Source organism: Rhipicephalus sanguineus, chromosome 3 (genome assembly GCF_013339695.2).
Source record: "Rhipicephalus sanguineus isolate Rsan-2018 chromosome 3, BIME_Rsan_1.4, whole genome shotgun sequence".
NCBI classification, from domain to species: Eukaryota; Metazoa; Arthropoda; class Arachnida; order Ixodida; family Ixodidae; genus Rhipicephalus; species Rhipicephalus sanguineus.
In genome coordinates, this window is record NC_051178.1 from 83,701,442 (window position 1) to 83,833,188 (window position 131,747).

The 131,747-nt window shown below is 44.8% G+C and overlaps 1 protein-coding gene across 1 annotated transcript; it reads left to right on the top strand.

Annotated features, from left to right (window-relative positions):
* Positions 1–48,613: 48,613 nt before the first annotated feature.
* LOC119386798 (uncharacterized) lies at positions 48,614–94,722 on the top strand. The gene is made up of 8 exons (XM_037654072.2): positions 48,614–48,805; positions 50,086–50,245; positions 56,514–56,640; positions 58,552–58,691; positions 62,207–62,375; positions 75,428–75,567; positions 77,741–77,861; positions 93,907–94,722. The coding sequence occupies exons 2-8, from the start codon at positions 50,185–50,187 to the stop codon at positions 94,268–94,270; spliced, it is 1,122 nt and encodes a 373-aa protein (XP_037510000.1). The 5' UTR covers positions 48,614–48,805; positions 50,086–50,184; the 3' UTR covers positions 94,271–94,722.
* The last annotated feature ends 37,025 nt before the right edge of the window (positions 94,723–131,747 follow it).

Sequence of the window (131,747 nt, forward strand, 5' to 3'; positions counted from 1 at the left end):
AAATACATCACTGTAGTCTTGGTGGACCCCGGCATAAAACACTTTCGTGTTAATATAGATTTTAGTTAAATGTTTGACAACAGAGGGAGCGCATTCGTGCACTTAAGCGTCGGCTTGTGTCTCTTTGCCAGCGTCTCAGCAGCGCAGCCATGGCGAGTCAGCGTGCAACATGCGCGCGGTATTTGACAGAAGAAGAAATTCCGTAGCTCTTGCCTTATTCGGACTCCGTACACATGCATAATTAGTGTCCCACCGGCTTTTAATTCTTTATTAAGTTAATATTTTTTAAAAATAATTATTTTGTGAATTTTTGTTGCTTGTAATTAGTGCTACATTTATTTTGATGAGATAATCTTATATAAAAATTTCGACATGTCCTTAAAAGCATCCTACTGCTTTCCTAACACAAAATTTCCGCATAACGTGCAGAAGAAAGAACCAGATGGTGGAAATTTCCGGAGCCCTCAACCCCGGCGTTTCTCAATTATATCGCGGTTTTGGGACGTAATACCCTAGATATTACTATTATTGGCCAATAAAATTATGGAAATTCAATACATAACATAACCAGACAGCATCTAAATTACTCGCTTCACTTGTGTTCACCAGTGTATTTCACGACCAGTTCTATCTCGTGTAAGCCCAAGTGTTGGTGTCGGCGGCTGAGGCTCTTTGTTCTTTCCGTAACGAAGCCGGATTTTTGCCATGAGCCTCACTAATGTGCCTGTCACAACATCAGGATTACGCTTCTATGTCGATAGCAGATTGCATGAACTGGAGCTTTTACGCTCCTAATACAGAAGTCGTCTTCCGTCGACATGCCCTACTTTTCTTGTCTCTTGTACGGGCAGCTCGCTTCACACCGTTTCTATTTCTCTGTGCGCGGTGAGGGACGGACGGAGAGCTTAATCACGGCTTTGGATGCACCCCTAATCTCAAGACGCCCGCGAAAACATTGTTTCATCCTTATGTAGCCCTACACGCAGTGACGTTTTTGCACTAATGACCTGAATGTATAGGGCGCCCTGCTGTTCATTGCTCAGCGTAACCTTCGAGTAGAAATAATAAGCAAATCTTTCATTTTGCTACACCTGCGCGCCTTGGCAGATTTGATCCTGTGCACCTGTCATTCGGTAATGAGCGCTGGAAAGCCCTTCGAAAGACATCCCATTTTCTCTCATAGGAATCAGAGAAGTTTCTGGTAAGGCGTTTTGTATACTTCACGCAAAACATTAATACTAGGGGTTTATCAAGGACAAGGTTTCGTAAGACTGGTGATGTACCATGAACCCTATAATGAAGACGAAGATAGAGCCTCAGGCCTTACCTTTATTAAGTGTCAGTGTTTCGAAATGGCGGGAGTGACAAGCACCATACTGAATGCTAACCTGAGATGCACCCGGCGATATGATACTTTTTTGTCTCCCTGAAATATAATTTATATTTTGGTTTTCTTGCTTCCCTATGCTTCTTCTTAATATATACATTCGTCGAGATGAAGATATCGTCTTAATTTTGCTCTTTAGCTCATCACTGTATTTGCTTATAAAGGACCCATTTAGGAATGTAGTGTCTAGCGTAAAATATGCTTTTTAGTCACTTCCAACACTCTAAGAAAAGAAAGAGCACATATTACTCTTTTTGATGAGTCAAGACTTGCAGCACACGTAACTCATTTTATGTATACGCGTTATCTCTACTTGGGAGAGTATTATGCTCTCTTCGGAGAGTCGAACTTTCCACTCCTTCCACGACCTCCGATTCCGTAGGGTCGTGGAACGTTCGACTCTCCGAAAGAGGGTTAACGTGCACAATTAAAGCGAGTTTGTGGGTAGGAGCTTGCTGCATCCCGTCCGTAGTCAATGTAGTGCAGGCGGAGGAATCACAGGACAAACAAATCCCAATTTGTTTGACAGGCAGCGTCAAATTCACGCACACAAGTAAAATGGCCACGAAAGTGTGTGAATGGGAACAGTCAACGGACGGATGCCAGGCAAGTCGGGAACCAAAGCGGGCAACGAGACTGTCCCGGTGGCAGAAACGGCTCGTCCTCATAGCGCCGGAAATCATCTCCGGGGCAGCGCGGACCCCTTTGTAAATCGCAGGCGCACCGCCACTGTGCCACACGGAGCGCCATGTCAAGATGCTCATGATGGTGGTGAAAAACTGTTATTTATCTATTTACACTGAGTGGTGCGGATGGGACGGGTCGGAAAAGTCCGCCCCTCACCGACACTACGAGGGATCCTTTAGTCCGGGTTCTCTGTAGTTTCGGCGGCGGCCCAGGCTCAAGCCACCAATGCCTGTTGGGCTTGGAGGCCACAGAATCCGAGCAGGACAGCTTCCCAGTCCTCTCGGCCGGAGTGGGAGTGGCGCGTGTAGCTACGATAGCGGAGCGAGGAAGTACCAGCGCGAAGAGCCACCCACAAGAAAAAGGACACCTAGACACAAGCGCTGACACGTACAAGGGGACGAAATTCTTGCGTGCTGCGAACCCCTGCATGCGAAAGTTTGCTCCTAAATATTTGGACTTGCGCTGTAATACCTTGTCAAATGACGTGGTGACATTGGATACGGGCAACAAGCTGATGCTTGTCCAAGTCGATAAAGAGGGCGGATTTGCCGCTTTCGCCAAGGGAATTGACAACGAAGAAGCCTCGGTGGCGTAAACAAAAATTAACGGGTAACCATTTTTGGAGGCGAAAGCCTTAGATGCATCATCAAGCGCGAAATTTGACAGGCGGCGTTGGCGGCGTCCCGCGGCGTCGGTGTCAACGCGAGTGATACAAAAATCATGATCGTGCCACAGAAAACCCAAATTTGGAACGTCACTATGAGGTCATCATGACGTCACATAACGGGACGCACACATGATTAGGCCATCACATGGCATTGTCGCATGCTCAATGGTGGCCGATCACGGAGGCAGTGCAAAACCACGTTAGGTGCAGAAAGCTTTCGGAAGGGGGCGGGGCAAGATCAATACTTTGTCTGAGAACAAAAATAAGATGCCTTTCACCTTCGAGTGCTCTTAAGCGAATGCATAACGGACCTTGTCAATTTTCTTTGTTGTGCTTTTTTTCTTAGAGTGTCAGCAAGATAGAGCAGAGACAATGTCGACATAATCCTTTTGACTGTGACTCGAAACGACAACAAGCGACATCGCTGACAACGGGACACCGACAAAATGACAGCAGCACTAAGGGATATCCTCATTATTTTTTAACGCATGCTTACAAGCTGCACGTTTGTTTAGCCTTAGTCGTCGACTCTCTTTGAGCGTTTTCAGAGTTGGAACGTCTGACACATAAATTCAAAGTTGTTCTTTTTTTCCTCTCTTATTTATACTACGCTGTAGTGCCGAAGTACCCCGACATTTTACGACTGCGATGATGTAAGCGCAGCTCTGGTTATCGTAGTGTGTGAAATGCTTCATAGATTGACGCTTGCTACTCAGATATCCGTGGTGCTGTCCACTCTATTACAAATATCAGGGCATAGGAAAGTAATATGATTCACATATAGCTGCGCTGCAAACAGTGCTGCTATATATTTGCAGCGCAGTCAAGCGGTCACGCTACAAATAGCTGGCATGCAGTCGCACGAGCTATAGCTCGTGCGACCGCGTGTCAGTATTTGACGTGAACTTTCATAAGCATCTCCTGTAAGAAATCTCCTCCAGGAGACAAATGCAAGAACCATTGCGTGACACTAAAAGAGCCTATCAGCCCAGCAACAAAAATTTGTTACGAAATGGACAGCATACATTCCTTACAATTACATGGTTGTATGAGAACACATTATAGACATATATTTTCCTGTATGATTATAGGATGTGTGGCGTTGATGCAACTATTCTTCAGCGCCTGCATGCAATGATGGGTGCGGATATCATGTTAGACATCCCACCGCCTTAGCCTCCTCGCTTTTGGCTCAGTATTAACGACATCATAACTCTAAACAAGCACGTGACAGAAACTACGTTAATGGCCCAAATTAGAGTGTTTCGCAGTTCGGTAAGTCCCATCTTTGTTGGTTAAATCATTTCAAGTCTCATGCAGTGAGGGTCACAGTGAGTGAAACTGAACAGCGAAGTGCGTCCTTTGTGAGCTGGATGCTGATCGGTGGCTTATAAAAATCCTCTACAGGAGCATTCGCGTGCACTCCCAAGGATTAGCTGCAGGATTAACTCGACTGCAGAAGACAACTTCACTAACCATTACTGAACACACACTGATCCTAAAGTCCGCTTACTTTGCAGAGAGCCAAGACCTATAAACGAGATGCATTAGAAACAACCACTTTATTTCAATTTTTGGGGAGACATGTTCTAATCTATAAATTGTAATATTTGTCATTACGCAGATGAAAATACGTCTCACTATATGCCCCCTAGAAAGCTAGGTAACGAATGTTTAGAACACAGTTTCAGCTAGCTTAAAACCTGCCTTAAACTGATCGGCTATTAAGTTTTCTTTAAATATAAGTATTCTCACAGAAACGATGTTTGTATTAACAACACGTATGAAAGCGACGTCAGCAATACCAAACTCCATTTCAGTAGAACAAGCCTTGTCTACCGAGGCCGTGAATGTGGGTTAAATCTCGGCCGTGGTTAGCGCAATGCTCGGGATCGAAGCCAATGGCATTAATGCATTGGAATGCAAGAGGACGTTAAAGAGCTTGGGTTAATGAAAAGAGATGTCCATTCCACCGCTAGTGTGTGCCCCATTATAGCATTGTAGTTGAAAGCAGATGTAGTGAAACGTGGCAGCAGTAGAACGAATCACAATTTACAACCCCAGCAATGACTAACCATTAAACGCCGTTTAAAAAGACTACATATCAAAACCCCCTCCTCCGTGCTCTGACAGACAACCCAGCATGCGCAGCAAGAGCCTCAAAAAAGGAGAATTTTTACAGGCCTCGCTAACCACTAGTGCGTACATCGAAGCCCTCATCAATTAAAAGAAAATGAATTATACGCGTGAGCAATCGAAAATTTGAAAAGAAAACGGCAAATGATTTCGCATTGTAATCACACATCAGCAAACGAGAATAAAAAACAGCAGGCTGGGTCCCACCGAATTTTATCTTGTATCTTGAAGTGTGTTTACTCAATGATCTCGTTTCTTGGATACAACGTCGTGGCGCAACGGTTTTGATGGTAACACGAGCGTCTGATCCCTTCAGCGGCGGTCGCCTTTTGATGGAAGCTAAATGGAAGAGGCCCGTGTACTGTGCGAACAGTGCACATTAAAAAAAATCCCAGGTGGTCAGAATTTTCCAAAGCCTTCCACTACGGCATCTCTCACAGCTTTGGTACGCTAAACTGTACAAACCAACCAACTAACGTCATTTCTTTACGTCGTAAAATGATGAACAGTCGCGGTACTCCCGCTAGCGGTTAGTGGCGCCCCGGACGTGTGGTTGGCATGCAAAACAACAGAACCACTACAATGCTCTAAGGCCTCCGTTTGTGCTAAGAAGCAGCCACGCGTAATCAAAATTTCTATTGTGGTACTCTACTCGTTTTGACAGCTCACTGACGATGGCGCTGTGTTGCGACGCTGTACGTCGCCGATTTGGTATCGAGCACGGTAGACGCATATAATATAAAAGTATTAATGCAAGAGTGCTGAGGGCCCTAAATTTAAGAGTTCTTTAAAAAAACGTGATGTCAAATCTAATCAGAAATCTCCCATTGCCTTATGCGTCTTAACCAGACCACCTGTAAGATATGAAAACTCAAACGAGGGTGTGTTAAACGTAGGAGTCGCGACAACTGGACACCGGTTTTACTCCGACAAGGACTAGCTAGCAGCACAGGTAGCGATCGCTCGTCGTCGTCCTTGTCTTCTCCCTAGGTCAAGTCGCATGTCCACTACCTAAGCCGCATGTCCACTACCTTCATTACAATCACTCCCGGGGCAATAAGGGAGCCATCCTGGCGACCTAAGGGCTAGCGCACACAAGGGGATCGTAGTACTTCTTGAGCCTCGAAATGTGCACAATTTCTTGTCCGCGGCGACGCTTGTCTGAAGACACGTCGAGCGGCTCCACGAGGTAATTGACTGCAGACGTTTGTTGCAGTACCCGATAAGGGCCGCAGTACTTCGACGATAGCTTGTGGGAGAGTCCCGCAGGAGTAGGCGGAACCCACAACCATACCAGTGTGCCGGGATCAAAGTATGTCGCAGTAGTCGATTCATCGTGGCGATGTTTCTGACGACTTTGGTCGTGCGATGTGAATGAACAATGAACAATGTTCCGGAGTATGAAGCCAGCGACGTCTTTTGCGGTAGCAGAAATTAGCGCTGATGTTTCAGTATACCGCGTCAAGTGATCGATGGCTACTATAACCCAGCGGTTGCCGCTCGGAGTGTAAGGAAGGGGGCCGTATAAGTCAATGCCCACGCGATCAAAAGGTCGGGCTGGACACGGTAGCGGTTGTAACGTGCCGGCGATATGTTGAGGTGGCGTCTTGCGTCGTTGGCACGTAGGGCACGACCGAATGTACTGGCGAACGAAACGGTACATACCGCGCCAGTAGTACCGAAGGTGCAGGCGTGTGTATGTCTTTAAGACACCAGCGTGACCGCATTGTGGATCATCGTGAACCGTGGCGCAGATGTCGGAGCGGAGTTGCCGAGGAATAACAAGCAGCCACTTTCGGCCAATCGAGTTGTAGCTGCGGCGGTAGAGCAGGTTATCTCGAACGGCGAAGTGTTGGCTTGGCGCCGAAGCGTCCGAGAGCCAGGAGAAGGCGTCTTTTTCGAGAGGAAGTCGAGAAGCGAGGTGATCCAGGGGTCTTACGTTGCTCGGAAGGCATGTCGGAAATGTTGATGGCAAAGGGCACCGCCCATGGAAACAGATGAGCAGACGGGCTCCGCAAGCAAAGGTGAGCGGGATAGGGCATCCGCATCAGAATGCTTCCGACCAGAACGGTAAATAACACGGATGTCGAATTCTTGCAGGCGCAATGCCCAGCGAGCGAGCCGACCATTCGGATGTTTTAGCGAAGATAGCCAGCATAGGGCATGATGATCGGTCACAATGTCAAAGGGACGTCCGTACAGGTATGGGCGAAAATTTTCCAATTGCCCATATAATGGCGAGACACTCTTTTTCTGTGACTGAGTAGTTTTTCTCAGCTTTCGTGAGCGTGCGGCTGGCGTAAGCAACGACGTACTCTTCAAAGCCACCTTTGCGTTGGGCAAGTACGGCACCAAGCCCGACGCCACTAGCGTCCGTGTGAAGCTCTGGTTGGTGCTGACGGATTCGAAATGTCGTAGTATTAGCGGTGCAGTGAGAAGGCGCCGAGTTGTTGAAATGCATCGTCGCACGCCGGTGACCAGGCTGACAGATCAGAACTGCCGGCGAGAAGGTTGGTCAAAGGGGCCATGGTTGAAGCAAAGTCACGGATGAAGCGTCGGAAATAAGAGCACAAACCAATGAAGCTTCGAAGCTCTTTAACGGTGGTCGGTTTCGGGAACGCGGCAACGGCACTAAGTTTCGCAGGGTCCGGAAGGACACCGTCTTTTTGAAACCACGTGACCGAGGATGGTAAGCTTGCGGGCAGCGAAGTGGCATTTCTTCAAATTAAGTTGAAGACCCGCCGTGGCGAGGCACGTCAGGACTTGCTCGAGGCGAGTAAGATGGGACGCGAAGTCGGTTGAAAATACCACAATGTCGTCTAAGTAGCAAAGACAGGTGTTCCATTTCAGACCGCGAAGAGTAGCGTCCATCATTCTTTCAAAAGTGGCCGGCGCTGTTGCAGAGGCCGAGGGGCTAACGGTGAATTCGTAGAGCCCGTCGGGTGTGACAAAGGCCGTCTTCGGGCGGTCGGCCTCTGCCATCGGCACCTGCCAATAGCCGGAAACGCAAATCCAGTGAAGAAAAGAACTCTGCTCCCTGTAGGCAGTCCAATGCGTCATCAATACGGGGTAGAGGGTACACGTCTTTGCGCGTAATTTTGTTGAGTCTGCGGTAGTCGACGCAGAACCTGATGGACCCGTCTTTTTTCTTAACGAGGACCAACCGGCGAAGCCCAGGGACTGTTGGATGGCTCGATGATGCCACGTTGCATCATGTCGTCCACTTGTTGGTTGATGACACGGCGTTCAGCAGACGACACGCGGTAGGGACGCTGTCGTAGTGGGGCTGATGGCCGGTGTCAATAGTGTGAACGACTGTTGATGTTCGGCCTAAGGATGGCTGGTCGCAATCGAATGAAGCGCGAAAACGCTGTAAAGGTGAATGATTTCTCCGCGTTGGTTGGGCGTGAGCTCAGGATCAATGGCGTTCGAGAAACTTCTTCATGGTCAGTGGTCGCAGTAGGTGGTGTGACAGCACAAATCGAGACTGAGACCGCAGGGTCAGCATAGCAGCGGGGAGAACGCAGTCGAAAATTCGTAGTCTCCGAGACATTCCCCACGGAGTACTAATGAAGCGCTAGCCGAAGGATTACACACGTACATCTCAGAATACCCTTGTCGAATGCGACAACTGCGAATGTAAGCAAGACGTTCCGACGGCGCGTGGCACTGGCTGATGGCGTAAACAGACAGGTACTGTCGCAATAGGGGCACAGGAGACCTGAATGAGAGCGGCGGAGAACGTGCAGTGGGTGACGTCTGAAGCTGCAAACCTTTACTAGATGGGCGGTCTTCGGGGTCGACGCACGGCACAGATAATGTTAGTTCAGAACGTGCGCAGTCCATAGAGCAGAATTTGACGATAGGAAATTCCATCCAAGAATGACGTCGTGCGAGGAACGGAACAGGACAACGAATTCGACGACATACATGACACCTTGAATAATGACTACTCGCGGTGCACAATGCCGGCGGCTGAATGTGGGTGTGACGTAGCCGTTCGCAAAGAGATATCGGTAAGGGGAGTGGTCACCTTGTTCAAATTGCGGCAGAGTTTTTCGCTAATAACAGATACAGCTGCTCAGGTGTCGACAAGGGCACGTACATTGACGCCATCTACAGATAGTTCGATTTCGTTCGGAGGACAAAGATTAGGTTCTTGCAATGTTCGACAGTAACGCAGCTCTTGCCTCCGGAACTGCGGCTGTCAGTTTTCCCCTCGTGGCGGGCTGCGGTGACGTAGCATTGGGGAGATAGATCGGCGACGAGGAGAAGGTGACCGGCGTGCACCGGATGGTCGGTGACTGGTCGTACGGGTCCGGAAGCGGATCGGCAGGAACGGCATAGGGAGGTTGGCGTGAACGTAGTTGGAGGCTGTGGCATAGGGAGGCTGAGGCTGAACGTAGTTTGAGGCCCCCTGCACTGTCACGAAGAGGAAAGCTGCGCCGGCGGCAGTGGCGAAGCGACGTGACCTGGAATGCCACAGAAGAAACAAATGGGCCGACTATCCTGCGTGCGCCATGGGTTGAGGGCAGGGGCACCGTTTGCTGAATAAGGTGCTGAAGGTGGACGCGTCGGTAGTGGCTGAGACGGGTAAACTCTGCCAGTAGCTTGATAGGCGGCAGGGGGCGGCGGAGCACACGCTCGGGCAGCAAACGGCAGCGTAGGTGAGTGGAGCCGCAACAGGCAACGGAAGTCGAGCTAGGGGGCAATGCTTCGGCAACTTGCGTCTCGATGACTGACGAAGAGAAGGCGTCAAGGACGCCATCAGCTCCGATCTGGTCGTGATGATAGAGAGTTGCCGTGCGACTTCCTCACGAATGAACTGCTTTATCTGCGGAAGCAAAGCCGTGTGGTCGGCGCCGTCACGGCGCATGCCCAGAGATGAAAGGTCTGAGATATCTTTGAGCAGCGCCACGTGTGGAAGCGCGCTGCCTGCGCAGCTCCATCGTAACTCTGGCAGAGCTGTATGACATCGGCAACCGTTCGTGGACTTTTCGCGGCAAGTACCTGGAATGCATCGTCATCAATGCCTTTCAGGATGTGCTTGACCTGCCTGCTTCGTCCAGGGATGAGCGACGAGCTTGCAAAGCGAGAGCACATCCTCAATGTAGCTCGTGAACGTTTCACCCTGTCTTTGGACTCTGCCACGCAAGCGCTGTTCAGCTCGAAGCCGACGTACAGCAGGGCGTCCAAAGACCTCCGTGAACGTTGTCGTGAAATCCGACCAGGTGGTGCAATCGGTTTGGTGATTCTTGTACCAGAGTTTTGCAACGTCGGTCAAGTAGAAGTTCAGGTTAGTCAGCTTGTCGCTGGCATCCCACTTATTGCAAGCGGCCACCAGCTCATACTCGGCAAGCCAGTCTTCCACATCATGCTCATCTGTACCACTGAATATGGGAGGATCACGCTGCCGGAGGGCGCCATGGCAGAAAACAGGCGTTGGTGCGGCATCGGAGCGCCCTGGGACGGTCCCGCATCAGCCATCGTGACGGATCGCGGTAGTCTCCGGCTACGCAGCTCCAGCAGTTCCAGGATGAAGACCAGGCGTAACCCAGCACCTCCACCAATTCAAACGAGGGTGTGTTAAACGTAGGAGTCGCGACAACTGGACACCGGTTTTACTCCGACAAGGACTAGCTAGCAGCACAGGTAGCGATCGCTCGTCGTCGTCCTTGTCTTCTCCCTAGGTCAAGTCGCATGTCCACCTACCTAAGCCGCATGTCCACTACCTTCATTACAAAACCTTCTATTTTACTTATTAACGTGACAGCGTTACATAGCTCGTTTCGGCGAAATTCCGGTGTCGGCCTTGTTGGTTGTGAGCGAAAAATCAGCGCTGTCTGTGAGCGAAAATTCGAAATTGATACAAATAAATAATAAGAAAACTTCGCTTCGAGCAGGAATCGAACCGAAGACTTCTGCGTGACAACAGGTGCTCGACCACAGAGCCATGCCATTACTTGGAACTGCTTCCGAAAAAAAAAACCTTTATGCAAGTAATGTAAATATAACGCATGTAATGTTTCGTGGCAGATGCGAAGAATCGTGCCCGGCATCAAGGCTTGGGAATTGCACAACGGACGGAGCGGTTTAAAGGCCACCCATGACACTGTCCGCAGACATATTGATTCGTCATCAGCGACCAAAATTATCAACATGTGAACAACTGCGTAGGTTAGCATCTTGCCTTAAGGACGTGTAGTGGGTACTACGCCTGATTCGCAAAAGGATGAATTATGGCGTAGTGGGCACTTCGCAACTGTTACTCGCAGTAGGCGTTCTAGGATACTTTTAACGGCCGTTGTTACTAGCACCGACGTTCCTTTCTTTGCGGCATCGTCCAGGTGTCCAGTGAGAAGCGAAGCGAGGGCTACCGATTCAGATGGCGCTGCGAAAGGGGCCCGATTTACGCTATCGCGGTTCAACTTTTAAAGCCGAAGCTCAAGCCTGCCCTAAGTTTCTTTTAAATCCGCAGTTCTATTTGCCACAACCGCGTATGATTACGGGGTAAAGCCATTGTCGAGGACTCCGAAATATTTTCGACCACCTGCGGCTTTTTTAACGCGGACTTAAGTCCAAGTATATGAGACCTTTCGCATTTCTCGTAAACTATCGGTATATACGAACAGCTCAAAAGAACTAAAGCAAAAAGAAATCTTCTTCAGTGTCATTCACCACGGTATATGTTTGCGTTAGCAATGATTCCATGAAATGCACTTCCACAGTGACTGCCCCTCTTTACTACTTCTGTTTGTAATGTATGGGCACTCAGCTACCTCGCGGAGAAAAAAAAATGCGCAGGTATATTTATCGTCTCACACTGTATAGTTTAACCTTTTACGAAAGTATGTCCCAACTTCTAACCAGTGATTCCAAGAAATACAACAAGAAACAATGAGATGACACCATGAGATTTATACGTACCTACTGTCTGATTCACTGCTTTTTAGCTGTCTGATTCTCTCTATAAATCTTTATTTAGTTTTTTTTTCTGTTCTAAACTCTTGAGAATCGCATTTTTAAGTACAAAATATTCACATTCTTTTTATTTAAACCTCTTTAACGAACTAAGTTTCTTCGCGAGAAAGACACCTTTAAGATCAGGTAGTCCGATGAAAAGTTATTTGCACATTTAAAACGGCTCCTACGAAGATGAAAAAGGTACGCCGCATGTTTCTTTGATATATATACCTTCAACAGAGGCGTCATGCACAATTTCAAGGAGGCCTGCATCGTGATACTTTGGGATTCTTCTTTTCAGACTGTCGTGAAAGTAGACGGGAAAAAAAGAAGATTTACTCTCTTGAGCAGCGCAGAATGTCATTGTCCTCCTATAAATTTCTATTGTCGACATCAACCCAGAGGCGGTGTAAAACTAACGTTAGACTTGAATATACTTCGGTCTTCATAAATCAAAGGAAACATCGTCATGCATTAAGACGGGAAAGAATTTGAAAGAAAAGGACGAGGATACGCGCGTTCAGCGTCGTTTTATTCCGTTCTCGCACAGATCATAAGAAGTCGCGTTGTATTTCTTGAATTATGAATCAAACATCGGAATTGTTTGTTTGTTTGTTTTCATGTGGCGTTAGCACGTCTTCACATATATGTTATGCACTGCGCATTTATATGTCTTCCGTTGTATAGTATCATCTCTAGTTTCACACATTCTGTTCTGTATTGTGTTCACGGTGTTTTTATAATGTGCGTCGTTTATTGTACGTCGTTGTTCCAACAGTTATAGTGTCCGTACTTGTATACGGCCTACTCCGGTTTATGGCTTCATTCCGAAGCCAGCAGAAATCTTGTAAAATAATAAAAATAAAACAAAATAAATAGGAAAGAAATATCCAGAAGTTTCTCGTTTTCTTTTTTATTCAAAAACACGCTCTCTAATGTCGTTCCTACAGGGCTCAGCTTAAATTTCACAAGTAGATGGCACCGCATGCTGCGGAATCGTATAACTATACAACGTGAATGTGAACCTCTGAAGAAAAAAGTAGCAAGCAAGTTTCAGCAATCCGGATTGGTTCGTTGGTTGGTTCCTATGGGGGAACAGCTAAAAATACTACAGGGGTGCTATGCAGGATGGCCCGAGCTTCTCGGGCACACGAGTTTGCTCCGAGCCCGCCCTACGGCGGTCATGACAAGAAGGCAGTGCGGAGCACGCGATAGCAGCTTGATAAAAACGGCTAAAAGAACGAGAATGGCGTCACAAACGCATGCGCAGCATTTGCGGCGGTTTTTAAAGGAATACCGCGTGCGAACGTGTCAGCGCCGCCACTCAGTCAACATTTTGGCAGTGCAGCGACGTCAGCGTGATTGTCGCGCTACCTTTTTGCCAACTGATGATCGCGCCTCCCACGGGCGTGTTCGTGGGCGTTTGTCCTCTTTCGGAAAATTCTTTCGTTCCACCTGGAGCATGGAAATTTCCACTCTCGAAGGCAACAAGGGCGACCACGCAGCACTCTGGTGCAGCTCGTTTCGCTTCTCTGGAATATTACAGATAAATAAATGGACAGGTTGCTGCTATACTTACATTACACGTATGAACATTTTTTTTTTTGTATTAGCGAATCGGTAGAAACAGTGTCTCCGCAAACAAGTAACAGTAACATTTCTCGCCGCAAATCCCACCAGGGGCCCTTGCTTCATAGCTGTGAGTGCTACGTCGTGAGAGCGGTGAAATTGAATGCGAGGCACCGTAGCCACGTGATGATATAACCTTTAGTTCTTCGTGCATGTGTGCATAGTCTGTGCGATTAAGCTCATAGATGAATCGTGCCGCTCGCTGGCGTTGTTGCGTGAACACTGCTCCTCGGCAAGAGGGAACGCGGTGGGCGGACCCACTCTTCGCCGCGGGCGTCTGTCAATCAAATTGATTGACGCGCGAACTCGGGCACAAACTCGTTGGTTTTGAAAGGCCCCAGTTCAACTCGTGACTGTCATAGTGCCGGTGTGCCTGTCAAGTGTTTCATGCGGTGGACGCTACTCAGCAGCTTCTTTGCATATAAAAAAGTCACAGTTTCGCCGCAAGGGCGAAGCAATGAATGCGATAGTAAGGAACTAATGCTATACGAAGTGAGGCTCGCCAATGGATACTCTCAGGTTGAACAGCGCTTCTGTTGCAAAGGCGGCCGATGCAGCGAAGGAAACTAGCGTGCTTCAAGTGTCGAGCTGTGACACTTGATAGTTCGCGCTCATCTTCTGTTTGTTCGTTTAGCGGCGTCCCTGAGCTCGAGTGACATTCGTACGCGCCGTAACATGAGCGCGGACATCACGGTGAAAGCGTGAAACATTCCTCTACCCCTCGCCACGAGAAAACCGCGCGAGCAGACAGCGGAAGGGCAAGCTTCTCCCATGCGCAAATATAAAAGAAGCGAGCGAGCTCGCCGACGACTTTTAAATGCGCCCGTTTAGTGTGCCTCGATGCGTGCGCCCCCCAAAACGCGCAACAAAACGCGCATCAAGGCACCCTACGCCCGTCGGCCTCCTAGCGCCATCTCGCTGGTAATGAAGAAACGCTTATTATCGCCTCCTGTCTCCGAGTCCGTCCAACGCTAAAGGGTGTGTATATAACGCTCGCCGTTAGCTACGTGGAGGATCTGCGTTTCGTGGCGTAGTGGATAGCGCCACTCGCTGCGGAGCAAGAGATCCCTGGTTCGATTCCGCGCTTCGGAGCATTTTGCTGAATTATTTTTCTTTGGGGCCTTTATATATATATACATACTTATACATATACGGTGCATGACGGCGGCGACGGCGACGGCAAAATCCAGCCGAGACTGTCCATATAATTGCTATCGCAATAATAATTTGTTAAGCTTGCAGTGCTTGTGCACGGCTTGGGCCATCGGTGGAGTATGTGGTCACCTAGCTTCTTCCACCTTTTTACGTGGCTAGTCTACTCAGTCTGCTTGGTTTGCTTCGGTGTAAGCACCGTGTCAGTTCGGTCTCAATATTGGTGTTATTGATTAGGTAGGCCTTAACTAACATGATATTGAATAGTACTGTCCTAATTGAGAAGGTTTAATTACCACGACATTAATTAAGTACATAGGTAATTAGCATAATAATAATTAGCGCGATCCCAACTAACACGTCCTCGGTGAGTAAGGTCTTGATTATCTTTGTTTTCATTACACGCTCCTAATTATCGTCGTGTTTAATTAGCATTAATTGATAATGTTTAAATACCACGCCATTAATTACTCAGGTTTAATTCGCAAGGTCCTGAATATTACAGAGGTAATTAGCGTAATCTTAATGAGCACGATCCTAATTAGCACGCTCATAATTAGTGTCGTGTTAATTAACAATAGCTAATAATGTCTTAATTACCACGGCATTGATTACACAGGTTTAATCTGCAAGGTCCTGAATAGTACATAGGTAATTAGCATAATCGTAATTAGAACGATCCTAATTAACACGATCTCGGCGAGTAAGGTCTTGATTATCTTGGTTTTAATTACGCGATCTTAATTGGCGTCATGTTATTTATCATGATCTCAATTACCTTGTTCTTAGCATTACAGGACTTCATTAGCATGGTCTTAGTAAGACGTGGCTTAGTTAGCTCGACCTTAGCAAGATTTGGCCTAATCAGCTTCGTCATAGCACGTCCTGACTTAGCTAGGTATACCGCCCAGCCAAATAGCTAATCAGCCGGGCGCACGTGCTCTGGGACCGAGCAGACGATGAAGAAGAGAACGACGAGGGCACGCGCCGGCCGAGCAACGCGTTAGAATGTACTGGCCGACCATGGTGATTATACACGTGGCCTCGGCGATTAGCTCTAGCCGCGGTGTTGTAAGGCGCTCGGTCGGAACTAATCTCGGAGGGCCACGGTGCTGCTTACTCTAAGGGATACTTGCTGCAGGCATTAAACACTTGAAAATGAATTCAAACGGCCCGCGCACACATAAAAAATATAGTTAGTAGAGCTTTCTGCCAATTTTCCTGCATGAGTGCACGTCTGCACTCAGTGGAACGACAAACAAATGAAAGAAGGTGCCTCTAGTTTTACGACACCACCCAACCTTCTCGACCACCCTTGACGTGACGCCGCGTTCCATCGTAACCAATGGAACGGAGCGCGCGCTGACGGATGGATTTCACCTAATCGTACTATTAGCTCGTTCAAAAGGGGGTGTCGCCAGAGCTCGGAAAGATACCGAGTTTCGCCAAACTCGGGCCATCCTGCATAGCACCCCAGGGGATCGGCCACGAAGTGTCCGGCAGTAGAATTTGTCAACAATATAAAAGAAAAGAAATAGGGGGAAAAGATAATTTATAGAAAGCACAATTGTTAGTGGTAATTTTCATTTATTTATTAAATGTCAATTAGAATGAGTGTTACATAATAATATTAAATAAATAAATAAATAAATAAATAAATAAATAAATAAATAAATAAATAAATAAATACTGACAACTTAAGCAATACTGCGACAGCTATCGTCCTTGATTTCTTTCCTATATTTTGTCTATACGGGAAGAACATTACAGCTCACCGGTAATAACTGCTGCAGTATTTCAAAAATATACGACAGGACAGAGAATTGTAGGTACCGCGCACGAGTATAACAGTTTATAACAGCCGTCTATAACAGTTTTTGTTCCTTTTTATGCACCGTAAAATGCCGAGCAAGCACCCCCCCCCCCCTACTGTGAAGGATAATCGACTAGATTTGGAGGGCGGGTGCCTTCTCCGTCCCGGACCGATATTCAAGATGACGGCGGGAGAGCCGCTAAAAATAAAAAATGCCCATCCATGTTTCTAATGAAATGCTTTATTTATTCACTGCTTTTACTCCGCCTGGTCACTGTCAAACCATTGAAGCAGCGACCGGTTTGGCCAATATACGACCGGCCGCATGACAACGAAATTTCATAAAAAACATTAGATATCCATTTACTGTACTCAAGCGATTTAGTTACACAAGCGATGCTCGTCTTGAAAAAAAAATGTGGCCGCAGGAAAAGAGGGGAGGGGGGGGGGCGCTTGCTCAGCATTTTACGTACTACAAATAAAAAATTATTAAGTGGAAGGCTGCGATCTCCAAGCCGGACCTAGTCGACCAGTGTGGACTCGTCGCCCGGGTCCGGTGGGCGGCCCAGGCCACAGGGTTCCTGCAATAAGGGACCCTCCAATCTTCACTAACTTGCCATTCTCCATTAAACGTTTCCGCTCTCTCTGCCCCGCAAAGCAGGCCCCCACGTCTCGAAAACGATTCGCAATCGCTTATGGTGGAGTGCTGTGTTACTACACAGCACAGGAGTGCTGTGTGCAACAGGAGTGCTGTGTGCAAACAGGAGTGCTGTGTTACTACACAGCACTCCTGTTTCTGCTATCGACCCACCTGTTATCACAAACTCTTGTGTTCTTAATCTTCTGCATGTCCAAGACACCAGAAAAGCATGTGACTCGGGCAATATACCTAACCAATTTTTTAAAAGGTACGTACAGTGATGCAGCAGATACCTCGGCCTTACTTTCCGTCAGTCGCTTTTAACATCAAAACTACCCGAAGATTGAAAGATAGCTAAAAGTATTATGATCTACAAATCAAGAGCTAAATTGATGTTCTCAAATTTCATACCTATATCGTAAACGAGCACAGCATGAAAACTACTTGAACACACAATTTCAAAACCTTTAACTCTTAAAAAAGGGCGTCTACACCCCTAACTGGCACTGTTTTCGCGGGGGTTTATCGACCATAACGCAGTTTCACCGGTCATACCCGATCTCGCGCTAGGTATTAAGAACAACAGCCAAACGATTCTAATTCCACTTGACTTTTATAAGCCTTGGACTGGGTTTGTCACAACAAGCTAGTAAATAAACTAAAAAAACGTTATCGGAGACGGAAAAATGATTGCTTGGTTTCGTGGGTTAGTGTTTACTAGATATGAGTTTATTTTCGAATATATCACGTCACATTTTACCAGTTACATAAGGAGTGCCCCTGGGTTCCGTGCTCGAGCCCTTGCTATATTTCGTTTATATTAATGATATAATTACTGATATCTACTATAAGATAAAGTTATTTGCGGATGACTGTATGATTTACAGATAAATTAAAAATGACCAAAATCACTACTCACTCAACAAATCACTTAATTCTACTGCTGAATGGTGCTCAGACTGGCAAGAGAGCATCAGTGCAAAAAATTCAGCTTGTATGACGATAACGTGGAAGAAGGAACCTTCAAACTTTTGCTACACCATAAATGAAACAACTTTGACCAAGTGCACAAACATAAATATCTAGGGTTAACAATATCGTGTGACCTAAGGTGGGACGAGCATATTAATCACATTACTTCATCTCCTATGCGAAAATTATTTTTTCTTCGCAGATCACTTCAACTGGCACCCTTGTCAGTATACCACCTTGAGTACAAAATAATCGTTAGGCCGATCCTCGAATACGGATATACCGCATGGTTTCCTTATACCGGGACTAACATAAAGAAAATAAAAGCAGTACAAAGGAAGGCCGCACGATTGATTCATTCGTAACAAATTTAAACTGAAGAGTCTCACATTCACATTCTAGATCTTTCTGCGCTCCTTACGCTAGACGCACGAGCCAAAGAGGCGCGTTTACCGTTTCTTTATCAACTGCCGCATAATTATTTTGAAATTGACATTTCAACATAAATTTCTCATTCACGAACACGAGCTACCAGGCACAAACATACAAAGCTTTTTAGTAGAGTACAAATGTAATAATGATATGTTTAAATATTCGTTTTTTCCTGGTTGCCATCCGTGAATGGAATATGTTAGCGCATCTCATCACCAACGCTGAGTCATTGTCTCAGTTTGAGCGAAAACGTCAAAAAAATGCTCTGGCATGTTAAAATTTCCAGTGGCATCAGTCATGCAACAAAGCATGTACTCGTAACTTGTTTTTGTGGTCGTGGATAATGTTTAATCTGTCATTTTATATGTACTTCTATTTAGTCTATATATTATGTAGTGTACATTGCCTACGTGTAAAGCGCAAAGTTGATGTTACTGTTTTTTAATGTACTGCTTGATGGTTAGCGTGATAAGCGTTCATAAAATCGGTACACAGTGCCCAACTGCTGTGGTCTCAGTAGGTACTGGCAGTTTTTTAAATAAATAAATAAACAATGCATCGCCGAAGCATTCCATAGAACAGCTGCCTCCTCCTCTTGTATTTTCCATTCGTTTTCGAGACCTCAATTTCACTTCTATTGTGTAGAACTGCATTAATATCACTAATATAGCATACATTGAACGCACTGAGCGACACTTTCCCCCCCCTTCCTGTAAGAAAAGTTTCTGAGACGGTGTTGTATTTCATGACATCGATGCGTACTGCACATGTTCTCGTTAAAGCCTCAGAAATAAGACCATAAGATAATGACTATCTATATATTACCAACTAATTCATTACCGCTTCTCACGTCCACGTTTACTGCTAGGTGTAACTTTCATTGTGCCTCGCCCTAGTGTTGCGTAATCTCAGCACGAATGAAATTTGTGCCACTAATGTTATTACACGCAGCGTAACAAATAAATTACTCTGAGTTATGATCATGAGATTTTTAGTCCTTGTATTTGCTTGTCCTACACTACTTCCATTTTTTTTCTAGCTGCATTTGATTAAACGGTTTCTCAGGATTTCATGTTTTGTTTTCTTTATTAAATATTCGTAGTAAAATGCATACTTAGTAAAGCTGAGAGCTGTTCAAGTTTATTAAAAAATTGAAGCAGCTTCAGGAACTGTGGAGCTGGTGGCGCTGCCCTCCTCCTTTCTTACCTCCTCACTGTCACTTCCCTATCCCACCTCTTGCTATACTACATTATACATGACTGTCCTACAGTTCACCCTCTCACCTCCTCCTTTCCTTCATCGTAACCCTCACTTCCCTTTCGCACCAGTTGCTATACTATATACTATACATGTCTATGCTTGCTGTCACTCTTTTTTCTATCTCTTTTTGTGTATGTTTCCTTGTATCTCTTTCTTTCTCTGTCTATTTCCTTATCTGTCTTTCTATTTTTTCTCTCTTTTTCCCCCTTTTCTTTGTCTGTATTTATCTGTTGTTCTCTCGCTCTTCCTCCCTCTCTGTACTTATTCCTTAGCCTTCCATCTTTTCTCTCTTTCTTTCCTTTCTTTCTCTCTCCGTCTATTTCTTTATCTGTCTTTCTATCCTTGTTCTCTCTTCTTTGAATTTCTTTATCTCTACTTCTCTGATTCTCTCCACCTGTATCTTTCTCTTTGTATCGCTCTGTACGCGTTTTTTCACCTTCTATCGTTGCCTCTCTTTCTTCTCTTTCTTGCTCTCTGTTTCTTTCTTTGTGTTTCTTTCTTTGTATCTCTTTGTATCTCTTTTCTTTCTCTCTACGCGTTCTATCGCCCATCAGAGTTATTGCATTCCCCCCACAGGGCAAATCGGCGCACGTTTTCTAGGAGCGAAGCAGAAGATGAAGAGCACGAAGAGAGCGCGTCCCGCTTATTGATGATGATATTTTTCGGATTGAGCAGACACATTACGCCCGGCTTAAACAGCTCGGCTGTTAAAAATAAACGCCGGAATGAATGTATGAATGAATGGAAAGTGCGGAAGGTTAGCTAAGACTAGCGTTTACAAACCACATGAACGTTCAGGAGGAATGGAGCTTACGTTAAGAAATAGCTGTGAGGCTATAATTGATCGCTAGACAGGAAGGTGTAGCTAGTCAGGTATATATATATATATATATATATATATATATATATGTATATATATATATATATATATATATATATATATATATATATATATATATATATATATATATATATATATATATATATATATATATATATACATAGGAAAAAGCTACACACTTCTAAAAAACTATCTGACGCCGCTTCGATCCAAGAGCGATCGTCATCAAGATCGGTCTGCTATCGAAACGTGGACAGATAGTTTTTTAGGAGCGTATACCTTTTTTCTATTTATTTTATGGCAACCGAAGACACTCTTCAAAATCTATATATATTGCTGGTATAGACTGACAAATATGTGCAGGTATATGAATACATGCCATATATAGCGTAAGCTGGGGCGAAATAAGAAGAAAATTTGAAAATAGGGAATATTTATGAACTTTTCATTCGATACCCGGAAATAAGAACAGCAACTTGCGTTCGTGTACTAGGTATGCTGTGCATAAACATAGCTATGCTCCTGGTGTTCGACAGTTTAAAAGTAGACAAATAAGAAATGCCACAACTGTCTCATTTTGCCTCACTTGTGGGGGAAAACTGAGACGCAGTTACGTGAAAGACGAGAGACTGTCAAAAATTTCAGTAGATCAGCTCTCACAGTAGAAACACTTGAAACTCACTGGGTGAGCACCCGCGATTTACACTCCGCGCTGAATTCAAACAGAGCCTGGCGCTGTGGTGCCCTTGCTCCAAAAATCCTTGGAGATGTAGCACCGCCACTATCTCTGGGCTTGATGAGCTGCTTTTCACGTTCTTAAGATGAAATTCTCCGTTCCGATTCGAGCAGGTGTTTGTGAAGCGCTTGGTTAGGAAGTTATTTCTATTGCGCGACACGTCTCTGGAGAAGATACTTGGGGACACCAGGCAATCGGTATCTTCTTCTGCGTGTATTTGGTGAGGAAATGTGATTAGACTGAGCGAAGACGGACCATAAGTGAGAACCTTCATTTATATTGATGCATACAAAGTGATGCACGTTATCCTAATCCTGTAACACGGGGACCAAACAATGTTGGCATGTGTTTACCGAACATTGCTTCTAAAAGTGACCTCTTCATTTACAGCTGCAGATGGGCTCCCATTTCTGGGCTGAGCGTCGTCCCTCGTTGCACATCGCCGTAAGCGAGCGGGGGAGCACAGCGAAAGATTTCTTGGCTCGCGTGCCTCAAACCAAACGACGCTCATCCTTTTTTTTTGCGATATCTGCTGGATTCGCAGCCGACTGACAAAAAATAATCTAAATAAACAATACAAACTTCTTAAAACCGATAAATAACAAATAATGAAATATAAGTGAAGAATATTCTGGAACTGCAGTTCGCTCCACCGAAGCAGGAAGTAACGAAAAAAAAAAATTCACAGCATATCCATGGGTGAATGATGAAGAGCTTGGGCGAAGCTCCTGAAGCATCATGGTTACACCGTGAAATCTTCAGTGGTTTCGCCCAGCAGTAATCAAAGCGATAGCCTAGTAAATCATCAAAAACGTGACAAACACTGTATATAATTATACAAGAAATTTTATTAATCGTAAGTGGTAGCTAGACGTGGCTTCCGTTCCCTCTTCATTATAACGGCTTTATGGTCGGTGAAGTGATGGATCGGTGATGGGTCGTAGTGGGATGCTTGCAAAGGCGATGGAGTGGGTAGTTTGCAAAGGTGGTTACGCCGGACAACGGAGACGTGACAAGGTAAGGCTAAGAGGAGCTTCGCCCCTAAAAGAGAAAGAATAGTAATAATAAAAAAATATAAAATAAATCTAATAAATATTAAAATCAAAAATTAAAATGAAGAGCAGTCTGTAACACTTCGTACATGCATGTGGCTCCCTCATTTTCCCTGCCTGAATATACCTGGAAATGAAAACACGCGTACAGCTGCGCTCACATTTCCCATTAGGGAGCGTCGTATCCACCAGCAATTCCGTTTTTTTTTCAAGCGCTTTTCAAAAGAGCAGGTGCGTGAGTTACCCAACAAACAATATTTTGTAATTGTTATTATCCCTGGTCAATCTTGTCCTCTTATAACGTTGGTATTTCGAGGCAAAGTCCTTGAGAAGCCGGAAAACAAAGTAATTGAAACGAAAGCAGAGAAAAATGGTTGCCGTAAAATTCTTGAGATTTTCTTTATGAAATATTAATTTGCTATACATTGCATTATTCAACCTTAAATGAAGTAAACAAGTTTTTCAAATTTTTGGGAGTCAAGAACACGATATTGCAATTATGACGCAAGCCGCAGTATGGAACCCAGGAATAATTACGGCGGAAAGCGAACCTGCTTCCTCGGGCATGACAGAGTAGCATTTTAGGCCCTAACGCACCATAGCGTAGTACACTATTCGACTTCCCGTAGAACCAACATCTACAAATGCTCGTGGCTGACGTGTTCTACTATTGCACAAGATGTTCACGTACTTTCTAGACTTGGACAGCGGAGCCAATTTTCAATACCTATATCGTACTACATAAATTGTGTAGGAGAAATGAGTGATCCGCCATCGGAAGCACACTTCAGGCAAGCAGCATGAATGCCCAAATGGTGTGGACATCATAAAATGTGCACATATTTCCGTAAACATAGTTTAGTGACTTCGTTATTGTAACATACGCAGCGGTTTCGCAACTATTATGCAGAGCTAGTAGAGCTGTGCTCAATATTACGTCCCTCTCGACATTGGCTGTCTTCTTCTGTGGCGCAAACATAGCATGCCGCACATAAATCATTCCGATTAACGGTGTATATGCCTTCGTAAATGCAACTACCAACCAAAAGCGATAAAGAGGCGAAGCTTCGCGTCCACTTGCTGTGCCTCTGTCCTCGTATTGCCTCAGAGATACAAGTACTTTCCAGCTCACTGCGGCGACTGGATGATCGACCACTTTATGCGGATGTGTAGGTGCTGCTAAAACACCGTCCCCTTCTCCTGACGGCCAACAAGGCAGTGAACGCACTCTTTGCATTTAGAGGACAACGGGCTTGTGCGAACGCCACTGACGTATGGTGAAGTCCCGCACGCTGCCGTGAATTCACTGCCTCTTTTCCTTTTTTTTAACACGAAAGTGTTTTATGCCGGGGTCCACCAAGACTTCAGTGACGTATTTCCGTCACGGAAATGACGTCGAAAAAATATACACAATCAGATGGCAAAGAAAAAAAGCTACCGTCAACGGGCATCGAACCCACGACCGCTCGGTCCGCAACAACAGATGCCGGGCCCGCTATCCACTGCGCCACGATCACTTTTTTTTTCTTTATTACTTACTTTTGCACCTCATACAATAATATTACAGTGCATAAACAGTACATACAGAGGTAATTACCGGAATGGTTACATAGTGACTAGAATTCCTTTAGACGGATAAGTGGCTCAAGATGTTCGAGCCACTCTGGAATTGGGTCTTTAGTTTTACACTCTTCAATAAACTTCGTGATCATTTGGCAGAAATATTCACGAATGGGCAGTGTATTGATATCAGCATGGCGAACTGCCATGTACTTTTTCCAAATACTGTGAAGGCCGAGCAACATAACAGTATCATAAGGTGCTCCATCGTCTTCTTCATTAACTGGTAAAAACCTGATCCCGTAGGCATCAATCGGTAAATCTTTTTTATAGTTCTCTGCAGGATGTCCCAGAAGAACACCCCTTCCCAACAATCCAGAAAGACATGTTCGATGGTTTCAGGTTTACAACAGAGAAAACAGTGCGTTCCCCACGGTACAAACAGTCCCCTTTCATGCATCCACGTTTTAACTTCTAGAGTCCCTGTATGGAGCTTAAAGAAAAATGATTTTGAACTAGATGGGACAGCCATTTTTTTTACTCGGGCCAGTACATTTTCGCCACGTCCAGCAGGGTACAAACTCCTGTAAAGTGGTACCGGTAAAACAATGTCGAGAAGGTCTCTATACAACCTTTTTCGTTTTACTCCCGCTAGATATTCGCTAGAGAAACGTGCCAATAAAAATTGCATGCACCAACTACTTCTTTTAGATAACCATAGAGCGCCCCATGCACATAGTCCGAGCTGACAACGAGTGAAGGTAAAACTCTTCCAAGCCTCAGCTGAATAACTGCACGTAGAAACGGGTCTCTTGTGTCTCGCAGAAACATAAAACGACTAACGACCTGTCTTAAAAACAAATGTGACAGACTAAGACCACCGAACCGAACACGACGAAAAAGATTAGTGCGACTAGACCGTTCCCACACTGATCCCCATATAAATACTGCAAACACACGGTGCAGCTTTTGCACGTTTATACGCGAGCAATGTAAAACCTGTAATGTGTACCAGAGTTTAGAGACAAAGAAAAGGTTACATATGGTGGCCCGCGTGAAAATAGAAAAGTCCCATCCTCTAACCTTATCCACTTTTTCACGCATTTCAGTGGCTTGCCGCCGCCAGTACGGCTCACTGTCACGATAAAATTCTAGTGGTACACCCAAATATTTCGCAGGCTGATTCACCCATGGCATGTTGGCAAAAACGACTGGAGTGGAAGGCCAATCCCCATGCCAACATCCCAAGCACTTTTCCCAGTTTACCGAACTTCCACTAGCCGTACAAAACTGTTTCGCAATATAGACTACTTCGTTAACACTCTCGCAATCTGAACAAAAAACTGCCACATCATCAGCATATGCAAGTAATCGTACTTCATTCTCATGCAGTTTGAATCCGCGGATGGCACTGCTGTTCATCACACTCACACAGAAAGGCTCTAAATACAAACTGAACAACAACGGTGAAAGAGGCCAACCCTGACGCACGGAGCGTTGCAAGTTAATGCGCGCCCCCACCAACTTATTAACAATGAGTTGCGTTGTACAGCCCTTATATGCCATAGCCACTCCCTCTTTGATAATGCAGCCTACGTTTACAAAATCCAAGACACTCATCAGGACATCATGTGACACAAGATCAAAAGCTTTCTCTAAATCCAACTGAAGCATTGCTACACATGTCTCAGTCGCATCGCAGCACTCCAGAACAGATCTGGCCTTATGTATATTGGTCGCAATTGTGCGTCCTTTGATTCCACACGTCTGATGTGGACCTACTATTTCCTTTATTACACATTGTAATCGCTTAGCTAATATTTTCATGAAGATCTTGTAATCTACATTTGTTAAGCTAATGGGGCGATACGATTTTATAAAGCGGAGTTTAGTTTTATCATCTGTTTTGGGGATTAGAATAGTGTGCGCCGTCAGAAAGGTGGGAGGCAACATCTTATACTTGTAAGCTTCATTGAAGAGACAAGTCAAAATTGGGGACAAATCGGACTTAAACGTTTTGTAAAAGGCTGCGCTCAACCCATCTGGTCCAGGTGACTTTCCTGGGTTTAGCCGCTCAATAGCTCTTTCAACTTCCAAATTTGAAATGGGCAGTTCCAACCCTACAACAAGACTTTCGGGCACTTTTGAGATCAAAGGTAAGAATTTCTCCCTAAACATTTCTATGTCAACCTCCGATCGCTTAAACAGATATCGATAGTAGTTAGAAAAAACGTTTTCTATTCCCTTATTATCTGTGTAAACGACACCATTATGATGTATTTCCTCTATGGTATTTTTGCGGGCATATCTCTTCTCTTCACCCAGTGACCGTTTTGTTGGTGCTTCACCAACCAACAATTTTTCTGCACGAGCTCGAATTATAGCCCCTTTATAACGCTCAATGTCAAAAACTTCCAGCTTATGCCTAGCCTTGCGAATATCTTCCGAGAATGTTCCTGGTGATTTTGCTTCTTCTTCTAGCAATGCAGTAAAATTATGTTTTAGCAATTGTTCCTCCTTTCTCTTCTCTCGTTTAATTGCACAGGCTCTTTCCATTGCCAACATCTTAATATCACTTTTACAATATTCCCACTGAGCACCGATCGTTATTTCGCTGGTTTTGTTAATTTTGCCGACATGTTCTAGTACCTTTTCTTTAAAAATGTCATCCTCCAGTAGCTGTGAGTTCAGCTTCCAAGGTCCCAGGAAAACTTACTTTGTCTAGCGCCGCCACAACGGATATTAAAGCAGATTAGGCAGTGATCCGTAAAAAAGACTGGTTCGACTACGTATTTGTTACACATTGGTATTATACTCGCCGTTACATAAGCTCTGTCCAGACGAGCGTGGCTGGAATTCTGAAAGTGCGTAAAATGAATGTTTTGCCCCGCATCCAGACATTCGGCCACATCTTCAAGGCTATATCGGTCTATAATATCGCTAAGGGCTACCGTACTCGGATCCCTATACGGTGCATTGCTGGTCTTGTCATGTGCAGAAAGCACACAGTTAAAGTCTCTCCCATTATTGCGAGCTGCCTGTCGGTATCGCAATATCTATCTAGGGATTGGAAGAAATCACACCTTTCGGATTGAACATTAGGTGCATACACAGTAATTACACGCCATTTAGAAGAAAAGTGCCTGAAATCACATACTACTAACCTCCCTGATAAACTAGATGTAACAGATTCAACGACCAACCCCTGTATCTGGCGGACAAATAAAGCACAACCGGCTGAGGAATCAATGGCATGACTTATACAAACACTGAACCGTGAACTAAAAGGCCGCACCATGCTCCCAGTCTCTTGTTCTCCTTCAACTTTGGTTTCCTGTACAGCTATAACGTCGAGATCTCGCTCTACAACTAATCGATACAGTTGATTCTGTTTCTTTCTGCTAGCGAGACCCCGCACGTTAAGTGAAGCAAAACGGAGAAACCTTTCCGTAGCCATGGTATACGGTCGACAGAGATTGGGAGCACGATGCTCACCTCCGCCACTCAGTGCAGCTGAGCCTGCCAGCCGCACATGCGCCACGATCACAGACTCTGGAGGCTTTACGAACGCGCCTTTTATATCTACCACTTTCACGCTCGGCGGGGTGGTGTTGACCAACGTTACTAGAATACATTCAGTTTTCAAACTTGTTTGTACTGCGCGGAACCGCCACCACACTTGCTAGGTGTTGGCGCTGCAGTCGCATCGGGCTTCGAAATACCGCGCGCCGGCCAACGCTGCACAAGCGTTCGCGTTCTCTATCTGCCTTCTGCAGCTTTTGTGGTGGCGTTTCGTACTGCGTTCGCATCATGTGTCATCTGTTCGCGTGTTCGCGTTCTCTATCTGCCTTCTGCAGCTTTTGTGGTGGCGTTTCGTACTGCGTTCGCATCATGTGTCATCTGTTCGGGTGAACCATGCCAACTTGTTGCGTGCCGGGGTGCGCGAGCGGATACCGCAAGGACGCAAGCAGCTCGGACAGACATTTTTTCTACGCTCCGACCGACGTGAGTCTTCGCGCAGCTTGGAACAAAGCAGTTCCACGTGCGGACAAGGAATTGCAGCCCGGGAGGAAGGGCTGAGCAAGGTCATTTCACAGATAGAATTGCAGGAGCCAATGACAGCTGATACACTTCAGCACAGTTACTGCCGCACGACTGCGAAAGCAAGCGCGCTGTACTACCTTGGTGGTTATGTCGTGAAGAAGGCGCTAAAGTTCACCAGTTGTAAAGATTGCCTTGCAAATTGTATATCTGATAACTACGTACCAGCAGCAGCAGCCTTAACAGAGATGCGATCCTTTGTACCTGGTGCACTGCAGCATCCATCAGGTGCTTTGACATCTATGCTTAGCGGCATTGAACGTGTAATTGAAAAAAGGACCAATGGTAACAAAGTGTTCGGAGATTTGTTCTGAACTATAATGGGAGAGCTGTCTGGATGTTCTCTGATACGGGTAGGCTGCACAGAGCATTTTGAGGAGCTAAGTGCGCGAATCATCAAATTTTGTTTGACCACACGGATGCATTTCTATTCGAAGTTTCTTCGCCAGCAGCGAGACTCCAGTGTGCCAGTGAAAGCAGCAAGAAAGAGTGCAAAATCGCTATGAAAATGAGACTGTCAGCAACTGGGATGCACATGTGCATACTTTTTTGTGGATGTATAACTGTTAAAAGCATAAGTGCATGTATGTATAAATACCTGCAGGATGTATAACTGCAGGTATTCAAAATAAATAAACAAGTGAGGTAATACCGTCCGATCTGCTTTGAAATGGAGTGAATGCTTGAAACAAAATGTTGCATGTCACCCGTGCTTAATGCAATAGAGCGTACCACGTTTGCTAGCCATGAACGCATAACCCCCGTATTCAGAAACGCTCCTCGACTTGAACTTGACTTGCAACCACCTTGGGCAGCGCGTTCGAAACGCGTTTGTGCTGCCTTGGCACAGCCTAAAGGCAGCGCGTTCGAAACGCGTTGAACTCGGTGGCAAGTCAAGTTCAAGTGAAGGAGCGTTTCTGAATACGGGGAAGTGTCGAAAAAAACTTTTAAAAACACTTAGATAGCGCTATCAAGTGAAAAAATCACAGCATATCCACGGAGTGAATGATGATGAGTGGGCGAAGCTGCGGAGGTTCATCGGTAAACCGTTAATCTTCCGTGAATTCTGCCCAGTGCATCATCACCGACGTGAGATCGGGCGCGTTTATACTAAAGGTTCGATGAGTTATGACGACTTGCAGCGCACTTTAATTTTACATGTATGCTGTGAATTTTCATTGTTTAGAAAACTATTGCTTAGAAAACATCTGGCGTCTTTCGTTAAGCAGCTGGCGTCTTTTCGTTTTGCTTTAGAAAACATGTGGCGTTCTTTCGTTTTGCTTTCACAAAACATCTGGCGTCTTTTGTTGGTTTATTTCATCAATCAACGGCGTTTTGAACAAAATTTTTATTGTTTAATCACGCACAGGAGAAATCTCACCAGGCACTACCTTGGAGGTAAAGAATGGCTGCTAAAGGGAATGAGAGACAGAAGAAGTCGGCTTTTAGCTAACGCTGCAAATTTTTTTATTGTTCAACAACGCACAGGAGAAATCTTCCACCGGCACCACCTTGCAGGTCAAAGCGTAAGACTGGTTACATACTACGCTACGAGGGACGAACGGGTGCCGCTATAAGGAGCTTCGCCTCTAAAACGCGCCTGCGCTGAGCAGACAACACCGCGCCGGCTGGAGCCCGATGCGACGGTCCCGCCATCTGGCGACAAGCACAGAAATGGTGCCACCTGCGGAGTATGGCGGCAGCGGAGAGTTTGACAACTGAATGTATCTAGTAACGTTGGTGTTGACCTCTGGGAGTGGTAAGGTAAAGTAATTCGTCATTGTTGTGGCCTCCGCGATTAGCACCTGCAACGCGTTTACGCGTCCGTCCCATTCGGCGCGTTTTCAACAGAAGTTGAATTTTGTCAATGCCTTAACACACCGCGAGGTGGCGACCTTTTCCCAAGCGTCGTAAAAGCGTCAGCGTCGGCGTCGCTCATAGCAACACGCTACTCCACACCAAACATAGCTCTGCGACGCGCGCCTGCCTCACCATGGCTGTAACACTGCGTTCCCGGCTCACGCGCTCGCCTCCTTGGCTCGCCCCGAGAAAAATCGCGGCCGGGCTACCGGGGCGGCGCGACGCGCTTTGCGTTTCCCTCTAGTGCGGCCGTGGTGTTCAATAAAATTTAAGATGCCGCGGAAAGGCGTCCAAGTTCTGCGTCCAATATGCGACGCTCTTCTGGCTATCACACCTCGTTCTCTGATTACGCTTTCACCGTTCACTACTATAGCTACCACAAGGGTTTGTTTAATCATTTAACGTGGACGTTAGTCGCCGGGATGGAGATGTACGACCAATTATCAAAGTGGGTGCATCCACGTTAAACGGTGCTATAGCTGCCATATATCAATATACATTGTGCAAACTCTCTTATATCAATGTACAGTAAACATTCAGATACTTCTATAAGGGCAAGCTTTACTTTCGTGTTATTCCGATTCCTATGACAGAGGGATCAACCATCTTTTTCATTCTTTTCTTCCCTCCTCTCTCTCTCATCTTTCTATTCCCCTCCCCTAATGACCCAGTGTAGTGTAGCCAACCGAAAGTTTTTCTGATTAACCTCCGTGCCTTCTTTCCTTCTGTTTTCTTCCTCCTCGACTGTAAAATTAGAGCAATGGTGTAACTATGTTGGCAGCGCTTCTTTTTTTTTTCAGGAGTGATTTGGGGGAGGGGTAGACGACGTTGGAATCAAGGCACGATAATATTTTTTGTCACACAGCGCCTGGACAGCCCTATTTGACGAGTGGCATCGCAACGAAGTAAAGGTTTCTCAGATCAACTGTACTTCTATAGACTATTTCATAGTGACCGACAGCAACTGATGTTTACCATGTTCTTTGATGCATAGGTTAGGACACCTAGCCTGCGCAGAAGCGACGCACCCTGGACATTTCGACCACCATTACTTAACTTTCTCCGACGTGCGACTCTAATACGCAAGCTGACCTGGCAATACGTGACGGAACGAATATATTGCACTTGGAAATGCAACGTGCAGCCTTTTCATTTTTTTTTCCTGGACGCACTCAGTGTGCACTGAGTGCGTCCCAGTGTCGACTGCACAGTCGACACTGGGGACAGTCGCTGAGAGTTCGTCCGGCAAGTTCATTCGGCTATAATTGTGATTGCAACAATTTGTGTTGGAGTTCCTTTAAGCTTCTCAAAGTACAGGAATTTCGTAGAAGCCCTTGATCTGCACAGGAAACAAATTCCCTCATGTAATCTCTCCGACAAAATGCTCTGAAGCACACACTGGAGTTGCCTTCGACATGTGCTGCTGTATTCAATGTGTACATGCGTTAGATGCAAGGATGTCTCGTTTTGATTGATCACCCTTCTCGTCCGGAGTAGCACGCGATACGTTTGTGCAGGCAAACGTGTCTAGCATTCATTACAGTGTGTCCGCTTCTCTAAACCAGATCAACTCTGCAACTCCGTTTGTGACGCCTGCCTAAACGCCTCTGCCTGCCTACTTAGATAAGCGTCAAAAAGTGCTCGCAAGTTCCGAATGCAATAGAAATTTTCGAACCCACTGCGTATAAGCGGCACCTATACGCCTAGTGCGCGCCGACGGAAGCGCCATAGGCGGCGAACTCAATTATTGCTCTCGGGAAAGCAAGCAGACGGCCGCCGTGGTTTCCTACGTCGTTGTACGCGTGTTTCCGCGTTGTTCACGTTTCCGTAGTGAAATAAGCAACGTTCGTCGTATGTGTGGTGGCCGAAACTTCAACGGATGTTGAATAACAATTGCTGTGGAGTGGAGTGCACAAACACCTACAAAAACGCGCCCGGAATACGGTTTTATTCACTTACCGGAAGGCCTCCTGAGCAAGAGCGACGGAAGCAATGGATCGCCGCTGTTCGTTGGCAAATACGAGCCGCTTCGTCATTGTGCGGGTTAACACGTTGCTTCTTGTTCTAATGCTTTCGTTCTGCCACATCGGTGCTCGCTGGATGCACTCCATCATGTTGACACTGGTAGACGACCAAAGTTATCAGCCTGAGCATGCGTTGGTTCGGTTCGACCGCCGTGCAGGGCACTTCGCTCAAACGTTCTATATTTCAGAAGTGTTGTAGTTCGGGCCAGTTGGTCATCCATAAACTTAGCTTGTACTAGCGCGGTACATGTACCGCGCTATTACAAGCTAAGTTCTACATTTATTATTTACAGAAACAGAAATGCAGCAATGGTTGACTTCAGAAAGAACAAGAAGTGATTGAGACGTCACCTTTGTAAACAAAACAAAGCGGATGTTCACCAACAGCTGCACTTCATAGCTGGATCTTGTTACGCTGGTCTGCGCGACGCACCTTTAGTATATTCACCGGCATGACGATTCACTTCACGCGGACGTTCGTTCTCCTCCGCAGTCGGTGATCACATGTCTTCTCGGCGACCCTCTTCAAAACTTGTCACTGTCATCTCTTGATACTTAACTCACAGCACTAGATCATCAAACAACACGTCTTCTGCGGTCGAGCGAACGATGCTATCACTAGAACGACATAACTTCTTCGCCGGACTAACTCCTCACTGACTGTCTCTGCCCCCGCGCGCTTGCTGCGCTTGCATTGCCTGTATCGGCTCGCGCCTGCGTTCGGGAAGGTATGATTCGTCTGTGCGTAGCACAGCGAAAGCTAAGGAAGAGGCGCGATCCTCTCACCGATTCGTCTGCGGAATCAGACGGCGCCGCTGGCTCGGCTTTGCAGGCTTTGCTTTCTCGAATATCCCGATCTTTCGCGTTCGTTGGCTGTGTCGGTGGCGTCTTCTGCGGAGAGGGTAAGAGGCGCGCAGGCGCGCTCCAGGCGCCTTTTTATACTTGTTTTTTCGATGCGCGCGCTCTGTCGCGCACGAACCGTCGGCGCCAGGCTTTCATTGCGTTCATGCCGTCGTTCGAAATTGGCGACGTGCGCTTAGTTAAGCGCTCGTTCGTGACAAATATCGTGCACAAGTCCACTTTCGTAGAGGCCCGCGCCTTTCCTGCAGCTGCCAGTGCAGAATTAGTTGTCTGGCACCCGCACGAAGGGGAAATAGCAGCCGCGACCTTCATTCATCTCCTCACAGCAAAGCTGTGCAAAGCGCTGTCGTCTGCTCGGCTTCCCGCACGTACTGTCGGCAGCGCCCACTAGGTGGCTATCAGTGGCGCCTCTATAGGCGGTGCACAAGGCGTATACGAATGAGCAGCCATAGGTCCTAGGAAAACATTACTGCGGGCTGCGGGGAGTCATTAGCGATAACATATTGGTGAACGTGCCAGGGAGATCGCTGCCGTAAACATTCGCTCCTTTGCATAGGACGGGGTCGCGAAGCACGTTGCACGCGTTCTCTGGGGCCCGACAGTCGCAGTCGCGCATTTGATTTACGAGCGCTTCCTGTGGGGATAACGTGACAATGTTCTGTGGGATCGTTACTCTCCACCAAGTAGTGCTTAAATTTGTAGGAACACGTAAATTAGGATGGCAATTAGGGAGCTCAGCGTTTTTCTCCATCGAAGCTCCCCGTGCTATCTCCCATTTTTAGTTTCACGTAAAGCACGAAATACAAGGCACGTTTCAATGACAATCATAGTCCATTTGTAAGCAACAGCGAGCTCATTGTAGTATACAGAATGGCTTGTAACACTGTTCTCAATTGCTGCAGAGTAGTAGGCACTCCGCACGTGGTTGTTATACACGTACAAAGGCAATTCGCTGTTGAATTTCCGGTAGATATGCAAATTTCTACACTGCATATAGAGAACGAAGTGCGCCATCTGGCTAACTCAAGACGCATTCTGGCGTGTGTGTGTTGCTATTTCATGTTTTTGACGTCTAAATATTGTACAACAGTAAAAGTGGCAACGCAATACTGGCTCCAAAAGTTACTTAAGTAAAGCTCGTTTTGATCAGTTTCGTTTCCCAATAAGTAGATTCAGAATTACACTAATTATTTTTGCTCTTACACAATTGACTATTATGTGAAACTTGAAAGATACCGGGGCAACTTACTTCTGTTCCATAGTAGGGTGCGTATAGTACCCCTAAATTGTTATTAATTTCTTCAAAACACATTTCTACATCCCCGAAGACATTCCTATGCTTGGGAATATTGCAGCAATAATCAATTTTACGAGATGTTTGCGTGTTTACCGCTTTATAGTTCTGCCGTAGAAGACAATATCAGCTTTATGGTAAAGGGCAGGCATCGTGCACGTCAAAAAGAGCGGCTTTAAATAGTGTTGATACTTATTATTGTGTAAAAAGCGTTCTTTATTCATTCATTCATTCATTCATTCATTCATTCATTCATTCATTCATTCATTCATTCATTCATTCATTCATTCATTCATTTTTAGAGTGCCCATAAACAGACTGATTTATTAAATTCCTATATTAATACGTAAAGAACCGAAAAGGAAAATGAATGGCAAACACGAAGAAATAATGGTACTGGGATGCAGCGAAGAGAAAAAAAGACAATAATCAAAGAAAGAAATTTTAGCAGACCTCGTTGATTGCCTTGCGTGTTACACATATTTGGATGTACATGGATGTGTGAATAAAAAGGCACGTTCACTAGACAGGCTAAAAAATTTCCGTAACTAGACTGAAAGCGTCAACAAGTATTTGTCAGCTGGGTGTTATCCAGATAAGATCGAACACGACGTCCCGGTCACCATTCCCGGTTTTTATGAAATGCACTGTACGTCTAGGTATTAGACCAAGAACAATGCCTTCGGAGTAAGTTTTGTGAAAAAAAGAAATTTATTCGCCTGAAAAAAAGTATATAAATATTGGTCGCAGAAAACACTTTACCGCCAATTTCGCGATTTCTGAATTTTCAGCGCACCTTACGAAAAAACGGTACTTTTCTTGGTCACAATATTTATTCCCTTCATAGAACAAGTGAAATACAATCCTATGAGCATATTATTTATCTTACCTGTATAAGCCCTTTTTGAGGGAAAAAATCACAGACACGGCAATACACGCGAAATACCTGTATTTCAGGAATTTAATGCGGCAAACAAGTTAAGCTGACGGTAATTGAAAACGGTACATATTAACTTTGATATTTGGGCTCCCTTTTAAAATAATTTTGGTGGTCTTATCGCACTTCGTTTCACTCCAAATTGTGTTGAAACGTAAGTGGTTTGCCAAAAACGCCGGAGTATGAAAATGGTTTTCTCAAAAAGGCATTTTTATTTTTGTTAAATCGCTCTGATTGAAGTCAACGATGTCAATACCATTCTGTGTAAAAAAACGTTGCATTATTTTCATTGTTACCAAGTTATAATGCGTCGCTCGCATGTTACCAAGTCAGCCTAGCGGCCTCGCCGCCGTTCGTTATGTGCTGAAAATCGGGTGTAAGTTGTTGAAAAGTGTTGTACGCGGCATAATCACAAAGCAGCAACTCCAGAACAACAAATGTACAGCCAGGTATTGTGGTTCAGCAAGCTTTGTCTTGCAATGAGCCATTTGACAAACCCGCAGCAGCGGCCGCTCGACGCTGCGGGCGCTCACATTGCGTGAGTCGCGCTTCGACTGCGGAGGAGCTTCACTTGCGCGTCAAACTACCCTCATAGGACGAATTAAATAAGGAATGCACCACTGTGAAAGTTAAAGACTCTTAAGTGCCAACAAAACCCATATTGCAGAACGAAAACTCTACCAGCAATCTTGCAGTGCTACAGTATTGCGCTCATGTGTTGCTTCGTCTCTTCTGATGTCCTGAGGGTAATTAGGTTCACTCTATCCGCAATACATGACAAAAAATCAAGCCATTGACATCCAAAGGAAGCTATCATACGTGCTTACGATGATCTAACATCTCTGCAGTTGTTCATCTCGCCGGCTGTGAACAGAAGTCTGTCCAAGTCCCTTCCTTTAATAAAGCGCCGCTTTTACAATACTGTATTCTTGTGCGTCCACAGATTTAATATTCAACGCAAGCCGCGCGCTTACCACGATATTTTACAGATTCGGGCATAACAGCAGGGAAAAAAGTAGATGCGTGCTGCACTGCAGGGGCTCACTGAAAAACTGCCGGCAAAGTTTTCGTTATATAACATGGCTTTTGTTGGCACTTAACAAGAAGCGTACGGTGCAGGGCTAGTTGGTAAGACATGGAAAAAAATAAATCGTGTGTCCTGTATGTAGGCGTGCTTTTATGTTTCCCATGGCACTTAACAGCCTTTACCTTTCACAGAGACGCATTCCTTATCTCGTTCGTCCTCTGAACGTAGTTTGGCGCGCTAGGGGAGCTCGTCCGCAGACGAAGCGGCACTCATGTAATGTGAGCTCCCGCAGCATCGAGCCGCTGCTGCTGCGGGTTTGTCAAGCGGCTGATCGCAAGACAAAGCTTGCTGAGCCACGACACCTGGCGGCACATTTGTTGTGTCGCATCCCGACGTTGCTAAAGCGTACCAATTAGCGGTTAGTGAGAGGAGATTATCGCACTAATTACCAAAGGTAATTGTTTGGTCACGCTTCTGTCCTCGGACGCGCGTGAAGTAGCCCGAACGCAAGGAAGGTGCTGTGACAATCTCGTCCACAGCCATTGTCGCTGGTTTCGCTAATTCGCGGTGTTCACTTCGAGATGACGTCAATGGTATTGTTCAGTTCTTAAATTGCGGCACATAACTGCAAGGGGCACCAAACAGACTGCAGGAGAACGAACACTGAAAAACAAGAAGTCTATGGTCATTCCATTGAGATTTCATTCTCCCTCATGCAAAACACAGGATCACCAGAATCAAATTGTCATGATTGGATAAAACCTTTGTTTTTTTGCCGTGAATATCCAGAAACGTTAAGTATAATGTTAAGCACCGTAACCATATCGAGAATTCTGCGTGCGGGTTTGTCTAGAGAATCCCTCTGTCGTATGGTGCTTGCTACGTTGGTCAGACTGGCAGGTGCCCCAGTGACCGTCTCCGTGAACATTCGAATAACGTCCTAAAGAAAACAAAAACAAAAATACATACAGGATTGCTGGCACTACATCGCGATCAGTGTGGTTGTCTTTCAGAATTGCACAACGTAGCAGTTTTGTACCTACACAAAGATGACCACACCCACATAATTGTAGGAGCGGCCCGGATGAGGCGGGAGGGATTCATGCAGTGGCCTCTCGTGTATTTCTCGTGCTCCGTTGACTGTTTCAGCACATGCTTGTTGATTTCTAATTTCGCTTGTTTTGTTTGAACACGTGCTTGCTTTGTCTGTTTGCATTAGTCACTGTGAACACTGTGTGTATTAATATCTTGCTTCGTGCCACAACACAGCTCAGTTAAATGGTAGCTCTTGTCGTTGTCCCCTCTTGCATTGGTCGAGTTTCCGCGCTATTACGCTTAAGGTCGTAGAAACAACTCTTTTCCTAGTAAGGGGGGGGGGGGTAGCATCGATTGGCTATAACATGCCAGCTCAGACCATCGATCTCGACTCGCTGTATATTGTCGTTCTCCCGTCGTCTAGCATGGCTAAGGTTATCGCGACCTGTTCCACAACCTCGGCCGCGGCAAAATTGGGTAACATCTAAATGGTCTTGTTTACTTTACAACCACTATTGTTCCGTCTGCTCTTTTAAATACGATGATTTAAAGCTTTATGAGCAAGTGTACCAGCAGAGACAAGGCAAACATAAATTTTGCCGAATTAAATCTTCGATGTTGCGCAATAATTGGTAAAAAACTATCAGATGCGAACGATGCCGCGAGTTTTTTTTTAAGTAGCAAAACCTTGCTTCAGACAGACCTGTATTCCGTTTCGGTTTGGATTTGGGATGCTTGCCGCGTTGATAGGTGGTTCCTCTCATATTTTTCTATACTTCTATGGTATTCGGCCATACATGCCTACGGGCTTGCTCTTATAAAGAGCTCACAGTGCAACAATGATAAGCGTGCGTTTACTCAGCGAGTGAATATATCCATAATGACGGACTGGCACACCAGTCTTATTCGACCAGCGTTTAAATAATCAGCGACAACGTTTTCTTTTTTTTCAGAAGTGGCTATCGAAAAACACCAAAGCAAGGAATTGCTGTGTTGGTCAGACAGGCTGGCAATATCTATGGAAACTAAACTTCGAAGCGTTTAAGAAATGAACAATGTCCGAGGCTTGGATACTAGGCCTCCTCAAAGAATGCTCTAGTGTTAACTAAGATACCAATATTCTTAGTGAGGTTAAAACTGATAAGTTTCATACAGTGCTGACTATTAGCCACGTGTGCTGGTATACAAAGGTCTCCCAGATAACCCACGATGGGTAATAGGAGGTTGAACAAGGCAACATGAGTAAATGGTGATGTAAAAGAGATAACGTGGCGGTTTTAGTAAATATAAATGTGACGTATACAGTTATAAATACAGTAAAAATAAAAGCTCCAACCTGTAGTTCTGTTGACGGAGACATACACCTGTTCAATATGGTATAGCGGCAGACATCATAACGTAGTCATGGGAGACTTGTATTGCGTACACATGCGAAGGCGGGAAACAAGCAGGCAGTGCATAGCCAACTACCAATTGTGCGTTGCATCAGTCCTAGGAAGAGAAAAGGGGAGATCCTACATTCCTAGGCATGGAATCGACTTTGAATAATGAATGCCCCCTTACGGAAGGAAGCTCCAGGACATCCAGACGGGAATGCTATAAAAAAACCAAAGAAAACAAAAGGAACAAAACGCTTGGCGTCTACACTAGATTAATCCTGCGCTTAGAATGTGGCCCCGCATTCGTCTCTACCGTAGGGTGAATGAGACCCTTCAGGCTATTTTACCCGCACGAAGCGCGGTTTTGACCGGATTCGTGGTAATTCAACCAGTCTCCTTTCTTAGCGCTTGTCAAGCTCTCTCTCAGCCGGGCGAAGCTACAACTCTATCTACCGTTAGGGTTTTAGTAAGCGCCAAGCTTAATAATGCGCAGAGTTAGGCGTTAGCAGACTTTGTCATGAAGCAAGTAGCCCTTCTTGGAATTTTGATGCCTATGCAACTCGGGTAGAGTTACATGTATTCCTAAAGAATAAACAGTCACGGCCATTGTTCCTTCACGTCATTTTTTTGTTGTTGCCCGTCATCAGCAAAACGAAAGTCACGTTCTACATGCTCAAAGGAACTACAATATGAATTTTCAGCGTGTCTTTCCCGCCATTGTTTTACTGTCGAAAAAGAATGAATAGCTAGGACCTTTTCGTTTATTATAATGCGCCAAAAGTAACCCGTGAAAACGACTACTGACGCTTCGCATCACTGCCGTTCTTCAATTTTTTAAAGCGTGCACTTTGTCTCTTGGTTCTAAATTGACTCTTGCTGATAGGGAATGCTTGGAGACTAGAGAAAAAAACCTTTCAGGTGGCTTTGACCAGCCATACGAAGGCATCCCTCTCAACAGGCTTGACAAGGTTTTCATATTGCAAGCTGCGTCATGTGACCATTACAGATACAAGCGGCAAGGCAATTCCTCAACAAACTGATTTGATCGCCCCCTCCCATTATGCTAGTCTTGCATACTAATCTGAGCAGCGACAGCAAAATACGCTCTATGCAATTGTGAAGTTTGCCTGTTGCCCCACTGTCGAAATAAGCACTCACTCATACCCGCTTTAATTAGTGTACGGCCACGATTGAAATTCTGCCCTCGGCGCCTCATTGCTGTCTGCTCTCCTCAACTCTTGACCATTTCATTGCAACCAGCGTGTGCAACGTACACACGGGTGGTGACTTCTGCCACGAAGTTCGGGCACGTTTCACGCCTCAGGCCTTCTCATCCAAGTGTAGCAGTAACTGAACTTGCTTCTAGGCTGGCAGCCTTGGTAGCATTGATCAGTGATAGCATTGATACAGACATTTTCGTCTTCATTTTCATCACTTTGCATAAATTATAAAATAATAACAATATCAGGGATTTTACGTTCCAAATCAAGATATGCATCTGAGGCACGCCGTACTTGAAGGATCCGCAAAATTTCGACCATGTGGTATTCTTTACCGCTCCCTGACATCGCACAGTACGCGGGCGTCTACCATTTTGCCTCCATCGAAATGCGACTGCCGCGGCCGGGGACGAACCCGCGATTTACAGTACGGTAGCCGAGCACCGTAACCACTGTGCCACCGAGGTGGACTGTTATCACTTCAAGACTTCGCCTAAAGGAGCTTGTTCGTTATGCTAAAATAAGGCGTCGGCGGTCAGTTGAATAAAAATGTTTATATTCGTAAGTTCATTTAATCTAATTTTTCGCTAAGCCCACATGTACCATGGTGATGACCACCTTGTATCGATAGCCTAGAATGCGTTATTGACCACGCTGTGAATAAACAATCTAATTAACGAGGGTTTTTAGTTGGGACAAATACTCGCTGTGAAAGCAACTCTTCAATCCATTGATGATGAAGTGGGAGATCGCTTTTCGTTTCGTAATGCACTAAACTGCATACATCCGCACGTTAATACTTGTCAGGAGAGTAATTTTCATTAAGCCATATTGCTCTAGCGGAACTTGTTCGGTTTACACTGGTATGCTTGTGCTAATGAGTTTCCTATCTCGAGCGGCGACCTTTTGTTCAGCGGAAATCTTCGAGCGCATCTAAATGCCTCGTGATTATGTGTTTACGTTTAGATCAAAGGTCTCGATCAATGGACATCCAAACATCACAAAAATTTCCGCAAGTGTCGCGCTTAAATAGGGCACTTCGTCTAGACTCGCTGCTTAACGGGATTTGACGCAATAGCCAGTAGTGCAACTCTGGCAATGATCAAACAAAAAGCACAAGATATTCATATAGATTATTTACTTACCCTTACAAAACTCAGATAGAAGCAGCCCCAACCACAATCAGTGTTTGCGCATCCGTCTCATGTGTTCCCACAACAAATGTACCGAATCATGCTTTTCTAATCATCTCCATGCAACTGATAGTTTAAGGTGTACCGTGTTTAATGATGAAACCATGCTTTACCGTGCTGGTAATATTGTGCGAAGGTTCCTTGCGAAGCCTGAAAATCTCACTAGACCAGACTTGTAAGCAACCGATAAGATGTTGTTGATTACTTGAAATCAATAACATTCTTGGCATTTTCGCAATCCATGTATTCCATGTTTACTGACCATCTGTTCCTGTGAACAATTTTTCATTACCAGTTACGTGCAACCAGTTCATTTCTGCGCGACATAAACATTACAGCAGTACATGCAGTTTGTAGCATTTTATTTTGGTGCATTTCGCTTACTGTCGATTTTCCTTAGTGGAGCATTTCACTATAGTGCATTTCTAAAGGCGTAATGTTAATTTGCCTGGAAAGAAACAACCTTGATTGTGAACAGACTTTTGGGCTGGCTGGTTTGGTGCATTCAATGAAGCCACAGTGCTGGAAACACAGGGGCCAAGGAAGCGCATGTTCTGTCCTCTTCCTTGGTCCCTGCGTTTTTCAGCGCCATGGCTTCATTGAATGAACTTTCATTGTACCTGTGTAAGCACGTGTCCTAGTTTCCCGTGAATACGGCTACTTGAATTTTGTTACGCACTTTCCGAAAGATATATGAATTTATGAATAGATCAATAGCTAAACCTCTATGAACACCCAATATATTGCAAAGTTTGACTTACACTTAACTTTTCCGTCTTATAACCCCTTTCTGAAGCCTTCTGCGTGCGCGACTGGGTCTGCGCCTCGTTTCTCGCGCCTATGCAAGTATGGAAGTACCTGCGCCTCCGCAGGAAATGGCGGTGTCAGCGACGGCGGTCTCGAGGAAGGGAACTGTGCTTCATAGCGCAGCGGACAGCGACTAAACCAGCAGCTACTCGCTCAGCAGTGAGGACTGGTCCGACTACGACTTTCAGCCCGTAGGAAGCCGCAAGGCGCTGCGAAGAAACACCGGGACCTCCCTATCATCAGACACGTCAGTGACGTCACTGTCATATCCACTCGAAAGGCCGCGCTCAGTACCATTATTTTCGTGCCAGAACTCACTACCGGCAACCTGAGACGGCTGACAAGGCTCAGTGCAAGTCGCAAGTCTCGATGCTTCTCGAAGCAGGGGTGCCAAATCAAACGACGGACGTGAGAGTCAAGTCATGAAGGAAAAATGTTCTGGCTATCGACGTCGCACATAAGACATCATTGAGAAAACTGAGCGAACTGCGGAAATTGATGACACAAAGTGTTTTAGTATATCCCAAGGGGACACAGCGGTACCACTACTGGCGTCATCTGCGATGTGTATCTTGCGGATTCCTGAATATACGCGTTCCCTTTCATGCCACAGCTAAATGCGAAACTAAGCAGCGCTAGAACAACAACGAAAAATGGCAAGTAGGATAACGTAAACCAAAAAAGGTGAAATGAAAAAAATATCCTAATACAACTGTTCCAATAAAACAGCATCGCTAGTAATTAGACTAGGACTCTGCAACGTCGTGTGACTGGGTTTTCTTGGTACGAGTAAAAAAAAAGAAACGCTCTACGAAAGAAGACATGCAAGGACACACATAACGCCATGGGTATCCTGCGTGTCGTCCTTTTTGGTCCTTTTTCCCCCTAGCGCTAAGGAAAGCCAGTACGGATATGCTACACCAACAAGCGCACGTTGTTACTCTTGTTGTACGTGTCTTTCTTTTTCTTTGTAGTTTCCCAACACGTTCTGGCTTTCACATAAAGAAGAATAATGATCCACATTTGTTGTGAGAATTCACCCTTCTAATCACTTTTGTCGTGCTCGTCATAATTAACATCATCTGATTTTAAAGGTCAGTGTAAAAACGAAGGAACACACCTCATTTCAGTGTCCAGTTAGTGCATTTATAACATGCTCTGAGTGTTTCCTTAAAGATGTGGGGAAACAATATTCACTCATAGGCATTATAAAGTGGGCAATAATAACATTGAGCTACAATTCCTAATAATCAACAAACATGGTTTTCGTTATTAACATGCCAATCTATCAGAGCTGTGATTAAAGTGTATTCAACCCGCCATCTATGAATGTGCCACCTGCAAGGTGCCAACTGTCCTATTCATCGTTTCAATAAAAACAGGTTACAATAAATGTACGTACGCAGAACTACAACAAATTACATTCTAGTATGCCTCACTTGTCTAGAACAATTGGTAACACAGTATGCTTTGGTACCCGAAGTTCTTGCCAATTAACGGAAAAGGAAACAGCTTGTTCCACGCGAAAGTTTTTAGAAGCGCTCAAAATTTTTCAAACTGCTTACGTGTTGTTTTAGTGCATCATCGAAGAAACTAACGTCCGTAACAACTGCGGTATGGGTGTACGTATCAAGTCACTCAGATATTGCCACATCGACACTACGCTCCCTTGTTCATTTATCAGGCCGCCTTGATTATGCTAGCACACAGATACCTCCGGTGAAGCAGCAAGAGAGAATCTATCACCAAGAGCTAATGAAAGAAAAATGAAGAAGCAAGGAGAAGGAGGGCATGACAAGCCCTCTTTACACGCTTTACATTATCGGCATACCAAGAGTGCTTTAGTGTATCCTTCAAACAAAAGTGTGCGCTCGAAGGTTGCTAACAGACATGCAGAACAAAAAATGAAGAGTGACAGCTTGGTTTGTTGATAGGCCTACTTCATTTGTTCACAGGAAATGACGAGGATCTGTCTAGGCCACGTCAAGCCTATTATTGGATGGAGAACAACCAAAAACAAGGAACTTTACCTAGTTAAGTCAAAGCTCATTAGCCTCATAACATCCGTGACCACAGGCGTGCTGTTGGTTATTTATAATTGCGTCGAAATGTCTCTACTCACTTTGTCGTCAGCATGCGCGCAGTATTGCTCGCTGTGTTTTGGCAAGATAATTAACGGAAAGACTTTCCCAAAACCATGAAGCGTAACGAAAAAAGCAAAAAATTACACCATCTCCCACTCAAGGGAACCATTAGGGGATGCGAAGCAGCATTGGGAACGCGCACCAAGTTTCCGTTACGTTCACTCGACGTTTGCGTTAGTGTGTTACAATTGCAGTGTGTTATAATTAGAATAAATAAAAAATGACAGCATATCCACGGAGTGAATGATGATGAGTGGGCGAAGCTGCGGAGGTCACGGTGTAAGAATATACTCAGGTGATGACACTCTTCCCCCATCGCATGGGAAACTGCAATCCGCGCGCGTCCAGATAATGTTCGGGTTCTTATCAGATGACTTGCAGAGGGCGCTATGAAAAGCGGGGCAGTCGTCTCCATAGCAACGCGCATGCTGCTGATAACGTGCATTTTTTTATGCCATTTTGCTGGATAATGTGCATCCGCCAAGCGGCGTCGACGGGCGAAATCGAGAGAGCAACAGGAGAGGGAACGGCGAGAGCGGCGGCGATGACGCAGCACCACCGTGATTCGGCCACTCGCGGGCGCTCTCCGCCTCAAGCCATTAGATGGCGCACCGCTCAACGGACCGACGACCGAACATTTTCTGGCCGCTTAGGCGCGCGCAGTGTCAACACCTGAATATTCTTACACCGTGGCGGAGGTTCATCGGTAAACCGTGAATCTTCCGTGAATTCTGCCCAGTACATCATCATCGACGTGAGATCGGGCGCGTTTATACTAAAGGTTCGATGAGTTATGACGACTTGCAGCTCACTTTAATTTTACATGTACGCTGTGAATTTTCATTGTTTAGAAAACCATTGCTTTAGAAAAATCTGGCGTCTTTCGTTAAACTGCTGGCGTCTTTTCGTTTTGCTTTAGAAACATCTGGCGTTCTTTCGTTCTGCTTTTACAAAACATCTGGCGTCTTTCGCTGGTTTATTTCATCAATCAACGGCGTTTTGAACAAAATTTTTATTGTTTAATCACGCACAGGAGAAATCTCACCAGGCAACACCTTGGAGGTAAACAATGGCTGCTAATGGGAATGAGAGACAGAAGAAGTCGGCTTTTAGCTAACACTTACACTTCTACTTCTACTAACGTTTCCTACTGGAACATGCCAATGGCTGCTAATGGGGAATGAGAGACAGAAGAATTCGGCTTTTAGTTAACGCGCACGCTGCGAATATTTTATTGTTCAACAACGCACAGGAACGATCTCCCACCGGCACCACCTTGGAGGTCAAAGCGAAAGACTTGTTACGGATTACGACTACTACTATTACCACTACTACGACGACGACTACGAGGGACGAACGGGTGCCGCCTTAAGGAGCTTCGCCCCTAAAAGCGGCATAAAGTGCTACTCCGTTGGAATGCTGCGCTTGTACTGTGTTTTTCCTCAGTCGTCAAGTTTGATGCGCGCGCTGCTTTCGAAGCGTGCCAAGCATTGTCACGGTATTCATGTGGTGACCCGTTAATTGCGTTCGTGATAAATTAATAGATAGATAGATAGATAGATAGATAGATAGATAGATAGATAGATAGATAGATAGATAGATAGATAGATAGATAGATAGATAGATAGATAGATAGATAGATAGATAGATAGATAGATAGAAACGGTCAAACAAGGCTCCTTTGGTACGCAAAGAAATGCTAGGCATTTAATATGGGCACCGATTACCAGATTCGTCAATATTTGGGTTGTTCCTGTAGCTCTAGAGGCTTGTCCGGTCGTTTCTCTGGCGTAAGCGACTTTCGACGAATTTTCTACTATTGCAAGGTCCCACTTTCGTTGTCTGATGGGCCGTAGGCAGAAACTTGTTTCGTGAGGAGGGAGGGGCCACCTTCTTCATCGGAAGTGGGGTCCGGGCAGGCAGATGTGGTCAAGTGTCAGTTTGTACTCCGTATCTCAGGCCAGGAAAAGAATTTTGGGGGGAGGGCACCTGCCCGGACTGCCAACTCCTGACTACGCCACTGGGTGTCTGTGTTCGCATTTCTGCTGGCGACGCCTCGCAGCTTTCTAGCTCTTTTCTGCGGCTTGATCGCGGTGCACCGTCTCGTCGTCTTGCCTTCTATAGTGCTCTACGTCATACTACAGAAGCGCCACCATACAACGCTAAGGCAAGCGTCGCTGCGTGAGCGAGATCCGCCAGCCGCGCCGTCTCCCTTTCTTGCGTATATTTTTTTTTGCTTGCATGTCTATGTGTACATACAGACGCGAACCATCCGAAATGCTTCCTTGGGAACGCATGAGTTAGACGTAAGCAGCTCTGCTGTAAAAAAATGCGCTGTAGTGTAACAGCTCTCTGTACGAATAGTCAACGTCCTCATGCTTCCTCATCCAAACACAAGACGCCCCAGAAAGTTATTACCATACAGCTAGCTACAACCTGTTGAGTGCCACAGCACTTAATGGGGTACCTATTTTTTACTAGTCAAATTTAGTCCGGTTTTGAGTTTTAATATTATTGTCCTCAGCATAATTTTTGACCCATGCCTATGAAATAGAGAGTGTTCGATAGGTCAGTGTTTGCTAAATTTGACATTATTTTGGTCTACACCTCTGTATTGTCGTAAACGATGAGTAGGGCCAGGAAAATGTTTTTCGAAACCACGAGTCACGAGAATCTGCCACAAAGCTTGAACACATGAGTATGTGACGTCATCTTACAACTTTATTATGTGTTTCCGGGCCATAACAATGGTTTTTCCAGCAATAAATCTAAAGAAACAGTCGAATTATCCGTGTACGTGAATGTCCTGCATTTAGCATCTCAGTGCAATATAAGAAGACAAAACACCTTTTTCAAGCTCATACCCTACAATCTGATAACGTGATCTATCTGGAAGAGCATAGCTACGCCAGTTGGCGGGCTTCAGGTCTGGCAAGGTTCACGGTATCGTTCGTTGTGCTTTTCGAGTAACTATATCAGAAGTTTCACGGGTAAACTCGTACTGTCAGTTGAGTCTGGTCGATTTCTCACTGCAGCATTGTGCGTGAAACCGGAAAAGCATACGCTAACATTAAAACTCACAGGATCCTTATAGATTTGCCTAAGACGACTCGAAGGCGGAAGCCATTTTCCTTTTCGTCTCTGTCGATGAGTGATCCTCCCTCGCCTCCCTCCGAAAGCTGTCTGCACCTAACATGGTTTTGCACTGCCTCCAGGATCGAAGGCATTGGAAGCTCTCTGCAGCTCATCTGGTTTTGCACTGCCTCCGTGATCGTCCCACCTTTGATCAAGCAAAGGTGTCATTTGCTGACGTCATATCACGTCATGGTATGTGACCGAAGGAAAGAGAATTTAAGGGCTCTTTTTTATTGTAAGACACAACCGTAATGTAAACCAACAGACAATATTGTCCATTGGTTCTCATTCAGGTTGTGTCACCGTACGTGACGTTATAATGACGTCATGATGACGTCACAACATTTGGCGATCTGTGGCGTACTGATGACGCCATCACGCGATGATATTTTTTCGCATCACTCGTGTTGACACCGACGCCGCGAGACGAAGACACCTACGGTCAATTTTCGCGTTTGATGAGGCATCTAATGCTTTCGCCTTAAGAATTTTCATTACTGCTAGGGACCAGTCAGCGCAGGCTCCTCGCGTTCGAGAAGTACTTACGAACTGCTAGGTCTAAACAGACATCGCTTACGTGTCTCAAAACACTCAGTATCATAAAAATTCCATGCAGTGTTGTCGATGCATTCGTAGACATTGCTCAGTGGTCTGAAAAAACGGCCAATTTGTGTGGCTTTTACTGCGTATAGAAGGCTATGAGACAATATCATGAGACATCATTCTTACCACTTTATAAATTTGTAAAAAGAAATAAATGAATAGCAAAACGCAGCACATATTCCATTAAGAGTTGGAAGTCCTATATTGTCTCCGTACGCGTTTCATGGAGTGTCCTTTTATTGTTAACAAAATATTTAAAATTGAACTGTGGCATGTAGCACTTGAATCCCAACTACTTGAGAACAAATTACTGTACGGAACATATATAAACGAGAAATAAAAATGATATTTTGAAAATTACCCAGGCTGACATAATTAACACTTTCACTGAATAATTCTGTTTCACGTATCGTGGCCGGCTACTTGTGATCCATATGGAGCAAGGTTCGTGTATGGTAACTTAACTTTCGAGATGCACCTTCAAAAGTGCGCGACCTAATGTCCTAAATATTTGTCATCTTCCTAACTTTAGCGCTTAAAACTGACGCATAACTCTTACCGCTGTTGTTAAATTGTTGATCAGGAAACTTATGCCACATTCAACATTCCTTCGAAGTGCATACATCTTGGAAAATTAGCAGTTTCAATTCGTACGCTGCAACATGCACGCGGTACCATGTTATCTACATAATAGTATTTTGCTAATTGTACAAGCGTGTATTTATGCTTATACCGTGCGCAATTTTGACTCGTCAAGTGTTGCCGCTGCGGTAGTATATAGTTCGGTGCAATGTAGGGCGGATATGATTGCGGAAGGTTTGTTAAGGATGCAGTTAAACACGCGAAATAATTTTCCCCGGACTTGAAACCGATCATACGGTTTGGAACAGAATTCACATCCTTGCGAGTATTGGAGCACCTCGTAACAACAGCACCACGGCGACGGATGTAGGAAAGGAAGTAGGGGAGGAAGACACTTCCGCACTGATTACGACGACTCCGGCAACCAGGATGCGTCAATCTCTGGAAGTTCCCGCATTTGTCGAGCACTCAGTGCACGCGACACGCAGAAAACAAACAGCTCTCGGCATTGCCTCACGCTTGCATAATTTTGCTGAACGAAATATTGCGCAAAACACCTCCGCCGCAAACACTGGCGACGACAGCAGCAGGCAGCCGCTCGGAAGTATCTTCGAGGATGTGACCATATTACGTTGCACAAATGCCGAATTCATCTCAAAGGAATACGACGTGCAGGGTAAGAAAGGCATGCTTGCCTTGTTTTTATCGAGAGAGCATAGCTTGTCGTTGGGCATGTTGCCTGATACTGGATACATCAAAGACGATGCAAGCACACGCGCGTACAAACCTATAAGCGCGGTCGCTTTCCTATGGGACTGTCTGTCAGCGTCTGAATCTGTTTTCGCCGACTTTGATGCATTCATAGTGCGCAAATAATGTGCGCGTTTAGAACAGAGTTGTGTCAGCAAAGACACGGTTCTTTAATATCAATGCCTTTCACCTCGGTAAACGAGGCAATAGGCGCGTTTTCATCACTTAGTCTTGTAGAACCCATGCATGGTGTTTCTTGTATCACGTTTTGATTGCATAAGAATGTGCCCTATCACGCTTTTGGGAGCTGTTACGCAGTGCGAAATAAAGCGTATCTATAGCAAATATATATGCCTCACCACTCGCAATACGCTTTGCTTGGAATACAGCTTAACATGTTCGATTATTATGTCATCACTTTAATTTACCAATACGATGTGTCTGTTGGAGGGTAGGGGTATGATCTGTGAGCTTTGAATGCTATCGAAACTTCCAGTGACACCACTGTGGCAAGCTAAAGAACAACGGTTGTGTGTGGCATGCTTAGATAGCATGCGTTGCAGCCACAAGAGGCAATTATTGTCGCGTTGTGTGTACAACAGGTATCACAACGTTCAGATAATGGTGACACACGCAGATAACGAGCCGCTGTGCATCTGCGATTCTAAAACAGGAAAAAAAGTATTCCGCGGCAGTCAGCGACCCGAAACACCGTTGCAGCAGCAAGTGTATATGTAATACCTGATCTTATCGAAGAAAAAAGTGCTCACAGCTTAGGCGGGAGCCTAATTTATGTCATGTTTTTAGTGTTTAGCAAATTCGTGAGGGAGAGAGCTCCCCCCCCCCCCGCGACCTTTTTTTTTAATGTAGACTAAAGGCTATGTCACACCGCGAATGCAGGGCCACAGGCGGACAGAAAAGCGGCTCAAACAGTCAAATAGAGCTTTCGTTTCATCACATTGCGGCGTGCCCCATCTGTTATTGTAGCCTTATATCATGCTTTTACATACCTAGCGTGCGAACACTATTACGACAAGGCCGTCAGAACTACAGTTAACTGTGAGGTTTCGACAAATCTTTCGAGCTTACCATTATTGTTGCTTTCGAAATCATAGGTTCTCCTTTCTCGTATTTTCTAACGGGAATTCTTCACATCCTAATAAAGAGTTAGCACCGGCTCAATGGAACATCAAATTTTCGCTCCAGGCACAGACGCCGTCTAGGTGACCCGTTCATCATACGCCGCCAGGGACATTGTTTTCTGACTGGCGTTGGAGCTCAGTGCATTCGGATACCTGCTTAACCATGAACGAGCTTCTCGAGAACTGGCAACTGATTATTATCCTATCCATTATCGACGGATCAGGTAAGTGTAGAAGCCCTTTATTTTAAGTTTCGTACACTCAACTGATTGTGGTACCAGAAAAATTTACCCGAATAAAGTCTAATTTATTCGTATTTGAAGCACGCCGCTTTTGTCTAGTATTTCATGCTGAAAGGAAGATAAAGGCGTTTTAACCAGAAGTGGTACTGAAAACAACGCAATGATTTAACCTCGTGGTGTTTCCTTCAGTCATTGCAGTTATTCACCTTCAAGTCCGCGCTCCCGTTTCTGCGCGAGTGCTTGCATCGTAAAAACCATTATCTTTCCGCGTTCGGTGTCTCTGCAGTGTGCCAATTCCTCTTTCGCCTCGTGATAACGAGCACTGATTTAGCGAATTATTGGTTATAACGAACAAAGTACGAACTTTCGTTGGTCACGCTTCATTTCCTTGAGATTTGTTTCTATAACGAAACCGAAAACGCGAAAGCCGCCGCCATATCTACTTTAACGAACAAATATTTGGTTCGCGCAAGGCTCAAAGCTGGAAAAGTAGTATAAAACACCGGATCGCGCACCACCGACACAGCAAAAGCTGGAAGAGCAGCCTTTCTAGAGTCCGTCCTAAACTCTTTTGGGGCAACTAATGCCAGTACACATGCAAGGTATGCACTACGCCATAAATCATAATATTTATGAAGTAGGGAAGCACCCACTACGCCAGTATTCGTCTTTCTGCGGATAAACGAGGTACCCGCTACACATCTATGAAGTATTATGTGCACTTGGTTGGTGCTGCATGCAGCTGATGACGATGAAGAATTATGGCTGAGCATTTTGCAATAGGTGGGATGCTGTAAATCACACACTCGTTGCGCAGTTAGCACTGTGTGAGACCTGACTTTAATTTTACTCTTTTGTCCCGCTATATTACAACGCGATTCCTTGCCCGACATTACGCGTCCATAGGGTCTTTTTGCGAAGGAGTTTCAAACACCAGCGCGGCACTTTTGTTACGATCTCGTAACAGCTTTCGCTGTAAAAAGCAAAGTAAATATTGAAAGACATTTCACAACCACATTCTTCTTAATTTAATCGTTTGAGAGCGTTACATAAATTGTAATCATGCAGTGCAAATGAAGAAAAGAAAGCTCACTTGTCTGGTTGCGCCATGGTGTGAACCAAAGTTTGACATGCCACAAGGAGACAGTTCCAGGGGCACTAAAGTGAAAGACTGAATCGATTTAGATTGATAAATATACATTGAAAACTCTAATGACGATAATTTCACCATCATATTTTCATTAATACGGAAGAAAACCAAGGTCAAAGTTTCACTTCCAAGTTTCGCGTCGAAATCTCCGCGCGTGACGTCACAAATTTCAAAGCGTATTTTTCGTATTTTGGCGACATTTACTGAAATTCATTTCCTTAAACTTGGCACGCTTAAATCTCTGGCTCCCTCAGAGGACAATGTGTTTTACTTTCACCACTCAGGAGCGACGTACGCCTTAGTAGACGCCGTCAAAATCGGTGACGTCATGCTGACTGGTGCGGGGATATCAAAGTGGCATCGCCACCCGCGTTTTCTCGCTTACCAAGCGTCTTCTTACGACAAGCTTGGTGATTTTGGTATTTTGAACGAGTAATTAACTAGTACAAAAAAGTTTTTCTCTTTGCTGTCCCTTTAACAATTACCTCCTTTAAAGTTGATTTGAAGCCTGTAATAATGCGTTTTGTGTCTGGCATTTCTGCGCGAGCCAGATTGCCGATTTCTTAGAGCCGATGTTTATCTTTACTGTTGCAAAGTATATCAGATATAACCAACTAGCTTACAGTTCCGAAGCTAATTTGTTATAGTAGTGAGGTTCAATACTGGGTGTTCAAAATTAAAATTTGTGGTTTTCTTTACATTCAGCGCTGGGAGGTACGTGAAAACCACCTTCGCAGATAAATTTGCTATCCAGGAGGACACAAAGTGAGACAGTAATTATCCCTGTCAGCCGCCGAACTAACTGAGATTCAATAATGAACTTTATAATGAGTGCAGCAAGCGGGCATGTGTGTATTGAAAATTTGGAGGCAGTCGCGTTTCTACACAGTTCCACTTGGAAGAATTCTAGCATGTCTGTGTCCCATGATATCCTGCTGCAAAATTTAATTGCGTTTTGTATGATTACGCACGCAAGACACTGAGCACTGGCACAAAGCTTCTCCCCGATGCGCCGGAGCAGTTGGGTGCGGCGTTTAATCTGACAACGGCTTGAACGCATGGGCAAAAATGATGATGGTTACTCTCTTGCTACCGGCTGGCGATAGGAAGCATCGACTGCTCGTCACATAAGGGAGGAACACTGCACCGATACTCACCGTCTTGTACGCGTAATCATGCAAACCGCAATTAAACTTTGCAGCGGAAGATCTCGGGGCACGTAGGCCTACATGCTAGAATTTTTTTTTAAGTGGAACTGTGTAGAAACGAGATGGCCTCCAGCTTTCCGATATAAACATCTCCGCTTGCTGCACTCATTAAAAAATTTATTATTAAATCTGTGTTAAATCGGCGTCTGACAGCGATAATTACTGTCTCATTTTGTGTCCCCCTGGATAAATAACCCTGGATGTTCAAACGATATGATGACTATGAACAACAAACGATATCGGTAAAAAAAAGCAAAAAATCGATCAAACCGACAGTACCTACAATTTAGTACAAGAGCGTTAAGCCTGTAATGCTAGTATGTTATTCTCCGGGAAACAAGTGACCAGGTCCAAGGAACAGCTGCTAGTGATGGCGTCGCTGATATTATTCCACTTTCATATCGCTAAAGGAAAAAAATGAATTTTTGAAACAGCTAGTACCAAATGGATATTGCTTGAGTGCTTGTGCGTGTTTATGGCGTTGTGATCGCGTTTCGCATTTGGAAAGGTATGACATCATTGTTAAATTGGTTATGTAGAAACAGGTACAAAAACTTACAACCGGCTAGTACTGCTCGGTTTTGTAGTGTTAGAATCCCGGCTTTCTTGAGTAGTTCGGTGGGTGAGTCTGCTCCCTTATGCTTATTACATATATATATATATATATATATATATATATATATATATATATATATATATATATATATATATATATATATATATATATATATATATATATATGTATGTGTGTGTGTGTGTGTGTGTGTGTGTGTGTGTGTGTGTGTGTGTGTGTGTGTGTGTGTGTGTGTGTGTGTGTGTGTGTGCATTTTTCCTGTGCCACATAGAGTATTGCGGCAAAACATTTTTGCTCGAAGCAAATTTTGACGATCATAACGCCCCCTCGCGCTTCGCTTGTATTTGGTAATCTGTGCCTAATAGAACAGTGTGTATAAAATATATTTTTCTTTGTTGAGCTTTGAAACTACGCTTGTGCTATCGCAGATGTTTTGTTTAGTTGTGCTATTTTGTAATTCCGAAATTTTTGTGTTTCACTACCAGCTACGTATCTTCAAAAACTACAAAATCTTCAAAGTTAGTGATTTTTTCATGAGCTATCTTCAACTGCCCCTAACCAATCTCAATAAATTTATGATTTTTAGGAAAGTGTATTTTAGTACAAAAATGTTTAGGGGTAAAATAGACTTCAAGTCTTCCCGAAAAAAAATGTGAAATCAGTGAAAATATGTGCTTTGTCGCATGTTTGACCGTCTTTTTCATACTGATGCTATCGAAGTACAAATCCTCGTCAGGCGGCGTTTGATAGAAGACTTTATCGTTAAATAATGAAGTCTAATCGAATCCTTTTCTGTTTTAAGGAAGGAAACAATTTTTGAATGTGGCGCACCGCACGCACCCTGCATTTCTTTTTTGTTGGTGCTTCGCCGCAAAGCACGTGGTCGCCCTTGCCGCTGACACTCGTCATAGGCAGAGGCAAGATGCGAGATGTATGTGAGTGGCTCGTGAGTGCTCGAAAGTCTTGTCGCATTGATGCCAGGGCTACGAGTAATGAATTGGCGTTACAATGTGAGCTTGCTTTTAGAGCCCAAGGGTAAGTATGGACGCCCGAGAGCAGCCTATGGCTTCGTTGGTACAATGTGCTAGAGGGCCGTCTGCACAACACGCATACCCCGAAAATAGTGTATACAATGTGCATTATTTCTTTCAGTATGTGTATGCTAGTTGGTGAGACGGGCCTATAGCTTACTGTGCCAACGACGCCATAGGCTGCTCTCGGGTGTCCATACTTGCCTCTGGGCCCGCCACACTTTGGGCCTGCCCAATCTGTGAATTCTTTAGATTTCGACGGTTTCCGCTTCAAGGATACGTTTCAATGTTCTCGCGCACTGTGTATTCAATCGAGTCATTGCTCTCTTTAGTTTCTTCAGGAAGACGATTAATGATTAGGTTTTCCCTTCTTGATCTATTTTCGAAGACGTCTACTTTGATTTCAAGAGAGAGAAGGTATTTCTGGAGGTCCATAGTTTAGTCCATACATGTGGAAATTTTGTTGCCAAGTTGGCTTAGTTCATCAAGTTTTCCATCAATAGTTGTTAGACATTTCTCCTTAATAGTACGAATGTAGCCAGCGATTTGTTATTGCTGTCTTGAAAAGTGGGCAAAATCAGGCATCAGAGTTACTCTCAGCATCAACGGCTATGAGCTGTAAGTTAGAAAAATGGACGAATAAGTAGCGTAATAAATCTGAGAGCGCCATTAGGCACGGTAGCATAATAAGGGTAATTCACTTGAACGAAAATCTTTCCCATAACCTTCGCTCACCTGTATACTCAACCTGCATGTGCAAAAGGATTTTAGCTCATCATTCCGGCAGAGCAGCCATGCCCAATGTCTTACGAAGTCGGCCTTGATGTACGTGATAGTACGTGATGTTCCTCGCATCGCTGTGGTGGCACTGAGGACGGTGACGTCAGCGGCCACCATCGTGGCACTGTGATGGGGCTGTAGCTTGTGATCATCCAGATTCAGCAGCGAGGTAGGCACGTGCGAACCAAAGAGTTTTGGTAGAGATGCCGGTTGCCAGGAACATGCTGGTTTTCCGTCGTGCTCCGCTGGAATGAACAGCATGGTTGCAATCTGTATGCGAAATACAAAGAGATTTGACCTCATCGTTCCAGCAGAGCTGCCGTGGCATGTTTAATTACGCGAAGATTGCTGAAGAAAAATTCACAAAACACGGTCCGTCGCAATGAATATTTCAACCGTGGCCCCCTTTTCGGAAATCTAGCGCTTTTCCCTTTTATAACATCTCTTTCCTATCATCTTTTATACTCCTTACCCCCTTCCCCAGCACAGGGTAGCCAGACCGTGTGAGAAATGACTAACATAACTGTCTTGTCGTCTTTCTCTTGCTGCTCGTCTGCGACGCAGGATTGCCGATCTGTTAGTGCATTAATGTACGGTCCACGAAAGGTAGCATCCTGAGGAGTCACACGCAGTTATCTTTCGTCCGCAAATGTCTACGTTCATGCCTGCACGAGCAGTTTTTTTTTAATACGGCATTTTTACGCGTTAATCCTTTTTACGCGCTATCTGCTCGGTAGAAAGCCAGATTACCTACTTTCTCCGTTTCATATGTTGCACGCATACCGGGTTATAGTCATGGATCTGCCTGCTTTTGCGTTTGCTATAAAAAATATTCCCCAGCGAAGTAGAAATGATATGCCGAAATTTCGTTTGATATGATTGTTTCATGCGGCGTAGCAGAGGGGGTGTGATGTTGGGCTGCTACGTTACTTGGCTTCCCAGGGTGCAAAAAGAATGATTATAACGTGTATAGCGCAGCTTTGTTGTGAAGCCACAAGTTCGCCATAGTATGACCCTGCTATATGCTAATAGTACAGGCACCAATTGAGGTCACTTAATTTTTCGACGATCACAAGCTGACTATGCCGGTACTTTTGTAAGATTCGTTTAACACAGCATGCAGCTGAGGTCTTCACTGATCATGGCGTACACTGTATAGATAAGAAGACTCTGCCATTTGCGATGCAGATTTCACTGACTGATTTAACGTGGATGTAGCTGTACATATGACTTGTTATTGTGGTAATAACACTGTTGCAGTTCCATATTTTCTAATATTATAGCACATAGCTTCGGGAATGTTCATTACTTTGAAGGTAAGCTTCATATACGTTTCTGTTGCTTTTTTGCGCTGTCTTCCATGTCATGCACGTCTGATGCGTATTCATTCTTACAATCTCTACATGCACAAATATATCGGTTCATGTATCTCATCCCGAAGGCCACCTAATATATAGCTCAATTAACAGTGTTTGTCTTATCGTAAGATTTGTCTTGATTTTCGCAGTGCTGGTTTCACCCGAAGCATGCGACACGATGAAAGTTCGTGAGTGCTACGGTAACATCACCGAAAATCTATACAACGCGCAAGAACAACGACACGCGAACATGAGCGCCTTGGAAGACTTGTGCAAGTAGGTAATATTTATTTCCCATGGCCTGGTATATTTGCAAGCTTTTGGTTAACCACGAAGTTGATTTAGTAGCAAGGGTATTCGTAATGGAGCGACACCGTATTGCGAGTTAATATTAAAAAAAGTTGTCGTTATATCATTTTCAACCTTATGTAGCAATGTAAAGGTAAGATTTCGAATTAACCTAAGAATCGAGATGCCATGAATTACAAGCAAACATCGATGGAGCTCACTCTAACAATGCTAGCTTGAAAATGGTGCAGAAGAAGATGAGTAACAACTTGTTGCACCATCTAGATTCAAGGCATCTATAAGAGATATAAAGAACGCGCACTTCAGCACGAAGCAAGCCTTAAGTGCTCACTCGGGCAGAAGCCATGTCATGTCACCCAGAAAGAAGAAAAGTAACAAAGAGGTCAGCCGCTGAGAATCGAACCGACGATCTCGCGGCCCACACGGTAAGCGCCCGACGCTAAACCGACTAAGCTAGCTTAGCAGATGCTTGACACTTGACGAACGCGCCTTATATCTTTCAGACATTCTCTCTCGCACGGTGCTCTCTGTTGGCGGTGTAGATAGGCGGAGCGGTGCGGTGCCGCCGTCTGTGAGAGGTGAAAAGAAGTATTGTGTCACGATCGACACTTACCAGCGCTTACTCCGAGACTGCGCGCAATATCGGAGCTCATGGGTTAAAGCGTCTCGATACCAGCGAGGGACACTGGCCACGATATCATCGCCGAGGCACTAAATACGAGGCACCCTAGACGCAGTTACGTTCTTTGCTTTTCGCTTCGTGTTAGCGTGCGCCGGCTCATCGAAGTAGTGCAGCTTCCACATGCACCAACGGGATTTCTCAGCCGGCGACTGATTCGATTGCCAGAGCACCGACTAAGAAAACTGCTGCAATACGCGTTGCAGAAAGGACACGATTTCGACGGGCGAATGCCGTGCTTTGGTGGAGCGAGACAGAGGCCAACGGGACGCACGCTTTTGAGGCTCAAATGCTTTTTGGCGCACTGGAAGCGTTTCTTGGAAATAAAATGTTCGTTGCCATGCACTTTGAATGTGCGTATGTACAAACATATAAAAAAGCAGACAAAACAATATCGACTGAAGGTGTATGTTCGATCTCTCATAGATTCACGCAATAGCACTAGCGGGACTTACACGAAACGTACACGGGCTGCTGTTAAAACGCAAAGCAGTGATCTTACATGCGCATTACTATTCTTCACCAGCAGCCGTGTTTGTTCGTAAAACGCCTATACACTTCAATGCCTAACTGCTTATTTTGATGAGTGAAAGAGGTATCGAGCCTCGAATGAAACTGTCCTCTGAGTAGGCAGCGGAAATAACAAAGCAAAAGAATCACATAGACACAGCGCAATGCCTGTGTCACACACACACTGGGAGGCGTCGCTACGATTCTTTTTCTTTGTATTTGTTAATTTGCGCTTTCTTCTTCAAGAAGAAATACCAACTCGCCAAGCAAACCACCGTTCGGAATACAACTGCTGCTAGGTATGAATGATACTGGCGTCGGATATTTAACTTTAGCTGCGTTCGCAGCGACCTAAACCTTAAGAGCAAATGCTCAGAACCAGTTCTCTGCTACGACATCATCGCAAACATAATATCGAAGCATAATAAGCAATGCTGTCAGTCGAGCAGCGGCTGTGCCTTCCAGCCTTAAAGGACTAGTGGCAGCAAAAATGTTTGAACTAATGTCCTCTAGACTCACGAAGAGGACGAAGCGCCGCGCAATTGGATACAGTTGATGGAAACTATGAGCAAGCTTATCATTTCGTTCGCCATACATGCAGACTGTAGGCTACAGATCATTGCTGCTATAGAGAAGTATTCATGGCGGTTATTCATGCGTAAAACGCGTCTACATTTTACAAACTTTAGGGCAAATGATACGGCACAGCGTTGCGAAGAGGATCTGGCTCGCTGCATCGACTCTGATCCATCCGTGCGAGACTTCCAGAAGCAATATACAGGAACGCTTGAAGACGCCTGTACAAGTACCGGTTTCAGAGACTCAGAAAGTAAGTATGTTCATGTCAATGTGACGTTACAGATACTGGGAAAACAATATTTGTTCAAAAATATTATCAATAATTTGTTTATACCGGTTGTAACTTCTTTTAGCAAGAAATATGTTGCGCATTGCCTTTCTGCAAGAAAGAAGGCTCAAGTGACTGACAGGTAAATTTCAGTGGTCAGTTAGCTGACTGAAAATTCGTTACACGATATCTATGTAAAGTTACTTTGGCGTAGGTGTTTGGAACCTCGAAGTTAAGAACGGCAGGAAGGAGGAAATCATCGCACAGCATGAATAAAAAAAAAGTGGCACCAATATTTACCTCATTACGTCTGGAGGTATGCTGATGCCTAATAACACGCAAGAGAAATGCTTTCAGAGAGCTGACCTAACTGAAACGCTTGCATATCTTGAAGCAGTATTGGAGGGAAGAAATCTCGAAATCTTCTCAATTCTTTAAACACTCAATTATCTTCTCTAACTCCCTACCATAAGCTAACAGGCAGGTGCAGCATAAACCCTAAAGTGAGTAAGATAAAAGACATTGAGAAAATAACATTTAGCTGTACTGGGAGCCCTAGGCCGGATCGCGCTATATCCTTCCGGACACTCAATAGAGTAATTACCAACCAAATACTTGGAGAATACGGGAAGCTGTGCAAGCAGGCGCTTTTTTTGTTAGTGGTCCACCTTAAACGCTGATAACCGGCGAAAACGTGTTACGAATGCGTGTGATCAGAACTTAGTGGAAAAGGATATACCATGAATTGTAGTTAGAGATCTGTACGATCTTTTCCCAATTTGAATAGGACTTGCGTTCTCATATTCCTTAGTAGGACTGAAAGGTGGGCGGGTTGGAACCTATCCATCGTTCGGTAGCGCACAAGCATTCAAGGCATGAGGGAAGAAGACCGGACAAACGCTGGTCTGAGAATTGCGTAAGTCAGCCGTCGGCATAGGTCGGCAAACTCAATCATGAGTCTACTCACTCAGACTAAGATCGGCCCGTGAGTCCGAGTGAGTCTGGTTGAGGAATATTTTGGTGAGTTTCAGTCCGAGTGAGTCCCGTTGAGGAAATGTTTGGGGAGTCTGAGTCCGAGTGAGTCAGGTTGAGGAAAATATTGGTGAGTCAGAATCTGAGTGAGCTCCACCTTTTATTGCCGACCTATGGTCCTATCTACTCATCTTCAGCATTACTATCAGCCTTATATCGGCTTGCGTTTGTACTCAAATCTATTCACACATATCTCAACGCACTCACGTTCATGCGCCACCTCAATATTTATTGGTCAGAAACGTGAATTGGGAGGGGTGCCATTACCTCACCCCGCAAACTCTTTCGCTTAAAGTTCTTGATAAAAATATCTCGTGAGTCGGGTATTTCATAAAAATGTACTTACTGGATTACTGGATTAATCATAGCTCGTATTTGAAGGTATAAGATCAAAAGGCATATCGTAGAGCACCGATTATGCGAGATATTGTCATTAAATAGCATTGACACCAAGATCTAAAAAAGGTAGTTTTACGCTTACGGACTCATGAGTCGACTCACTTAGGCTCACTCAGGCTCAAGTAAAGCCGTTAGTCTGAGTCCGGCTGAGTAAAACGTTCGTGAGTTTGACTCTAGTGAGTCCGGTTGAGAAAAACTTTAGAGACGGAGTCCGAGTGAGTCCGGTTGAGGAAAAGTTTGGTGCGTCTGAGTCCGAGTGAGCCCTCAGAGCAGAATATATTTGTCGAGTGAGTCTGAGTGAGCTCCAACTTTTTTGCCGACCCATGGCCGTCGGTGGCATTATCGGAACAATAATTTCATTTCATTGATCGACCGGAAGTTTGTGTTTGGTGTACGTTTTTTGTATATATATGAATTTTCAAATAAAATCTTTCAATTGTTAGACCAGCGCTTGTCCCGTCTCCTTACTTCGTGTCTTGTTTGCGATAGATAGGTTGTTATATTCCGTTTGGAAGTCACATAATCTGGCACGCCGCGCTGCCTGGTGGACAAGCCTCGGTATTACGCGGAATAGTTGTTCTCATTCTTGTACTTAGTCTGCTGTTTTTCTAAGCGCGTCATAATTCTTGCTTAATATTACAGTTAGTGTATTGTTAGGCACTCCCGCTTTATGATAGGTTGGTTAAAAGGTAAAGGAAGTTGGCGCTTAGAAAAGGAGCGGCCAATGCAGTAACTAGTTGAGCCATAAACTCGTGTCTTGGCGCGGGGCATGCGCGTGGCATGCACGCATGCGTGGTGTATCGCTGTACGCCAGGGTTTGATCAATAAGGTCACATCTCTGCCGCTGTGTATTCGTTATCGCGTTTTCCTAGCACTGTTTGCAGCATGTGTTGTGTGTACGATTTCATCGGCGCTGCATATCGAAAATTTCTGAGAAAAATCTTTAACACAGTTGTTCGCGTTACCACTCCATGATTAGGCACGCTGACCTGTAAGCTTTTCGCTGTACTGAAGAAAAAAGGCACCATACAAGCTGGTAGTCAGCCCCTTAATTAAGCCATGTACTGTTACATGCTACATACGCTTTTAAATTATTTTGAAAAAAAAAGAAACCCTGCTGAGTTGAAAACCATAAGTTTCTTGTGTTTGCTATTCATCAATTTTGTTGTATATACTATGTTAAATGCATTTACCTGTGTCTCTGACCATCAGGGTAGACCAGTATTTCTTAACCAGCAGCTACAGTGAAGTTATATGCTAATTTACAGCCGCATCATTAAAGGAACAGTTAACGCATGCAAAATCTGGCGATATCAAAATAGATAAGTTGTGCCAGCTCAAACCAGATCAACTGAGTTTTATTAACACTTTCCCTACATGCGGAGTGGTTCCAACGGTAAGCCTAGACTGTAGACATGGCTTCACAGTTGCCGCAACATAATGGACTTTTGCATACACGTGTTTTTTAATTTACCACTTCCCGTCATTGCTCTTTTGGTCTACATACCTCCTCCCCACTGCGCAGTAGCAGGCAAGACCAACATATAGCATAGCAGAGCTCTTTGTTTTTCTACAATGTATCCTCTCTCTCTCTCTCTTGCTCTCTATGCCAGTTATTCGGGCATGTTCTTAATACTGTCTCTAATAATGTTTGTGTCAAACAAAAGGAAGAGTCAGTAGCCGATGCCACATAACACTCACCTCACGCAGAAAGCGGGCGCCGACTGCTATTTAGTTTACACAGCTTGGGTTTAATTTTTCTCTGACGGGTCTGAGGGCACAGACCTGCGAGTATTTGTTTAACAATAATTTGAATCACATTGAATCAAACATTTCAGACGAACAAACAGACTTAACATATGTGGTAGAAAATCGAGCATACTATGCATATGAGGCTGGAATTGACCACATTAGTGTGTTCTGTTGAACGTTGACGTGTTGTGCTCTGTTCTTGCTTGCGTGTCCTTTCGTCGTGCTTGTTCCTTTTCGGTTGCCTTAAATGCCACGTAGGCTTTTGAAGCTGACTATGTGAACAGCTCTTGTTTCTCTTCCCACCGATTTTGTAGCCCGTGAGGAAGGCACAACGAACGACGCAGCAAAGAATGAAAGCAAGTGCTGGTACAAACAGCTCAGGCGATGCCTCCAGAGGCAAATAAACCAAATACGGACCAAAATGGGGAAAATTGTGGCCAGGAAAGAGACTCCCAAACCTTGGACATATGCTGGTATATGCAGGTACGTGAATGTGAAGAGTCCTCACGTTGCACTGGCATTTTCTCCAGCGAATCCGTAACTACTGCTGTTTAGGTGTTGCATGCGCCATGAGGAAGCACGTTGAGTTTTAAAACTAGCAGCAGATCATCAGTGTTGACTATGATATTGCCATGCCAACTGACTGGAACATATGCACACAAGAAAAAAACGTTTGACCGCCAGAATAGGTTGTTTGATGCCACGGCAAAATATACGCATTCATTTCAACGGAAATGAACTTTCCTGAAACCACCCGCCCCGGTGGCCTAGTGCTTATGGTGCTCGACTGCTGACCCGCAGGTCGCGGGATCGGATCCCGGCAGCAGCGGCCGCAGTTTCGATGGAGGCGAAAATGCTTGAGGCCCATGTACTTAGATTTAGGTGCACGTTAAATAACCCGAAGTGGTCGAAATATCCGGAGTCCTGCACTATGGCGTCTCTCATAGTCATATCGTGATTTCGGGACGTTAAACCCCAACAACTATTATTATTAACTTTGCTGAAACCGGCAAGCTAGAGCAAGGCTCACGAAAGAAAAAAGTTGTGCTACATTCATTTCAAGAACGAAGCTAGGAAGAAAATAGAAAATAGTTAATTATTTTTCTGAAGGAAGGCTTCTTAGTTGACGAAAAAAATTATCCTGGCCTGAGATTCCGACTCGTTTGCGATGCTTTTCCTGGCCTATCATTCTGCCATCTGAGACAATCTGGATACTGACAGATCTCAGCACGAATTAAACGACGACTTGAGGCACACAAACTGAATCCTTCATTAGGCTTAGGCGAGATACCTCTTGTGTCACATTTGCGCGTTGATGCTAGAGCATGGCTGATACTGTGCTAATACTAACATCCTACACGCAGTGCCGGCATCGTCGCAGTGCCGATATTGCCCATTCACACATATCAAATACCAAACAAGGGGCAAATGACAATCCGTCAATTAGACCGCATACTCGGCGGCCAATGTTATCTTCTCGGCTAGCAGCAGCCAGCACATCATCAGTGGCTCAAGCTAGTAGAAAATTGAGGTCGCTGGATAAAAGGGGACAAACACAAAGGAACGAATGTGAATGTGAAAGTTTCAAAAGAATGTTCGTTGCAATAAAAAAATGGGTATGCGATGGCCAAGAGAAAAGGGAGAGAGAGAGAGAGAGGGGTACTTTAAAAAAAAAATCCGCAGCATGTCCCCTCTGTAACGAGGCGAAAGTTTCTTGCAAACTCCGTATGCAATCGGGAACGAGACTTCTTGCAAAACAAATGTAGCTAAAATGTGAGACGCTCGCGTTCAATTACCTTGAAGTTCTGTGTCAACTACAATGTTCCTCTATCCCAGAAGTCTTCTGCGCCTCACGTGGCGTTACACCGCCTCAGGGTTCGGTCCACCTTTGACCAAGCGACGACGCCTTTGATGACGTCACACGTCGCATCGTCGCTTACTCAAAGGTGGGCCGAAGTGGGAGGCAGATGTGACGTCATGCGATGACGACATCATACGACCTCACGATGGCACCATTGTGACGTCACCAATGTCTACTGTTTGCGGCGTCATCAGAACGCCGTGGTTACGCAGGTTGCGTGGATTTTCGTAGCACTTCGTTCGCCTGATCTCTTTGGCTCTAGATGCCGCGCAACGAGGCACTTTCACCCTAAAAGGAACCGCAGGGTTCTTTTGGTGTGAGTTATGCAAAGGCAACCCGCCACGGTGGCCTAGTGGTTATGGTGCTCAGTTGTTGACCCGAAGACCACGGGATCAATTCCTGGCCGTGGCGGCCACATTTCGATGGAGGCGGAATGCCAGAGGCCCGTGTACTCAGATTTAGGTGCACAAGGGGCCCTTCAACACTACTCAACCCCCCCCCCCCATTTTTCACTTGCGGGTTGCGTAAACTGCCGTATGGGCAGATAATTGCAGCAAGAACGGCAGTGATAGGGGCACACTGCCCGAAGTTATTCGTTCCAGAAAATTCAGAATACCTAAAAGAAAAGCATACCCTCAACTCAATTTTCACGAGGTCACATCACCACATTTACCTCGCCCTGTCACGTTTGAGAGCGCCCCAATAAAATGTGCTGAAATCTCAGTAAAACGGCTTTTTGGCCTAGTTGGAAACGGTTCATTATTTAACCCTTTCAGCCCTGAATTTTTTTTAACAGGTAGATAATTTTTTTTCTTGTTGAGATTGCTTTTTTAACACCTCAAGAGCACGAAAATAATCTTTTCTGAGCAACCAATCAGTGTATGAGAAAAATAGCACCATGTCCTATATATAGGACACCAGGGCTTAGTGGGTGTGAAGGGAAATATGGTGAATTTCGATATTGCTAATTATTTTACTTTGTTTACACCTGAAATTGTTGTGAACCTAGCATGCCAGCAACCATATATTAGTTACTGCGTCTCAAAGGTCCAAAAGCACGTTTTTGCACTCGTGACACAGTGCTCTTCAATGCACTTGAATGGCCATTATCTAATTATTGGACGCCTTGTAAGATCTAACATCATAATAGGTTGCGGAATCCTCCTTTGGTGCGCCGCCATTATTGTTGCCCGTGCCTGCATGGGTAAGCCGATGGAACTGCACTTCATCCTCGTTATCTTCAATCTCTCTCATGTACCATTCTTCCACTGCAGCAATCGTATTCAGATTAATTATGTACAATCTCGCTGTTGGGACCTTCCTGCAAGTTAGCAAGAAATTCAGGCTGATTTCCCTAGGAAGACAACAAGAAATTCGAAGCAGACACAATCGCTACGGCTCCACGTCATCATGCAATACATTCAAAGATCTCACAACCACTAAGCCCTGGTGTCCTATATTTAGGACATGAATATTTTTCACTGCAGCGGCCTTAGCGGAAATGTTAGAGAAGGCCCCCTTTGTAAATAAGCCGTCACACACTTTCGAAACAACACAGAAAATTACGATAGCTACAGAGGAAATAGTTATTCAGTAAAATGTCATCAAATATTTGGTTGCAGCGTTTGTCGTCTTTTTCACCTTCCGCCGTCTTGTTTTCAGCATTGCAGACTTCCGAAAAAGACGATGATGGAAAAACTACTACCTATGTTTGCACAGGTGTATTGAGGACACCACACACATATTTTTGAGTTTTTTAGTAATTTATGTCACAATTTATAGCAATCTTTCTTCGTGTCCTTTTTATAGGACGCCAGGGCCGAAAGGGTTAAGAAGCGCACACTGACACGGGGACGAAGCATAGACACACACAGGACAAGTGCTGAAATCTCCTACGTAGGGGAAGCTTGCATACCATTGTTGCTTGTCCTTTCCAGCGTATTGTTGACGCCGTTCCATAGTAACAAACGTGGTGCCTGACGCCTGACTTCTCAGCGGGTGTTAATGTTTAGAAGAGAGGCTTTGTCTTCTGTTACACACAACGATATTCCATGGCTCTGTTCCATGACCCTCCTCTCATTCTGAGAAGGAAATTAGTGGAACCAGGAGGGCGGTGAAGCACGGTTGCCCCTACGCGGGTTCGGTGTGTAGCGACATCAATTCAACGAAGTGGATTACTTGCACCACTTCAACAATAATTAAAAGCGCACTGCACGTGCGGAAAGAGGCAGCTCGCAAACGTACAGAAGCAAGAAGAGGGAAGAGAAAGAAGCCTTTCCATGGACATTGAACCCGCGCAAGCAAAAAAAAAATGAGAGGCCAAATGGCAGCCAGCGCCTCTGTGTGCTTTGTAGTTGTAGTGATCTTTGTAGTTGTAGGCATCTATATGGGGATTAATGAAAAAGAACAGAAAAAAAAACACAACCCAGTAGTAATCTCAATTTTGATGCCACGCCGCGATGGTTCCTGACATTTCGTTTATCCAATCATAGGCTCGCGCGCTTAGCGGTCATTTCCGCCCGCACGAGTTCTGGAGAGCGCCACTACGCGCTGACGAAGTCGGCAGCGATGTAGCAAATTTATTCCGTGATTAAAATACTAATTCATTTGATACCGGTGCTTCGACCTATGTTAGAAGTATCCACGGCTATCAGCCTACGCGAATCACAAAGAAAACATTGATGCTGCAAAAGGGTTGGAGGGCCCCTTCAAGGAAGCCCAAGCGTGTACAGGTTCAAATTGTTCAAAACTAGCACAATTTCTCTCTCATACCGACGCGAACTTGAATTCCTTTTCACGCTTTTTATAGAACATCCGGGCAGTTTTCCCAATCCTTATGTGCAAGAAATTCACTTATTTTGAAAATACATTCTTAAAGGAGCCCTGCAACACATTTTCAGCATGGTCAGAAAGCGCTGCCGTTTGGCAGTCGAGGCTCCTGCGAACCCGTGAGCCAAGCATTCTAGCGAACCACGTGGCCTGGCATATAAGATTAATTCTCAAAGTCAGCTAGAAATAGCTCCCTCTTCTCTCGACAAATGATTACATAAACCAAAATGAGCGTGCCATAAAGCCAAAGTCCACGGCCATTGGCTGATCTGAGCATCGGGAACTGCACAGTTACCGCGGCCACCGCAGGATGCGCATACTGAAATCAAGCAGTGCTTTTGAAGAAAAACAACAGAAAAGAAAGTGTTCAAGGTCAAAACGCGCGCTGTCAAATGTACGTGGCTTCATGCCCGCATGTCATGACCCCCCCAGCGTAGCTTTCAGCACGCTCGCTGGAACGAAAGGAGAAAGTGCTTTTAAGCGTGTGACAAATTTATGTTTCATTTATTTATACATACTACAGCACGTTAGGGCTATAGTCGGAGTGGGCGTACATTTAAAAACACGGTTGATCCCTCCGTCATAGGAATCGGAATAACACGAACGTAAAGCGTGCCCTTACAGAGGTAACTGGATGTTTACTGTACATTGATATAAGAGAGTTGGTACAATGTATATTGATGTCTGGCAGCTACAGCACCGTTTAACGTGGATCCACCCACTTTGACGATTGGTGGTACATCTCCATCCCGACGACTAACGTCCATGCTAAATGATTAAACAAACCCTTGTGCTAGCTGTTGTAGTTAACGGTGAAAGCGTAATAAGAGAACGAGGTGTGATAGCCCGAAGAGCGTCGCATATTGGACGCACAACTTGGTCGCCATCCCGCGGCATGTTAAAATGTGATTGAACACCACGGCCGGTCTAGAGGGAAACGCAAAGCGCGTCGCGCCGCCCCGGTAGCCCGGCCGCGATTTTTCTCGAGGCGAGCGCGTGAGCGGGGAACGCGGTGTTACAGCCAGGTGAGGCAGGCGCGCGTCGCAGAGCTATTTTTGGTTTGGATTAGCGTGATGCGATGAGGAAGGCCGACGCTTTTACGACGCTTGAGCTGAGATCGCCACCTCTCGGTGTGTTAAGGCATTGACAAAATTGAACTATTGAAAATGCGCCGAATGGGACGGACGTGTAACGCGTTGCAGGTGCTAATCGCGGAGGCCACAGTAATGACAAATTACTTTACCTCTCCCAGAGGGCAACTACACCCCGCCGACCGGGAGAGTGGTAGATATAAAAGGCGCGTTTGTAAAGTTTCTAAAGTCTGTAACCGTGGCACAGTGGATAGCGTGCCCAGCATCTGTTGTTGCGGTCGTGGGTTCGATGCCCGTTAGCGGAACTTTTTTTCTTTGCCATCTGATCGTGTAAATTTTTTCGACGTCATTTCCGTGACGCAAAATACGTCACTGAAGTCTTGGTGGAGCCCGGCATAAAACACTTTCGTGATAAAAATATACAGAGATATGCGATAAGCAGAGATTGTAACATGTAAAGAAACTATACATCAGCAACTGCGTTTAAACATTCAGAAATTGGTAGCAAATGGAACTTCAGCAGGCAACAAATTCCAATGTTCAATCGTGCGGAGGGAAAAACTGTATTTAAAAATGTTATTGCGTGGATGTAATGGTCTAATGTGTTAGGCATGATAAGCTCTTGTTGATGTCAGACAAGCAGACGCTAAAAGGGAGGGATCAGAAAGGTAACAAAGGGAATTTTACAGTGAAAGCTGCTATGAGATCACAACAAGGGTCGCATTTGGCGCCTTAGTTGTCCGCCGCCACCGCCGGTGTCGGTAACCGCTATTGCGCGAAATAAGAAAAAGAAATTGAAATAAGACAAAAAATTCCAGGATGGAACTGAGTTTGAACCTGGGCCCTCAGCGTGGAGCCCAGTATTCTACCTCAGAGCCATGCCGATGCTTAAACAGCTTTGCAAAAAGACGCCATACAGGCTTCATGTCGGGAGAAAACATTGGCATATGTAATGTAGCGTGGTAGAAGAGTAAAAAAAAAATCACAGCATATCCACGGGGTGAATGATGATGAGTGGGGCGAAGCTACGGAGGGAATCATCTGTAAACCGTGAAACTCTTCCGTGAAATGCGCCCAGTACATAATATAAAGAGTGTGAAACATCGTGTATATATTAAACATCAAACTTTTATTGTACTGTTGGTTTACGTGGTCCCTTCATTATCACTTGTGATCGGTGAAATGCAAGGAAGAAGTCCGCTCCCGAGCGAAAGAGCGCCAAGAGCGACCGCATTCCCCGCTCGCCCTGTGCGAATTAAAGGCAAGGCTAGAGGGAAGACAGGACGCGCGTTCCACGACGCGAGGTCGGTCGCATGCCCAACGAAAGCCAACGGAACGCGATTGTGCAAGTGCTCCGGCTTCGCATCGCCTCATGGTTCCATTTAGCGTCCCAAAACCAAATATATTGCTCAAGGTGTGCCTTGCGTTTTTCGTAGAAATAATTTCTTTATCATGTACATTAAGACGAAAAGTTGAAAGCTCACTAGAGTGTATCGCCCGCAAAGTATGTCTTTTAGTGTGATTTAACTCTCGTACGGCAGGGTCCTCGCGCCGTTGCCGGTCCACCTCGCCCGTTGACGATCGGGCGAGGTGGCTACATACAACTACTACTACTACACTTTAAGAAAAACATCTGGCGTTCTTTCGTTCTGCTTTTACAAAACATCTGGCGTCTTTCGTTGGTTTATTTCATCAATCAACGGCGTTTTGAACAAAATTTTTATTGTTTAATCACGCACAGGAGAAATCTCACCAGGCACTACCTTGGAGGTAAACAATGGCTGCTAATGGGAATGAGAGACAGAAGAAGTCGGCTTTTAGCTAACACTTACACTTCTACTTCTACTAACGTTTCCTACTGGAACATGCCAATGGCTGCTAATGGGGAATGAGAGACAGAAGAATTCGGCTTTTAGTTAACGCGCACGCTGCGAATTTTTTATTGTTCAACAACGCACAGGAGAAATCTCCCACCGGCACCACCTTGGAGGTCAAAGCGTAAGACTTCTTATGGACTACTACGATGACGACGACTACGAGGGACGAACGGGTGCCGCCTTAAGGAGCTTCGCCCCTAAATCACAGCATATCCACGGAGTGAATGATGATGAGTGGGCGAAGCTGCGGAGGTTCATCGGTAAACCGTGAATCTTCCGTGAATTCTGCCCAGTACATCATCACCGACGTGAGATCGGGCGCGTTTATACTAAAGGTTCGATGAGTTATGACGACTTGCAGCTCACTTTAATTTTACATGTACGCTGTGAATTTTCATTGTTTAGAAAACAATTGCTTTAGAAAACATCTGGCGTCTTTTGTTAAGCAGCTGGCGTCTTTTCGTTTTGCTTTAGAAACAACTGGCGTTCTTTCGTTTTGCTTTTACAAAACATCTGGCGTCTTTCGTTGGTTTATTTCATCAATCAACGGCGTTTTGAACGAAATTTTTATTGTTTAATCACGCACAGGAGAAATCTCACCAGGCACTACCTTGGAGGTAAACAATGGCTGCTAATGGGAATGAGAGACAGAAGAAGTCGGCTTTTAGCTAACACTTACACTTCTACTTCTACTAACGTTTCCTACTGGAACATGCCAATGGCTGCTAATGGGGAATGAGAGACAGAAGAATTCGGCTTTTTGTTAACGCGCACGCTGCGAATTTTTTTATTATTCAACAACGCACAGGAAAATCTCCCACCGGCACCACCTTGGAGGTCAAAGCGTAAGGCTGGTTACGCACTACGACTACTACGACTACGACTACGAGGGACGAACGGGTGCCGCCTTAAGGAGCTTCGCCCCTAAATAACAACCAGGCGTCACACAACGCGAATTCTGTAACCAGGTGTCACACAGTGCCAACTGCGCAACGAGTGCGTTGTTGAATGCTTCGAACCCGTTACAAAGAGCTCAGCCATTATTCATCGTTTTCATCAGCCACTCCATCAACAAAGTGCACATAATGCCTTACAGGTGTTTAGCGGGTACCACGGTTCCCTGAAGAATGACGAAAAATGGTATAGTGGCTGCTTACCTACTTCACAAAAGTTATGATTTGTAGCGTAGTGGGTTGCGAACAAGCGCACTTCCACTGGTTGCCAAGGAAGCCCATAAGATTCCCATGATTGATATCCTCGGGGTATCAATAAAGTTCTCTCTCTCTTTCTTTCTCACGTTAACGTATGTTATATAGCGTGGTTTCACACAGTGCGAATTACGCAACTAGTGGGTAGCTTAAAGCTTCAAGCGCATTACAAATGGTTCAGCCATAGTTCTTCATCGCCATCAACCTTCGCATCAAGAAAGTGCGCATAATGCCTTTCAGATGGTACCTCGCTCTCCGCAGAATTACGAATAATGGCGTTGTGGTTGCTTCCCTACTTCACGAAAGTTATCATTTGTGGTGTATTGGGTACGTTGCAAGTGTACTTGTATTAGTAGCCTCCAGCGAGTTTATAACCGGCTCTAAATATGCCGCTCTTCCAGCTTTCGCTGTGTCTGTGCAGCGTTTTCCGCACAGGCCTGGCATATTTTTAACACGAAAGTGTTTTATGCCGGGGTCCACCAAGACTTCAGTGACGTATTTCCGTCACGGAAATGACGTAGAAAAAATTTGCACGATCAGACGGCAAAGGAAAAAAGTTTCGTCAACGGGCATCGAACGCATGACCGCTCGGTCCGCAACAGCAGATGCCGGGCACGCTATCCACTGCGCCACGTTCACAGACTCTGGAGGCTTTACAAACGCGCCGTTTATATCTACCACTCTCCCGGTCGGCAGGGTGGTGTTGCCGTCTGGGAGCGGTAAAGTTATTCATTACTGTGGCCTCCGCGATTAGCACCTGCAACGCGTTACACGTCCGTCCCATTCGGCGCGTTTTCAATAGAACTTCAATTTTGTCAATGCTTTAACACACCGCGAGGTGGCGACCTTAGACCAAGCGCCGTAAAAGCGTCGGCCTCGCTCAGCATCACGCCAATACAAACCAAAAATTGGCCGCGTATCTGCGTGCTTCGCTGCAAATGTCGTGTAAAGACGATAGAAGAGGCGCTGTGTGAGATATGGACGCCATCTGGCAATACGTCGGGAAACATGAGTGCTGTGTTGCGTGCTGGTAGTCCCGGCGCAGCAGCAGGCGAAGACCGGCGGTGACCAACGCGACCGGCGGGGACGCCAGCCAGCCCGAAAACGCGGTTTGGCGCGAAGCGCTGAAGCAGAGAAACGTCCGCACTCAACGAGTACTCTCCACACACTCTTTTATTTACACGTCGCCTGGGTAAAACAGGAACGCCAGAGCGGCGCCCACAACCGGCAGCCTGAAGGCCGCCCACAACGCTGCTTTTTCATTTTTTAAATTTTTTTTTCACCTTCTTGGCCTTCTCAAAACTAAAGTTTTTCAACACCAACCCATGGCATTCGTACAGTGCAATACAGAACCGAAACCGAAACACAACAATGAGCTCGTGCGAAGGGCACGGAGGAAGGCAAATTTCAGCGCAGTCGCATTTTCAGCTTTGTTGAAACAGCGCTCACTAGACGACGACGAAGTAAAAGAAGGCACACGACAGGCAGCGCCTGTCCTGTGCCTTCTTTTACTTCGTCGTCGTCTAGTGAGCGCTGTTTCAACAAAGATGAACGCATACCAACTCGCTCAAGCTTCCATTCTTATGCATTTTCAGCGCAGCTTAAGAAACTAGTGTCCTTAAAATTACGTATGTATGCATTTTCTATTAAAGGAACACGCCACCTAATACTTACCTAGTGACGTTGCACCTCAGATATGCACGATATTTACTTTTTGATCGACAACGTTCACAAGTATGAACAGCCATACCAGTTCAAGACGGCTGGCCCTTGGGCAAGTGGTTCAACTTTGGCCGAGTGGCTGAATCGAGGGACGTGCCGACAAACAGAAAGACAGACAGACAGAAAGACAGACCAAAATTTCTGCGTTTAAGTTCCCCAAGAAAGACTATCGTCTTTAAAATAGCTCTGTGACGCGCGCCTGCCTCACCTGGCTGCAACACCGCGTACCGTGCTCACGCGTTCGCCCCGAGAAAAATCGCGGCTGGGCTACCCGGGCGGCACGACGCGCTTTGCGTTTCCCTCTAGTCCGGCCATGGTGTTCAATCACATAATAGAGAGTTCGAGAACTGGGGACCCAAGACGCTGGGCCCCCAAGCTGTGCTGCGCAGCCTGCTCTTGTGTTTGGGTCACGGTGTAAGAAAAATAATTTTTCTTACACCGTGGTCTCGGGTCAACGCGAGCGCAAGAGCCCAAGAGTGGCTTGGGTTCTGCGCATGCGCCCTGGCGGCTCGCAAGCTTCTTGGGTCCCCAAGCTCCTTGGGGCCCCAATTCTCAAACTCTATATAACATGCCGCGGGATGGCGACCAAGTTCTGCGTCCAATATGCGACGCTATTCTGGCTATCACACCTCGTTCTCTGATTACGCTTTCACCTTTTAGTGCTACAGCTACCACAATGGTTTGTTTAATCCTTTAACATGGACGTTAGTCGTCGGGATGGAGATGTACCACCAATCATCAAAGTTAGTGCATCCTCGTTAAACGGTGCATAAGCTGCCAGACATCAATATACATTGTACAAACTCTCTTATATCAGTGTACAATAAACATTCAGTTACTTCTGTAAGGACACGCTTTACTTTCGTGTTATTCCGATTCCTATGACGGAGGGATCAACCATCTTTTTATGCGAGTAAGAAATCTTAAGATATTCTATGTGCCGCCTACCTGAAGGAAGCTACAGGCTTGATTTCGAAAGAGCAGCTGTCGGAGAGAAGTTTCGGTCAAATTGACCGAAAATGACGCGAATAGCCTTCCGCTGGACCGATTGAAAAAGATTAATTTCGCCCAACTTATGCGGTTTCCATACCGATGAAGCATATTCTAGGATTGGGTGAAGTAGCGTTTTGTACGCCACTAATTTAGTGTCCTTCGGAGCAGCAGACAAGGTCCTGCGGATGTAACCCAGTTTTTTTAACCCGTCACTACACATGTAATCTGTATGATTTGACCAAGATAATGTGGGTGTAAATATGACGCCTAAATATTTGTGTCGAAATAACTGTAACAGCGCTCGTACATGACGGATTCTCGAAACGTTTGGGGTGATCGATTTGTGAGGCAACAAACTCATTTAATGAAGCCATTCGACGATTACTTGCAAAAGTGTCGCATAGCCCCTCTTCCTTTATTCCTTTCTTCTGTCTTCTCTCAGTTTTTTCTGTGTTTTTTCTCTGTTTATGTCTATTTGTTTTTTCTCTCTCTCCCTCACTTGATAGTTTCCCAGTCTGCAGCCGCAATGACCACTGTCGAAAGCGGGGGGCGGGGGGTTTAAATTACCCAAGAAAATATAACACGCAAGAAGTGTAAGGAAAGTTCAGAGTGCCGATTTATTTTCTTGATAACATGCGAACGTCACCAATGAGCAGTGAATCATCAAAAGACATAGCGAAAGTTATTGCACATTTAATGGACAAGTAGGCTTCATAAGCTTAAGGAAAATTAGTAATAGAGAAAAAGCAAGGCCACTTGCACGCGATGAAAGCTGTCGAAACAGCGAAGCGATCGCGTGCCAACTCCTGCTGCCGCTCGCGACGAGCGGCTTCCTTCTCGGGCGCACGATAAGTAGGGGTGTGCGAATATCCGAAAGTTTCGAATATTCGTCGAATATTACATTCGAAATATTCGTATTTGATTCGAAAATCGTGTATTCGAAAAGTATACCAGCCACTTGTGTTCCAAGCGAGCGTGCCTTTTCAGTGGCACGGAGGGGTTGTCTCTGTTAGAAGGGAGCGCCTGCTGCCTGATCATGTGGAGACACTCATATTCCTTCATGATAACATGCAGTCATTACTTTCATTGTGCCGTGATATCTGCTTGTGTTGTGATGTGCATTGTGCTAGCCTGGACATTGTGTTCTGGAAATAGCAGTGTATGTTATGTTGCCAGTCAGGCTGTTAATGCTTTTTTTTCTTTTTGAGATAGCTACATGTTAAATAAGATATTGTTACTGTGGAGGCATTTTTCCTTTGATATTCGATATTCGAAGGTGGATATTCGTATTCGATTTGTATTCGAAAAATTTGATATTCGCACACCCCTAACGATAAGTCTTACCCATATTGGCAAAGGGTACGTGCACATAAATACCCATACCCTGTCGCCTCGTCTCCACCGCGCTTCTTGTCGGCGCGCAAGTTCCAATCAATGGTACTCAACATGCGTGCGAAACATATGGCTTCGGTAGTGGTTGCCAGTGTCACTGCTGCGCACGAAGGAGGAAAATTGGTATTACGTTGTTTACATGAATTTCTCAAGTTGTATTCTATTGTATTAAGTTAAAGTGTTAAGTTGTAAATACTAATGTTTTATTAGAGACTACTACGATTTAAATGTATACGATACATTCTTAGGTAATGTATAGCATCTTATTTCTATATACGGTATGCAATTGTACTGTGAAATGTATCCTGTTGCACGCTCACGTTGTGTCACTATGGCCACCTCCTATGGTCTCGATGAAGATGCTGGCAGCAGTGCAAATAAATAAAAAATAAATAAAGAAATATAAAAAGGGATTGGAGCCATACGTACGAATTAGTGCAAGCCCTTCTGTGAACTGTTCAATATGCGACCCAGTTGCTCATTTAGCCCGTAATTATCGGCGTCAGTAGACCTGCTTTTTTATGTCAGTCCGCATTAAATGCCCTGACTTTACCGCATTCAGGAGGACGCGAAAGAGCTGCCACCAGATCAGCACAGTCGACGCCTGCCCGCAAGTCCTGCAGGACGCCATCAACAAAATGGAGGACTCGATGAATACCGCGCAAGCGCTGCTATGCAAGGACAACCAAACGCTGCTTAGAAGTCAGTATAACCACATCCAGCCTCCGCTAGACTGTTCTGTGACTATTCTCCACACAAGTAACTTGCCGGTTGTTTCAAAATAAGCGTACTTGTACAACCGCGCTGCACATAGCCCGAAGTCGTGGAAGCCTGCGCGCCATATTACATAGGGTATCCGTTCATTATAGGATGCGGAGCGGATGCTCTATCTGGTATAATAAAGAAGATTCTATACAGCTGTGTGGTTGAAGATGCGTTTTTAGTTGGTCTGAAGAAAACACATTATATGCGCATTGCGGACGTCAGTAAAACAGATAATCAAAGTTATCAAACTCGTAATGCTAAGCAATTTTTTACACTTTTATTTCCTATCATAATTATGGCATAGTTTTGTGTTTAAAGCGTTAATAAAAACAGTATACTTGAAGGCAACATCACTTTGATTGATTCTCCTAGAGTGTCTCTTCCGACAAAATGTTCATCAAATTTAAGACAACTGATGTTTCAATCACGAGCACGCATCAATGCACAGCAGTGAGCATAGATCTTAAATTAGAGTGTGTTTAATGGGAAGGAAAAGAGTGTCGTTGCTATTTCCTACAGTCAGAACCCTCTAAACTTGGTCAAAATGTAGATCTGTTTTCGCGTCAAGGTCCATGTCCAGTGATGTCAAATTAGCTTAATTATTTGTAGGTTTGACGATTAACATCTCGTCACAAAAAATGAACCAGTAGAAGAAATCAAATTGGTAGTGTAATCGAATTCCCTCCATCTTAAAGCTTAAAACATAAAACCTACTCCATCATCGTGTTTCAAAACAAGGGGGCACCTTTCAGTAGTGGTGGAAGGCTGCACTAACAGCGGAGATTGTGGCTGGCCTAGATTATTAGGAAGACGTCAATTATCAATGACCTAATTGACATGGGTCGTAATTGGCATGGTGTTATTTAGCACGATCATGATTGGACCTGTCTCAATTAGCATAATCTTAATTTGGAATGTCTTCTCTCTCTCTCTATCTAGTTCTTCTCTGTTTCTTTTTATTTCTCTATCCATTTCATTCTCTGTTTCTTTTCCTCTTTTCTCTTCCGTTTATCTGTTCTGCGGTTCTCTTTTGTTTTCTTCGGAGAGCACACGCACTGAAGAAGCGCCTACATTGCGCATCCATTGTGTCAGTCGCAATCGGTTTGTGTGCGCCAAAGGCCTTTTTATCCTCCAAATTACTAGGCGATACAGAAATAATGTACTATAACTATCCTCATTTCTCCAATGTATGGCGCCAAGAGCAAACTGTCTTCACTTAAAGTCAAGAACGAACTATCCTCACTGATGAAGAAGAGGACAGAGACAGAGCGCGCCGGCCTAGTTATTGTGTGACACGTGCTAGGCACAGCTTAGTTTTCTGGTCACCCGAACTGGCGGAATGAACAGCTTAAACAGTGCAGCTCTTAAAATGTTTGATGAGGCAAGTTTCTTAATTTGGTATTAGATTACACAAAATTTTGTGATATATTGTGTCCTGCGAAGCGAATAAGTATTTCCGCACAAAATATATTGTGAGTAAAGTAATCTTTGATAAAAATTGCCGTTTGGTACACTTGAGCAATATTTCACACTGGTATCAAAGACAGCAGAGTAGCCATCAATATGCACTACATCACTAAAGTGCACTAGGTATGTTAGCAGCAATAGAATGAGTAAAGCGTGAACAGCACCATACTTACTTCTTCTTAAAAGAGGTACACAGGGATTTTGTCACGTTTAGTTAGATATGTCCATTATATTTCACTATTACCTGCGGTATGCCGCTGGTTCCCATACTTCTTGCGACCGCTCGCTTTATGATGTCCTGGTCCTAAATAAATTAGTATCGACTCTCCTGCAACTTTGTGTGTTTAGCTTTTCGCCCAACCTCCGCCTATATATCCAAGAAGCTGTGTTATTATAAAAATCAGTGTCAGTGTGTGTGCGATACTTATGCTTCACTGCACTGCTATTACCAAAAGAAACTCTCATTACTAATTTTATACATACATGTACATACAAAATCCTGCTCATTTACTCGTGAGAAAGGTCATGTCTGTGATGAATTGTAATCTTCCGGTGGCTTATTTGCGCTTACGGGCGCTGTTTAATCTGTGACAAGAAGGGTATCACTGGTCTCATAAGTCTTTTTCCTGTCTCTGTTTGGCAGACTTGCTTCAGAGTTACAAGTACTGGAACGTCACTGACTTCACAAGGTGCGCGACTAACATCAAGGTGGTACACATTGCGGACTACTTTTTTGCAACTAAGAGGTTGCACACCGAGTGCAGGTAAACCAAGGCATTTCGTGGTAAATTTTATGCTACACTCTAAAAAGTGAAACCCCTTCAGTAAGAGTTGAAAGGTTTGTTACTGCCGCAGATCTCACTATACTCTCTCTACAGAGAGACGCTTCACCCTCTTTTGCCAGGTGGAGTGAAAGACCATTTCAGTCCTCCTGGCAAATCAGAGTAAAGTGCCTGTTGCACTCCTGCATCCCACGAAAGAGTAAAGGGTTGTTTTACTCTCATGAAATATAAGAGCTTGTTTCAGAGCTTGTTTTAGTCTTGCACCTCTCCAAATATAAGGAGCTGTAAAGAAACATTCGTGCAGTCTAATATCTTCGGCTGTCGCTCAATCGATGAAGTGATGGCGAAACATTCCTGGTCAACTTATCGCGACGAAAACCGCTGACATGCACAAAGAATTCGCAATCATAAATGCACACAATTATGTTCACACGTACGCACACTCTCAGTCAGACACTAGTTATAAACTGACTAGAGGCGGTGCGCCGCAACGTACTCAATAAAATGCTGTGAATCCAAAGCCCGACAAAAAAGGGGGGAGGTGGCTTACATTTCGCCTTTAAAACGCGACAGCAATATTCTTACACACGCGTGCACACACGCACACACACATTATTGCCTTCTCAAACGCTAGTTTGCCTTCGCTTCTTGATGGAGACGTATACACACTGTCGCAAGGAAAGCCAAAATGCAAACGCTCTGTGGCTTCTGTCTTTGCATCTACCTCAATGTTTCGCTCACGACCAACCCTTCTTTTTCACTTAGAACCAATGACGCCGACACTGCCGACACCGGAATTTCGGCAAAACGAGCTCTTTGACGCTGTCACGTTAAAAAGAAATTGGGGACCCTTAAGCTTTGCCTTTAAGAGTTGAACGCGATAGCGAAATCCGTCCCCTAGTGCGCACTTTTACCACTAAGTGCATACTTATTAATGTGTGTCGTTACACACGCACGCACGCGCACACAGACACACAGACATACGCGCGCGATGTACCTATAGTAATGGTACAGGTTTTCGACCTAAAGCACTTCCCTGTGCTAGAGCCGAGACATGTTTCTCACAATACCTCACAGATGGCAGCGCATTACCTATCGTTTGCTTGATATGTTTTCAGCTAGATGGACATAGTTGTCCATTTTTGGAGCTGTTTCCAAGTTTGTGTGTGTTTTTCGCGGCGATGGGTGCACTATCCCGGCTTTTTTCGAAGCATGGCGTCGCGCAGAAAACGTAGTTTGATGGCTTCGCCAATGCGCTTGGAAATTGCCGAATTGGCTCATTTTTGTCGTAACACCTGCCGAAGGAAATGCGTTAAGGACTCTTTCAACCACATGGCATTTATCTAATGTTTTTTCTCGTAGCAGTTGCAAGTAACAGCGTGGCTTTGTGGTAGGACACCGGCTTGCCACGCAAACGGCCCGGGTTCGATCTTCAATGGGACCGAATATTTTTATTGTTTATTTTATTTGCATCTTTTTTCGATTTTTCGCTCAAGGACGATATTTCGCTCACAAGCGACGCCGACACCTACACCGACATCGGAATTTCTGCGAAACGAGGTGTCTAACGGTATCGCGTTAAAAGAGACGCGACTTTCTTCAAGCGGCCGCTAAACGAGAGGGCTGTGGCATGCGCCCCCGCTAGAGAAACACAATGACGCAATCTTACGACGCATGCGCGAGCGAGGAAAGACAAAACACACACACACGCGCATCGGGAGAGGAGAAGCGTGCATTCTGAAGTCGAAGTCTCGCCGTCGGCTGTCTCTGCGTTCGCCGTTTTGTTCCGCTGCCCGGTCATCGAAGTTTCCTATTTGCTCAGCTGTGTCAACAGTGCGTGCCCGTGTCTGCGCGACTGTGATGTCGAAGCTGGACGTGAACGGCATTTAGCGATGGCAGTGCAACATCCCGTACTGTGAGCGTGTTGGTCTCATGAATGCCTGGAGACACAAGCGATCTTGCAGCTTTGTGTCTGCGTGTTCGGCCAACACCTGGTTCGGCGCAGTCGGGAATGCGAACGGTAAGTGGTGCTTTAGTTTTTAAATGCGAAACATTTCTTAGCGAACCTCTGGCACTTTGAGCGTTTCTATCTACGTATCTATCTATCTATCTATCTATATTCTAGCCGCCTACGTCTGGGTGCTCTCATGATCGCCTCATTAACTTGGTGTAGACAAAAATTTGCACTGGAGGGTAAGAAGATTTCACGAATATGATTGCTGGGTCATGACATGAATAACATTAAAATCCTGTTGCGTACGTCGTCAAACACTTTCCACTAGACACGTGTGGCACATGCCCGTTTACCATGGGCCGCGGTGTACGGGTATGTGCCACAGGTGATTGACAGTTTACATCTACCCAGGAACGGCGAGAACAGACATTGGTTACTTAAATGCTAAAGCGTTAAGGAAAACCAACATCGGCAGCGTTGACTCAACGAATGGAAATAATGAAAATTAGAATCCCACCAGGAATTGAACCCAAGCATTCTGCGTGGCAATCAGGTATTCTACCACTGAGCCACGCCAGGTCTCTGCACTAGTTTGGAAAAACAGCCTACGCAGGCGTAATATCGCCGCAACGAGAATTGTGGTTGTGGTGCTGGCTATCTAATTTTACAAGAAAGCAATAAGCACTGCATGATACTCCTACGATAGAGGCGTCATATCAGATTAACGTCTGTAGTTCCAGTGTTGACTCCGCTTTTACAGCAGTCTAATAAACATTACGTTTGTACTCCTATGATTCAGCAAGTTATATTGAAGCATTGCTCGACCCCGGAGGAATACATTAACGAAAGTTACATATGATATCCACATCACCGCACTGTAAAGTCCACTTCGTCCACCAGAACGGCGCAGTGTCCTCTTCATTTCTTACGAGGCTGGGCGATGGCCTCATGCTAACCGAGGATGACGCCAGATTGATTAACAGCCGCTTTGTAGACTAGGCTACGTAGGCCACATACGCCCAGGTGGTCTACGAATACGACAAACACCATACACTGATGTTGGTCTACGTAGCACTATCCAGGCCTACCAGCCTCGGCGGCCTATGCCTCAACAACGCGATGGGTGGCTTCAGGTTCCGACATGTCGCCGGCTCTGTCGACAGACAATTTGTCGACGAAATGACCGAGGCATCCACGAATTCCAACAGCTCTACTATACCACATACATCACTACACATGGAGCCCTTGTCGCCACGATCACGACCGGATCTTATAACAAGTCATGACCAGCTGCTGGTGCTCACTGATCACGGTGATGATGCGCTTGTTCAAGAACTGTCAAGAACTTCTTGCACACATGTACACGGGTTCGTGACACGTGCGTGCGTTCTCGGGACACGTATAAGCACTACATATCAGCTTACCGCTTGTTGGTAATACCCACGTTGCATACCCAACCGTAAACAACTGGTTATATAACACATATGTGGCTCTTCAACATATATATGTGTGCGTATAAAATTTATACAAATCTTTAGCGTCATTTTGTAACGTGCCGCTCAGTAAAAAAAGTTACGCCACAGTCCCCTACCCGCCGCATGCTTCGCATAACATGGACTCCCACGGTACGTGGGATCTGCCGACTTTTACTTTGTTTCGCGTCCTTTCGTCGCTCAGGTGTGTAGCGCTGCACAGTGTGTCCGTGGAAAACACGATGAAAAGCACAAAAGAAAAGCATTAGGCGCACATACGTGTGATGCCTGATGCGCGTTTAAAAAGCTTTTGTGAAGGCACAGGCTTCAAACGGCCTGTCTGTCGAAGCGCGTGGACGCCTCTATAAAGACAATTTATGCTATATAATTTCTTTGCTTGCCATGAAGCGTGTATGCGGCAGCGTGCTTTCAGGCTGGCTGAAGGCCTTGACATTTTTAGAAAAACACCAATTTTCATCATTCATTATCGGTAAAGCACACCTTGCATCAGAATTTCATGGGAGTGGGGGGGTCCCTAGGTCTCCCTTCTTTGACTACGGGCATGGCGTACGCTATTCCAAAACTCCCTAATATCGGTAGGTGGGAATACTGTGCGATAACAATTTTGCGTTGCGCACTTTGTTCGTCTCTAAGACAAAAGAAAAGAAACAACATACCACGGAGTATGGTGTTCATTAACGTCATTTGGTTGGATTTAATTGAGTAGAGCGACTAAATCATGCTGTATAAATATAATTATGCCCCCATTATGTGACAGTCGTCAGCTAAGTAACAGCGTGTATGGTGAAGCACGTGTATTTTGCGACATTTTCCCGTATTTACCGATATTCTTTTCACATAATTACTAATGACATCCTAAGATTTCCTGGATTTCATGTAACTTTTAGCAGCCAGTTGATGTGTGAGCTGTACCAGACTAATTCAGTCACATCAGTGCAAGTGAAGTCAATGCAATTCTGATGGCAGAGGGACAATCATTAAAAATCTAACTCGCGTAAGACTGTTATGAAGCTCTGAAGCAAGGCTAAGCAGCCATGAAACATTATCACAGTTAAAAAAAGTAATGTTTAGCGCGAACAGAACGCCTTTCCTCATGCAAATATTGTAAATATTGAGTCAGTGCAGCACCAGAAAGCAGTAGACAATGGCACACAAGGGACCAGATGACTGTACCGCAAAATTCACAAAGGATGTGCTGTTGTGCACCTATTCCATGCTTTATCATGCTTTGTTTTGAGCTCCTTCATTGGCATGAAACCTGGCAAACAACTTCATTTATCAGAAACTGAAATGCTGTGTTCATGACGAAATAGTAGGTGTGGAGTGAGCTTGAAACTGCAAGTATTTGCTTTCTTGTCTCACGTAGGCAGTGCGATTTTGTTGGCTGTAGTGTGAAGGCTATGAATGTTTGTGCAGTTGGCAATACTACACTACTGAACTTGATGTGTGTATTATGAAATGCTGCAGGACTTATAATGAAGGGAGGAAAGAAAGAAATAGGTGGGAAGAGAGGCAGTTAAGCCTTAAACTGGCTGACCACGGTGTGCAAAGGAACAGGGTACGAGCGATAAAGGATAATGGAAAACAAAACTGGAAAGAAGAGTATGACGACTCCTAAACTCTGTCTGTAAGGTCACTTTTGCGTAGAAGTGCAGCAACTCTTTCAATGCTAACATCAAACAGGAGCAGCAATGACAAAAATCTAACAGCTGTTGAATCTGTTTTCCGAGAGTAAAAAAGAAATTTACCTACACTGCAAGTTTTGTATTGTGTACTGAATTAGTTCTTTGTATTCGAGTGCGTTAGGATGATAAATTTAGAGTGAAAATATTGTGTGTGCATGAGCGTGAAACTGAATTTATGCGAGTTATCTGAATTAGGTATTGGTGTGTTTTACAGCTGTTCAGTGCAGCATGAAATAGTGAGTCACTGCAAAAAATTTCTGCATTTTTTTACTTTTCAGATGCTGCTTATGATGGTACATGCAGCGCTATGCCGCTGTGGACACCAGCAGCTTGATAAGAACCCTTGAAGATCATCTGGATACTTCACAGAACCTGGGCTAGTAGCAGTAAACTTGTTAGGAGAATGTGATCACATATAATGCGTTTCTGAATTGTGCAATGCAATGAAGCAAGTCATTGATACATTTGAAATCTTGAGAGTACCACTATTTTGAGTCCAATTTCATGGTAGCTCTTATCTCAGTCATCCGATACAGTATGCAGAATCTGCACCTGCATTCTGTCACACCTATAACGCTATATTGAACTTACCGTGGAGTGTCTCGATAATAGACACCTATATCATGGAATTGACTGTATTGCTAGAGATTCGTAGTGTTCCTTGCGAAATGGTCAGTACTTATAAAATAGTAGTGCTAAGAAGACAAGTACAAGAAAGTGCACAACACGAGCGCTTACTCACAAGTGAAAGCTTTATTGCTTCAAAAGAAAATATATACCTATACCCGATCCCCGCCTATTACCCGCCAACTAGCTCGCCTTTCTGTTTTGCTTCAAATGGTCAGTATTGTGACGCATTACCTTTACAATGAAGTGGCATGTGCATCGAAGTACTTTGAAGCTTCCCAGCACATTGTTATTATGGTGTTTAACTTTGGTTTTGTATTTGGTAGTTTCAAAACCGTATACAAATTTGCGACACAAATATTAGTCCGGGTGTGACCACTTGAAATGAGGCTTTAGTCTTGAACTACGAAACCTAGGTGGACGTTTTAATTCACGGTGGCAGGTATTTCTGGCTATCGGGCTTATTGAAAGGTAATGCACTGTTTCCATGCTCTGATTTCTATCTTGAAATCAGAAAGTTGAACCAGCTTGTCGTAAGTTTCTTAGACTTTCCAAATAAGTAAATGTGCTTAACAAAGGTGAACAGTACAAATGATGGGCTTCATGCACCTCGTCATTAAAGTTATCACTGTTAGGAAAATTGTTGCATTCGTTTACACTTGATAGTTATATTAATTGCATGTCTAGATTGTGTTGGCTAGGAGACATTTAAGGTCATAGCAAGCAGTAAGTAGCACAGAAAATTTTCAGTGCGCACACTTCATAGTTGGCAGAAGCACGATGGTGCAGTGCATATAGGCAGGTGCTATGTACACCATTATTTTAGCCCGATAGAAGTGAGGTGAGAAAGACAACGTCTAGATGCGGCTTTGACATTACCAGAATTTTATATTTCAATGTAAATGAAAGAATCAAGGCTGTCCACTGTGGCATGCCTCATAAGTATAAACCTATATTTTGCCCCGGCTAGCCTAGGATTTTAAAGAATTTATTTGGCAGAACTTGCAATAAGCTTTGAGGATAAATGAATTATTCTTTAATAGAAGTTGCCTTCACGAAACAAGCTACACTGCACACTAACTATTGTACCTTGTTCTTTTGAAAAACAATAACAAGCAAATGAGCCCCATCTATCTGTATTATAATGCTACGTCTTTCTAGACATTACAAGAATAAAAGTGTGCTGCACACTCATTGCTTATCTCACAAGAAAATACTTGGCAGCTTCTTAATTTTGTATTTTTTAGAAAAGTCTCCAGTAAGAGAAGTCAAGTTAGTATTTTGTATGGATGCCGAAAGTTCAATGAACTTCTTTACTTGATGTCTTTTCCAGGGAAACTGAACACATTTGGCAAAGGAGCAAAGGTTCCGGCCCACCTTTTTGTCTACAAGACGGTCTCTTCTGCGAACACTCCTGTACCTTAGAGTACACTTTATTGATGATCTTCTACATCTCTCAGCATTTCGGATTGTCATCACTTGGACTGCTGCACTGTGTTGTGCGTGGTGCTGTGTCCAAATTTTCCAATAACAGTGTGCATTCTAAAATTTTGCATGGCTTGAAAAGATGCTGAGTGTAAATTCATTTAATTTACTAAGCATGATTCTTGACTGCTTTACAGCCGTTATTTATAGCCTGCTCAATTTTTATTCAAACTCATGCATGTCCCCTCTCCGAGGTAACTCCGAGGTAACTTTCCTGTTATGGTATTCGCATTCATTTTAAATGTGGTTCTTTTGCATGAGCAATAAATTGAGCTATTGAAGATGATGAGGAACTACTTTCCCGTCGCATTTGATGGCATTAGCTGGCTTGTAAATATTTTAACCATAGGTCTACTACTTATGCATAATACGGGTGACTTGGGTTCTTGTTAAATAATGCCATGTTCACAAGCTTAACTTTACAAATTTAGAGTATTTCTTTAAAATATGTCAAAAAAGGGAACTGTGTTTACAAATCTTAGCTGGTGGATCTATGGTCGACACCATAGGTCCTTATACAAAAAAGTGAACAGCACAATCACGTGTAACATATTTTCATGCCTGAGGGCACACTAATGTAATATAAAGAAAAATTGTAAACCAACATGCCTATTGCGCAGTCGCATATTTCTCAAAACTGTTGCAAGCTTTTATGTGTAAGCAGACACCAAGTTCTCTGTGTTTGCCATATCTTTGTGTTGTACTTCCATACTGGCATTCCGAAGTGTATGTGTCGTGCTTTGTGAGGATTTTTTAACTCTGTTCCATAATATTTTACTGCTGTTAATTGGAGCTCAGGTTGCATTGTGTATGTTGTTTCATATGTTCAATAATGAGCATAGCATCTGTGTAGTAGATGAAAATGTATATTTTTACATCGTCAATGTGTATATCATTGTTTTGATTCCAATAAAGTACTAGAACTATCATTTCTTCTATCATTTGAAGTTTAAAAATTTGTAATGCGGGGCTCAAACAAAAAGGTCCATATACATGTAAGCGATATTGTTCAGACTCTGACAAACTTGTCGGTGGTTCTCAGCCATGGATGTTTCAGGGACCCTCTGTGGACTTGTGGAAGTTATGACGACCCCTTTCAGTGAGACTAAGGGGGGGGGGGGGGGGACGGGTTTTAAGTTAGCACAACATGCAGGTGAAATAGTTGCCCCGTGTTTCACTGTTGCAAAGAGTCAATAATGTAGTGTTACATGAATTCGATCTCAACAGGTTGTCAATAAGTTGTGAGGTCTGCCGCCACATTTCAGCGGTTTCTTGATACGCTTTCTCTTCAAGTATGTAAGCGTGGAAAAAGCATATGTCGCAGAAAATTTGAGTAAAAGCATTACAGTCATCTCATGGAGAAGGGAAAGCATAAGGAAGCTCCGCGGCAACAGTAAACCGTTATGCGGTGAAGCATACCAAAAATTGGCAGGGGCCGCTGTCACTGCACATATTGTGCTTTCAAAAGCGGCGTATTCTTCTTTTGTTCGATGATGTGTTTCGCGGACCCCCTTAAAGGCTTGTGTTGTGCCAGACGGATTGAAGCGATGATTCTGGCAAAACGTCGTGCATATACGCGACAGGTAGTAAACGGAAACAGATCAACAGTGATCGAACATGAATGGGTTGATCATTTATCCATGGTCGCATAATTTGTATAATGAATTTGGACATCACCTACAGGTTCACGAGGCAGTAGGAGTGCACATGGCACCCACTTTTTTCAATTTTTATTTATCTGCTGCACTCATGTTCATGCTGTGTGTAACCTTGAATCACGAGAAAGTCAAGTAGTATCCTGCGGTGACAAAAATATCCTACCAATTAAAATTAAAATGAAAAGAAATTAAAATGAAACCTTATTTTCTGAAGAACAGCTGTTTCACTAAGGCACACAATAATGCCATTTTTTTAGTATGTACTGCAGAATCTCTTCAGGAGTAGTGCCAACTACACGCGGACGTTCGCAACAGAGAAGTGCAACAGCGTTATCTTTTCTAATTTTAGGGAGGCATGTCGCTCGCGAATTAGTGGACATCGCGCTTAACTTTGGTGCATATCTTCGACATCCATTTTAACGGCGGCGTGATACGGAAGAGTAGAGGTTATTAAGAGAGTAGCTAGTCTCCGAGTATAAAATTAATGAAATACTGACTATGACTAATTCAGAGGCACTGCATGCCGTGCCTCAGCGCGCGTCAGTGCTTATTGCGCAAATATTCGTCCATCTGCTCAGAGGCGCCGCTGACGCGGCGTGCTTCACTATGAGTGATGACGTATCATTTATTATCTACCAACATTTCATGGCGTCTTATGGGCGCTAGTCAGTCTCTTTAATGCCAGTTAATGGTTCTTAATGAAAGTGAGCAAAGACGACACGGATCCCAAGGCAACTGTATACATCGCACTGTAGGAAAGACGGTCCTCAAAAAAATATTACCATTGCACTAGGCTATACGTGTTTGCCAGGAACGAGATATGTGAGCAGAAAACTAATCGGAAGACCTACTAAGTTTCGTATCTTCTCGCATGAATCGTGAACCTCCCATCGATTCGCCAGTAGCAACCATATGTAAATCATAGGGTTACGGCAATACATATATAGTGGTAATTACCCATGTTACTGACAAATAATTTTGGCTCTGACGTGAGGTCCTAAGACGCATTCTTTTTGCCAGAACAAGCTTAAGTAATATTACTATGCGATATGAGTACCACATATTGAAACGACTGGGGCTTAGGTGATTTATTTTAACGCAATATGTATTTATTTATTTTCCACGCGAGAAGCCAACGCGGATCTTTTCTGAATTATTATGTTTAAGTCTTTTGTGCTTACCCATTACAATAGAACACAACGAAAAGATCACACCTACAAGAGATACCTTCTTTCATGATATATGTTCTGGAAACAGGCATTTTATGTTGCAGAAGATCTTTAGAGAAAAAATATAAACAAGGATAAGGCACGCTGTGTTCAGAACCTAACTTTTGTATTCCTGAGGTTCATAAGTATTCTGAATGGAGTGACGGTGTTCCCTGTAGCAATGTCAACGTCATCAATACCGGTATGACAAGCAAAAATCAATACCTAAATATTCTGGAATGCAATTCGTAGGCAATAGTTGAAACGTTCAAGCCACTGAGTGGCGTTGTCTTATCATTGATCTAAGGTATATTTCGTACGTAAGACATGTGTTAAATATTTTTCGTAAGAGCGGCGAAGACGAAGGGACAAGTGAGCGTACACGCTAGAGCGCGCCCGCATTACATTTTTTAGTTTTTTCCCAGCGTCACATAAGATGTTCTGTAGTTCGCCTCCGCTTCCTGGTTTTCAACAGTATGATGCCGTGACCAGGATTCGAAGAACAGTTGAAGACCCCTGACGATGAAGCGAGCTACCTGTAGAGGACGGCCGGTCAACGTGATCAACACGATGACGCTGGGAGAGAAACGAAGAACGATCCACGTCATCACGACTAGCCCTTCGATTCCCAACGTGACGACGTGCAAAGAATACGACGGAAACGTGCTACGGTTCAAACTGCAGTCACCAGCATCTTTAACAACATGACAACTCTTATGCAGACGGAACCAACGCCAACCGGTGAGCTAACCGATCATGTTAACCTATTGAAGATAAAGAAAACGATGCTTGCGGACCTTAACAACCAAATAGAGGAACATATTACTGACGATAGCCTTGAGGATGAGATTCAAAGCGTTGGGCAATATCAAGATTCTATAGTCCTCGCAAAGTCCCACGCTGAGCGTATTTTGTCCACTCCTCAAGCTGTAGCTGCGCACGCATCTCAGGATGATTCTCATCAAGCACATGCAATGATTAAGCTACCTGAGCTTGATTTACCGAAGTTTCATGGTGACCGTATTAAATGGCCTCAGTCTTGAGATCAATTTGAGTCGACCATTCATCAGAACCGATATCTCACTGAAGTATACAAATTGAAATATCTCCGTAGCTACCCGACGGGTAAAGCGGATGGTGTCATCAGCGGCCTGGCCACAATTAACGAAAGTTATAGAACAGCTGTGTCAGTTCTCAAAAACAGATTCGGTCATAAGTCGCTGACTGTTAATGACCACATGCGCCGCCTTCTAAACCTATTTAAAGTCCGCTCATGTAAAGATTTAGAAAGGCATCAAAGGTTGTATGAAGAGGTTCAAACCCGCATGCGATCCCTTCATAACCTTAGTGTCGAAGAAAAAGAGTATGGATTACTACTAAAGTATAATACAGAATCTTCCACAAGAAATGATGCCCCGTTATACTCAACGAATCTTGTCTCCGGCAAATACAAGCAGCAATAGGTACAAACTAGATAAATTGTCTACCCTTATAGGCGTCTTAAGTCATCAAATAAGAAGCGGGAATTAGGCTTTACTGATGACTGTTGACCAATGAGAACGAGTCCTAACCTCAAAACGACAATCTACTGAACGTACAGAAGGTTCTTCATCTATGTTAACAGTAAAACTCATTCCAGAGAGTTGCATACTATGCGGCAACAGAGATCACTCGGTGGATGTCTGCCCAGCTGAACTCACCTTATCAGAAACGCAGAGACTGCGAAAAAGCAGAAAATCAGAAACTGCGGAAGGTAAGGTGCTGCTTCCGATGCTCTAGACAATTTCACAGGGCGAAATAATGCAGAAGAGATTGAGCTGCGCGAAATGCAAAGGACGACACATCACAACGACGTGCGACCCAACATGGAAGCAGAAGTATACAGAAGCGCAGGCATCTGTTTCCTGCTGGTCAACAAACTCGATAAAAAGCACAGTTCTTCTTCACACCGCTAAAGTTTGGGTTCAGGGCACTGGAAGGAAACACCTCGCAGAAATGTTGATCATGGGGGCAGTCAACGCCGCTTCATTACGGAAAACTCGTCTAGGAAGCTGAAAGCCACTGTTTTAGCCAAGGAGCAGCTCACCATATCGAGATTCGGAAACATTTCCGCACCTCGAAAATACTATCGGAGAGTACGAGTCACGCTGCATCGTCAATACGACTCATACTCACTTGAAATAGAGGCTATAGAAGTTCCAGAAATATGCAACGACTTGCCAACATTGACAGAAACGTCTGTACAAGAAAAGTTGATAGACAAGGACTTACGTTTGACTGACGCCACTGTATTTCACGTCTCGTCTAAGCCTGGAATTTGCAGACTATTACTTGGAGCTTGTCAGCGGAAACATTCAGCGACTAGACGACTCCTTGACCGCTATGAAAAGAATTATGTGATGGACACTACATAGAGATAGCAGGAGTTTGCCCAAGTTCAACAAGCCAGAAACCGCAAAGACGTTCAACACCTGCCCAATCGAAGCCAAAGTCTCCAAGCAACTGAGGTATTTCTGGGAAGCGGAACATCGAGGCTGGCCAACGAAGACATACCTTCGAAGAATGACAAAAATGACTCCGTTGAATCAGCTCTTAGAAACAGCGAACGCTGTCTAAATGAACTGCTTGGGCACAGAACTGTTCCGAGAGTAAAGAGGACAAGGGTGCAGCTTTCAAGAGGCTGGAGTCGATACAGAGAAGGCTGCGTCGAGAACCAGAGTTTCAGAAGGAATATGCTACTGCGATAAGCAGCTACTACAACAATGACTTCGCTGAAAAGGAAACAGCGGACAGTCCGAGCGAACATGTGACATACAACGGGATACATCGAGATGTAGTGAGACGCCACGGAACTACGATGATAGTTCAGGCGGTATTCGACGCCTTTTCCCGAGCAAAGCATCCGAAGCTACGAACAAGCAAAGCAACGAGCAAAGCATCCGGAGAGCCTGAGTCGTCACGTGAAATAGTACAGCGAAGGTGGAAACACAGTGAAGACCTGAGCAATCTCGGAAACCGGTGGCGACGAGAGCACTTCGAAGAGCATCGGTCAGCTCACACCGATAAGACTGAAAGGAAGATATCAGTGCGGATTGGAGATATCGAATTAAAGAAGTTAATCTGGACAAGAATCTCGGAATCCACAAGTCACACTAGTATTTAAAGGGCCCCTCACCAGGCCACATAGCAAATTTTAGTTAGACGCCGGAAGTTCTTGTGTGCCGAATGAAGAGCAGTATGCCGCAAGAATTTTTCAAATCGGTTCATTACGAGCGGAGAAAAACAATAATTTGTAGCGGCGCGAAACCATGATGCGAGGAGGCGAGTTTCAAACCCTTGCCACTCGCCCTGTGTAGCCTTAGCAAGCCAAATCCCTTCCCTGTCCTCTTCACTTGACACATACGCATGAACACGTCATGCGTATGCATGGTCACGTGCGCATGACGTGCCCGAGCCAGCCCGAGGACGCGAGCAGCGTTGCACGGCCGCTACCTTTTTTTTATGTAGCGGCCGTGGGCGTTTTGTCGGCGTTCTCTGTGGTGCACTGCCTCTTTCTGCGGGACGAGCATGAAAGTTGAGACATTTGTACGGGCACGAGAGTGGCGGTATCATGAGCCAGTTCCACATTAACGATTACTTGGACGCGGTAGAATAAAATACATGAGCATAATGAGTGCTCGAACGCGCCGGAACATTACCTTCGTTTCCAGGGCTGGCGTCTGCTCGATGCGCTAACCGCGGGACACGAACGCATGGGAAACGGAGGGACATTAACCCCGCATCTCGCTGCAATTCACGAAAAAAATTAAAAAAGACGCACACATTGCCTTTGTGCGTCTCATTATTTCTCTCAAGTTTTATTAATCTATTCAAGCAACAAATTACACAAACTACACATGTGTCAAATAATTATCGCAGTGTCACGTGCTACTGTTGGCGGCGTCAGAGCACAGTCGTCTACGTAGAGGAGCGACGTCACAGCACTACCATCTACGTAGGGCCATTTTCTCATGTACGTCATCCCCTCATTCTCTAAAGCGCGCGCCCGCGAGAGGAAGGGCAAGCAGCGTTCACCTGGAAATTTGACCCATTTCCGCGGCGCGTAGCGTTGCAAATTTTGGCAGACGTGATCGTGAACGCCAAGTGTATGCATTGCGCTCGTTAGCTCAAAATTGTCAAACCTGGTGAGGGGCCCTTTAAGGGCAGCTACGGCAAAGTTGGTTCATGCAAAGTGCACGCACGTTGCGGAGGAAGGTACAGATGATCTAAAACCTGGAATTTGCTGGACAAGCTTCCCTATCTTGTGACGTTACCTATTTCGGCTACGCTTCCTGGTATTAATCAACATGTAAACCTTAAGAAGCTCTATACGAACGATTTGCAGCACGAAAGACGATAGGGGATATCGGTGTAATAATGAAACTTGTTACGATGGCGTTCATCGTGCGCGCGATTGACTGGTATTTGACAAAGAATATGAGCAATTTTCGTTTGCTTTAAAGGACTCTCTGCGGCATCAGGGGAGAGAGAGAGAAAGAAACAAAGAGGAAAGGCAGGGAGAATAACCAAGCTTTGGCTCGGTTGCCTACCCTACATGTGAGGTGGGGGAAAGGGGGAATAATAGAATAGAGAAGAAAGAGCAAGAGTAATAAAGAAGAATAAAGAGTTAGCTTAAACACACAACATGAACTCGCGCTGGTAGTTCACACGCGCTCGGTCGTCTTCAAGCAGTACAATACGGCTTTCGTGGCCTTGTGCAAGCACGAAACCGTAAGCCCAGATCCCAGGATCTTCTTTTCTGATAGTCGAACACATGCGGGGCTGTGAAATTCCCACTCTTTAGGATTGAATGTATATGAAATTATTACAGTAACTACGGGAATGCCAGAGCCGCTTGAGAACGCAGACCTTGTTTTTCTTCAGAAGCGCAGGTAATACATCTTGCGGTGACAAATTCAAAAGAAGCAGCAAGCAGTGAACCATGACATTCAGAACCTGAGAAATTGCTGTAGTACACTATACTACGGGCACAGCTTATTTTATTGCTATATATGGACAATCTCGGCTGGTTTTTGTCCGTCCCCGTCGCCGCCGGCGCCATTCACCGCATATGTATAAGTATGTATATATATATGAAAGCCCCAAAGGAAAATAATTCAGAAAAATGCTTCCGAGGCGCGGAATCGAACCAGGGACCACTCGCTCCGCAGCCCGTGCCGCTAAGCACTACGCCACGAAACTCAGATCCTCTAGGCAGCTAATGGCGAGCGTTATATACACACCCTTTACCGCCCGCCGGACTCGGAGATGGCAGGCGCTTATAAGCGTTTCTTCATTACCAGCGAGATGGCTCGAGGAGCGCGCGCTTATTTCAAGGAAAGAAGGGGGGCGAGCGGGGGTTGTATGTCTTGTGCTTTCCCCGCGATGTCCGCGCTGAAGCCACAGAGCGTACCAAGGTCACTTCTCATTCGCCCGCTGCAGCGGCCGCGTTTGCGAAAGGAGCGCGCTGTTCCAACAGAAATAAGTAACAACTGCGACATTTAGTTCGCGCTTGTCCTGTGTGTACCTGTTCGTTCGTTTCGTGCGTCCTGCTTTATATTTCAGCAGTGAGCTTCGAGTATCGAGCTGTGACGCATGATAGTTCACGCTTGTCCTGTGTGCCTTCTTTTCGTGCGTCCTTTTGGCTCGAGCGACGCGCTTGCAATTTCGAGCTACTTTCCGTTCTTCGCGTTACATTCCACTTTGTTGCTATCGCATTCATTGCTTTGCCGTTGCGGCGAAACTGTGACTTTTTTTTAACGCGGGGAAAAAAGCTTGAAAGGCTAGCTCACTCTTGGTGGGCCATACGTTTCGGTTGATTTCGTTATCTTTAGAGTGTATAGCTGTTGAGTTTTGTCATTTTCTTATTACTCTGCAGAAAACTGAAGACCAAGATGGTTCGCTGTCTACAAGATAGCTACTTGTCTATCCACGACGCTCAGCCTAAGCCGGATGTGGCTGGAGCCACAAAAGTGCTGGAGGCTTTCTTAGACCGAATGCAGTGCGTACGCGCCCAGGGCCTGTCGGACGACATCAAAAGCGATGAAAATACCAACCCGCAAAGCGACAACAGCGACGACCCGGAAGGCCAACCCGACGCTGGCGGGACTAAAACCAGCGGCTTTGCGAACCTCACGGCATATCAAGGATTGAAAGGCGGAGCTACTTCCTTTTATATCCCAGCGTCTGCTTCGGTCGCTTTGCTGTCGATCAACATTATTTTCGTACTGTTTTCAGCGTAGTTCAAGTGCTTTTGGCAGTGTGCGTGGAATATTCCTTCCATATAGTATGTGCTGAACATGCCATATAAACTGGAATTGTTTTGTTTTATTTTTTCAATGGGAAGAAAAGTGAATTCGCTTTAAAAGAAAACGACAAGCACTGCGCCGCCGGAAAAAAATAACGTTATTTTATATGCTGCCTTCAGAGATTTGCACACGTATCAACGAAAAACAGATACGTGCCGTGTATTTTATCTTTCCTCACTTGTCTCTTCGACGCTCTGATCATGAAAATGTTTCCCGCATACCATTACCTTTTCATTGCACATTTCTTCTTTTATTACTACTCGTGTATGAGCAGATGGTTTAATCAAACTTACATGCACATATTAACAAAAATTGAAGGTATACAGAACACACACAATAAGAAAAACGTTCTTTGGAAACGAACGTTTGCTTTATCCACACGATAAATTTAACGAATAAATTACTGACTGCACATATTACTGTTGATTAAATTTTTTTGCCGTGCTCATTTTGTTGTTAGAGCAATGAAAGCCGTATTTTCTTTATTAACGACTGCATTCCTATGTTTCTACGGAGATCGACATACAGCAGCTGCCTCGACCTCACGTTTGTGTCACTAGCCCGAGTGACAAGGTGCAGTGGTTTGCAGATAATGAAACCCATGGGAGAGGCCACATTTCCACTTATTTGAAAATCAAGAGCCCGAGCACGTCAAACAATTTCACCGCTTCTGCACGCATCGATTGGCCAATGTTGAGGTCACTGGTAGCAAGAAAATGATGTATCAATTAAGGGAGGCTGCTCCCAAAGCTAATTATTATTGTGGGCCTTCATCGAATTTTTGCGGTTGTGAAGCGGAATTGGAGCGGCTCACAGCAATTCATCATCTTGCCGAACGACGCTATAGGCACACTAACGCCCGTATTCAAAAACCAACCTCATTGGGATCTCATATTTTCCATACATTTGTATACATTGTACGTGCGTTAATAAAGGTGACAAAACGGTAGCAGGGTCAAAGATAACTGCAAGACTGGTTTGTGAATACTAGCCCTGATTGTTTAAGAAACGCACTAAAGGCACAATACCGATAAGGAAAACGCGAGATAAAGATAGGGTTTGTTTGTTAAGACGGGCCTAAATCGATTTACGACTTGAGGTAGACAAGGCGTCTGCAGAATATTCAGCGTCGAATCAACTTATTCCAGTTTCGTAGGCGGAAATCTTCATTGAGTCGCTTGATTAACACGAGCCTGTATCGAAAATATGGATGATTCTTCGTGCCTTACGAACATCGTCGCACCAACATCGCCCAATAAAGTGTCTTGCTCTCCACCACAGTCATCAGGAAATATAAGTCGCACAAGATTACTGCGTGAAGGTCGCTGGTCTGGGGTCCGCATCCGCCTAGCGTTAACTAGGAAACCAGCCAATCCCTAAAGCTTTTAGGGTGGACAATCTGTTCTTCCTGGAGGAGCTTCAGGCAGGCTTGACAGCATGCAAGCGACCATCACCGTGGCCTGATGGGGTCACCTATGTGGCTCTGTGCAACCTCGGTCAAGCAACTCGGCTTGCCCCTTTACAAATGTACAACGACTCGTGGCGCAGCGGACCGGTCCCTTCTTCCTAGAAATCCAGCCGCCTCGTCCATCTGTTGGAACCAGGTAAATATACTCCGGACTTGACCTCCTATCGGCCCATCGCACTTGTCAACTGTTTTAGATAGGTGATGGAGGGGATGGTATTGACTCGCCTAGAGTGTTACCTGGAGCACTATGAGACATACCCTGATGCTATGAACAGTTTGCAGTGTGAACAGTCCGCCATAGATGACGAAGTTGAGATGGTTTCGTCTGCACAACAGCAAGAATGCATAAAAAGATTATGTTCTTGAGCGTGAAAGGCCCACACGATAACGTATCGCACGAAGCCATTCTCGGTGCCTTGGGAAATGTTGGATTGGGGGGAGGGGGGCATGTTTATCAATACACTGACAGCTGTTTGAAGGGCAGGACCTCCTCAGTACAGATTGAAGATGGTCCATCAACGCACCACTGCACCTGTCGTGGTGTGCCTCAAGGTGGAGTTGACAGACCCATACTTTTTAACCTTGTGCTCCACTGCTTCGTTGACGCACTTCCGCGATCTGTGCATCTACAAATATACGCAGAGGACATCTTCATGCGGGTGTCGGAGGTGACGTGTCTCCATGTACGTTCCGCGCTTCAGAGGGCGGCCACATTGACATCAAATTAACTTCATGGACAGGGACTTGAGCTGCCATCAGAAAAGTGCTCGCTTGTTACGCTCACGTGCGGGGCGATAAGCCCGTATGTCATCGGATACGCTCTCATTTAAGAGAAGATCCATAGCTTTCTGAGAGTAATAGTTGATCGCAACCTGTCCTGGAGCCCTCATATCGCCTGTATGAGAAAGGTGCTCACCATGATCACCCACGTGCAAAGATTTTTTGCTGGAAAATTCGTGGGGTGCCTGTACGAGCTATGCCTCAACTTTAAACCGCTATGTTCCTCACTTTAATGCGCTACAGTTTACACGTACTATGCAGGACGCGAAGAACAAGCGTACATATTCTTCAGTCGCTTCAAGCTCAAGCACTCGGAATATGCCTCGGCCTTCCGAGATGGACAACTTCAGCCGCGATCTGACTAATCGTTCTCGCGTGTTTCGCACTAGGAGGTCTGTACTCGACTAGAGGGTCTATAACCCTGCGCGGCGGGTCATTTCAGTGAATGCGATAGCAAAAATTTGAAATGTTATAAGTAAGGCCAGCAGCAAACTCCTTTACAATCCGATCTTGCGTAACTCTAGAAAACGTTGGCGTGAGGGCATACGGCCGCTCTAGCCAGCGAAGTGACATACGTGCCGTCTGTCGTTTCAACGCGAAGTGGTTAGATCACAACACGTACAAGGGCATACCAGCCGCGTGTGCACGCCCTTATGGCCAATGTTCGCAGTTGCTGCCCTAGCGAGGCAGCGCGTATCTCCCTCCCCCCGGCGCCCCATGCTCCTACGCCTTACGAAAGGTTGGCGGGGCGTTTCCTCTCTGCTTGAGGAGCTATCGACAGCAATCCTCTCACGTGGGCGATGTTATTGCATGCGCCCTTCGCGCAACGGTGGCCGGCTCGTTTCTTCTCTAAATCACCCGCGTTAGTCGGAAGCGCTCGCGCCCCTTTATTCGCACGTAGAACATACTACGGACGGGCCATTGTTACCAATTTGGACTTTATACGGTACATGACAGCGATGGCGATGGTGAAAACCCGCCGAGAGTGTCCATATATAATTGCTGTCGCAGGAGAAATTCCCATGTGGTCGGATTTCATCACTCCGTAAAACTAACCAGCGGCCCTTTTAGGCAATCTCAAAACGCCCATGAGATCTTGAATCTGCAGTTTCACCCGGCAGCCTCTTTTCTCTAATTGAAAAGATAATTATTTTAATCGCTACAGTTAGTGCCGTATTTGATGTCTCCTGTCATTTTAACCCCTAACCGTTTTATTTAGAGAGCTTTTGTGTCAAAAATGTTAAATTTTTTCTACTTCATATTGAATAATTTGTTTCTGAAAAGTATTGTTCAATCACGAAACAAATAGAAGGGTATATTAAGTCAAATTAGCATAATGACGTTTATTGTCCCATGGCATACTAGTGTTTTTTTATGATTCACGAAATAATCTATCAGTCGCGAAACTAGCGAATATTATCACGGGGTCGTGATGTCGACGAATACAGCAGTCGTCGTGTTTAGGCTGAAACTCATTATTTGGCCGAACTTGTGGCCGGGAAATGAAAACTCAAGGTACAGCAATGCACGCTCTATACTGATATCGGCGAATAAGGCGTCGGACGTCGATAAAAACTGAACATCGCTGAGATGCGCCGTCTTTTATACATCACTCATCGAACTTTCCAGTCTTATCACTGGTGGTCGCGCACGCTCTGGGATAATCTAGACTATTCGCGTCCTTCGCGCAATGTTAAAAAAGTGATCTACTACAATTGAGAAGCTTCTCGAACACTGGGGCGCGGTAAGCGTCGAGCGTTGTTATAACCGTCCTTGCTGGTCAAACCCGAATACATCAAAATACAACACGAAGCGGGCGTGACAATACAACATGTTAAGTCATCAAAGTACACTTCGGCATCTGAGTATTAAGCGCCTGAAGAGTTGAACGATGACAAAAGGCTTCTTTTCCGCGACAATGCACGAGCAACACACGTGTCACTTCACTGGACAACATTTTCTAAACACAACTCTCAATGAAATGTGAAAGGGCGGTTCAAATAAAAGAAATTACCAAGCGAGTGCTGCCATCCGTGAAGCGACACACGAACAAGCTTGGAAACGAGCGAGTCTCGTCAGCGCCTCGTCTATCTTTCTGTGCCTGGGCGAAAGAGAGGAGCGCAATGGGAACCAGTCGTTGGCGTTAGTGTGGCTTTTAGCCGCCAGGCGCCGCCACCGCAGTAGACCCGCCGTCGCGTCGTTGCTTGCGGAAACGAATGCCGTGGCTGTTTTCGAAGCTGCCATATGGTTCAGTTTCTGGCTGTATTCGCGCTGTTTAAAGTATAATGAAAACTTGTAAACGGGAACCATGAAACACTTGTGGTTCTGGAACACCAGCCTACTTCAAAAGCACGTAAAGTTCGCGGCTATTTCATCGAGGCGCTCCCGCGCCATCTACTAGACCGATACCAGAGAGCGCATGCCAGTAATACGCAGATTGTTTTGTCACTGTTATGTTCGCTTGACTGAGAGTCAATTTTGACTCTGTGGAAGTCGATTTTTGAAAGGAGCGTTTGCGATGAGCTAATACTGAAAGCTTGGGCGCTTAATGTTCCCTGATGCATACTGCCGTCTACTAGTGCAGCACGCCTGAAGTAGGAGAGGAGAAAGAGGGGGAAGCGTAGGAGAGGAGAGGGCGATACATATCACGTACTGTCGCAGCGCATTGTCTTTAGGGAGCCTTCATGTGTGCACGCCCCCTCCGTTTTTAAGACTGGTTACACACTACGACGGGACGAACGGGTGCCGCTATAAGGAGCTTCGCCCCTAAAACAGCTGCATATGCGGCACGCTTCCTGCAACACTGGCCGATGTGTGTGAACAGGCGCTGTTGTTCAAGTCTAAAGTCGTAGCGCCGACTCTCAACTTGAGCCAGTGTGACCAGCGTGAGAATTGCGGCCTGTTGTCAGTTGCTTGAACTTGTATTTGTATTTGTCGACGGATTGTTGTAGCCTCAAGTATCTGGCTCATCTGGCATCTTTCTTTTCTCTTCCATTTGGCCTTTTCGGTAGTGAGCAAAGTAAATGCCGCATGGCTGTCGATGTGGACGCTTTTGTCGAATGGGGCAGCCTGTTAGGCCTTGTGTACGCGTTCATTGTGACACTGTACTTGATGATTGTCTCTTTTTTCGCCGGTAGCGCATGTGGTGTCCATGGGCTCCGATTATTCCGCCTCGGGACCAAATGCCAGCGTTGCACATGGCCGCGATTGCGAGGCAGCGCTGCTACTGGTACATCCATTCGTTGACTGTTTGGACGCAGCACGGTCACGTTTAGTGGCACTTGACATGCTTGGTTCAGTTGTTACCTTGGGCCCCAAACATGAAGGGTAGTCTACAAAGACCGACGCTACTGTATCCTTCTTGAGCCGCCGCTTCTTATAATCTGTGAAGTCTTGGGGTCGTAAATGACGGCTACATATTCTAGGGTAGTTTGAAGATGTATTAGGAGACTAATCATCCCACCTAATTACTGCAAGCCACCTCTCCCGAAGATCAGCGGCAGCTGGAGTTTCATGGAACGACAGCCAAACAGTGTATTAAGGCGAAAGCCTTAGATGCCACTTGAAACGCGAAAATTGACCATCGGCGGCGTCCAGCGCCGTGGGCTTCGTAATACGCGTGGCCGTTCAGCGCCAGCTTCCCGTAGTCTACACGCGCAGCGCCGCCACACGGCAGCGGCGAGCGGAGGCGGAGCGCGCGCTCGACGTCCCGAGGAGAGCGTTCGCTCGGGCACTGAAAAAATAGAGGAGGCGCTGGTTGTTACCTCACGCTGTACAACTGGCGCGAACTGAAGAAGCACGCGAATTCAAAACGATCTGGCAAGTTATTGCCAGAGGAGTCAGATTTTGTGTACATGTCACTGTATGCAAGCACAAATTATCGCCAAGATGAACTCTGTGTGTTTCACTTTCGTATACGCTTAGAACATGGCCCAAACAATATTCTATGCATGCCGCGTACTGTCTACGGGTAATGCGAAAGTTTACGCCAGTATTTCGCATTTCATAACCCGCAAAGGACTTCCATTTTATATCAAACACTTTCGCTTTCGCTCTCGGCGTCAGGCTGTTAATATAACACCTAAACATGCTCAATATTTACAGGAAACATCCGCTGCAACTAAACACTTTGCGGGAATCAGTGTAAGTAAATCGGTGCAAGGAAAGGCTTTCTTGGGTGCTCATTGCGTTATGGGATGCTACAGAGCCGCACAAGAAGTTTAGCATGTAGCGCCGCGCCAGTCTTGGTCAGCTTGCCGCGAAAAGAAAGAAAGGAGAGCCGCGTGGATAGGACAGAACGTTCTGCAAAGGGTGTGTCTCTTCGTATAATTCCCATAGGGAGGCGAAATTCAAACGCTCCACCGACGATAGCGCCGAGAGTGCCAAGAGCGCCATTATGTTACGGCCCTTGCGGATGGCCGCCGGGCAATGGCGGCGATTACACAGGGCTTACGTCGCTTACGTCGTCGGGGCAACAGTAGCAACAGGCGCTCGCTTCTCACCCCCTTCCCTCCCACTCCACGCGGCTTTTTCCTTTTTTTGCGCGCTTCTTTTTGTACTCTCCCATGCCACACTCCGGTTTTTTTTTAAGTGCGAATGCACTTTATAAGCGACCCTGAATCCGCCGTCCCATAGCAACGGCGCGAGGAAAGGAGAGGAGCGTCTGTAGCAACGGCGCAGCGACGTCACACCCCACGTGACTGCACGCGCTCCGCCTCCTCACCGCGGTTTGCGCGGGCGCGCGCCGGCTCCGCACCGCTCTTCTAGGTGGCATTGGGTGCAGTCATAGGTGCAGTGCTTCGCCAGGCTTCGCCGCTCCTTCTCTCGCCGTTCGCTCTCTCTCGTCCCTGCGCCCCACTCTCCCGTTCGCTGGCTGGGCGCCTCTCGAACTGTGTGCTCGAGACGCCGCTGTGAAACGCCAACGGCGACCACAAGGCTGAGATTATGGCCGTCAGGTACAATGACAACACAAACAGATGCTGATGAATGTGTAAATAAATGGTTACGGTACAAATCCTCGTCTCGTCATTAATTTACGCCATTAAAATTACTGCGCCGTGTACTCTCGGCGCAAGAAATGCATTCGCATTTCCTCACGATTCCCTACGGGGAGGTGGGGGCATTTTTCTTTCGCGTGCGTTCGCGCGCGTGCTATGCGTGGCCGCGCATTCGTATTTGCCCGCAGCCTGCATGTTTTGAGCATAAAGGATTAATCCACCCACGTTTCTCTGACCTTTTTTTATTGCTCTGTTTCCGAAACTCAAGATTTGCATGTATTGGGGCACGATACAAGTTAAGGAGAAGAACAGAAGGGAAGAATTCACAGTGTGTGCATGACTAAACACGAAAGTTCATTGTAAAGTTTAGTAGTTACAAATTAAAAAAATCGAACACATTGAAATGTGTAGGCCCTTTGACGTGTACACATATAAGGAACACGATTTGCATTTGGCGCAATGCTGAACAAAGTGCAGAGGAGCCTCTGAGGAGAGAAAATCATGAAGTTTAAAGAAATGTCAGTGCATCGCAAGAACATAAATGAGCGCAAAATATCTAAATATGAAATAATAATGCAATTATCTACTCATTAACCGTTGTACTGATACGAAACACAAAACAACCAGTTACATATTTGCTCAGATGTTGCACAAATACACATGGAATGCTGGATACCTTCACTATATAAGCAAAATGAAAAAGATCAGATTTAACAGTGTAAGTAGTACATTGCACTAAAAAGAGCAATACACATTATATGGTACTTGAACCCTACTTGAGAGTTAGTTGGGGGAAACGGGATGCAGGCGATGGTCAATTTATACAGCAGCACGTAACATTCGAAGAAAAGCGTATTATTCAACGACCAAGTGAAATAAGCCTATATGCAGCTTTTCTTTCACCGCGAATACAATGCCTAGTTGAATATAACGTCACTGAAGGGAGGACGTCATGCCGGGTACACTGAGCACTTCATTGTGATAAACGCAAACAGTAAAGTTCTGCATATAGGACAAATCTGATGCCTACACATGAATTCTTAGAGCGGTTTTTTGCATGGGTGATTACAGAGATAATACATAAACAAGAAGATTACTTCTTCAGCCGTAAGTTCGTAGCACATTCACGCACCGAGAAAAAGAACTGGGGACAAGATAGAAAGCTGGTCCACTGGAGCTGCAGATCGAGACTTCGCAGAGAGCAGATTCCACAGCTGTTAACCCCTCCTTGGGCAAACGCATCAGTTCTCGCCTTCTCGAATACTCCGAAAACGTTTCCGTTCTGAAATAAACCAATGGAAAGCTATGAATTCCAACGATACAAATTACGCAGTCACATCACGCAAACGTAGTTTCGTCGTCTCGGCTCAATGCAAGCTGCGATAAATGGCGTCTCAGAAACGCGTACAGAAAATGTAATGTAGAAAATAGCGAACAAATATCTCAGTTCCATTACTTCGTCAATTTTGAGACGAATGTTTCGAAGTACCAGGTAAAAAACTCTTATCTGTGAACCCCGAAACCACAAAAAAGTTATTGTCACAGTCAATGCGTGGAGCGTTGTCGTTGCTGAGCTATTTCGTAAAGCACTTATTTGCAGCCGCATTTCACTGAACGGTGGCTCCACGGCACTCTATCAGCGCTGTGAAAACGTGCCAAGAGTGTCAACGTGCTGGCTTGAACGAAGGATGTCGCTAACGACGCCAACGACTTTGCGGAAACGCGCCAAGCGTCCCAACGTGTGTGCAAGCACGGTATACATTCTTATATGATGATGTTCTATTCCGCCTTATGAGTCATGCACTTCTGGCGTTGTGGATCGGGCTTCGCCACCAGAGGTCCACACTTGAAATCCATCTGTCAGAGAATTAGTAACATTTTTTAAACGTTTAATCAGTGTACATGTAGGATGGGCAGGCGTCACTAGCGCGTGTTTGAGAGCATGCAACCGCGTAATTGCTAGGAATGAGATACCTGGTCGTCCCCTTGGTCGGCCCATGGAGCTGGGAACCTGAAACTAAATAATGCGGTACGCATACCTACAACATCAATATCGCCGAGCTATATTGAGCGGTTCTCCAACTGTGATCACAACTGCAAAACAAACTCGTTCGTTTTGCGTAGGTGTACGAGAATATACTTCTTCAAAAATCACAGTTGTTCGCCTTCAAACGTTCTTAAAAAAACTGCCTGAGAGTCTTCGCAAAATTAAGTTAGGCACGCCTAGCTTCACCATAAAGAGCACTGCATTTCTGAGTTTCATAGGAAATTTGAAAGCAATTTGGGCTTTGAATAATAAGACCCACTGAGTCACTAGCGTGAAGTTTATTTTTGTCACGTTAATATTTAAGCAATAACTGGCACAGTGTGGCCTCGCGGCCTCCAAGTACCAGAGGAAATTAGTACTTTTTCATTAAAACTAGACGAACGCTCTTAAAGCCATATCACGCCAGAGTTTACTGTAACATCCGAGTCTTTCCGCACGCACATGTATTTTTTTCATTCTTTTTTAATGCAATAGCACATAGTTATTGCAACATGGTGCTGACATAAGGGGTATAGTAAGAAATTCACTTGACTAAGAAGTTCTGTGCCTTTTCAGAGACCTTTTGTCTCACGACACAACTAAATTTCATGCTTTGAACGATAACTGTTATACTCTTGTAGTCCATACTTGCTCAGCGCTATATTTAGCTCTATCGCATTTTTTTCTTGAGTGGTGGCTCCGTTGCCTGTCAAGATACACTTTCGGATACAACCTAATTAAGTCATTCTTCCGGATACCACGTGATGCGTGGTACTGTTTTCTGGGTTCACTTTTTTTTTGTCTGAGCCAGAGCTTACGCAGGACTGGGCAAACATACTTTGACATCGTATCGTGGTGCGATACAAGATACTTAAGCAAGAAGTATTTCAGATACAGATAAAAGATACTACAACACTGAATGTATCCGATAGGATACATTCTAAATGTATCATAAAATACTTCGATACATTCAGAAATTTGTTATATACCTATAGAATGTAGCACTAAACGGTTATGCACTAAAATGTTCGCTTGAAAAATTTATTAACCGCGCCAATTTCGTTTCATTAAAATAAAATATTTTTAAATCTTGCTCAAGGTATATTAGTTTCATTCCGAAACATCTTATTGGCGTTGCTTTAGCTGCTGAACATGACAGCTCTTTATACACTTCGCCGGCAGCGGTTTTAGCTTGTCGCTTTTCTAATTGATGCGAGTCGCTGATCTGCTTGCCGACCAACTAGCGAGTTGTAATCTCATCACAACAACTTCAATAAGAAGTCTCCGTACGATGGTGGAAATACCGCTGTGGAGTTCTACCTTGCCCGTAAACGTATTGTGGTTTTCGCAATAACGTATCACCAGAAAGGTGTACGTCACTAATAACATGTGCACCGAAGAAACGCTTCAGACGTATTGTACAGCTGCACAAAGCGTCGCAGGACACCGCCGCTATTCCCACTATTGCCACTTATAGCTGCGATTACCTTGCGATTACTAATGTTAAATGAATTTAGGAAAGCCTAAATGAGGAAAACAAGTATATCTTAGTAAAACATAAAAACGATTCCGCATGAAACACAGCGAATCAGTATAGAAAGACGATACAGGCGACACCCCAAGAAATAATAACTATCGCGTTTTACGTTCCAAAACAACGATATGATTACGAGAGATGCTGTAATGAAGGGCTCGGGATATTTCGACCACCTAGGATTCTGAAACCTAAATGTAAGCACACGAGCCTCTGGCATTTTCTCCCCGTCGAAGTGCGGCCGCCGAGACCTTCGGGTCAGCAGTCAAGCACCATAATCTCTAGACCACTAACACCTGATAAGAATGACAATTAATTTCATTGCCTATGGAAAATTGCATAAAACGTCTCGTTGGGACGCTCAAGAAAAACACAGAGTGTTTGATTTAACAGTGCCTTACAAGTACCTTTGCTGACATATTCAACATGGCTCCTAATAATTTACTTTATAATGAAAACGCAACTTCACTATTGCAGAATTTTGCAGAATTTCTTCACTATGCAGAATTTTTGTTACTGTATATTCCATCCGCGCCCGGATTTGTATTTGTTTGTTCTCAACATCGCCTTTACATAACAGTAAATTTAAGTGGAATATAAGTATCTAAACAGTCGCAGAAATGACGCAGGCAGTTGAAAGTAAGAATAAAACAAAGAGCTTACCTCGGCAGAAATTTAGAGACATATTGCAGTAAGCCGACCAAAAAAAAAATGGAGCGTTAGGCAATGTATTGCATGGAAAAGCAGGACAGCTAAGAGAGAACTTGTGCAAACAATGAAATTATTAATTTAAAACTCTTTGAATAAAAGAAAAAAAAGATGTATGCCAAAATAGAGTCTGTTAGGTGAATGCTTGCTCTGTTATGATCGTCATCGGTACCGGTGGTGTTATAGCTGTTAAAATCTTTATTTCATATAAGTCAATCTCAATGCATGTAAGTCTAACTTATATCCACGAGGTCCTTCAAATAGTCGCTGTGTGAAAGCCAGGAGACGCAAGGCAACCCCCCATTCTTGCAAGCTTCAGACATTGTAACGAAGCCACACGCAAAGAAACTTCAATAATTACACTACAGCGGCATCAGAATGTGTGCGAAAGACGGCGCACGCCTTAGAGCACGCCGCACGTGCCAAGGCACTGAAAAACTAAAAGGAACAAAAAGAAAAGGAAACAAAAGGGTCAAGGTTGGGCCTTGACGTTCGCGTGCTTGTTTGTCGAGACGACGCGAGCGCCACCACGTGACTGTGATCCACAAATAGGCACGTTGAGAGCTCATCGCTTATCCTCTCTGGAAAGCTCCGGCGGAAAGATAAAATAACGTCACTGCCCTTAGTTTTATTATGGTGACTTAGTGGCAGCAGTATCAGCTTGAGTAGCAGGCTAGAGCGCTCAAGCTCAGGCCAACCTCTTTGCCTTCTAATAAGTTCGCTCTATCTATATTAGCTTGAAAAGCGGAGTTCAGCCAGCCTTTACTGTTTCGCACTGTGGTTGTGCGACCGCAGTGTCTTGTATCTTAAGAGACACGATACATTCTTCAATGCATCGGAAATATAGATACTGATACACGTCTTGCGAGACGTATTACGATACAGACACAAGATACCGAAAGAGTATCTAAGATAGTATCTAAGAGACATGTATCTTCGATACTGCCCAGCACTGTGTATACGTACTCATTAATTACTAACAGCGTAGGCCAACAATAGGTTTTGGTATGCTAACCGTACGCACTTGAGTTACAGTTAAAACTCGATTGAACGAATCCAGATTTTACAAAGTTACTTAACAAAGAAATTTCCAATCAAGGGTCTAACCCCTTTACACGAGCTTCCCATAGCACTACAAGCCAAAGACGGGCAACGAATACCCCGCGTTGACTCCATACGCATTCTCGGCCTCCTAGTCGAGGCCACCGGGTGCCATGCCAATAACACATATCTCAACTAAAACGGAAAACATGCTCCGACTGATCCATCGAGTCTCGGGTCGCAGGCAAGGCCTCGGTGAGGCCAACCTCCTGCGCATATACCACGCGTTCTTAATGAGCCACATAAATTACATCGTCTCTGCCCACAACTGGACAAAAGTGGAAAAGACTAAGCTGAACACACTCATGCGCAAAAGCATTAAACAAACCTCGGCCTACCCCAAAACACGAGTACCTCCCGTCTCGACCAACTAGGTAAGCACAACGACGTCGATGTAGTGATCGAGGCCCAGACCACAGCCCAAGTGCTCCGCCTCTCCTCCTCCAAGCCAGGCCGTCGACTACTAAACGAAGCCGGCATGTCCTCACACCCTTACCTTGAACGCGCCGTAACCCTCCCGAGAGATGTCCGAGAAACCTACATGGTAACCCCATTCCCGCGAAACGTCCACCCACACCACAATAAAGGCAGACGCCTGGCCCGCGCTCGCGCTATCCTCGACCGTACCGCCGCGAATCGCGGATCTACCGTATTCGTCGATGCGGCGCAATACGGCAACTCCTCCACCTTTGCACTCGCAGTAGTAGATGGCGATGGAGCCCTACGCTCAGCCGCCTCGGTTAGGTTAGCAACGAGCGCCATAGCCGAGCAGGCAGCCATAGCTTTAGCGATGACTGACCCCTCGCACACTAGCGTCTTCACAGAGTCTCACGCCGCCATTGGGGCTTACGAAACCGGCAACATCGCGCGTGAAGCAGCCCACATTTTACAAACACGAAAGCACACGGATTCGCACTGCCTCTATTGGTTCCCTGCCCACATGGGCAAAGACGTCCACTCCCAACAACCCAACCTCAACGAAACGGCTCATGACCGAGCGCTAGAGCTACCCCGCCGCGACGATCAATCAGCCACCGAAGAGCTGGGCTCAGACATACAGTTTAACGCCCCCTTACTAACCTTCAACGAAATCACCTCTGACTACCGCAGCAACAGAAGCCAATACCCATTACCACACACAAAGCTCGAACGTGCGCAAGCGGTAGCCTTTCGCATGCTACAAACGAGATCGTACCTATCACGTGGCCGTCTGAGCCATTACAACACAGACATCACTCCCCAATGCCCAGATTGCAGAGTACTCTATTGTTCACTCTCGCACATGCTATGGCAATGTCCCGCGTTGCCTCAGGGACCTCTCACCAGTGAGTCCGACTGGGAAGAGGCACTCAGGAGCTCCGAGCTCCACCAACAAATCAAGGCAGTCCAGAGGGCCCAAGAACTGGCGGAACGCCATCACGTTCCCGCCCCGACTCGGCCGTCGCCTACGGCAGCGGCTGCTAGGGTGTCCCCCCTGGATCCCCCGGTGGCTTAAACTCCTCGGCACCGATGAATAAAACTTCTTGACTGACTGACAGCCAATACCCATAGGGTTCAATGTTGCCATCAACCTGAATTAACTCTTTTGTCCACCAAACCCGATTTAACAAAGTTTTTCCTGAAATAGCTGAGTGAAAAAGCGGTGATTACCTTCTAATCATGACGGAGACAGGTTTTTCTCGAGCGTTTTTCTTCTAACGCTATGGCGTTAAGACATCTGGGTGCTATAATTACAGCCCTAGCCTTGCTTTGACAAGGCTGAACGCCGCGCCAACGCATGTAACAATGGACTCGGTAGCAGGTAGCATTCTTACCTGACGGTGGTAGAGGCAGTGGTGTTGGTTCGGTTAATTCAAGGTTTATGCGACATATAGCACTGACAATCGCCTCTCCTGTTTCTCTCTGGCCACGCTCACACAGTCCCAGCATTCTTTCTATGCGTCATCGCATATCGGTAGGCGGTCATAACTCCACGTGACCATCTACTTACCGCATCGCCCGGATATAGTGTCCCTTACGCCTGGGCCACTCTCGCGGACTTTTCATACGCGTAGGCGTTGCGGACTGAAACAATGCCGTGGTAGCTTCTGCGTGGCGCTACGCTACGATTTTAGATTTGGAAGGACCAAAAGATCTCTTTCTCGATATTACAAACTTTCCGATTTAACGAAATAATTCGAGCGTCCTCATCACTTCATTAAATCGAGTTTGAACTGTAATAAAATCATATTGACGTAAGTCATCACTTTGTTTTGAACATAAAGAATGTTCGCAATTCACACGCCACTCGTGTCCTATTATGCCAAAAATTGATAGCAACACGTACGCACCCCAAAGATGATCTTTTATGTTCCGGCAATGCGCAAGTGCCGTTCAGCGAGCGTGCGTCTGGTAACCACGGAGTGTCTCTCTTCGACTTCAACTTGGCTACAACCTAATCATCCCATACAGAACGTTTCCGGGACTTTTTTATTACTTGATTGCTGTAGCCTCTGATCAACAAACGTTCCTTTGTTTCACTCTGCTCTATTCCTTTTTTTTCTGACAACGAGCTATATAGGAGAGAGGGCAACGAAAATGTGTTCGAGAGTTACACCATCCTGCACTTTCAAACGGGTGGGATTGCATGTGCCCCCATGCCACTGTGCAGTTATGCCGTGCAGATATGCAACTTTCTAATGACAATATCGCTTATGATACGAGTTTATATTACGTATCCTATAGCGCTGTGATGAAGAGGGATTGTATTGGCGCCTTTGGGGCGGTCGTTATACATTCTCATGCGACTAGCGATGAGGCACTTTGCATGCAAGCCCGGTAATTGTAGACGTCAAGTAGAAGCAGCCTTCATACAGCTGTGGACGACCCAGTGGTCAGTTAAAAAATGATAGGGCAGAAGCTGTTTCAACAGAATTCTTCTTTACTACGAAGAAAAAGTTTTAACGTAAAGTTCCAATGATATTGCACTGCTTCGCGTGTCAGCTGCTACAAAACGCAAATAAGAGCAAATTTTTCTCTTCATGCTTTGTCTTGAAGCCTTAGATAAGCGGAGAATATTTGAATAAATTATTTATTTATCATCAAGGCCAAGACTACTATGCATAGTGGAGCAGGTAAAAACAAAAGAGAGAAGATAAGAAAAATAGGGTCAGTAAAAAAGACAAAGGAACAAAATTATAAGACTATATTGCTTACAGAAAGTTGTTTAGTGCATGGCGAAAATGTTGATTATCATCGGTTGACGTTATGTGAGGGGGTCGAAAAGATTCGGAGCATATTTTGGTGGAACAAAATGTAACACTCACATTACGGCGACGATCAGTGCGATTAGACATACACTGTGGTGATAAAATAATTTTGTTGTGAAGAACGCTTTGGTACCTATTTTATGAAATCACTTGAAGCGACGAAAATTTCCACGCCCTGCTAGAGACAAAATGGAAAGTTTGGCTTTCAAGGACGTATGCATGTCCTACCATTCTTGTTGGAGAGAGTGAAACAAGCAGAGTTACTCTGAATATGCTTTAGGGCAGTGGTTCGTTTTACACCCGAAGGGTCCAACACTGAAGGTATATAGCAACTAATGAAACCGCCACCATGGTTTCCCTGTGTATGTGTTTATCATGTATGTTATGTGTGCCATGTAATATCATGTCTATCTTGCATATGAATTATACCCTTGTGTGTCATGATGCACATGACATAACTGTCATGCTATTCGTCTCTTGACCTGTTAATGATGACATTCACATCGATTCGTGCATATTTAGGTTCCTAAATAGGTAACGAAGCTACCATAACAGTAGCGATTTCAATACATTTTTGCGTAGCTAACTTGGAGCTAATTCTTGACCTAACATTGCGATTTAAATAAGCGCATGTGTGTTGATCTATGCTCCAAGATCAGTCAACCCCTCTTAAACCTCAAATCTGTTCCTTACAAACTTGTAAAGAACGGTATTGTTAAATCATGCCTGCAGTCGGCGATCTGACAATCACGTTTTCATGCATCAGAGGAAAGCTTTCGTAATCAGTCTGATCGCTTAAAGACGGCTGTTTTTCCCACTGCGTTTCTTGTCTCTGCTTCTAAGCGTTTACTAAAGAGGCTGAAAAGTAATGCCCACTCTCCTAACCAGCTAATAAACTCACAACGTGAGCGAAAACGATTCGCAGTCATTCATTATGTACATTTGATTTCATATAGGCTAAAGGAACTCTCGGGGCACTATGGTGTTGATGTGTTTTCAGGTCGCAATAAATTGGGTAGTCTATGTGGTTAGATTGACAGATATGCAAGGAGGGATGTAACGGCAGATCATAACACGGGTTGTGCGAAGCACGTGACTATGTACACCGCGTGTTCTACCGGGGTGGGATATAGAATACCTCGCACATGCGGCATTGTTTACATCGTACAGACTGCCAGATGGGTTAATATCAGGCTGCATGAGTGTGCTAATATCTTGAAAGGTGCTGTATCTTCTCATCTCACCAGCCATTGTCGTGAATGCAATTGCACGCCTTATTTGCCCAATCTTCGATCATCGCGCATCATGATGATCAACGTACATGTGAGATAGCAGAGGCATACCCCATTGCAAAGTGTGATTGCACTTGTATTAGTCAGCCGTCGGTGTCACTATTTAAACGAGAGGTTATTTTCATTGATCAGTCGTAAGCTTGTGTGTGGTTCACGTTTCCTGTATGTATTTAAATTTTTAAAATAGAAATCTTTCAGTTAGACAAGTGCTTGCCCTGGCTTCTTTCGTGTTTCGCCTCTTTGTGCGCTACCCACAAAGAGACGAAACAGGAAAGAACGGATATCGTGCAACGAGATATCGTTGCACGACGTCTCATAGAGAACCGTAAGCAAAGGTGAAACAAAAAGCGTGAGTCTTCTCAGAAGTGCTTCCCATCAATTGGTATCTTTATATGAAAATTTGCATAAATGCGTATTCTGTGGTCTGGTTGTTTTTTGTCCTCTCGGATGCGCTATTTATGGCGTTAATTTGTCCGCACTTCAATAGTTCGTTCTCGTGGTGAACTTGAAGTTTGTACAAACTGCGCTATCGCAGCGAGCAGCTTGTTTGCACGGAGTTTCGAGAATGTCTATACCGCACAGAAAGCGTTCTATTGCGTAGCATGCAGCACTGGTAACCGACGTTTCGTTGATAGTCAAATTATTGCGCAATATTTAACGTAGTACGAATCGGAAGGGTGAATCTCCAATAGACCAGCGTTTATTTGTTTCGCCGGTTGACACAACCGACTGCAGACTAGAACTGGACTTTTATTATACTGCGACACTACGTGGACGAGTACCGCGTGCCTCGGTATTGCGGCAAATAACTTCCAATCTCTTGGGTAACAGGACTTTCCCAATAAAGAACCCGTAGCAACAGGACGACCCCTTTGTGTTTTGTTCCTACAAGCGCTCAAAGCTGTGCAACCTTGGGCAGAGAGAAGCGAGACTACGGTACAAGTGAGGGCGGCCGGGTGAATGCAGGAGAATGCAGTGAAAGCACTAAAGTTGTCTACACGCCCGCAGTCCTGGCGTTTCCTGAACGTGCGGCAGTACTTAAATAGTTAGTTTGTTAGTTCGTGGCAGAAGCATAGGGGTAGCAGCCTAACTTCAATATTTGGAGTGCGGTTCTGGAAACTCGAAGACACGATTTTAGTAGGTTTGTTGAATGTACACAAGTAAAACAATAATTTAAGAATAAAATGATAAACCTTTAAGAATCGATGCGCAGGGAAACGGTCGTCCTCATTTATTGAGGTGATGTGTAGAAGGAAAGTATAATACCAGATTGAGGTGGGAGGCATTGGTGTCCTGCCCTGCCCTTGGGGACGAGCTCAAGATGCTCCTGAGGGCCGAAAGGATGGCGAGGGCCAGCGGTGCCTTGGAATAGGGGCCCGATCACATGACGTTGCCTTGTTTAAGGGGCAACGAAGTCTTGCGCAAATAAGGTTTTGTTCGTCGTCTTCGTGTTAAGAATTTGGTGGGATTTGACAAGTTTGTAACGGTGTCAGAAACGCTGAGTGAAGCTATTTTCGTATTTTTGTTTGTTTTGTACTCTCTTTTAAAAAAATGTTTATTTTTATACACAGCAGACTTTTTTTCAAAATAAACATTTACAGGCGGCATGACACTAGTAATGGAGGCCAGTTACAATAGGTGGCGGCCATTACTTGGTTGACAAATCTAACTATATAACTCGTGAATTAGTAAATCTTATTTATTATTTTTTATAATTCCCTTCGCGCCATAGAAGCATCTGACGGCAGCTGACAAGACATAGGCTATAGCCTCTGCTTTGCCACAAACACTTCTTTCTTTCTAAGTTTTGTGTTACCGGCTCATTGCACGTGTAGCTGCTGCCTTGCGCAAACCATGGCAGAATGTCTGGAAACATTCGAGATTGTTTTAGGATCATTGTTAGGCTTGAGCGCGCCAACGCGAACAGCTGAGTTTATTCTCGAACTAACGCGGCCTCCAGCGATAAGGCTCGAATGTTCGAGAGCCACATGTATAAATGCCGACGCACGTTGCCGCGGTTCGACGGCCGACGCTCTGTTCGCCGCTATCAATGTACAGTGTGTATTGCTGTAGTTTGACTCCGTTTCAAGGCCTCATGTTCGGCGAATAAAATAGTTTCATCTTGGACATGCTGACTGCTGCCTTCGTCGATCGATGTCAAGACCCCGTGACAGCACTGTAATTTGCCCTCGTTGATATTTGTCGAGCCTGTGAGCTTGTTAAAAAAAAACACAGAGAAGTCTACAGTCCGCGCTACATGTTCAAGGTTTTTAATTGCGAAGCTGTTCTTAGTTCAGGCTTTCATGTCCGTGGTCAGTGTAGCGGTGATCACGTGCCTTCGCAATGGGGCGAGAGTGAGGCTCGGCGGAACGGGAGGGCTGCGCCGTGCTGCTAGAGGCGAGGGCTTGCTGCGAGAAAGCAGGGCGAGGGCGGGGGTTGTCGAGGCTCGGAGGAGGGGTGAACATTCGAGAAACGCGCCAAAATGAGGCTCAGTGGAGTGTGAAAGAGCGTGTCAGTGTCAGGAGTTTGTGGTTTGGCAAACATTTCTCGTTCTCCCGATGAAGAAGCCGCCCGACTTGAGCGTCAGCGATAGCTGATACGAGAACGGGCATCGCGTTCGCGGAGCGGAACGCGAGGTTCCGTGAAGAGAGTCCGAAGCTAAGCTCCAACGAAGGAAAGACTTGAAAAACACAGAAGTACGATATGGCCTCATGAAGAAGGGGCATCCGCTTGGATGTTTCGACAGTGTTCGCGAAGTGGAGCTGGCAGGATTTTTGTTTGCTTGTTTACCTTGTCGGTACAGATCGAAACAACCTAAAAAATAAAGCACGTTGCAGCTGCCAAGGTTGCAAGATATATGCGCGTCTATTGAATAATAGGTAAAACATGAATTGCACGCAGAGGAAAATCGCTTCCAAGGCAAACACTAGACGATGTTTCAGTGCTGGGAATGCTAAGCGGACCGACAGCGGCACCCTGCGGAACCAACCGAACATCTCTTCATAGCACGCTCCCCAATCCGCGCCTTCGATCTCGGTTTCAGCGTTTCCCCAGTACGCATTTTTCAAGTGTTGTAACGAAGATGGCGCCACCAAGCCCGATGAAAGGCTATGAATTCTAGTTATTCACTTACTATAGAAAGCAAAACTAGCAAGGCGATAGCATTTTTAAGAGCAACGACGCTTACAGAAAACACTTGGCTAAAGACAACAAATATATATTTGACAGCTTAGTCCAAGAAAGAGGCTAAAACGGGCGGAGGGGTTCACTACAAAGCCAAATGTATGCATTGTAGCGATGTTTTTTTAGGAGCTCATGCGTTCGGCAAAAACGGCGGTTCGTGAGTGGTTTACGGGGCTCAGCGCCACCTACGTGTGGAAAGGACATTTCCGGCAGACGGAAATAAAAAGCGCAAGTGATAGAATATGCGATAAGAAAAGTGGTTACGTTGACTTGGTCGTCAATGGCCAGTAATTTCATGCTTTATTTCTCGTTTGCATGCTTGCGACCAGGGCGTTACTTTTAAACATTGGAAATTTTGACACGAGCCTGGTATGTACTAGGCGACGAAAAGCATACTCGATGTGTGCTTCGTAATGTGCTGGCCTCTGGTCCTTATCAAATGTTGACTTGTACCTAGCGGCAAGTGAATGAAAAATAGGTGCACTGATGGTTTGCCTTGTTTTCGAGGCGAAGAGAGAGAGATAGAGAGAAGGAATATAGGAAAGCTAGGAAGGTTAACTAAACTACGTCAACATTGCTACCCTACACATGGGGAGGGAAATAAGGGAGTTAAAAGGAGCATTAGTTTTAGCACGTCAGCCTATCCTTAATTTCCATCGTCCTTACAACATCTTTTTTTCTTTTTTTCTTTTTTTTGCTTTCAGCTAGCACAGCTGGCCATGTACGACCCTTTCTACGTAGCCTGATTGTCTCAGCTATGTAGAGAAAACCCAAGTGCACTGCTGTCATCCGCAATGCCAAGAGGGTTTGCTTTAAAACGAAAGTAATTCGTATTCATGCGACAACTTCATTTAGCAGTCGACCTGTATTAGCTGAAAACCGTGAAACAAGATTTATATAAAGGGTACATACAGCCTGCGTCAGCTGTAGCGAAGAAAACAAATCATGTCTGGTAAGCACTATGCGCACCTAACGCCTTTACTCATAACATAACCTTAATTCGCAATCACCATAATGATCAACAGAGAACACAACTGGGGTGCTATGCAGGATGGCACGAGAATGACGAAACTCGGATTCTATTCGAGCTCTGGCGACACCCCCTTTTCAACCAGCTAACAGTACGAAAAGGTGAAATTCAGCCCTCAGCGGGCGCTGCGTTCCATTGGTTACGATGGAACGCAACATCACCTCAAGGGCGGTCGACAAAGCTGGGTGGTGTCTTCAAACCAGACGCACCTTCTTTCATTTGTTTGTCGTTCCACTGAGTGCAGAACTACACCCACGCAAGTATAGTGTCGGACACTTTTAGTATCGATATTTTTAAAGGTACTGGCTGTTTAAATTTCTTTTCAAGCGCCTAATGAATGCACTAAGTATCCTTTAGAATAATCAGCACCGTAGTGGCCTCTGACATTAGCTCCGGCCGAACGCCTTAGAAAACCGCGGCCGGAGCTAATCGCCGAGGCCACGTGTGTAATCCTCATGGTCGCCCTGTACTTTCCAGCGCGTTGCTCGGCCGGCGCGCACTCTTCGTCCTCTTGTTGATAGGCGTGCGCAGTGTTCCCCATAAGGGGGGGGAGGGGAGGGGGCAGAGATTTATCGCAGCGCCCCCCCCCCTTACTAAGTCATGTACGGATACGATGTCTCGCATTCAATTTCACCGCGTTCACGATCTACTACTCACAGCCGTCAAGCAAGCGCCCCTGGTGACATTTGGGGCGAAAAATGTTACTATTTCCTTGTTTGTGGAGAGGTTGCGCTTACAAAAATTCTCATTGAAAAACCATAGAGAAGTTATTGAGCAATGTCAACAGATGGCACTGAAAATACATTGCGGATCAATAGAAAAACTGTTGAGAAAACTGTTGACCAGTATTGAAAATTGGCCCGCGACTTTCAATTGAAAGACCATTATGTAAATCAACATCGATATATCGTTGAGAGGAAAAGAAACGTCAATTGAAAATACATTGTGGATCAATAGAAAAACCGTTGAGCAAGCTATTGACCAGTATTGAAAATTGGCCCGCGACTTTCAATTGAAAGACCATTAAGCAAATCAACATTGATTTATCATTGAGAGGAAAAGAAACGTCAATTGAATATACGTTGTGGATCAAGTGAAATGTCGTTGAGCTAGGTGTTGACCAGTATTGAAAATTGGCCCACGACTTTCAATTGAACGACCATTAAGAAAATCAATATTGATTTATCGTTCAAAAAACGGTGAACTTCAAATTGAAACATTGTTGATAGGGTTTTCACATTCAACACTGAAAGGTCAATAAAACATGGGCGACGCTCATAGCCTGACCGAGATCATTCTTGATTTGGGAAAACGGCCAAATGTAAATGTAAGTACATGTGTACTGGAGGCCTAGCTAGGTCACCTTGGGCCTGCAGTACATAAGTGCCTACATTTTCATTTGCCCATTCTTTCAAAACAACAATAATCTCAGTTACGCGACATAGCTTCAGATTGCTGCCAGCTGGAATAAAACCTTTAACATCATCGTTTATGAATACACTGCTTGTTTTTCACACGCTGTAAGGTGCAGCAAAGGAGGTAATGTTTAACTTACTCAAATCTGTATTATATCTCGAACTCTATCACAGCCAAAGCTATACACCACTCTCCTCTACCAACAGATATTCACACAGGTCATATTTTAGCAGTGTACATGGCTCCCTTTGTCCAGTCAGGTAGTGTTTGCAGGGTGCAAACACCTGTGAGTAAACGACACTTATACTTGCACCCGAGGTTGGCTACACCAAGGCACATGCCAAGCATCAACACATTAACGCTGCCATGAACTTCTGTTCTCTATTAGCTTGTTTTAATGGACACTAGCCGAGCTTCCGTGTAACTTGGGAAGAAAGAAGAGAACAGTTTTCCAAGTAAAATATTTATTTTTTAAGCAACAACTTTTGTTCAAGTTCCTAAGTATTTCTGGTTTGACATAGCGAGAACTTCCCACTGTAATGTGCAAACTGCATCCAAGTTGACAAAATACGTTAAACACTATGTAAAGCACCACTTTAATAAATAAATTTTAGACAACTACAGGTATCAGAAGGTAAAAAAGCGCATAAACACTGCTGACAAGGCACACACACTACGGAAAGAAATGTGCAGAAGGAGTGAACAGGGCTCATACTGGTTTCAAAGCCCAAATTCAAGGATCTTCAAGGATTCCTATAGAAGGTTCTTGGAGGATGGAAGGCAGCATCACAAGTATCAATTTTCTGCTCTAACAAAGTTTCCCAAAACAATACGGGCAGCTTTAAGCATTTGAGGTAAAAAATGGGATTCAGCCAAGTGAGAACCTAGAGACAATGAAGCCAAGGAAAGTATAAAGCACATAATTCGTAGGCTTTAACTGTAGAGTAGTAATTATGACATAAATGGAAAGGAATTAAAGAGGATGAAAAATCAACTTGCTGCTGATAGGGACCAAATCTACAACCTTGAGACAATGCGTCCGATACTCTACCTGATCATATTAGCTTCCTACTGTGCACAAAATTGACAGCATTAATGCAGCTGCTGGGACATCTTTTATATTAGATAAGTAATCTTGTTCGGTTCCCCCGTCTCACTTTTTCAGGCATTGAGAAACTGTTCAGTTTTATGACGGTGATGTACGACGCTTCTACTTTTTCCAAGTACATACCTGCTAAACAACAAAATAGTAATGACTGCATCAAAATTTTATCCCCAATTTTTACAATTTGATCGTTGAATACATTTTTGACTCCATGCAGTCATCATGCTTCTCCTGTTTTTGGGCTTTGATAACAATTGAGTCAAGTGCGAATTGGATTTATGCCAGTAAAGCAATCAACTTAGCAAATATCCTCTACATATAAAGTCAAGGTTCTTGCCTACACAAAAGAGCAATAACAATCACTACATGGGAGTCAATCACTAAGCCTAAGCAGCAATGCCATCAGCTTTAGTCAGAAGTACTTGGTTTCTAGCACAAAGCATCAACTTTTTTTTCACATTTTGCCTGCATTATAGGACAGTGGATGTTTGTTGAGCTAGAAGATCTATCACACGTAGTGAGCTTGCTATAGAAGAAGAGAAGCTAGGCGCTGGAAGTGAAGTCGAGTCCCGAGGAGCCAAATCAAGAGAAAGGGGGAGAAGGCAGAGCGACAGCTGCGGAAACGAAATGAATGATCGGTCAAGCAGTGATGCAAGCAAGGTAAACGCAGTAGCGGAATCATCACTGAGCACGATGTGTTCCCTCAGTTTGCTAGACCTATGTTTACAGAACACAGAAAGAAATTAGTATTGTCAATATTGAACACTATATGCTAAGAAATTCCAAGGGTTTTCAATCGTTTCAAGGACCTGCATGCACCCTCAGTAAAGGAGCAGATCACAATTTAAAGTGGAATGTGCGCCCTATGAATACCACCAAAATATGGGATTGCAAACTTGAAGCTTGAATGAGCGCTCACTTAATGCAACTGTACATAAACTTACACATTACAATATTGCAACACTTGACTAGTGAATGCAATTAATGTTAAATTAGCGTAACGCGATTGTTCGTACACTGGCACATTATAAAATCACAGTCGTTCACTACTGGTAGCACCACCGCTCTTCATCTGTTCAGGCAACTTCGGTTCCCTCGAGAGAAGTGGGGCCAAGGTGTTCTTTACATTCGTGGCCAGCGATTTGTGACATATGAAGCCTGAGACAGAAGGACAGGACACTTATAACTAAAAGTTCCACGAGAAAAATATAACAAACTTTGCACACGTCAGGATGAAATTATTTGATTAGTTCTGTATGGGTATAACTGTAGTGCATGACCAGCACATTGCGTTCCCCAGTAAAAATGCAAAAGCGGGCAAGAACGAAAAGCACGCTGTGCCAGAGCTTTATGAACACCTTCTATGTCAAAGGTGTGAACCATACTTTACCACTTTGGCTGCAGCATAATTTCCAGCTAGACATATAACAAACGTAAGAGGAGAGACAGGGCAGAGCTCTTGCCTTCAACTGCTGAAATTCATTCACAAACTCAGAGTATCCCCAATGGACAAACAAATGATCCAACAAGTGTGCCAGAAATAACATTCAAGCAGGCCAGCAAAAAAATTTCACTGGCGACAGAAGTCATTGTTGGTAAGCTTCTTAAGATATGCCACTTCTTGCCCAACGAGTTCAAAAATGGCACGCTTACATAATTTATCACCAGCCATGAAAATGCAGCAGTCTTACTGCCTGTCTGTCTAGAGAGCAGTCAGAGCCCACATATCTAGTTAAAAACACGAGTTAAGTTTTTAGTAAATAAATAGAGTGCATTGCTCAGCGGATTTGCTTGCACGTAAAGTAACTTCCTTGCATGTCTGATTGTTTCAATTTCGTCAGCTGAAGCCTAGCGCTCTCTGGCAGTTGAGCTGCCAAAAAGATTGAGCTGCCTCTGCCCCTTCACTCTTCATTTTCCTGTTCAGCATAGGCGTTAGGAGATATGTCACAGCTAAAGCAATCACACAAACTAGCCCAACTCTCTTATTTAACTTTGCCTACTGAGTAACAATATGTTTACTAAGAAAACTTACAAAAACTACGAGACATTTTGAAGTAATTTTGTCTGTTTACCCAAGTGAGATGCAAACAGCTTTTGGAAGTTCGTATCGTGTAGTATATTTTCATTGCTCCTAAACAAAATTCCACCACACCACAAGAATTAAGAGTCGCTTCAATTTAATTTGCATCGTACAAGCTGATATGCTGTTATGTGCATTTTGTATGTCATAATTACTTTTCATAGGCTTCTCTACAAACAAACGTTAACACGGCTGACCAATGAAGTGTGTTTTCAAACTTCAGAACACCATTTTAATTTGGCTTTACTGCAGTTATGCAAGCTGGTTAGACTAAAGCATGTAGAACACAACAGCTATCAGAAATGTTCTGTTTCAAAAGTGGCATATTCACTGTGGGATATACTTGTAAGAATATTATTTTTTTTATAACTATAAATCCACACTTACTGACAAGCAGTCTACGACAGCCAAATGCTCCTTTTGAAGTAAGAAATCACGAAAGAGTTGAACAGTTTCACAGTGGGATTCTAAGGTACATGTCGCAGTTTGTAAGAAGCGAAAAATAGCAGACATAAAACGCCTATTCAGAGCTGTTTGATTTAGTCAGCATGTTGAAAAAAGTTAAACACGTTTTCCCTGACTTAGCAGCGAAGTTGATTGATGGCGTGTTATAAATGGGCTAGGTGCTTACTGGCAAACAAGCACCAAACATCACATGCAAATATAAGGGGACCACCAATCACACAGGACATCGAATAACTCATCTGGAATACAATATCCTATTAGATTGTAGTGAAGTTTTAAACAGCAGACGGGACAATGTTAACGCCCAAGCTATGGAACGCGCAAACAATGTAATAATATCCGGGGTTTAACGACCCAAAACCACAATATGATTATGAGAGATGCCGTAGTGGAGGACTCCGGAAATTTCGAACACGTGGGGTTCTTTAACGTGCACCTAAATCTAAGTACACGGGTCTCAAACATTTTCGCCTCCATCGAAAATGCAGCCGCCCCGCGACCGGGATTCGATCCCGCAAACTTCGGGCGCCATAACCACTAGACCACCGTGGCAGGGGCCAAACAATGTAAAAAAAAATATGGAAGTCACTGAGCATTACAGTACAAGGAGCGTGCATGCAAAAATTTGCTTCATCTGGTGAGAAGATAGTCAGCACGCCATTAATAGATATGGCAGCAGAAGTAACATTGCTCAATGATAAGACACCTCATGTGTCCCTTTTTTCCTTTCCTCTGTGAAAATTACTTTTGAAACTGCAGTATATGGCTGGATTTTACTAATAACATTCAGTTCGTAGTCAGCACTCTGGCTGTGCTCTACCAGTCTTGCTATTCGTTATTGCTGTTTTACACATAAAGGTAAAGAATAATACTTGAATGCCATAGTCCACTGCCAGTTAATTGGCACAACTTGGTTAGGGCAAATACAATGCCTAAGACGGCACTCTAACACACAAGCATGCATACCCTACAACTTGTTTTACCAAGTTTTACTTCATCATGAAACTCTGAAAATCAATTTGTTAATTCTGCCTCGCATAGATGTCCCAAGTTTCATCGAACAGTGAGATATCCTGCTATGGCGCTGTGCAGGTAGCTGACAACACATTTTTTCAGCACATCCTACCAGAAGCAGGTGGCTACAAGCATGAATGGCCAAGTGGAACATGTATATGACATGCACTTGCTATTACATATTGTTTCCTGTCTTGGGGTTGCTCACAATATAGGAGCAATAAGTCTCTCAATTGAAAAGGTCTAAACTGTCGATTTGTAGCGATGAAAACAAATAAATACCATTTAATGTGGCCTTGTCCACATTTGCAGGAAGAATGCTTCCATCTTTCACAGCAAGCTGTCCACCACTTCAGTCTCTTGAGCAGCTGTCTATGCTGGATACATGCATAACAGATAACACAAAAAGTTCCGTCAACCTGCGCACAAAGAGTCCTTACAGTACAGAAGTAGTAATATTATATACCAAAATTGTCCTCGAAAATAGGCCCAGGATGCATTAAGAACAAGTATTAGAATAGTAGTGGGTCACTGCAAATAATTGTAATTTGCATAAGGTGTTGAATTTTTCCCACAATTGTGTATTACAAAAGGGTGAGATATACAGCTTGCCATATAGGTAATTTGAACACAAGAAAACTCCAGGAGCACTCCCACCAAAATATTAAATAAATATACGTGTGGTCAATTTGCAGAATGGATGACAATGAGCCCATTTATTGTACGACATCATGAACGTGGAGATTTCAAAAAAGCTTAAGATTCAGTAAAAGAGCAAGAATGCCAGACGGGACAGAAAAGATTGAGCACAGTGTCAGTTTTTCTGTCCCTCTGCTGTTCTTACTTTCATTAAATCTTGGGCACGCTTTAGCGACATGCCCAATTTTCCTCCCTCTGAAACAACTATCCTTGCTGTACTACAGTCCATTCATGTGCAGACCTGGTCCTTTACACTAGAAGTGCCTGTTCAATTTAATGAGCCCTTGATCCACTCCCGTTCTTTTGTTCTTTAATAGCGAGGGCCTCGTGCCAGCAAACTTGATGCCCTCAGGTAGCACATGACGGTTTATTGATCAGCTACCAGCTCGTAGATTTCACGGGCTATGCGACACCAGCATGACTACGAATGCTGGTGTGGCACTGCCGGGATTACACACACAGAAGTGCCCAGTGGGGTGGATGAGAGAACGACTATGTCGTAGCTAGAGTGGTGGAGTATGAGATGCAAAACTTTGTTGTAGGCTCAGGCCCTGGCAGCAGAATGTTTGTATTTTTGTCTACATTAATTCCTCTTTATGTCATAATTACTACACTACTTTTAAAAACTACGAATAATCTCCCCTATACCTCCCTTGGCTTCATCAGGTTTTGTTGAAAAAAAAAAACTGAGCCCCTTGATCTATTCCATTTTTTTTAGTTTGTTCAATTTCTCAGTGCTGTAATCACGTCTGAGAACCAGTAACCTCACTGTGATCTGCAAACACATATACAGATATCAGAAATTGCGTTCTCTAATTAATTACTTCATAAACTAAAGCAGCTTTGTCACCAGTTTCACTGAATGCTAGATCTTAGTTGTGCATCCTGCAAATAAGAACCCCCTTTCAATTTCCTCTTTCTTTAGCAAAGCATCAAGGAAAACAAGAACTATACAGTACAACACAATCAAGTAGTGTTTCAATGCACCAGCGCAGCCTAAACCATTTACCATTTGGGATAAGAAGCTTTTGCAATGGTGCTATTCCCTGTTACAAGAATTTGTATTAGAATGTGTATGGTTCATCAAAGAAAATATGAAATGGCATGTCAGATATCTGACCCAATTTTTATCACACAAACACAGCAACAAAAAGAACATGTACTTGCTTAATAAGCTTAATTGAACTGACACTAAATATCAAGCACTCATTACCTACTTTTTCATTGCTGACTTGAGTGCGGTTGTTTATATTAGAAAGTTGTGGTGCATGACAATTTAGCGCATACCAAGTTTTGCTTGAAATGTCGTCCCTTCCTTGTCACGTGCAGTTCAGACACGCCGCGTGTCCCGCGCCAGTTTCGATATCAACCTTAAAATTGGAAGTTGAATATCTCGGATAACGTGCAACTCTCACGATTTCAAAAAAAAAAAAAACGGCATGCCACAACTCGGCACGCACGATATCTTTTTATTATAAACTACCTCCCTAAATAATTTAAAAGTGGATGAACGAGTTGTTAATTAACAGCGTAAAAGTAATTTTGCTTGCGGCAAAGTATTTCCGCCTCGACTTCAAGTTCATGAGCGAAAATGACAGGAGCCTGACTGTCACACAACGTTCATAAAAAATATGTAATGTCCAAAAAGAAAACACACACACTACATGCATGCTGTGCGACTTCCCGTTAAGTTTGATGTGTGTACTTCCTGTTACTACCAGTATCCATAGCGTGATTCACACAAATGCATTGCTTCAAATGGGCATCCAGCACACATCTAGGTGCTACGAGCCGCGACCTTGCGCAGCCAGAAGGCAACTGTGCTAATTACTTGCAAAAACGACGCAGCACGGTAGACGCCGACGCAACCAGAGACGTATGCTCTGAGCAGTATAACGTGTGCATGACAGCATTGTGTCTTCCTACCTGCGTCCCCGTCTACCTTTGAAAGTTAATTCATTACACCTATGCCTATGGAACTATAACTTCAATTGCATTTACACCACAGAAAGGGTGTGGAACGACCAGTATGTTTAAAAGCGGACCCACTTTTACGGCGACAAGGCAATGTGCAAGTCGCTCCAAGCGACGATCTCGTGCAGCCAAGTTATAACGGCTCAACAACACAAGGCGTGCGTGGCAGGAGCACAGAATCCCGTAATGGAACGCGCATTCTTCAGCTTGTTTTCAACTGTAATCAACGCACACGGCAACCGCTCCATAGAAAGGTATAACGAAGAGCACAGAAAGCAGCGATACTAGCACAATGCATACTTTTTTAGCAGGCCCTTGCTCTTGCGCAGCATCCCTTCTGTGGTAACTGGCCGCCCGCCCAGGCACTCTTACCTGCATAAAAGTTTTCATGCACTAAGGTAACTCAATAACGCAATTTGGTAACATTCTTGAACTCACCGAGGTGTTGTATCCGCTGCGGCGACTGTCTCGTCAAACGGCCCGCGCTTGTGATCTTGTTCAAAGCTCGCGTCCGTTGGTTGGTGCCACGACGACGCATCGCCGCCGTCGATTCCATGTCAAACAACGACCCGAACGTCCCGACACGCGATGTAAGTAGTACGTGTTCATTCAACAACGATAACCGCACGTAATATTGATAAACACGGTAAAAATAGATGCGCGAAACACCACTTCGTTCTCAGCAAGCGCAAGCAGCCTTTCAACGGAACCCGTTTGAACCACGTCACGTGTTCACTGACGTCTCTGCGCGTGCGCGTTCTTCGGTTTGAACTGATTGGCTCTCTCGCTCAGCGGGCGATTTGAATCCTTGAACTGAGTTGCGGCAACTCTCTCTCCCTTCCGTCTACTGCATCTCCCTGTAGACAGTTACTGTGTGACTCCCCCACCTTTCTATTTTCCATTTTCCATCAAGAACCTCTTCTCATGGCCTCCGATACGCGGGCGCGCAATCTTGGAGGCCATGGCTTGTTCACCACTTCTTTCTCGGACGCGCGCCTGTACTGTACTGTACAATCGGGCGGCCGCAACGAGTCAACCACGTCTGACCGGTTCTTACTACTACTACTACTACTGCGCTTTTGCTGTTTAAAAATATACAGCATCTGTACATGAGTGGTGCGTTTTAATTACTGCTAAAAGTACCAGCTGCTGTCTTTACGGCTGGCTAAGTGTGCACGTCCGTGCGTGTGCAAAACAAAAGCACGTCGAAAACCGGGGCCTTTTGACAACAAGTGTTCACTGTGCTACTTAATACCTCTTCGCAGGCACGTAGCAAGCCCCCCCCCCCACCCCCCCCCCCCCCCCGAAAAAAAAAATCGTTTCTACGTGCCTGCCTCTTCGTATTGAGCAACGAACCAATGGTGTCATCAATGCCTCGCCCTTAGTGTGATTCAGCTGCAGCTTCTTTCTTATTGATGTACTTTGTTAGCCTTAATTGATATATTCTAAGTTGGGCATGCAAGCAAGTTACTAAAGTTACTATCAATTTGAAACTGCCCATTTAAACACTATTCAAAAGTACATTGCACGTCGTCGTAATAAAAGCAGGAGAAAATACTTATTTTTTGAAAGGCGACAGCTAATCGACAAAATAGTAGTTTAACAAACTTCGTTTCTGGGCAAGTTCGTTTATATTCGAAAAGAAAGCCAACGTACTGTGTATACTGAATAGTAACAGAAACAGCAATACTGCACTGAATTCCGCTATTTATGTCTTGAAAGAGGCTGTTTTCCTGTGCGTGACCGTGATTGCGCTTTGCAACATTCCATGAAATACGTTGTCCTTGGCAATGGACAAACGAAGGCGGAAAGACCATACGGTCCTTGCAGTTATATTAGTTTCTTTTGTGAGTTACTGTGTTCGTTAAAAGTGCGATCTATAAATACAAGACAAAATTTACAAGTTTCGATGCGTTTTTATAGCATCATTGATCCCAGGAGGGTTAGAGTCAAAGAACCCGTGCAAAAAAAAAAAAAATCTCTTCTCGGGTGGGTAAATAGGGCATTAGTGGTAAATAACGATGAGAATGAACGACACGAACATCACAGGTGTAACCATGTGGTGGGCGGATTGAGGGGGGCGGGCCGGGCGGAAAGAGCGCGCGCCTCCAGACCGGCCGTGGTTTTACAATAAAGGATCGGTCGAGAAGAGAGCACTGCGAAGAGTGTTCACAAAAGAAACGTGGAGTTTCAAAGGTAAGGATACGAGGAAGTTCTGTAGATCCGGTACACATATGGTTGGAGAAATGAAAGGGTGTACTTACGAAAATTGCGTGCATTTTACTGGTTTGTGAACGTTTTGGCCGTGGCACAGCCTTCGTCAGTCAGAACTTTGACCAGTGCGCACGCGCATATGTGCGCGTGTGTTTGCGCGTGCGTGTGTGTATTTGCATGTGTGTGCGAGCGCGCGCGCGCGTGCGTGTGTGTGTGTGTGTGTGCGTGCGTGCGTGCGTGCGTGCGTGTGTGTGTGTGTGTGTGTGTGTGTGTGTGTGTGTGTTTTGGATTGACCTGCATGCAGTATCAAAATTTATGAGGCATTGATTGCACCAAGTTCCACTGGCAGTGAATAATGCCTCGATGGTATTTCGACATAATTGCGTCAATGACATTTTTATTCCAAACTATACTGAACAAAAATACTGTTGGTGAAATAGTTCCTCAATTGTATTTCAAAATAATTGCGTCAATGAAATTTTTATTGCAAAGTGCTCAAGAGAAATATTGTTTACGAATTATGTCCTCAATGGTATTTCGATAGAAATGAGTCAATAAAATTTTTATTGCAAAATGGTCAACAGAAATATTGTTTACGAATTATGTCCTCAATGATATTTCGATAAAAATGAGTCAATGAAATTTTTATTGCAAAATGGTCAACAGAATTATTGTTGAGGAAATATTCCCTCAATGGTATTTCGATTTAAATGAGTCAATGAAACATTTATTGCCAAGTGCTCAACAGAATTATTGTTGACGAAATATTCCCTCAACGGTATTTCGATAGAAATGAGTCAATGATATTTTTTATTGCGAACTGCTCAACAGAAATGTTGTTGACGAAGTATTGAAGCAAGTCAATGAGTATTGCGGAATCATTGATAATCAATAAAGTCAATAATTCGATCATACTCCGGCAATGGAAAATCAACAGTCATTTTCATAAGGGTGTTTCTACCGATTCGTTGCTACAAAAAATCTTCAGACGTGTAATGCAAGTAGCAGTAACCTCTCTATTTATTAATCTGTAATATTCGAGGGAAGCGAAACGAGCTGCACGAGAGTGCTGCGTGTGCGTCCCAGTTGCCTTCGAGTGTGGAAACTTTCATGCTGCAGGTGGACCGAAAGAACTTCCCGAAAGAGGACAAACGCCCACGAACACACCTGTGGTAGGCGCGATGTTAAGTTGGCAAAACGACGTTGACGTCGCTGCACTGTTGAAATCTCGACTGAGTGGCCGCGCTGACGCGTTCGCACGCGGTTTTTTGTTTTAAACCGTCGGAAATGCCGCAGATGCGTTTGTGACGCTATGCTCGTTCTTCTAGCTGTTTTTTTCAACACCGCTATCACGCGCTCCGCACTGTCTTCCTGTCATGACCTCCGTAGTGCCAGCTCAGAGTAAACTCGTGTTCCCGAGAAGCTCGGGGTCATCATGCATAGCACCCTTCGAATGGATATTGGAGTGACGAGAGAGCATTCTGTAGCTTAACTCCAAGAACAAAAATATAGCCCACACGTTTCTGAAGCACATTATCCCCCTCTTTAATCTTTGGTTGGCAGCCAAGTATAAAAGATCTGGTTGTCTGTTTCTGGTCAACGAATATTAGGTAAATACAGTTACCTTCACAATTATTCGGAAAGAAGAAACTCAATTTTTTGGTTTCAATTCAACTGAGTCTTATTTCCCCATCTTTCGAGACAGATAGAGGGGTTGTAGATAAAGTTGCCCAAGTGCAGCTTGGTGTAGTCAACAAACCTAATGTTCGACGAACCTACCGTTTCGGGAGTCCATACCACGATGTGATGGTGAGGCATGCCGTAGTGAGCAACTCCGGGTTAAATTTGATCTAGAAGTCCTTTTGAGCTACAAGTCCTGAAGCCCCTTAACCTGCACCAGAACCCAAGTACGTGGGTGTTCTTACATTTCGCCGCATCGAAACTAAACATTCGTGGCCGGAAATTAAGCCCACGCCCTCGGCATTAGCAGCGCGACACCTTACCAGCTTAGCTACCGCTCCGCGCAAAATAATAATCTTGTGTTTAGTGCAACTAAAAGCAATTTATATTACGCCCTCCTGCAGGAACGCAAGAAACATCAACGCAACTGGGCGAAGGCATAACTGATCAGGCGTTGCGCACTTTTGCTTACCACGCCAGTGGCTGCCCGTTCTAAAACATCGTAGTAGATTTTGACAAGGTAATGAATGAATGAATGAATGAATGAATGAATGAATGAATGAATGAATGAACCAATCGGCCAATACTTAATTTGCACACTTTCGTAGGATATCGTTTTCTGGCGTGCAGAGCGAAATGTTCACTGTTCGAGACTGGCCGCATCATCCCTTGAGTCACCGCACTCGCACAAAGCCCGCTCCAGCCGACGGGTGTTTTTACTCGCATCGTCTCTAAGTGTATGCATTCACTCAAACATTAATAAATCTTGGACACATTGCGCATAGCAAGCGCGAAATTCGGGTTCACAAAATTTAGATAACATACTCAGGAGCAAAACACAAAGCCATTTCAGGCGGCAGTATCACAGCATGCTCTGTGAATAGAGAACGCGAAGGAGTGTACCCCCAGACTTTCCGCGGCTATACGCTGAGTAAAAATTAAACTTTCGAAAAAATTAGCAGAGGCTCTTCTGTATTACGAGCGCTTTCGTATTGAAATGAAAAAAAAAATGCAATGTACCGAATATCACCCGCTAGTACGTAGAATAGCTCAAGAGCACTTTCACGAGATTTCTACAATTATATATACACGTGTGATTTATTTCGGCAGTAAACTTCCCCCCAAGTAGGGCGAAAATAGGCGCCGAAATCAATAAATATCTTAAATTTTTGTCGGATGCCTCTGCAGCGCCCTATCTCGTCTCCGCCATTTACTTCACGGGTCGTTCTTTAGTGGCCGACCGACAGGTGGGTCTGCCGCCGCCGTGGACGCGCGAAATTCGGCTTTCTATATCAGTCAGCCTGGCGTTTCCCATGTGAAAATAAGCGGTAGACAGAAGTAGACAGAACCGCTCTCGCATAAAACAAAATTGCCAATACAGAATTTACGTGGTGCACTGCGACATAATGCGAGATCGCTGTAGGACAAGATGATAACGCTGGAGAGCGGCGCGAATAAACAAAGCCTGATCAATACCCAAAAACGCAACGTCTTTTTCGCGCTTTGGTAAACTATACGTCCTAACTGCTCAATCGTCGTCATCATTATCTGGCACATGCGCACGCTTTTATGGTTCCGGTAATACCATTCCAAAGAGCGAGCCACCATGATCAAGACTTTAAAAAAGAAAGGTTATCCTAAGAAATTGCATATAATGGCTCAATTTGCTGTTTCGAGAATGTCTTCCGAATACCCTAAAAAAAAGCAGAAATGCGATATTTCCTCGCTGCCTTCATAAGTACTTTTTCTACGTGGGCAGACATTCTAATAGGACTAAATAGATTTATTACGGCCGTACAGACATATAATAAAATAGTTCCATTTTTATTTGAAGGAAACAACAAGTTGGCTCAAATTGGAGAATGGAAGCCCTTCCAGCGAAGAGGCCGCTGCCGATTTGAAATTTCTATAACAGCGACAGCTGGTATTTATTGCCGAGTGAATTTTGACCGAATTTACCAGTGAAACCTAAACCAAAGTGTCGATAAGCTTAACTAGAGTAGAAGCAGAATGACGTCACTGTTTGCGACAACGATTGGAGTGGTGTGCTATTCTGCACTAATTAACATACGTGCCTCTCCCTGTACATCTTGTTTATTCACCCTGCGATGTGTCATTACCTTTTGAACGCTATAATAGCAAGCGCAGCCCGCACTATATGCAAAGGGAAGTAGAACGATCCTTGATGTCAGGGCTATTGCTCATTAAGGACGTCTCGGAAGGGCATAGAAGTTGCGTTCTACCGCGTTTTGATTTCGGTTTCGCCAGCTTAATTTGTAGGAATTAATCATCCTGTAAGAATTCACCGCAGCAGCTTTTCGGAAAGGTCATAGCGGCGATGGGCTGTTCTTTGGAAGGGCTGCAACTCTACTACTTTACCCTACCGCCTGCCTCCTCTAATTAATTTCTACAACTATCAAGATGTTTCATGTATATAGTCCTGTCAAGATGAGAGCTGCTAAAAATGTAATTATGAAAGCAACGTACAATTACTACATTTCCCTTATTTTTCGAAACTTTCGTGGACATTTCTTGAAACACCCTATATTTGTTTCAGGAGTAACGAGAAGCAACGTCCTCCGGAATTTATTCGATAAACTTTGCGAAGTCGTTTTCAATGAAGACGTGCTAAACTTTATTTCCTATTTTACGGAGAACAGTAAAAGGGCGAAAAGAGAAATGATGCATAAATGCAATTATACCGAGGAAGAGGAAAGTCAGACCCCTCCTTCGGCCTACGCTTTATTCAAGGGGCTACTGATTTCAATTTCTGCGTCTGAGAATAGGGTAATACGGAGCTTTTCTGTTCACGTAACGCTGCTGCTGATGCCCTGCTAGGATGTGCAGCAGCGTTATTGGGGAATGTGAGCGGGTAGGCTGAATGCGGTGCGTCATCGTCTGTGGCTTTTTGACGCGAAGCAGTTTTCTTTTGGATATTGAGAACAGCCTGCAACGCCACATCATCTTGACATCGCTGCCCCGCTCCTTCGGGTGGAGCGCAAAGGGTCGCGGCACCAGCGGTTTCCGTCTGGTATTCCTTGGCCGGACTTGCCGCCGATGCCGTCGTCAAGGCAATTTCCGAGCCCGCCCGCTTTGAACGATGGTAGGACATCTTGCGTGGCAGAGCGTTGCGATTAGACAGGAATATGAGGTAGCGTTGGTATAGCCCTGCTTCCTTGGGACCGAAGCCTGGCTGCGGCTCCATAGCAGAGTATAGGTCCTGCAGTTTACAGAGATTCCGGTATCTTTCTAGAACTGCCGCCGAAATATTTTTATATGAAATAGCATATGTGAGCAATACTCATGTCATTTATGACCAGCAGTGGCCTGGCCTAGAGTATTTACTCGCACGCCAGTAGCAATAGTAAGAGCTGTTAAACGTTGGCAAAATGATAAT

What these genes read in the sequence shown, in the direction of transcription:
- LOC119386798 (XM_037654072.2), top strand. Translation starts at nt 50,185, where the DNA reads ATGAACGAGCTTCTCGAGAACTGGCAACTGATTATTATCCTATCCATT. An exon ending in GCCTTGGAAGACTTGTGCAA is followed by an intron (nt 56,641 to 58,551) that starts GTAGGTAATATT and finishes TACAAACTTTAG; the next exon opens with GGCAAATGATACGGCACAGC. An exon ending in AGGTTGCACACCGAGTGCAG is followed by an intron (nt 77,862 to 93,906) that starts GTAAACCAAGGC and finishes ATTACTCTGCAG; the next exon opens with AAAACTGAAGACCAAGATGG.